At 32.5% G+C, this 131,252-nt stretch overlaps 8 protein-coding genes and 1 pseudogene across 16 annotated transcripts in view; 6 read left to right on the top strand and 3 right to left on the bottom strand.

Moving 5' to 3' along the window:
- Positions 1–1,063, top strand: part of LOC148607529 (uncharacterized) — a 23,601-nt gene extending 22,538 nt beyond the window's left edge. For all 3 annotated transcript variants that reach the window (XM_088544814.1, XM_088544816.1, XM_088544815.1), the window contains one exon: positions 1–1,063. This exon is cut by the window's left edge and continues 1,872 nt beyond it. The gene's annotated coding sequence lies outside the window, so the exon portion shown is untranslated.
- A 1,440-nt stretch (positions 1,064–2,503) lies between these two features.
- Positions 2,504–15,099, top strand: LOC148607530 (S-adenosyl-L-methionine-dependent tRNA 4-demethylwyosine synthase TYW1-like). Of its 4 annotated transcripts, none has more exons than XM_088544889.1 (15): positions 2,504–2,556; positions 4,160–4,343; positions 4,894–5,031; positions 5,593–5,694; positions 6,244–6,438; positions 7,641–7,740; positions 8,467–8,648; positions 9,083–9,229; positions 9,450–9,593; positions 10,205–10,323; positions 10,706–10,815; positions 11,358–11,535; positions 12,372–12,618; positions 13,048–13,215; positions 14,043–15,099. In XM_088544889.1, exons 2-15 carry the CDS (start codon positions 4,203–4,205, stop codon positions 14,253–14,255), a joined length of 2,184 nt encoding a protein of 727 aa, XP_088401015.1. In that variant the 5' UTR covers positions 2,504–2,556; positions 4,160–4,202; the 3' UTR covers positions 14,256–15,099. The 4 variants fall into 4 exon arrangements, with proteins under 4 accessions (XP_088401015.1, XP_088401013.1, XP_088401016.1 ...); XM_088544887.1 differs by having other exon boundaries at positions 2,544–2,684; XM_088544890.1 differs by lacking the exon at positions 2,504–2,556 and adding an exon at positions 2,727–2,796.
- Positions 15,100–22,192: 7,093 nt separating this feature from the next.
- On the top strand, positions 22,193–45,694 carry LOC148607531 (spermidine synthase-like). The gene is made up of 9 exons (XM_088545368.1): positions 22,193–22,309; positions 26,710–26,858; positions 29,901–30,021; positions 30,401–30,493; positions 33,077–33,230; positions 39,871–39,954; positions 40,304–40,452; positions 41,407–41,529; positions 42,196–45,694. The coding sequence occupies exons 2-9, from the start codon at positions 26,719–26,721 to the stop codon at positions 42,220–42,222; spliced, it is 891 nt and encodes a 296-aa protein (XP_088401494.1). The 5' UTR covers positions 22,193–22,309; positions 26,710–26,718; the 3' UTR covers positions 42,223–45,694.
- A 5,830-nt stretch (positions 45,695–51,524) lies between these two features.
- LOC148607532 (peptidylaminoacyl-L/D-isomerase-like) lies at positions 51,525–62,494 on the top strand. 3 transcript variants are annotated; one of them, XM_088544521.1, is made up of 8 exons: positions 51,525–51,830; positions 52,317–52,481; positions 53,115–53,174; positions 53,599–53,709; positions 54,553–54,660; positions 59,063–59,170; positions 59,931–60,038; positions 60,846–62,494. In XM_088544521.1, the coding sequence occupies exons 2-8, from the start codon at positions 52,334–52,336 to the stop codon at positions 62,069–62,071; spliced, it is 1,869 nt and encodes a 622-aa protein (XP_088400647.1). In that variant the 5' UTR covers positions 51,525–51,830; positions 52,317–52,333; the 3' UTR covers positions 62,072–62,494. The 3 variants fall into 3 exon arrangements, with proteins under 3 accessions (XP_088400647.1, XP_088400646.1, XP_088400649.1); XM_088544523.1 differs by lacking the exon at positions 51,525–51,830 and adding an exon at positions 52,177–52,194; XM_088544520.1 differs by lacking the exon at positions 51,525–51,830 and having other exon boundaries at positions 52,139–52,481.
- A 5,310-nt stretch (positions 62,495–67,804) lies between these two features.
- On the top strand, positions 67,805–69,796 carry LOC148607533 (blastula protease 10-like). The gene is made up of 4 exons (XM_088543540.1): positions 67,805–68,147; positions 68,791–68,938; positions 69,357–69,420; positions 69,716–69,796. Exons 1-4 carry the CDS (start codon positions 67,994–67,996, stop codon positions 69,794–69,796), a joined length of 447 nt encoding a protein of 148 aa, XP_088399666.1. The 5' UTR covers positions 67,805–67,993.
- A 516-nt stretch (positions 69,797–70,312) lies between these two features.
- Positions 70,313–75,346, top strand: LOC148607534 (protein SpAN-like). The gene is made up of 6 exons (XM_088546217.1): positions 70,313–70,538; positions 71,022–71,151; positions 71,477–71,596; positions 72,368–72,465; positions 72,838–72,971; positions 74,743–75,346. Exons 1-6 carry the CDS (start codon positions 70,320–70,322, stop codon positions 74,864–74,866), a joined length of 825 nt encoding a protein of 274 aa, XP_088402343.1. The 5' UTR covers positions 70,313–70,319; the 3' UTR covers positions 74,867–75,346.
- Positions 75,347–76,651: 1,305 nt separating this feature from the next.
- Positions 76,652–78,641, bottom strand: LOC148607535 (fibrinogen-like protein A; annotated as a pseudogene).
- A 16,921-nt stretch (positions 78,642–95,562) lies between these two features.
- On the bottom strand, positions 95,563–111,026 carry LOC148607536 (GTPase IMAP family member 4-like). 2 transcript variants are annotated; one of them, XM_088546340.1, is made up of 4 exons: positions 110,900–111,025; positions 102,074–102,220; positions 100,572–100,598; positions 95,563–96,144 (listed from the first exon to the last, which is right to left on the bottom strand). In XM_088546340.1, the coding sequence occupies exons 3-4, from the start codon at positions 100,572–100,574 to the stop codon at positions 95,563–95,565; spliced, it is 585 nt and encodes a 194-aa protein (XP_088402466.1). In that variant the 5' UTR covers positions 100,575–100,598; positions 102,074–102,220; positions 110,900–111,025. The 2 variants fall into 2 exon arrangements, with proteins under 2 accessions (XP_088402466.1, XP_088402468.1); XM_088546342.1 differs by lacking the exon at positions 102,074–102,220 and having other exon boundaries at positions 110,900–111,026.
- Positions 111,027–122,914: 11,888 nt separating this feature from the next.
- Positions 122,915–123,370, bottom strand: LOC148607537 (GTPase IMAP family member 4-like). The gene has a single exon (XM_088543541.1). The coding sequence runs from the start codon at positions 123,368–123,370 to the stop codon at positions 122,915–122,917; it is 456 nt and encodes a 151-aa protein (XP_088399667.1).
- Positions 123,371–131,252: the final 7,882 nt, after the last annotated feature.

Consider the following 131,252-nt stretch of genomic DNA (forward strand, 5'->3'; position numbering starts at 1 on the left):
TTCATGTCACCACCAAGCAGTCAATACATTTTATGGACTCTGTTGTTTCATTTGTAAATTTTCTGATGGATCCTTCAGCGATTAATCAGTCTGCAGCCTTCCACTTGTCAGATAGTTGCTGTGATTAGTTCAGGTACTGTGTGTAGTCATTTTTAAAGAATTCCGTCATAATTCATATCAAGAAAATCAAACACATTCTTTTAGATGTAGGAATATGCCAAAGTGACCTCTAGTATAATAGTATTACACTGTTTATGTGCAATAAATCTGCACTCTGAGGTATTTGTAAGGTGGTGTGAAATCAATTTTATTGTTTTTTGTTTTTATTTTAAATCTTGAAAGAACATAATTCAAGATTTTTTTGGAAGTGGAGAGAAATTATTAAAAATTAATATGAAGGAAAAAATAAAAGGGATTTTTTTATTTGTATATTTGCAATTCAATAGATAATTGTACACAGATAATCATTTTCATGAAACTGTGAATGTTTAAACAAACAAGGTTTCATGAATTACAGGACTGTCAAAATGTATGAGGTATGCAAATTTTGAAAGACCAAAACGAAAAAATAAAGAATATAAGAAAAAAAAAACATGTTTTAAATTTGTTTTGAGATTAGACAGACTTTATTTTACCGGAACTACATACATGTGCCTATTCTCTACATGTTATGTTTTCCACTGAATCTTTTCCATGTGTCATTTGACATCATTACTGTACAGAGAAATATAGTTTTGAGAAAAACTATTATGGGATTTTTATTTAGAGAATGGGGGTAAAATGGAGAACAATTCTGTACCTTGAACTGTTTAAAGAATCAAAGGAAAAATAAGGATTTTTCACTGGAAAACTCTTGGGTGTCGAAAGTGGATTGTGCCCCTGCACCCAACAATCTGTGTATGGACTTTATGAGTTTTGATGTCTGGTTTGAACCATCATTGTTATGATCTGCTTTATATGTGTATGTTTCAATGTCTGTGGTAATGTTAATAATTCATATGTATACATTTGCCTAGATGGTGAAGATGTGATTGATTGGGAATAAAATATTGATACATTACAAGTGCTCTCATTCATTATGTGCAAATATGTACAAAAATAGTCTTTATGGAATGGAAATTTTCATGGCTGTTTTGTATGGATTTTGGGTCAAACATGTAATAAGCTAATGGAACACACAAATAGAAAACTCCAATAAAAACTGAAGTTTATAAAATTATAAAATTGACAAGCAAGAATAATAAAAAAAAAATTGTATTTATGACTACAAGTTACTCAAGCAATGCTAGAGGTTGTCTGGCAAGTATTGTCCGACTTGTTGCCAGTGGAGAATGGAGGAAAGGGATTCCAACTTCTTGCGTTTTAGGAGTAACTGTATGCAAGATCAAAGTTAATCTTTAATAGGCATAATAGTACTGTAGTACTGCATCATTTTTACAAGATGACTAGGCCTGGCTGCCACATGCCCAACCTGAAAACAATACATAAGTCTGAAAATATTTTCCACAATCTGGTCTTGGCAATCAGATGACTGCTTGTTGTGCTGATTCACTACCTAATATAACGCAAAGATCAACTTCTGTGGTGAATAAGAGCAAAGAAATGATATTTATAGGAAGGTTTATTATCATATGTAGATGTGCATGAAGGAATTTAGTTACTGTCATAGTATTCCAAGTGGAGATAATCCAACTTAGGTTTTACGTCTTCAAAACTTGTCAGCACAACTCCTCAAAACCGTTCAAGGGATTTTGATGATATCTTAGGCAGGTCAGGCATTGTATGTAGATGTGCATATGAAGGAATATAGTTACTGTCAGAGGACTTTAAGGAGATATTCCAACTGAAGGGTTTTACATGTTTAAATGTTGTAAGCGTAACTCCTCCGTAACTGCTCCAGGGAGTGTTATGAAATTTGATAGGAAGGTTGGTATGTAGATTGTATGAAGGAATGAAGAAATATAGCTCCTGTTAATAGATTTCAATGGGAGACAGGGATGGGAAATAATTGAACTTACAGGTTATAGTTCATTTTTGAAGCAAAGGGTGTTCTTTTTGTGAGCTTCCCCACATTATTTCTGTTAATATCTATCATCTATACTCTGGAATGGGTTCATAGAGGGCAGACCGTGCCTTAATCCCCTAAAATTGGGGAAGTTTTTTTTTCAAAAATTCTTGATTTTCACATGTTCTTACCCCCCCCCCCCACCTGAAACCCTGGAAACCTCTTGTGATTAACCATTATCAGACTTTCAGAGCCATATCATGTTTAGTATATATGAACATACATGTGTATAGCGTCATTTCTAGAAATGTGGTATTCCCGTCGAGAAATTCTAGAGATCTCCAAGTTAATTAACAGAAAAAAAAAGTATTGGACTCACTTAATATTTAGGATTAGGGGCCGGTTAAAGACACTTTAAAATGAAGAGATGCCAGCCAAGGTTCCTCAGAAAAAAAAACTAAATTGTATTGATTAACCGCTTATTGAACGACAGGGACGGGACAGAAAAGTTTTTAGTGGTATCTTCTTGTATTTACCGGAAGATGCCAAAGGTAAACAACGTGTTTTCTGCTTTTCTTTCTTTGACTGTCTCCAGAATAAGATAAATCCTTTGCCCACAAATACGACTCAATTCGATAAAAATCTTGTAAAAGTGGTATAGCTAGCATTCTAAAAAAAGGTTTGTAGCCAGTGTCATTGACGTTTCACGTAATTTCACAATGTTGCATCATAGTCTGTCTCTGACTTTAGAAGAGAAAGAAACTATAACTTTTATCTGAAGTACAGTAAATGTGACGTATTATTTTCTTGAAGTACTCTATTACAACCTCAGAGTTTGGAATTGTGTTCCTCCTATGTACCGGTCAAAGAGTAGGCCTTGCCATTTTTAAGACAAAGACATTTAATTTATTGCTAATCTGCTCATCAAAATTTTATCTCTCAATGTAAATCGTTGTTTGATAGCTCGTATTTAAAAGAGAAATATCAGCAATCTGTTTTAAATTTTGGTCATAAATGAGTTTCACAGAAGAGGATAAAAACTGGTTGGCAGAACAGAGACATAAACATTCGAGAGATTTGCAACTAACTGAAATCTCATGTAAACACGTGACAGGGAACAAGATCTCATGCTTATTTAATCAACAAGAACAAAATGACTTAAAATGATGATAACTAAAAAGTATTGGGAATATTGAAATTAAACCTTCAGTTTTCCATTCTACGATATCTTTAGCATCATGTTCATACTACTTTTTTCTTTCTATCAAAATAAACAAAAAAAGGAGTATTGTAAACCAGTTATCTACCCCCCATTTTTTTTTAAATGAAAAATAATTTTAAATTCAGTTTATAATTTTCACCTTAACCTATCACAACTTTTGTTTCACAAGATAATTCAATAAAATTGGAAATTTGTCTTCATTTTCAACACTGCAGAGAGGGCATAATTTGATGGTTTGCCATCTGCTCTTGATTGGCAGTTTATGGTTGACCATTCTGAATTTTTGGATCAATTTTTTATTCATATTTTGTCTACTAATGATTTAAATATTTTTTTATTAATCAGTTAGTATGGGGTAGGCAATGCCGAAATCAGCGAGCACTGTAAGCTTTACCATACACGTACAGTCTGTGCGAGACTCGTAAGAAATAAAGGACATTACAAAGAGTGGGCAACACGGTTGAAAATTTTTGCTTCGCAAGTACAATATTTTCATTTATATTTAAGTAGCAAGCAAAATCAATATTTCTATTTGAAAATCTGTCTTGTTAATAAATGGGGAGGTTTTTTTTTTCAATAAATGAATAACTTGAACAATTTTTCCCTCCAAAATTCCAATCCCATGCCCTCGTTTTTCCCTCACTCTCAAAATGGTCAATAACCTTAAAGCACCTCGCAATACTTTACATTTTATATGCCGTAAGGGCATCTCTAGCAACATCCATTTCAGTTTTGGCATGTCAGATCAGTCTGTACAGATACTTGAAATATTACAGTTCTCCATGGATGGTGGGAATATTTTACACATATCATGTGACGTAAACAAAATTCTGATGACAGCTACAAATTTCAAACAAGAAAATGATTGGGTTTCCTATCTTAGAAAAGCTATGCTTTGATTTTTATAATTTTATTTTAAAATGTATTTTCAGGATACAGTAAAACATGTTCAAGTGACTGACCTAGATTAAGAGAATGCTGGAGAAACTGTTAACTGTTTACTTGACAGACACACTGCCAATACCTCTATGGACAATTTTTCTTGCTTCAGCAATTTTATTTTGGTTTTTTAAAAACAGTGGACATAAAGATACTCCTAAAGATACCCCTGAAGAGGTAATAATTTTCTGTATAAATAAAAAAAGAATGTCATTTCTAACATTCATTTCATTTTTCCAGTCAGTAGTCTGTCTCACAAAAAGTCTAAATGTAGAATTAATTTTAAGTACTGGTAATGATGTCATATTAGCATAAAGCTCTAGTGAACTCCTGACCACAAACTCTACACTTATATGGAAAACTAATCATTGTATACTTGTAGTCTTAAAATCTTGTATGTTATAATTATCTTCTTGATAAAGTAATCAAAGCATAGTTTCAATTTCATATTACATTGTACCAACAAAAAAAACTGCCATAAAAAAAATCAGTTCCTGACTTCCTGTTCAAATATGCATGTACAAACCTAAAAGTAGAAAAGAAGTAGTTAACATGTATTTGACTATATTTCTATTTAACAGGCATTAGCCTTTCTTTTAATGAAGCCAACACCAAAATATTTTTTTTTTGGTTTTAGGCCCTACATGTATGTAAGTTGGTTATCATTGTGGCAATTTCTTTCAATATTGTGTCAATTCAGCTCTTGATTTTTATTTCCAATTGACAGAATGTACAAAAACGGGTGGAAAAGGAAAGTAAAGTTGTGAATGGAAAGATAGTTGAAAGTACAGTCTCTAGTATAAAGAAAACAACAAAGAAAAGGAAGATCAAGATATTATATGGAACTCAGACCGGGAAATCAAAGGTAATTAAGGTGTCTACTTGTTACATGTACTTGTAGTATCAGAAATTTTTGTCTTCCATTTCAAAAAAAGATTACTGATTTTAATCCCATACTTTACTGTTATTATTTTTTAATTCAGCATTTATATTTGTAAAGATATCTGCATGTATATAAGATTAGAAATACATCACTCTTTGATAGTAAGACTTGTCTTGAATCTATCATGTCACTGTTTCCAATGGGTTCTTTACATGTAATAAGTTCATATTTGACATGTAAATTTTTTATTTTTATTTTCTTGCAATGATGTATATGATACACAGGCTTTTCATTACTGTTTTCTTTGAAACAGCATCAATACAGTAAAGCATTACACTTCAGTTATTAAATGTTTGAAAAGTATGTATATACAACTGCAAGAATTAAATCTGTTGTGTTTCAGAGTGATTTGGTTTCACATGATAATTTTCTTGAATAGTATATAAATATTTTGTATGTATACCAAAGTTGGTATAATGCTTTATGATGTCAGTTGCAACTTTGTTATTAAAAACTCTTAGTAGTATCAAATTTTTTAAACAGTTTTTTGCAGAGAATTTATGCCGAGAGGCAACAGAAAGGGGACATGAATCAGAAGTATTGGATCTAAAATCGTATGATCCAGAAGATACACTTGTAACAGAGGTAATATTTTTTTTTACATCCTGGACCTTTGCATTTGGATTAAAAGATGAAGTGTAGTTGAGAAATGCCTGTTCAATAAAACAATTAATGAAACTTTTATTTCAAACAAATTTTTCCAGTTGAACTTTCATATTCCTCTAGGCAACAGTCTGAGCCTTTGGAATGTCCTGGATCCAATCCTGCCTTGACTTAAAAAAACTCAAGTTGGCTTCATTTATATTATCTTATTTGCAGCTAACTAAAAGTTTAATTTCTAGTTATGTTGGAGTTAAGACTCACTTCTCTGGACGTGAAAAGACACAATTGTAGTTGTTTTGGGTTCTCGCAAGTGAAACATTTTTCATTTAGTCTTTCAAAATTGGATAAATTTTCACAGCAAAATTCATGTCATTTTCAGTATATGCCCTTGAACCTGAAATCCTGATTTGCAAATCCATGCACACATACCAGTAAGCAGATCATCTTGAATTATTTAACCCTTTGTTTTTTAAGCTTCCATGATTTTGTTTGGTATTGATAAATTTTTACAATTTTCCATTCTTTCAACAGGGTGAAAATGGAGTGTGGATTGTGATAATTATCTCCACTTACACCGATGGCACCCCACCAGAGGGCTCTGAATGGTTCTGCAAATGGTTGGAAGAATCATCAACTGATTTTAGGATACCTAAAACACTTCTAAAAGAACTCAGATTTGCTGTATTTGGGCTTGGTAACTCATTATATAAAGAAAATTATAATGCTGTAAGTGTATATTTTTGATACAAGGGCAGTTTACAAGGGTTTAAATATGAACATTTGTCCAACTGGTCAAGTAGGCAAGTTTTGCCAGAATTGAACTCGCTCAAAGTGAAGTTTACTTATCCTATATGCTTATGATACAATAATGTATGTTGAACTGAAAAAAACGTTGGCCAGCTCTGTTTGGTTTTGACTTGCCGGGGCATCATGAAGCTTGCTTTTTGTAGGCCAGTGGGAGATTGCTTATAAAGTCTGTAAGTCTTGTTCTAGTTTCATTTTCTTTACTGGGATTTCTGATGTAGAATGTATTGAAATCAGAAGACTGGTCTGCATTTTATTGTTTATTTCTGGGATCTCGAAATGCTACATTATAATGCAATATCTTCTATTTTACACTATTTCTTAACACTCTAATCATGTAGAAGTAGATATTTGTCATTTTAAGTGGTGTTTTTACTGGAAAATACGTTTTTTTTTATGTACTGAACCTAATGCTCAGAAAATTATAAATCTCTATGCATTTGAAAGGTAGACTAGAACCCATTCTTGTGAAACCACGAAGTTACACGATAAGACTTACAAACCATATTTTGGCCCCTGAACTTTGATTCATCCCAATCATAGTTTTCATGCTCCCTTTTCACCAGTTAATTCTTCACATTTGATTATATGTCGATGCGGTTTAAAATTTGCATTATAGAAATGAACAGTTAGTAGTTGCAGTAGACAGGAAGTAAATACCCCCCTTACATGCGTTAACTTTTTTCACAATTGAAATGAATACATGGAATATTGTAAGGACTGCTACTTGATTTATAAAGTCTGTTATCTCAGGTTCATGTAATAGCCTAAAATTTTGTAAAACATATCTTGTGATTAGCAAAACTGCTTACAACCAACTGCAAGAATTAAAGAATATAGTTCCTCGCCATGAAGTGACAGAAGAACATGGTATCCATCTGCACCACTTTATGGATGCATCTCTTCTGAAACTGCTTTGTATATTGCTTCATAATTTGTAGAAAGTATAACCTGTACTATGAAGTGTAGATTTACATACTTCACTTTTTTCTTAATTCAACATTTTTCAGTCTTCTACATTTTCAAACATGCCATTGGCAGAGTATGAAGGACATAACAGTCTTGTTAAAATTTGGTGTTATCATGATTGTCAAATGTTAATTTATCTAGTTTCATTGTTGCAGATAAGTAAGAAAGTTGATCACTGTTTGAAAGAGCTTTCAGCCATACCTATTGCCCCAGTAGGGTTTGGTGATGAAAATGTAGCTGAGAGTTTAAGGGGAGGTAAGCATGTACAACAATTGACATATAACTCATATTAGTTATTTCTTTAAAATGTTTATTTAACAGGTCAGATTTCTATGGACACCAGACCAGTTTAAATTATCTAGACAAATAGTTTAGGGAGTATTACAAGATGTTTTTCTTAATTTTCTGTACCATTCCATTGGCAAATAATTTTTTTTGTAATCCATCTATGTGGTCATTCATCTTAGTGTTTAAAAGGCTAAATGTACGAAATTTCCTATTACTTGGTGCATGTCACATGGGCAGAACTATTTTTATGTTTTAATTTAAGATATAATTCATCAATTGAACTCACAGCCTGTCACTGCAAGTTTGTATTAATTGTAACTTAAATTGTAAAAAATGCTCATAAAATGGTTTATGCAAGTAGTACAGTATGTTATAACAAGTACTATCTTTTAAAAAAAAAGATAGCCGACACAGTAAAATTTTGTTCTTTTTTAAGTTTCTACATTTCGTTCAAGAAAATAACACGGTACGCAATTTCAAATTTTCGATTGTTTTTTTTTTCAAACGCAATTTCAAAATTTCGATACAGTTTTTTCGATCACCACTAAATTAGTAGTATTTGGCCATTCGGGTGCGATCAGGTGATTTACATTTCCATAGAAGAGCGTCCTTAAGGTCAAAGGGTAAAAAGCAAAATTATACGGACTGTGTTGGAAAAAAACCCAATGATTTCATTGTTGTCTTTAACGGTAGGAATGGAAAAAGATTTTGCTGCTTGGAAGAAAGAATTTTGGAAGAGATCAAAGAAAGTAAAAGATGATGTCATTTCTGAGAAGGATGCATGTGGCACAGGTGAAAAATGTGGAGGAAAATGTAAATGCAAGGAAGATGGTGGCAAATGCAGCAGTGATGAGGAGGATCTTGAGGAAGGGGAGGTAATTTTATCTGAGACAAATATTGTGAATATTGATGGAAAGTCTAGAGTTTGATATAAACATGAATATAAGTAACTCTTTAGAGGAATTTTTTGATCATCTTTTTGTGTCACCTGGCCAACATAAAGTATTCTTTGTATTGAAACTTCCCATCAGTAATCTATTAACGCTTTAGAATCAAAATCCTTCAATGAGACACAGTTAAGGATGCCATAATTCACTGAAAAGAAACATCTTAATTGAGATCTTTCAGTTTCATGGTGGACTTGTTTTAATGAATTATTTTTTATGCATATGTATAAATTGAACCATTTTTAAATATAATAAACTGATTAGAATACATGTATTTGAATTTACTTATATGAAGTAACAATATTAAGATCATTTGCCATGAGATTATAAGAATCGGATAAAGGTAGTGGTGTATATTATAGGACCTTTATGAGACTACAAGTGAAGAAGAAGATAATGTGGAGGAAATGATGGGAGAAGAAGGTGGCGATGAGACACTTCAGAAATCTAATGGTGTAGTGGATGTTGAAGATCTTGGAAAAGTCATGAAGAGTATGAAAAAAGCTAAGGTATTATTTATAGGACTATAATTATAGGCTGTGAATGTGGAAAATACTATTACAAGTATGCAGTTTAAGTTATCTCAGATAAAAAACTTTATTTTAATACTCTTAAATCATTAAGTAACTGTTGTTTATTTGATAACCCCAGTTTTGATTACCATGTTTGTTTACGACCTAACTACAATCTCTCAATTATCAAAATCTTGCCATATTTTCCCGTGTGTAGGTCAGGAGAAAGAAAGAGGAATCAGCAAACTCTACTGGTGAACCTAGGGAAATGGTCACACCTATGCTTAAAAAGGCATTGGAGAAACAGGGATACAGGCTGATAGGGTCACATTCAGGGGTCAAACTTTGTAGATGGACAAAGGTAATTAAACAAAATAAAGACATTCATGTCTGCAGTTGTTTATGGTATTTAATCATAGGTATGACAAAAGGCCGTCAAAATTGAACGTGTCAACATTTTTAGGTTGCAGTATGTAATTTTGGTGCAGCAGGGATCACCATAGATAAATGTTCCATGTTCATAGTTTTTGAAATATCTAATAAGTTTTTTTTAATACATTTATGAGATCCATAAATCAGATTTTATGGTCTTAGCTTATATTTTGCTTTTAAAGAAAAAAAAACATGTAATTTTCTACTCAATATTTACATGTACTTGGTTATAAATATGGTTTTGTTATCAATTTTCTGAAATTGAAGGGTGGGGCAGTCCAATCCTTGAATAGCCTGTGCTGAATCCTTTTGAAGACTGTCAACTGATAAATTGACTCCCAGGGGTCAAACTTTCCAATTAGATAATGGAGCTGTAAAATAAACTCAAAATGGTAAATGAATTAGGAAACCATGAGTATGGACTCAGAGGAATTGTCTTAGTAGTATAAGTGTACTTTTGAAAGGCATTTAACCAGATAAACACATAACAAAGTCTTTTTTACATGCACAATAACACTTAATTCAATGTATCTATTTCAGTCTATGTTACGAGGTAGAGGTGGCTGTTATAAACACACATTCTATGGTATTGAGAGCCATAGGTGCATGGAGACAACACCTAGTTTAGCTTGTGCCAATAAATGTGTATTCTGTTGGAGGTATGATTATTATATATGAAATGTTAGAACCTATGCATTCATAAGCATTATCAGTGAATTAAAGGGACCTTGGAGCAGGGACCTGATAGTAAGCGACTTTTTGAAACCCTTAAACAACATTGACCCAGAAAAAATTTCTAGTACGTTGCAGTTATCTTCATTCTAAATCCACTGTCAGAGAAAATTGATAAATGATTCCAATACCCTGAAATTTGGAAGTTTATCAGCTGGACTTTGACATTAAAATGACTTGAATTAGAATTAGATATACTTGTACATGTCTACTAGAACAATCTCTACAACATAAACATCTTGTAGGATCTATTTATAAGTTTGAATTTCTAATTGCCTGAAATTATCCATTTAATTTTGATTATTTTAGGCATCATACAAATCCAGTAGGTACAGAATGGCGATGGCAGATGGATGACCCCAACACTGTGTTTCATGGAGCTTATGATAACCATGTCAACCTCATAAAACAGTTTAAAGGTACCCTTCTATACTCAATGTCACTTCAACTTGATCAGATTTAATCTGTAAATTTTTCAAACATTTTTTTTTTAATTAGAGTTTCCTTTCTTCTTATTTGATACTTTAAAATCTCGAGACATCAATAATGTAGATTTGTGTGCTTAGATAGTATTTAACTATTATTATTTCTTACAAGAATTTTTATGCAATACATTGTTCATGGGATGTAAATGATTATCATGGATGATGGCAAAGATACTGTTATTTGTAGGTATAATCTTCATGGTTTTGCAAATTTCACACAGATATCCAATGAAAAAAAAACCATTTAGTTTAAAAATTTGTGTTGACTAATGCAAACAAACAAAAAATACCATCACAGAATGTTATGCCAAGAATGCAATGTTGAACATGTTTTTCTAAGAATAAATATAAATTTTAGAGTTATTTTCTCCACTAACTTATTTACATAAATATATGCATGACTATGGTTGTGCAAATTCAATATGGGGTAAATACATTAAAAAAGTGTGAGGTTAAGAAAATCATTGTTAATTCAGGTGTACCAGGAGTCCAGTCAGAAAGATTTGCTGAGGGTTTAGAACCCAAACATTGTGCCTTATCATTGGTGGGAGAACCTATCATGTACCCAGAAATCAACAGATTTGTAGAATTATTACATGGGAAAGGCATATCAACATTCTTAGTAACAAATGCTCAATTTCCTGATGCCATTAGGTAACTCTACTGCTATTTTCTTTAGTATTTGAAAATCTTGTAGTTTTCATGTCCAGCAGAGGTTCAGTATTTTGACGTGTGCATGATTATTTTAGTCATCAATATCTGTAACAATGTTTTTATATTCATTTGATAAGTGAATAAGGTATATTTACAAATGCATGTACTGTAGCAATAATTTGTCTTACTGTTAGTTTATCCATCCAATCAGAACTAAAAAAATACACTAAAAAATAACCTCAGATGCAGAAAGTAAAATTTCTTCTTGAAAAAATTGCCGGCATCGTAGTTATACACGAATCAAATTAGTTCTATTCACCAGGTGGCGCTAAAAATTTAGGTGTATATGACTAGAAATAAAGAACAATAAATCTTTCATGAATTTTGGTGGGAAGAGAGGAGCTAAGAAAAACAGTCATGGTAAAAAATTCAACCAGTTTAACGATAATTTTGGAATTGGATCAGTCAAATTCCAGACAGATTCTTCTGTCTAGTGCCTCCAAGGTTTATCTTTTGTGTGACTAGAAAGGGTGAGGAGTTCTGATTATTTATTCATCTTTCTATCCACCATGTACCTGGAATGCACATTTTTTTCTTCATGGATTTTTATGAAATGTTAATGGAAAGTTTGGAATCATACATGTATATAAATATGCATGAAAACAGATAGTCAGGCTTGAAAAAGGTGATAATCAAATTTATAGGTTCAATATTTATCAATCATAAATTTGCATAAGAGCATATGGTCCTATGAGGTCACTCAAAGTTGCCAAGTTTATTGTTTTTCTTTCTTTTAATTTCCTACGTGTAATTCTAAAATTCCTTTTTTTTTTCAGGAATTTGGTTCCAGTAACTCAACTTTATGTCAGTGTTGATGCTAGCACAAAAGAAAGTCTTAAAAAAATAGATAGACCATTATTTAAGGACTATTGGGAAAGGTTCATAGAAAGTTTAAAAGCTCTCAGTGAGAAAGGACAAAGAACTGTGTATAGATTAACATTAGTTAAAGCGTGGAATACTGATGAATTGGATAATTATGCCGAATTAGTGTCCCTCGGAAAACCTGATTTCATAGAAATTAAGGTAGGCACTTGGCCTGGTTTTACACAAAATGTGAAATTGAGATTTTCCTCAAACCATCCTTGTCTCAAATTTTTGACCATTCACTTCACCTGTAATCAAAGAAATTTGATGCTTCAATATTCATATTTTTCAAAATGTAATTTATGCTATGTTCATATTTAAAGTAAAGAGAAATTTTACCAAAGATTTTTTATTTTTCCTTTTCCAGGAAGACATTATTTCAGTTTCAGTCCTATCAGTTTGTCTGCTAATCATAAAATCTCTTATCTGCTACAGTATATGTTATTTAATGGTTTAGAGTGAAACCTATTATGCTGTTATTCAATTTCAAGCCTAGATGAGCGAGTTACATTTAGACTGCTGTAAAAATTTTGATTTTAGATTTTCTTCTGCAAAATACAATTAATCAAGAATTTTTTTATTATCCAGGGTGTAACTTACTGTGGTGAATCAAAAGCATCTAGTTTAACCATGCAGAATGTTCCATGGCACGAGGAAGTCGTATATTTTGTTAAACAGCTGGCAGAGAGACTAGATGGCTATGAAATAGCTTCAGAACATGAACATTCTAACTGTATTCTTATTGCTAATACTAAGGTATGTATGATTCATGTTGATATATGTCTGAAAATAAATAAAGTCTTTAACCATATTGTCATACAGACTTTTTTTAACATGAAATTTGATCTCCACTCTCCAAAGTGGAATTGGAGTTCAGTGGAGTGACAGTATCTCCACTTAACGGAGTGCTTAGTGGAGCCACCTTTTGAAAATATGTCTTTAGCTTTCTTGTTATGCAAACATACAGAAATGAATAATTCTGTGCGTTTAACAAGATTACAGTTGATTACAAAGTGGAAAATTGGAAAAAAAAAGTTGAATTAATATTATTAATTATTATTAAATTTATAATTCATACTAATTGAAGTTTATAGTCCAGTTAAATCAAGTCTGAATAAAAAAAACTTTTTCCATAACTTCCATGATAAGTAAGTTACTCTTACAGAACCCTTGAATTTAGAATGTTATTATCCATTAACAAACAAAGCATTTAAAGATATGAAAATAGTCTGAAAGGGATTCCATTTACACAGGTTTCTACTGTATTTTATAAATTGAAATACTCCCATGTTAGAACTAATAAAAAGTGCACCCCAGTTTGTTTAAACTTTAACAATAGTTTTAACCTGGTCGTCTGTTTGCAGCCAGTAAAAATTATTTCAGTTGTAAAATTTTTCAAACATTGGAGAAAAGTTCAAGTAAAATTTCCACTTCTTAGCCATTGGTCATGGAAAGTAAATTCAAAGGGTTTTTTTTTGTTTGCAGACAGTCACAGTAATGTTTGAATATTGCTGACAAGTTCAGGAAAGTAAATTCAGAAGTCTACAGACTGTCACATTATTGTATGTTCATATCTTTTTCAGTTTAAGATCGACGGTGAATGGTGGACATGGATTAATTACCCTAGATTCCATCAGTTAATGTGTGACTATAGAGAAAACCAGAAAACATTTACAGCTATGGACTATATGGCTAAAACTCCCTCATGGGCTGTATTTGGGGCCAAGGAACAGGGTTTCGATCCTATAGAGACTAGATTCTTCAGGAAAAAACAAAAAGATATAGGAGGCTGCTGATTAAATGATTTATGATATATGTATTTTGCTTTGAAAATATAACATTTTCCAAAGTCTTTCGTTACTGTGAATTATTTTTTCAGTTATAACCCTACTGAGTTAATTTGGGTAATGTTATGATTCTTTCATTTCGTTCAGCTGTCACACTGAATGTTCTGTGGTCATTTTCACAGAAAGTCGTAAGTGTAAAACTGATTTTAAAGTAATGACATCATAATGCTATTTTCCACAATGACGTCAAAGCTTACAATAGATTTCGCACTTACGTGTATGACTGTAAAATCAACCACTGGATTGTGTTATAATAACTGTACGATGAATGCATTAATAGCAAACATGTCTAATTATCAACCCAAGATATCTTTATGGTTGGCTTAGTATTAGGTGTTTTGCTACACATGCAATAATGGAACAAATTGTGTAGGCTTGAAAAGGGAGTGTTGGTTTCAATATTGATAAAAACATAGAAATTGTTTTGTTATATGATACATAAGTGGTATTTAACTTGTTTGTTTCTGCACTTTTCATTCAACTCAGTTTCATCATATGGATTGTTACTATATTTTTTTTCTCTTTGTTTGCTTTTCAAATGAACTTATTAAACCAATAAGAGTTCTATATGTAAACAAATAGGTAAACACTCATTTTTTAAAGATACAAATACAGCTACATGTTCATTCTTGAATGGGTCTTGTTTAATCATTAACATTGAGTTATACATGAATTCCATCTATGTACATGTAAGTTACATTTATTGTATTTGTATGTCATGCAGTGCTTTTTCTTTGTTAAGAATATTTGTTTTCGACTGATTCATTTTAACTGAATAAATTGATTTAACTGACATGATTTCGGCTTCATTAGTGAAAAGTTATCAAGGGAACCAAGATTTGAGAGGATATCAACATAAAAATTCCCTAGGATAACACTCAAAACAAAGTACATGAAACAACCCAAATAACGTGTATAAATACACAAAAGTAAATTAACAACCTGGAATCCATTCAAAACTGGGAGCATGGACTAGGTGCACTGGTAAAGATTGGACAGTTTAAAATATATGGTCGATATAGAGGTACATCTACTTGGGGCAGTCCCTCTCATGCTTAATACATTTTGTTGAGTATATAAATCACTGAGTGCCCCCCCCCTTCTTTTTTCAGAATTCTGTATCGCCACTGAAAATCAGGGTATCAGAAAACTTCCACAATGTTATTCAACTAAACAACATGATTTTTTTTATCTTAAAAATGGATAAAGGAAATAAAAAGCATAATGGAAGCCATAGATGGGGTATTGATAGTTTATGAGTTTGACAGTGAGAATGCCTATCTAATAGCTGAAGGGAAAGACCACCTAACAATACAAGGAGGATGTTCTTCGAAGTAACCTACTGAATGATATCAGCCCCAGCTGCTGACCCATCAAGTATATATATCTGACTGGTAGAGTATGTGAAATGTTACACAATTCACCAGTTAGTGGAGGAATATACATGTACGTACCATATAACAACATGGTTGAGGTATAGCAATTTGTTCTAATATATACTGCAAATATCTAAAAGCCATTCAATGGACTTAGATGAAACTTTTTAGGCTGATAATGCATCATATTCAGATGTGCAGGAAGCAGGATAGTTGTAAACAAAGGGGAAATCAAACGTTTGGTTTGCATGAACAAGGGGTTAAATAAATATATATTGTACCACAATGCGCTATATTAAAAAACAACTGTTTGGATTGATACTTGACCCATTTGGGAATAAAAGGCAAAAATCCCAAAACAAATACTTTCTTGGTTTAGTGTATGAACTTCTAATTCATACAAGGTACCCTCCGCATAAAAATCACTGAGTGCCCCCCCCCCCTTCTTTTTTCAGAATTCTGTATCGCCACTGAAAATCAGGGTATCAGAAAACTTCCACAATGTTATTCAACTAAACAACATGATTTTTTTTATCTTAAAAATGGATAAAGGAAATAAAAAGCATAATGGAAGCCATAGATGGGGTATTGATAGTTTATGGGTTTGACAGTGAGAATGCCTATCTAATAGCTGAAGGGAAAGACCACCTAACAATACAAGGAGGATGTTCTTCGAAGTAACCTACTGAATGATATCAGCCCCAGCTGCTGACCCATCAAGTATATATATCTGACTGGTAGAGTATGTGAAATGTTACACAATTCACCAGTTAGTGGAGGAATATACATGTACGTACCATATAACAACATGGTTGAGGTATAGCAATTTGTTCTAATATATACTGCAAATATCTAAAAGCCATTCAATGGACTTAGATGAAACTTTTTAGGCTGATAATGCATCATATTCAGATGTGCAGGAAGCAGGATAGTTGTAAACAAAGGGGAAATCAAACGTTTGGTTTGCATGAACAAGGGGTTAAATAAATATATATTGTACCACAATGCGCTATATTAAAAAACAACTGTTTGGATTGATACTTGACCCATTTGGGAATAAAAGGCAAAAATCCCAAAACAAATACTTTCTTGGTTTAGTGTATGAACTTCTAATTCATACAAGGTACCCTCCGCATAAAAATCACTGAGTGCCCCCCCCCCTTCTTTTTTCAGAATTCTGTATCGCCACTGAAAATCAGGGTATCAGAAAACTTCCACAATGTTATTCAACTAAACAACATGATTTTTTTTATCTTAAAAATGGATAAAGGAAATAAAAAGCATAATGGAAGCCATAGATGGGGTATTGATAGTTTATGGGTTTGACAGTGAGAATGCCTATCTAATAGCTGAAGGGAAAGACCACCTAACAATACAAGGAGGATGTTCTTCGAAGTAACCTACTGAATGATATCAGCCCCAGCTGCTGACCCATCAAGTATATATATCTGACTGGTAGAGTATGTGAAATGTTACACAATTCACCAGTTAGTGGAGGAATATACATGTACGTACCATATAACAACATGGTTGAGGTATAGCAATTTGTTCTAATATATACTGCAAATATCTAAAAGCCATTCAATGGACTTAGATGAAACTTTTTAGGCTGATAATGCATCATATTCAGATGTGCAGGAAGCAGGATAGTTGTAAACAAAGGGGAAATCAAACGTTTGGTTTGCATGAACAAGGGGTTAAATAAATATATATTGTACCACAATGCGCTATATTAAAAAACAACTGTTTGGATTGATACTTGACCCATTTGGGAATAAAAGGCAAAAATCCCAAAACAAATACTTTCTTGGTTTAGTGTATGAACTTCTAATTCATACAAGGTACCCTCCGCATAAAAAACGGCTTGATGGATTTTTGTCCTAACTCTTTAAACATATCAGTGATACGACACTCCGAAATAGACATTTTTCGTCTGCTTTGTATATACATTTCTTATTTCGTTTGTGTAATTTCAAATCTTAGTACGTTAACTACTTCTTTCCTGGTTAGAAGCTTAAACGCTGTTACGTATTTCCTAATTACACGAATTAATAGCAGTATAAAGTTCGAATGCCGTGTCCATGTTTGTCTCAACTGTTCAGGGTTTGACTTCTGCGGTGTATCCAGCTGCCCAGTGCGAAACCTTTTATTTACTATACAATGTGACATTAATCATACTTAATTACATGAACCTAATGACTGTGCAAACAATGTAAATTGTATACTTTCATGTCAAGGTCTTAAAAAATAAAATATGTGCAAAATGTTCTTTAATACAGTTCCGCTTATTCGTTTAACATGATGCAGTTCATAATTTTATTTCTTGATTGTTTTTTATTTCATTATCATCTTAAAGAGTTATGTCCCTTTTAAACAATTTTTTTCAATCGCTCTTTTCTTGAAAACTGTAATAGACAGGACCAATCTGAAAACAGTTTAATGTACATAAACAGAAGACATAATGAATAAACATAAACATGTATTTCGTTATCAAATCATATGGGAGTAATAACCCTTGAAATATAATACTTAAGTTTTGAAAATTTATATTTTGAGAACCAGGAGTTCTAGAGACATAGGACCTTCATTAACGATCTTTGGTCTATGTGACATTCCATTTTCATCCAAGATTCAAGGTTACAGAGTGCTAGAAAGCCTTCCCACTACAAAATACAGGCCTTGATATTAAGAAAACGATAAGAGATCCGAAATTTTAATTTATAAGAGGGGGGTATATATTCAAACACCCACAATAGACACACAAATGATCATTACACAGAATGCAGATCTGCTCTAGTACAACAGTTTGACACACCACCAAGGATCAATATTAAAAAACTAACGATACTACAACAACTTTTTTCATATTTTCCGATGGTTTTGATTTGTATATTTCATCAATACCTATTTATATATTTGATATTGCATCTTTTTCTTTCAAATGGGACGAAGTGGGTCATGTAATATATCATTTTGAAGGTCTAAATGAGTACATTTCAAAAATCAAAGTTTGAACCCGATAACTCATACCTTTTCGAAGAGAAGGGTCATTGAGTGCCAAAATTTAAAGTTGCCAGAGGGTAAGGTGGTCGCAAATCGAATGAAAGTTCTTAAAGCGAACATCCGAAATATCGATTCTTCGTCCCGAAAAATGAGTTGGGTGAGGTCAATGAGTACAAAAACTAAAGTACTTTATATAGTTAGGCTGTCGCATATCCAATTAAAGGTCATAACATGTACATCACTAATATTAATTTTGTTGTACGGAAAAAGAACCCAATTTGGGTTAATAAGTGCAAAATGCTAAAATTAACGGAAAGTTGGGTTGTTGCATATCAAATGAAAGATCATCATGTTAACATTACAAAAATACAAAAATCAAATTGACAAGGTCATAAAATGCAAAAGACAAACTGTTGTAGAATGTTAGCATGTTATGTATCAAACATAATGTCTTAATGTGAATTTTACAAAGAGAAAGTGTTCAAGGGATAGACCTTTCAATTGTTTAACAAACAATTGACATACTAGTTTTTCTTTTTCTTTTTCTTTTTCTTTTTTTTTTTTTTTGTTTTGTTTTTGTTTTTTTTTATTATTATTCCTCAGTATTTGTACATAATGTATAGATATATTCCTTTTTAAAAAGCTTCCCATGATGAAATATATATGTCAAAACCTTATAGGCTAAAAACCACTAATTCCACTTCCCATAGGCTTCTATGCTAATTTCACAATATTCAATGGCTTCTCTGGACTTTACCTTAACTTCAACCTGCAGAGGACTATATATCAGCATGATTCTACATATGTCAGCTCACAATCCTCAGAATGGCATGTGGGGTTAGCAGACTTGCAGTGCAGTACTGGTCACCGGAAGTGAAGTGTCTATAAATAGCATGGGAAATCCCAGTGTTTTCACAAGATAGGGGTATATTTAGAAATCATTATGGAGATTAGGGTTCACATCACAAGAAGCAAAATGCACCTATAAAATGTACAGAAATGTTTTTCCTTTCAGAAACTGTTTAAATTTTTTAATTGAGATGAGAACTTTTTTCACAGCACTATGAGGAACGGAGTAATTTCTGCGTAGGACTATTTTTGCGTACGTTCCAAATGCTCATTGGTTGAATTGGTGGTCTGTAACCTATACTCAATTTGGAAAATTTAGTACAACTTGGGGTTCATGTTTTGAATTATGGACATATCATTTCGTGTCATTATACTTATTTACTGATGCAACGATCTTTAACAAAAATGATTAGTCAAAAGTGAGGTAATTAGATATTGTAATAGATTATGAAAGAGCAAATTGTAATTTGAATAATTATAGGTTATATTTATAACAAGTTAGCTAAGTTGATATAAAAAAGTAAGTACGTTAATGTTATACATTAGTTAAGTTTTTATAACGAGTTAAAAAAAATGCACGTAGTACACCAGCTCAAGTCCATATTACATACAGTATTGTAAATACTTTTCTATAATGGCTATGTCAATGTCAACCATACTACCGAAATATTTTGGAAAGAGGAAAAAAACATGCTTTAGGGAGTCGGGGTTCGGTAATATTCAAAGATATATGTAGCTACTAGACATAAACAACAGGCATTTACCCAGAAGTCAGACTTGTACGACCCAGAAGTCAGACTTGTACGACCCAGAAGTCAGACTTGTACGACCCCGAAGTATATCAGATTTTATTTATCAAACTTTGCAGAATGCCGAATTTTAAAATACCATAAACACCGAGGTTTCATTCCTTGTAGTACACACGGTAGAAACTCTCGGCAATGGATTCGGCTTCCTTTTTCGATATTTTTGGTTTTAAGTACTTCTTGTCTACAATTGATTGATGGATTTATATCTTTCCCTATAAGTGATTCTAATGCTGCCGATGATAGGTTACATCTTGAAAATTTGCTTGAAACTCGTGTACAGCATATTGAAATTGGTAAGATATATAATTTTCAAAAACAACATAATGACCACCGAGTCGATACCACTGCTGGTGGACCAAAGGACCCCGAGGGTATTCAGTAACCCGTAGTCAGACTTGTCTGACCCAACATTACATCAGATTTGACAATTTTTTTAGATTAATCAGAAAAGCTGTCTACATAATTACGCAATATTGACGTCATTCAATGTAATTTAAAAAAAAAAGTACCGAGTGGCAGCTTAAAAAAAAGGAAAACAGTTATATGCGAGACTGAGATGAATGGTATGTAATATTAGGTTGTAGTCATAATCTCATCTGTGGTTTGCAATAAAATTATAAACCAGATTTGTTTCTCCCTCTTTAACAGGTAAATAATCGTTTTTTTTTTTTGTTATGTTTTTATTTTTGTTTTTGTTTGTTTGTTTGTTTGTTGGTTTTTTGTTTCTTTGCATCATATTATTTCTTTCATGTTGCTATTCAACCATTACATTGTTTTGCGTTTAATAATCTCTGGTTTGCAATGAAACTATATACCGGATTTCTCTCTCTCTCTCTCTCTCTCTCTCTCTCTCTCTCTCTCTCTCTCAGACATACACACACCCGCACACTCACACACACGAACATACTCACACACACCAAGCTTTATACTATACGCACAAAGAAATAGTGTAACAGAACCTAAACAAGAAATTCATTATACTAAATATTAATAAAAGGTAAATATTTTTACAGTAGATTTCCTTGATGAACTAACCTTTTTGACCTGGAATAGCCCACGGTAGAGACCAGTTTTGCTAAGTAAACTCTATTAAATTAGTAACAATGGAGCTACTGAAATAACAATAATAAAATACAAAAAAGAATTTGGAAATCTGTATAAGCTAATGTGACAAAAATGTTAAGCACTTCTTTTAATACATATAGTAAAAAATGCAAAATTTGCAACAGAATGGAAAAATTATCCAGAGTGTGCCATGACTTTTGTTCCATCTAATATTTGATGTAACATTAACTTCTAGAGAAGAAAAAACAAACTGGAGAACAATATTTTCTTATTTGAACATTGATTTCACCATTTAAAAAAAAAAAAACGTTATCACACTTCAGTAGTCATCTACTGAAACTCTTAACAAGTTAATCTCCTACAGCAGTTTAAGTGCATGAGTACAGATCTCTATCTAAATAACCACAGAGTTTAAGCTAAAAAAAACTATTTTTGCAAAACTGGTATTTACCTCGGGCTATTTCAGTTAAAAACAGGTCAGAAATCACGTTCAACTCGCTGTTAAAAGATAAACGAGTTGAATAAAAGTAACTGGAAAACCCATCTAAATTTGTAGATTTGAATACCAAGCACCTTTTTGACTTTAAACGGTAATTGATCAATTATCAAAATTGATGACCGATTAGCTTGGTTTTCATTTAAAAAGCTTTTATTCTGAACTGGGGGATTGATCATGAATAGATAAATGAAAATTTTGGAAACTTTGATCATACACCAGAAAAATATTTTAATGACTTGTATCTTGCATACCTATCGATCATAAATATTCATATGCTCTTATATTTTAATTTTGAATCATTGCTCACATTTTCTCAAGAATCCTATACCTTTCGGAACACGACTTCTGCGTTTTGGTCTAGATTCCACTATTGATTATTGATTTGTATATAACAATTCAAAGGTAGGGTCATTAATCACTTTTATCATATATACTTATTACAAATAAAAGCAAAATTTTACTTCTCGATAAATAATGAAACGAAGAATAGCCACAGCATGGCGATAAGGGTGCATTTCCGGAAATATATGCATGCTTCCACGTCATTTTTCGTAATCTTTATCTCGCTTTTCCGGTTATTTCCGGAAAATTTTCAATTATTTAGTGATACAAGGATTAGCTTTTCAAAAAAAGCTAGTCGTCTCTTAACGTTAAAATAGAATACGTGAATGTCCTTAAATGTTATATCTTTCTTATTTAAACATTATAAAAGATATAATTTTTTAAATATATACGGTAAATAATTTTCGGTAAAAAATAAAACTTTTAAGGGCTGTAATGTTTCAAAACATTTTGGATTTTGATGTAATTTTGCAGGTGGGTAGACTTTTCAATGCTCTACATTATGGCTTCTTATACTGATTATCTATCTTGTGTAGTTTAAGAGTTGCAGCTTTATCAAACTTTATGAATTTTGATGAAATTTTGAAGGAAGGTAGAGATTTGAATATTCTACATTAATGCTTCTTACATTGATTATCTATCTTGATGCTGACAGACTCCCAAAGATATATTCCAACAACTCATTACATCATCCTAGGGTACATAGTTTCTTAGAAATTGACTTTGACATAAAACGTAACCAAAGTCAATCAAGAATGATCAAACTTTCTTCTATGTTTACGACAAAATCATTCATGCGCAAAAACCCGCGAAAATAAAACGGGAATACACGATAGATAATGTAGTGAATATTAAATAAAATTGATATATCAAAACTTTCTTGAAATTATTGTTCCATATCAATACCATATTGAATGTATATCGTAACTCTTTTTTTTTTTAATTTGATCGTTGCCAATATTTACGAAGTTTACCGATTCTTCTGATTTATGACTGGTTTCCGTTCAGCCAGTATTAGTCTGAAGAAGATGCTAAAATAATGATAATATACCGTAAGCGCATACGGTTCTACGTATTGATTTTAGAGTGTGTTATGTTGTCAGCCAATCATAAATAATCGGCGCTTCGCTTCTGCGTTATTTGAGATTTTTATCCAATGAGATGATGGTTTTCAATTTCTTCATGCATGTTATCTGCTTTCAATTCTTTATAACCGTCTCCACGGAGACGATTAAAAAGTGCACTTCTGGTATTATCGCATGCTTCATCGTCATTATTCGGAAGCTTTATCACATCATTTTCCGGTCATTTTCGGAAAATTTTAAATTGTTTACAAACATGGACACGACGGAGAGAGGTTCATGTTTTCAAGAAACTTGACTTAATTTTGGGGTATATCATAAACGGATTATTAAATGACTTTATCTGTCCTCTTTTATGTTTATCACAATTTGAGCCTGACGCCCCTCGGGGGGATAACATAACTTCTGGCTGATAAAGCCAATCATCATCAATTATGCTTTTAGAAAATTGACAACAATCCTGTGGTGGAACAATAACATGTTTTCTTGGCACATTAATTTCGCACTCTACAGCGGAAAGTCAACTGAAAAAAAGCGAGTAATAAAAATCGATCTATAAGAGTGAATACTAAAGTAAAAAAAAATACACGTGTTGTACCGTATTAAAGTATCACTACTATTTTAACAAGTCAGTTAATTAGATATATTTCATATCAGCAAAAAATCAGTAATTTCAATTGGATAAAACCTTTTCACATTGTATTAATTAACCTGCAGTATGAAGTTTTACCAGTCAATACTGTATGGTGCGAATTTAAAGTTACATCCCCTTATTAAAACGCATTCGTGATCAAGCAGTTGTCAATGTAAATATGCAGAAACACGATTTGCATGGTTTTCTGAAAGAAATGAGGATAAGGTTCCTCAATAAAATAAACATGATAGTTGTTGATAAACTGGTCAATTACATCGTGATATAAACTGTCCGTAGGACAGTGGTATTGACTGCGACAGCGATAATTACCTTGCCTACAGCTCGGTCATTATCACGGCCTTAGTCAATACCACTGTTCTGTGGGCAGTTTAAATATCACGATATTGACCAGTTTATCGACATCCATTATCCCTATGCATACTTTATCTAGATGGTGACATGACCGTTCAATTTACATTTTTTTTAAATAGTATTAAATCTTTTCATCGTCATGGTACATGTACATGTACAAGCATTACACAATATATCCAAGGTAAGCACTTATTTGTTTTCTTGTTTGTTGACCACTATTTGCTTTTCTGTTATTTTTTCCTCTATTTATTTGTTTATTTGTTCTGATTTTGTTTTGTCTGATATAGAAGGCATGTTTCTGGTGTATTTTTTTTGGTTGGCATTTGTTTTTATCTATTTTAACAAAAAAAAATGTAATGTAAGATTTAGAACATAGAAGTAGGGTTCGTATTTCTAACAAATAATTTATACTTTTTGACTAGTCGGTTCATTCTACCCGAATACTAGACGATCATTGGGTTTTTTATTAGGAGTTGCTTGTAAGATTTTCAAAATAAATACTTTGACCTTTCTAAAAACGAATATTGAATGTGTGAGAAAAAATGTTGATCCGTTCGAACATAGCTTTACGATTTGTAATTTGTAATTTTGTTTTGATTCATACGGTGGACTACATTTTCTACCTTCATTTTTCAAGTTCGCTTACGCAAACAAAAAAGTTTTATATAATATACAGTTGGTTATTAAAATGACCTATTTCATATTTCATTTGCGCTCTGCCCACAGAGCAACTGGATTGTGTGCCCCAGGTTGTGGAATGGGGTACCCCTGCCGTGTTACATGCTGGGGTTGTCTAGCTATAAGTCGAAAAACCTGACCGCAATCCATAGTGGTGCAACGTGTTGGGAAAGATGCCACGTTCCTCGCACGTTAAAGATCCCTGCTGTGATATTCGATAGGAGTAGGAACCTTTGTACTCCGCCACAGGAGGCTAAATTGCCTCATCCTCCCCATCCCTCCCTTTTTCTACTGGCAGTCAAAATTTGTCGACCCTATTATCTGTGTGTCCCATCCAATTTTTCATTTCATCATCATCATCATCATCATCATCATCATCATCATCTCGTGTTTATTTTGTCATTAGTTTCATGTTCATTGCCTGAATATAGCTGAAATGTTTCGGGCGTTAAACCCAACAATCAATCAACCTTTTGTGATGTATAAATTATTTAACGATATCGATCCGCCGATCACAATATTGAACCACGCTAGTATAAGAACATGGCAATAAATTCTTGAGAACAATAAAATTATAAATATGATAATCAATCAACTGAGCAAATCAAATCATAACCAATTGTACAGAGAAATGTGGCATGAAATACGTTTAACACACTTCGGTGGGGAGACATATTGTTTTGGCTTGTCCGTGTGACAGTCACAAAGTTTGTCAGCGCAACACCTCTCAAACTGCTGAACCGAATTTTACAGAACTTGGTATGTAGCAAATACATTATATGAAGTTGTGCATATTAACAGGAAATTTAGATCCCATAATTTCTATAGGAGTTATACCCTTTTAACTTAGAAATTTGCCAAAAATTCACATATATAACCTTGTCAGCGCAACTCCTCTGAAACTACAAAACCGAATTATACGAAACTTGCTATATAACAAGAACATCATATACAGTTATGTATATTATAAAACAAAATGATCCCCTAATTTTTGTAGGAGGTATGCCCTTTGAACATAGAATTTGCCAAAAATCCTTATATAACTTGTACCTTGTCAGCGCAATTCCGTTAAACATTATTCAGGTATTATATAATAATTGATAAGGGCCTTTTCAATAACCAAGAACTATATACAGTCCTTAAACCGATCCACGCTACGAATTGACTGATTGGTCGCTGACGAATCGATGACTAATGACCGGTAAACGATCTGATCGCAGTTTTGTTACGTAAAATGATTTAAGATCTGTTTTAAATAAAAGAAATGTAAAATAAAAGTATAAATTGATGTTTAAATCTATTACATTATATAAATATGTTTAAAATTGACAAAGGAACAACAAACACCGTAAAATACATTTACTGCTCTGTGGTCACGTGATGCGATCACCAGTTAAATGGATCGGTTTGACGGATCGATGACTGACCGAAAACTGATCGTGATCGATGACCGATCGGAATTCTTGTTGCACAGATCGGTTCAGGTACTTACCGATAGAAATTCATACTGAAAATATTCTAAAATTGACAAACCCTTTCTTTACTTGCATAGTTATTATTTCTTTTCAAATCAGTTTGAGGGACGCGGGGAGACATATACTATGTTTTTGCAGACAAAAACAAACAATAATATTTTGGTTATTCATTCTGGTAATAGATTACGCTAATTTAGACTATTATGAATTCATTTCAAGCACACACAAATGGCCACGGTAACTATAAACGGCGACGAGAAATGGTTTATAAGTAAATATGACAAAGCTGGACTTGGTAGTAGTCTGATGTACGAGAAAGAGTTGCACATGGAACAAACGGCTTTTCAGGAAATAAGAATTCTTCAAAGGTAATGTATCCATGTGACAAAGATCACAGGTAAATGGTACAAGTCAATATTGTCACGCTTCCTATAAAAATAAAATATCAATTCTTTCTCTAAAAATATTGTGCGAGAAAAAACCGTCGAAAATTAAACAGGCCCACTTCTGGTAGAATTTATTTTTATTTTGAAAAAATATACCAAACATTTCTTTTGTAATCGCAATTTTTTTTTTTTTTTTAATTTTTTATTTTTTTTATTCAATAAGATACATATATGCATAACAGATAATTTAAACTACATGAAGAACATCACATGTTGTTTACTTAAACCGCATCATTCTGTACATACAAACAACCAGCTTAATAATGAGATATATGCTTTATCCTATTGGGTTTATTAAAAATACAGTAAATTAGAGGTGAAAAAAGGAATAATTTGATCTGAACAAAAAAAAAGTCTGGCTAAATGTTTACAACATTGGGATCATTAGGTTGCATTTAAAAATCTATACGAGTTCCAAATTTTTTCAAAATTTTTCACACGTTTGTTTTTCGCAGCTATCATTTTTTCAATATTATACATATACTTCATTTTTTCTAACATTCCTTGCACATTTAATTGTTTATTATAACACTTCATACTGTAAATATAATGTTTCATCCAAAGAATAATATCATTTTGTGGATCACCCTTACAACATTGTTTAATATTACCAAACAAAAATATGATTTTAGTGAATGCTATGCTTATACCATTATGAAGGAGCCATTGATCAATTTCTTCAATAAAATCCTGTACGTGTTCACATTCCCATAACAAATGTTCAATAGTTTCTATTCCTGAATTACAGAAAGAACAAAATGGAGAGGAGGCATTGTCAACTATATTGATAAATTTGTTGGTCGTCAAAATCCTCTGATTAATTCTGTACTGGAGCCAATGCAGTTTTGTGTTTTGTGTAACGACAAATGGAAGTCTATTAAAAACTTTCCAATTCTCAATATCTACATTTAAAATTGTGCTCCACTTGGTATTCCCTGTAGACGTACAATCATTTCTATTTAAAATACAATACATATCTCTTGAGCCCTTCTGACTCTTTAATATAGTTTTCACATGTGATGGAATGAAAGGAGATGCTAGTTTGTAGCTTTCCTTTGTAAACTGCTTACTTATCTTTGATGTCAGAGACATAATACTATTGTATTTCATTATATTCAAATTTACATCAAAAATATTTTGTAATTCGTCGTGTTTCAGAAAAGAACCATCTTCTCCAACCAAATCATTAACATAACGAATACCTCCATCAAGCCAGTTCTTATAAAGAATTGGTCGTTGTCCAACTTTAAACAAATTATTCATCCAAAGAGGACTGGCTAAAAAATATTCCCATTTTTTATCTTTCTCTCTCTCCATTACCATTTCCCATGACAACAGAACATCTCGCCAAAAATTATTTTTTAATATTTTCTCTTAAATGAGATATATATGCTGATCCACAGGTGAACAATTTTTCTTTGTCTACCTGTGATAAGAAAATATTTTGCCAATTTCCTTCATTTCTAAAAAGTCTCCTTATCCATGTACATTTCATGGCTTGAATGAAAGCATTTACATTGATCATCTTAAGGCCTCCTTCTTCATAGCATTTTTGTAATACATCTTTCTTAACTTTATGAACAGGTGAGTTCCACACAAATGTATAAAAAATGTCGTTTATATTTTTCACCATATAATCCCTTGGGTTTGGAAGTGACATTATAAAATGATTCAAAATTGGTAACAAAAGTGTTTTACCAACTGTTATTCTACCAATTACTGTGATATTGCGTTTTGACCACTGGTTTATTATACTTTTGATCTTTCTGATACTTTCATCATAATTTTGTTTTATCATCTTATCCAGGTCGACCTCAAAATTAACACCTAATAATTTGAAAGATGTAACTCCCCAAGAAAGATTTTTCTCTCTACATAAAACCTCCTTAGAATACTTTTTGCTCCCAATCCAAACAACTTGAGTTTTTGAAAAGTTGATGTTAAGTCCCGAAATCTGGCCAAACCAATCAAGTTCATGTAATGCCTGGTTCAAGGACTCTTCCGAACCATCTAAAAGTAAAGATGTATCGTCTGCAAATTGGAACAATTTATGTTCAACCTGGATGCCTTTGATTCCCTTTATATAATTGTTCTTTCTAATTTTCACACTCAAAATTTCAGCACATAAGATAAATAAGTACGGTGACAAGGGGTCCCCTTGTCTACAGCCCCGTTCAATTAAGAAAAACTCTGAAAGATTCCCACCCTGAATAACAGCGGAGTTTATGTTATTGTATAAAACTTCTGTCCATTTTATAACAGAATCCCCAAAGTTAAAGAACTTTAAAACATTTTTCAAAAATCTCCATGAAATGGAATCAAAAGCCTTTTCAAAATCGATTAATAATAAAAGGCCAGGTATATCATTTTCTTCACTATATTGCATAATGTCATAAATAAGTCTAATATTCTCCCCAATATATCTTCCACTGATAAATGCAGTCTGATCAGTATGTATAAGATTACTCAAAACAGTCTTAATTCTCATAGCTAAAGCACCAGAACAAATCTTATATACTGTGTTCAATAAAGATATGGGTCTCCAATTCTTTAAAAAATGTCTTGGTTTATTTCCCTTAGGTAGACAGGTAATAATGCCCTGTTTTTGTGTGACAGATAATTCTCCCTTTTAGTACCCTGCATTTAATGATCTAACAACAAAATATTTTAAATCCTTCCAAAAAAAACTTAAAGAAGTCAGTAGAAAACCCATCAGAACCTGGCGTTTTATTATTTTTCATACGTTTTAATGCCAGACCAGCTTCATTAACAATTATCGCAATTTTTTATTGATATCTATGAGTGAAATTTTCCATTGTGCATAAAGACAGGTTTTGTGTGTGTGTGTTTAAAAATCTTCAAATCCGTGCAGACAATAATTTAAAGTTCTTTCTCATATTGCCATATATCAATAATTATGTCTGGATAAAAAGATGCAAAACAGTTTTGATCCTATATTGACAGTACAACGTTGGGAAATGTCTTACTCCTTGAAGGTGAAATACAAGTGGTGGAAAGAGATGAATATGCTTACCACGAAATGATGGTTCATCTACCTATGTGTTGTCATCCAAATCCTAGAAAGGTAATACAAAGAATTACATACTTTCTATAAAAATGTAGAGGGGACGCTTACCATTCCGAAGCTACTGATCCACGCTCCCTGTTTTAGTATAGTCTTGCTCACATACTTTTGGTTTTTTTTTGGTGGGTGTATTATTTTATTTATTTCATGTTCTCTGTTGCGTGTGTATATTGTCTCGTCGTTGTACCTTGAATTTTATTTAGTACTTTTTGATCAACAACCTAATCTTGGTAACATTGATTTCCCTTTTGTCGTATTTCTTTAAAAAAAAGTACTTGTTTTAAGCTTAGCAAAAACGAGGAAAGGCAAATTTTTCTGAATGTAAATATACAATACAAAACAACATCTGCAATGGCAAACGGGACGAATGTCGTTTCAGATTTTAATTATCGGAGGCGGAGACGGTGGTTGTGTCAGAGAAATACTGAAACATCAAAGTGTTCAACAAATTGTATTATGTGATATAGACGAGGTGTGTACAATGATTAGGTTTGTAAGCCATCTATTTTATAATTGTTTAAAATAAATCCTAGAATCCAAGTCTTCTATGGGAGGTCGAGCATGTTGGTCGGGAATTTTGAGTGGGGAGATGGTGGAACGAAAATGCTAATGGAAAATTCGAAGAAAGGTGTTATTTAAACTGGCTACAGTCTATTAAGCATTTGTCTATTCCGTGCATTATGATTGGTTATTCAACTTCTAAACCCCACTCCCGGCAGTGACACTTTTTACAATCGTGTAAATTTCATATCGTGCACTATGGCACTATGCATTGACAAACAACAAAAAGCAAACTGGAACCGATGACAAACGCATGAAAAACAACACATGGAGATGGCGAGATACACTGCGTTATTATGAATCGTCTTTTGCAGAATTGTCCATGTCAAGTTTGGTAGAATTTGACATAGTTGAGCGTTGAGCACTCAAAAACATGTTTAACTCCGCCACATGCTTGTTGTGCTTGTCCCAAGCCGGGAACTTGTGGTTCAGTGGTTATCGTTGTTTTTTTTTTATGTTCTTTATTTTTCATTCAACGTTTATCTATAGACTAGGTCAATTTCAGTCTTTTTAATGCAGTTTCACATCATTTTACCTCACTAGCAAAATATAGAATGATAGGGGTGTCTGTCCTTCCGTTACACGGGGTGGGGGCATCCATTATCTGTTACTCCTCTTATATCAATGAATGGATTTGAATGAAACTTTCACAGAATCATTACAACATGTACCAATTGTGCATCTCCTATTTGAACCGTATCAATTTTGGGTTTTCATATCAAAACTTGGACTTTGACATTTGTGAATATGGGGGACATGGGAACCGTTTTATCCGTTATTCCTCCCACACCACTGAATAAAATTGATTGAATTTTTCCCTGAATCTTTTTGTTTTACATTTTCCCATTTTGCACTCCTGCTTTAGATTTCGACTCGAATCAATTTTGGGTTTTCATATCAAAACATGGACTTTGTCTTTGTGTGAATACAGGGGACATTGGGGACCCATCTCTAATCCGTTACTCCTCCTACATCATTGAATTAAATTAAATGTTACACAGAATCATTTTTACATATTCCCATTGTGCATCTCTAATTCTAAAGATTGACCCGAATCAATTTTTGGTTTCCATATATCAAGACTTGGACTTTGTCCTTTGTGACTATGAGGACATGAGGAAGTGGGGGGGGGGGTCTGTTTTTCTATTCCTTGAATAGTTGAATTGAATGAAATGTTTCGTAGAAGTATTAGGGTATCAAGTTTGTGAGCATTACTCTTAGTTTTTCTAGCTTATTTTTTTTTTACAGCTGCCTTATGGTATGGGTTTTGACCACCACTGTGGCAACAAGTAGAATTTTAATTGTTAGTTGCTTGACATTTTGTGGATGGCTATCTTACTAGCAATCATAACACATCTTCTATTTTTACAGTACCGTGTTGATCGACAGACTCGCTGTGGCGCCTGTATAAATACTTTTATAAATTTCTGACTGTCAACCTAAAAATAAAATGTTAACAAACTATGAAATATTATCTCCGTAGTTGAATTCATGTTTGAATTCAATAATTACATTCTTAATAATTGAGAAACTAAAATGTTACATTTAGTTTGCATCAAAGTGATATGAAGAGAATAAGCAGGGGCATAGAAAGAGAGGTTTTGAGTTGTTTTGAGTGTGTAGTAAATGCTAAAAGGATAAGACCACCTTTACATAACGTTCTGTTCATGTGAAATACCATACCCATGTAAACAACAAGTCATAAATTTTAATGCAAAAGATATTTTTGTAAAATCGGGAATGCTTTGCATAATATGAATTTTTAAGTAGCCATCTTGTGGAACTCTTGTAACTGAATAAATCGTAGGTGCTGATTGTTATCAGTCTTTATTGATTTTAACCGATAGATTTTGATTCGCAGCAAATGACAATACTAAGTTGGTTTGGTACTAAAACCCTGAACTGTCATTCAGTCACATATAAACAAAGAATATTCCGCAAATATGTTTACGTTTACTGTAACTAGTTATCTTTCAGTTTCACAAATGATAAAGGAAAATGTTTTTTTTTTTTTTGTAATTTCGGACCCTTCAAGAATCGCAACAGGATCGTGAACGCCTCATGACAGTCTTTCATTTGCAAATGTCGTCATTCGTCAATGTTTTCCGACCTTCCCTTTTCAAGTTGTGCCTCAATCTCCTTTTCTTTGTATCCTGACTCGAAATTATAGGGAATATGTCCCAAATTTTCACTTTTTTCAGACATCGTAACATACTATCTATTAACTCTCACTTAATAACTGACTAAATGACGTCCCACAAATCAATCGATCACGGTGGCGCAATAGGCGCTAAAAATTCGAACGCTCTAATTTAAAAAAAAAAACCCTAATTATTTGAAAGAAAAGGACGTTTGAATTTTTACAATTCAAGCTTTATGAATATTTGACAGAATAGTTTTAACACTTATGACTTGTACAATAGCATAGTAAATTTTCAGTGTCGCTTCTTCCTTTTACATTTTCGAGTTTCAAGTTCAATTTTGTACACTGCAGCGAGTGATAGACATTTGCAAGGAATACTTGCCATCCTGTGCTAAATACCTCAACAACGAGAAAGTGCAAATTGTAATAGATGACGGCATTGAGTACGTAAAACGCTATCAAGACGAGTTTGATGTCATATTTATAGATGTCCATAGCGAATCAGGTAATGTTTATACTTGCATTTTTTGGATACGAATAATTATGTTAAGCGTCAGAAAATCAGGACGCAAATGTGCAACTGGGAGCACTAGATCCATGTACAGTTGAAATTATAACTTAAAACTTGTGTTTTATGTAACGCATCTGATGTACGTTTACAAGAGCTACAAATACTTACACATCAGAACTTAATGCCACCAACGAATGAACGTGGACATATTTAAAATGTTCAGCCCCATCCTCAATTCTTAGTTACTGTAAAGGAAATAATTCAATATTTTTGCGATGGACAGAAACGCGCGAAAAAATATTACCAGCGAAACTGATTTTAACCGTGACAATTGATACCCGCGAATATGCTGACTTAACCAAATCCGTGCGAAAATTAGCAACCTCGAAATATAATATACATTTACAGTATATAAAACGACGTTTTTTTTTGTTTTTTTTTTTAAATGACCAAGTGCACTGTTTTTCTCTTGCGACCTTAGATAAGAAATTTCTCTATCAAAAAGTAAAAAGACGTTTATAATGATTTTGATGCACTCCCTATGTCTAAACAGATTACAATTTGAATTGCATAATTTTCGTTTCGTTTCGGTCAATTACAAATCTTTGTGGTACATGCAAAAAAAATAATTAAAAGATATTCGAGAGAGTATTGGGTTCCCAACTTGCACAAACACGTAATAAAAATGTTTAAGAAACGTTTCCTTAAAAAGACTGAAAACATTTTTTAGAAATGTTTTTAAAACGTAAAAATGAATGGTTGCAGAAAAATTATAATAACATATTCAATAACCATGCACTATAATATTGTTATAGTGTTTCCTTAAAAAGACTGAAAACATTTTTTAGAAATGTGTTTAACAACCATTCACTAAAATGTTATTATAATGTTTTTTTAATAACCTTTTTTCAAAACAATCTAAATTATGAATATTTTAATGCAAAAATTGCATACACATACAACAGGTTTTACATGAATTAAGAAATTTGTAGAGTTCTCTATATTTTGTAGATGTAGCAACAAACTGAACGAAATTTCAAACATGGGTTTTGTCATTTCACTTATTCATCTTCAAGTATCTCAAGCAGTGTCCATTTCCGTTCTTTGGTTTCTTGAAAAATAGAAGATTAATGGTATTGTCACGATATACATACCTACAGTAGTTAAAATTAAAACTAAAGGGAAACAATATATATACTATCAATTACATATTACTTGATTTTTTTTTACAACAGGTGTATGTGTCAATCAAGGAAATATCATTGTCTGCTAGATTAAAACATGTTGTTTTGTATCAAGATATTACTTGCACTTTAAAAAAACATTGAATTGAGTTTTTAGCTCAAATTGTGGTGAGAAGAGCAAGGTTCACCTTTAAAATGTCCTCTTCAAACAGGAGGCGGATATCCATGGAACCAAACTTCAAACATGTGTTCTACAGTTAAAACTGTATTAAAGTTCAGTAAAAACAGAGGTGGATCCAAGAGGGGGCCAGGGTCACTCTCATATCTGAAAACAAATAATTTGATTTTATAGAAAATTAATAATATTATCAATAGTGTGCCCCTCAAAGGCCATATTTCCCCACCTTTTCGGAGTTTCTGGATCTGCTACTGATTTATGTAAAACAGTGGCTGCATATTGCGGTCAAATGAATGAACAGATACACTAAAAGACTAACAAATGCCATGATCACTTGTTGTGGTCCAATCAGATTCTCATCATTATATAAAACTTGCTTTGGAAAAAAATAATCATCTTAGTTTATTGGGAACATTAAATCATTAGGTATGAGTTTCTTTTGTAATCCTTATTCCCTGCAAAAGAGAAAGAGATCATATGTATTTCTTATAAAAAAAATAAATTAAAATGATTAGCATTATATAATCAAAACTGTGAACTTCATTAACTTGATCCAAACCCCCGGAGAGGTCAAAAGTCTAAAATAACAGAACATTTTCAATATTATGAACCCAATCTTGACAATATGCGTAGTGAAAATGTTTCAAAGTTTCTGTTAATGTGGCTTTCCATACATGCAGGATATGAAATAATGTTATAAATTCTAAAAATAACTTGCAAAGTTTCAAAATAATGCCCTGGTCAAATTCAATGCAAAATATCAGCCTAAGTACTCATAAACATAATCACAATATTCATACAACTATCATGACGATAAAAATGGTTTAAACATACATCTATTATGCAAAACGGTTGGAAAATACACTCTTCAAAATGATTGTAAACTGTTGACAACTAACGTCAATATTCATTCAGAAGATAGTTGATCTCTTGGACACAAACTTTAAAAGTACCAAGTTTGGTCAGGAATTAACGTGAAGTCTGAATGTAAACATAGGCCAGAACTAGTGACCGGGTTAATATCTTGGACGTTCTTTGGTAAGATAATACGCACACTGATAAAGATTTGCTCTGACATATTTCAATAGCAGCATGTGGCACATAATTTACACTATTATCTATATCGTGCATTCATATGTTCTTGATAGTCATGAGTTCCCGATAGCGATGCGCATAGGCAATATAACACAAAAAGCGAAATCGCATGTGTGGTCTATTCACTGTGACAAAGAAATAACCAACTGAACACTTGATTCTATCGGGCTTTGATATCGATGTGTTGCGTATAAAGGTATCTATATTACCAATAAACTTAAGAACCCCTTTATTTTACCTTTCTCTTAAAACTCAAGAATCTCATATTTTAAGCGCCCACTCTCCATACACACATTTTGAATGTAAACAAATTTTATTTAGGTCATATATTCAGCGGTCATGCGCAGTTAGGATATAGGCATGGCTACGTCAGTATAAAAATGTATGATGCGCAATACAGGTCGTATCTTAATATTTCTTAAAGGAACACGTTAAAACCATCATGACGTTATCAATGTTTTAAGAGATATAGAATAGCAATAATATGAAAAACCTATTAATTTTGGGTGAATTATAACACGAATAACCTTATATATCTTTGGTCTATGCTTGAAACATCATATCACAGCAAATTAAAAAAATATAAGATGTGATTAAAAGTTTTAGCCATATCAAAGTTAATCAATTATAACATTCACTGGAAGTAATATATGGAACCTGAAAATAAGAAATATCGATAAAAATATATTGAATTAATTATTTTCTTTATTTTCACTTTCCAATTATGTCTCTCATGCCCTCAATACGGAAAGTCATATCCCTATCGCGATTTGATGACGTAGTACCCATAAAGTCATTAATAGGTCACCTAAATAATATGTGTTTTTCTCACAATGTAAACATGAAATTTCACCAATTTTCTGAGAAAATAAAAACAAAGATCAGTTCTTATAATGATATTAAGATTGTACCTATTTAATAAGTTGTTCAACAAATAGGTAGACAACATTGATATGCTATCGAGAACTGATGACACCAGGATATAGAATGTTCTTTGTGACTGTCAAAACACACCTATTTATACAAAGTTCGGCAATATAAACATATCAATTAATTCACTGAGACAATTATCTATCATAAGAAAATAATCAAAGGTTAAAAACTTACTCCGTGCGGGGTCAACCCCTAATTGTTTGATATAAATTTTGGCATGTTAAATAACTTAGTCATTCCGGACATGCAATTGAATCAATATTATACAAAACCGGATACCGGAAACGGAGAAACACGTAAATTTTCCGTAGCAGTACAAATTTCCGGGGCATTACAAATACAAAATTAAAGCAAAATCAAAAATTACATGAGTGTTTGTCTTCACAGCGTGATGTTGTCAAGTGACATGGAAATTGTAAAATGACTACTTGACCATCTATGTTTATAAAACGTTTACACAGACTAGTATTTTATTCAAAGTACTTTGGCATACTGCTTTTAACTATCTAACTACAAAGAGTAATCAAGGGAACCAAGGTTATAGCGGTAATGAATTACAGGTAGGTCATATATTAATGAAGACGTAAGTACAAAGCATTGTACTTACATCTTGTTGGACAGATCCAGTATTTTAAATCGTCTTCAAAATAGTGTGTGTTCTTTGCACACGTTTGTATGATAATACGCATACTGATCAAGATTTGCTCTAATCTATTTCAATAGCAGCATGTGGCACACCATTTACACTATTTCTATGGAGATGTCATCAACTATACATGTTCGGTGTTGGTTACTTAAAAGACAAGGAACAGTAAACTGGGATGAATTTATTGTATATCAAATATGCATGACAAATTAAGAAGACTAGTATTACATGTACATGTATAATGCATATGTATAATACATGTATCAATGTTCGGTCATTCTTTTAAATTGTTTTAAAATAAAGATGTAATTACATATAACCTCTATTGTCTTATAGTGCTAGATTATCAGAATTTTAATTTCATGGCCTATTTATTTTTTATTCTATTTTTGATATTAATGAGAAAATTGTGTTTTAAATACGTAATTTAAAACAATTTAGAAACATTTTCTAAATTCGTTTTACAACGTTCTTAAAAAGATAATGAATTAAAATGTTTTCTTACAATTCTACAACTATTTATTGAATGTTTCAGAAAACCTTATTAAAACCATATCTGGAAATGTTTTTAACCTGTTTCAAAGGAATGTGATGAAAATATTATCAGAAAATATGTTTTCGTAACATAAAAGAAACATTTTATAACATATCCAGGTTTATTCCCCGAACGCCTACTGGATTAAAACAACATGTCATTAATTTTATGGATGAAGAGGCCATCTAAAGGGGCATACAATTAAAGTTACCTGTATTTTTTGTGAATTTATGTCAAATTCTACACATCTATATCTAATAGATGACAACAAAAAAAAAATATAAAATATAAAAATATAAAATATAAAAATATAAAATATACTCATATTATCATCAAAGATTAAAATTTAATTTATTGATGATAATATGGCTATATTTTTTAAATTTTACATTTGTTGTTTTCACCTATGAAATATATTTTTGTTATAATTATAAAAGACTAAATGTAAGATTTCAATTTTATTTCATTAAATGTCATATGAAATATAAATAAGCATACAACATAAAGTTATAACAATAAATGACATACAGACATACATTATCAGTACAGCACTATTCCACTGTTTTCAATTTCATGTTATCCAAATGTTACATGTAATTTAATATAAATATCAATATAAAATATGAATTTCCAACAAGTAGCAACATTATTATTCTAAGCACATATCACAATACAGCACTAATGTCACAAATGAAAACATGAATCACATTTTTTTAAGTTTTTAGAAATGTTCAAGCAAGGTGAAGAAGTTCGGAAGCAGAGTCAGCATACGTCATTAAATCTATGATTCCTGGTAACAATGTGGCGAGACGGCGGTCAATGTTCATGTATTTCTTGGCGCGTGGTCTGGTAGTTCCACCGGCTGATCTCTGTATTATGTTGATGTCGTTGGCATTTTTAACATCTTTAAGCATCTTAATTGCAGTAAATATGTTGGGATGGGCTTGTTGTGTCATCTTCTTTATTTTGCTGTGCCACCCTTCGATGTTGTTGTTGGTTCTGGGTCCTTGTGTTCCAAAGTGGTTCCAACGTGTTCGGTCTCCTTCCACCCACTGCTCTGTGACATAATCTGTAAAAGTCTGAGTTATTTGTGTGATGTTGGCGTCGTCACGGTCTTCAAGAGCCTGGAACCAAACATCCTCAATGGCGTCCATGTGCAAAGCTTGGACCACTTAGTTTGTTTTATGAATTATCTATATTTTTTTTAAATATTTGCTCAGTATAATAACTGTTAGATAATGCTTACTTTGAAAATAATTATTGCAAAATATTAAATTTTCTATTATTTTTTAAACATCATGAATAATGCTGTTAGCTTTTATTTATTTATATGAAATTATGAAATATAGTTTATTGCAAATCTACAATTTTATTCTTATTTTATATATAGATATAGAAAATTATATAAATGTTATACTAAAATGAAGGGTCCATCACTACACATTATTAAATTATGAATGTCTACTTTTCAATTACAGGTAATTTTACAGGTAAATTAATAATTACACACCCCTTGAGAGGCCTCTTAATCCCTATACCTAATGAGATGTTGTTTTAATCCAGTAGGCGTTCGGGGAACACACCCATATCCAAATAATGTTTAAAAAATAGATCTAACAACATTACAGTGACATGTTATTTAAACATTTCAATAAACAGTTCTGAAAACCTTGTTCAAACGAAAACGGTGAAAGGTTTCAAAAACGTTATCAAAACATTTTGAAAAAAATCAAAATGTTTTAAAAACGATTTGAAAATGTTCTGTTGAAAATGTTTTAGCAAACTGCTAAACTGCTAATTAACTCTAAATAAAATATTTCGAAAAAGGTTGGTGCTACCTACATGTTTTTTTGTTTTGTTTTTTGTTTTGTTTGTTTTTGTTTTGTTTTCGTTTTTTGTTTTTTTGTTTTGTTTTGTTTTTTTGTTTTTGTTTTTTTGTTTTTATTAATTTGTTTTAGACTTAGTTTCGTTGTGTTTATTCAGTCTGACGATCAATTAAAATATATTAATGTACCATTATCACTTCAGATTTTCACACGTAGAGCGCATTTTCATCTTCACAGGAGCTGCTTTGGATGCGTACCAGACAGATTTCTATGAAAATATCCACAAAGCCTTACGAAAGGATGGGCTAGCTTGTGCACAAGGTAATAGTTTAGGGTTTATAGTAATTTGTTTTAGATGACGGAAACAAGTACATATGAAATGTGTTTAAAAAACGTAGCATTTTCACATTTTCCCTTATTTTATTCTTTTAATAGGTGTGTGTTATTCGTTAAAATACTATTTTTTAACATTACAATTACCACAAATATATAACATTAGAAATCCATCCTTCTGTGAATATTGTACTCTTAGTGACTGTGAATATTCGAAATGTTTTCCACATTTAACCTTTACATTGTATTGATTACTATTTTAGGACCTATGCGCGTCCGTAAAAAGTATAACATAAATGCATTATACACAATAATGCATGCTTTTGTTTGTATGTAGGAGAGAATATGATAAATGAACTTATACCAACTACAAGAAGAATAGTACAGTTTTGTAAGGAAACATATCCAGTTGTTGAGTATGCCAATGCTATAGTCCCGAGCTTCACAGGAGGTCACAATGGATTTATACTAATTAGCAAAAATAAGGTTTATATTACATTTATCTTTTTAGTAGATGGATTAAAGTGAAATTTCAATTAAAGCTTAATAGAAGAAAATATGTATTAAGCTTATCATTTCATTTCATTAATGATTCATTAAGGAATGTGCGCTTAACAATTTTTAAACCAAGAAAATTGGATTAGAACACATCTTGCATATGAACTACCCTTACATTTCGATATACTTAAATTAAGAATAAGTTTAACAACAAACTTGTTATTGTAAAAGTACGTTAATTCGTGGATACCGATTTTCGCGTATGAGGGAAGATACACAATTTCGTGGATATTTGAATTCGTGGTTTTGAGGTTTTCAGTATACATATCATTAGGGATATTGTTAAAGTTTGGAATTAAATTTCATGGTCTGGCTTACCCACGGAAACCACGAAAATTGGTACCCCGCGACCGAAAGTACTTTCACCGTAAATCTAGGCCAATTAGGTAACAAATTATATGAAACACATAGCAGATACCTTTTGAAAAAAAAATGGTGATTTTCTCACTAAAACACAACAAACATGCGTTGCATTTTGCTGAGTGACTTTTTCAGTTCATATTCAGTTTAGCATATTTGTTCTCCTTCCGTTCGGTTTTTTCTTCTGTTTTCATAAATTGACTTTCCGCCTTTAATGTAGATATAATTTCCATTCCCATGTTTCTCAATTCATAAAAAGAAATCACCTGATTTTCACCTGAATCACGCAAATACATTTGTGACAAAGTTGATGTAAATTCCATGTTAACCCAGACTTCATTTATATCTAAAGTGAACTTTGAACACGAAATTTATTTTTAGCGAGTTCCTCGACGTTAAACTCGCACGAAGTAACAATCACGCGACATTTGAATAAATCTCGATTTCACGAAGAATATATGCTTTTGTAGCATCATTAAAATTTTCGAATTTCGAAAGATTAAACTTAAATGTCTATTTTAGGAAACAGATTTTTATAAGCCGTGCAAAACATTAACATCCAAAGACATCAAAGCTTGGAACCTCGGCTACTACAATACTCCCATTCACCAGGCATCGCTCTGTCTACCCCAACAATTTATAGAGGTAAAGTATTTATATAGTACTTTTGTTCTCGTCAAAACATCACATAGTCTACCCAAAACATTTATAGTGGTAATTCATTTATCTTATACAGTGAAACGTATCTAAATCGAAGAATGAATGAATCGGTTGCTTGTGTAAACCAAGCGTAATCTGAATTACAATCATATCAGTTTCGATGCATTGAATCGTTTCAAACCGTACAGCTAATCAGCCAAAAAGGGGTTTTGCTTCAGACAGATGTTATCGTAACTGTAATTTTAATCCCCCATTTTGCCTATCTCAAAAGATTCATAGTGGTAATTAAGAACAATTAAATGAACCAAGAGTCGAGCTGAAATCAAAAGAATTCATTCCAAAGATAAAGACTAGACAGGGAAATCGCACAACATAATTGAACATATGTTTTTATGTATCTTTAAGCATATGTAAATATGTGCTTAGGACCGATGATACAATAAATGTCTTGTTTTTTTGTTTTTGTTTTTTTTTTTTTTTTGTTCATATACAAATACCTAAATCATTTTTTAAATTATGTAAAAATCACACCTTTTGTCGCGGATGAAATTATTGAACACATAAGCATTATATTTTTAACATATGTTGCAATTGTTGCAGTCTATCAACACTAACTAATGATAGTTAATTGTTATGTTATTTTTTTTTCAGGAAGTGTTCGATTCAGCTGAAAAATGATTTATCCAAGATCTTAAGATCGGAACCATTTTTTTTATACTACTTTCAACAAGAATGCATATTATATAGTGGCTTGATGGTTAGGCATCACAACGCTAACTTTATATTTCCTGAAAAAAAAAACTTAAAACTAGAACCATAAAATAGACACAAAATAGACACAATAACATTTTTTTCTTCACCTTGACATTTTTATTCCCCCCATATGACAAGCATGAAGACAATTAGTCTTAGAATATTACGACATTCCATTAGAGTTAATTTTTACTGTTTCATTTAATTTCTTTTTTCATTGGAATTTTAAGTTGGTAACTCTTTCTGCCACTGTTGCTTTAACTCAGTTATGCTTCACTACAACAGTTTTATGGCCGCCATCATGAACTCGTAGATTGTTATGGTTTTTCCATCTGCACCAAGCGAACCAATTTGTTCACCGTTTTATAGTTTTTCTTTCCTTTTTTGCCAACCCAAATGTGACATTGTATGAGCAACCCGGAGAGTGAAAAGTTGCTCACTTACTTTAATTTCTCTGTGCCTGCTGTTTCGGTTCATTCGCATACGCGTTCTTTGTTGTGTGTCGTTATTTTCCCTAAAGTGTTTTCATTCTTGGAAATTTTTGATTATTTTAATTTTTTGTTCCCTTAATTATACTTTATATGAAGTTCAATTAATTGTATATGTTCAGTCTTTATTTGGTAGGTTTTGAATATATTTGTAACTTTATTAAGACAACTGAGCAAAATCCAGTCCTTTAATAATTTACTATAAGCATTTCCAATAAACATATGTACTGAGTTAAACTAAACCTTTTATCACCGTCTTCTTAAGGTACCAGGTTATTACTTACAAATCGTCTTGATATGAGTGATGTTTCTCTCATAATTACAATTAAACTTTTTGGAAAGAAGATGTTATCTTCTTAAAATCTACTTATGGATGTAATGACCCTCGACTGAAGATGATCACACTGTAACTATTCATTCTAAGTACACGTTTATGAACTTTGTTCCGTCACAAGTTTCGACTTGTCAATGTTAAATATCAGAGAGTAATCAAGGGAATCAAGGTTATGGCGGTAATCAAAAGAATGTTATCCAGGGACAAAGACCAGACATGAAAAACAGACATACACAACAAAGAACATACAGTAACTAAAATCATACATAAAAGTAACAAAAGCAAATGAGCAACTGGGACTCCACTAAAAACTGGGAGCATGGACCAGGTGCACCGGAAGGGTAAACGCCCTCTGCTTTTCTAGAAACAACCGCCGAGTTGTTCATAAAAGTCATGTTCGGGGTAGACGAAAGAGGAAAGAAAAACTATGACACATTGAACAAATCAGTTTTCATGGCACAGATAGATACAACATAGCGATCCTCGAGTTCATGATGACGACCCTAAAACATCTGTAGTGATGACCCCAATCTTTTAGAAACATAACCCTGTTCCAGAAGCCAGTACTCATAGTTTATTGCATTCTGCAATTTCCAATATGAATGAAATAGGCATGTTCTTGAAACCGTCAAAATTTTAATAGCATTTCGGTATAAAATACAAAAATTGCAATGATAAATGTTTTTTGGGACATGACAATGGAAATAGGAAAGGCTGTTTGACCGGGGAAAGATTTGCACGATTTAAGGAGGTAGGAGTAGGTTAAGAGACACAACTCGTGAAATCAGTGACATGTTTGTATCATACTCAATTTTTCCAAAGCCTTTCAAGCTTCCATTTGAAACAAAAATGAAATCGATCCAAGTTACTTTGATGCTTACATGGGATTGATATAAAGAGCCTGAACACAAACATTCCGATGATTTGTAAGAGTTGTATCCCTTACCTTATGTCTACCTCCTGAAAAAGCTACCAATCTTTTTTAAATGTGCAGTTAGAGCATTCCTACAACCTGTATTCCACAGTAGCCTTCTACTTCTGTATAACTATTCTGTATAAAAAAATCTAATACAATGTAGTATGCAAACAAATAATGAGATAAAGAAACTGTTCATTACTATCTAATAAGTTGCCAAAGATCTTTAGCACAAACTATTTATGCTGCATTTAACCATTTATTAAACTTTACAGGAAATCTGGTAAAAATTTGAGGCTCTATTCAGGCAACGGGCCTTAAGCAATAGATTTAAACCATGACCATTCTCGACCTATTGTGAAAACCGACCCAACAAAAGCTTATATTACTATCCTACGTTTGAAGGAAATGTGTCAAAAAATGGATGTGATACATTGTATCAAGGCGACAATATGCTATGATGCTTTGACGGACGTATGGACGCACTGATATACGGACGGATCTGCTGTATTATACATCCACAACATGCTTGGGGTATAATAACATTTTAAATCAAGCACATATATTTATTTTTGAAATATACCAATACTTCATACCCCACGTATACTTCATACGTTTAAAAAGACAAACATCTTCTAGTCAATAATTACAAGCACTGCTTTTAGTCTCTATATCAAAACAAACATTGGAACCAGGTCAATTGTCAGGAAATATCTTCTATGAACTACTTGCGTACATCTTCCTGTTCATGTTAGTACTATAACAGGGCATTACCGGTTAACTTTATCAAAGGAACTTGATATTTACAAAGTAGGCTTTGTTTAACATAAAATACATACTTCATTAATTTTGTCTAATTACCCCCTGATTTTGTGATGGGATTGTCAATGCTGTAGACAGTGATTGCCTGATTTCATTGATAACGGTATAAGGGATTATATTCTTTGTTAACTGTAGTAATTGATCAATCATATATATATATAGTAATCTAATCTTATTAACCAAATGAATTTGTTGGTTGATATCAATCATAAAAATCATGACACTGACATTATATTTTGATTTCAAGGTGGGGGGGGGGTCAAATTTTTTTCCTCAATATTTACGGATAATTGAGTTGATTAAATGGTATGCTAAAATCTTTGATCCCGTTTAATTGTGCTATTTATGACAAAAGGCCCTGTCTGGGAATAGACACTAAACGATGGGTGTAAAACGCATAGAATAAGGACAAAATGAGGTATGTTAATCAAATTTTTTGTTTGGCTCTGTGTGTTAAGGTCTATAAAACGCTAAAATAAGGAATGGTGATGTATGTTAATCCAATTATTTGTTGCATGACCTATATATTTGAATTTTACTTTCAGTGTATCAATATTGAAAGATATATGTAAAACTCTATAAAATAATGTATGTTAATCCAATTAGTTTTTGTATAGCTGAGTTTTTTGTATCGCCTATATGCCTTTTTTTTATTTTCTTGTTAAATTATTTCTCATCGCGATCAGTTAACATATGTTTTATAATCGCCTTTATTCGTATTTAAGAGTCGTTTTGATAATTCATAGAATCCCAACCACTAGAACTCCTTCCATCACATGCTATTCAGTAGTTGTTAGCATCACATTATCAAATTACTTCAAAATGTCAAGTTCTGTTAAACTACGTCTTTATTTTGACGATATTGAGTGATTGCAACTACTATGGACGTATTAATTTTTTGCGGTTGCTAATTTTGCGAATTCTGTAAAGTGTATATTTTTTTGCGATTATAAAAGCTTTATTAAGTGTGAACAAGATCAATGTTGCAGGAACTATAATCCGCGGTTCTCTGTCCACAGCGAAAATCAGTACAACGCGAAATTTAATATGTTTACAGTAATTGAGAGTTTATATTGGAAACTCTGATACACCTTGTGGTGTCACTACTATGCATGTATGTCGCAAGTCACAAAGATATTCTCATCAATAATAATTTTATCTTCAATTTAAAACAATTAACAAACGGAAAATAACACACGATCATACTATATGGAAATATACATTAATATGAGATAAATACTGTAATCTGATTGGTTAAAATAATGCTGTTATATCTCAATGGATCAAACAATATTGACACGCCCCTATTCAGTTAAATTCAGAGCTACTGTGCTCATGTTTAAAGATAAAAATATGTTTTAAAATTAATTTATAAGAATTTGCTACGATAAACTTCGCGCAATAAATAATAAGCACATGGAACATTTATTTATCAATAGACAAAATTTTTATCATAGCCAATTCTTAAAGAAACGCTATAAACTGGTTTTCGGTGGATTATAACAACTTAACTGAGAAGCTAATAACGGACACAGTGCAAAATTGTTAGTTCTAAATAATTCCCTTGCTTTCAATAAAACCAATATAAAATAAAGAAAAAACGATGGATAGGAATATAAAGAAAAAATAATTAAATAAATTAAATAATAATAAAAAAAAGTTTGCGCTCCTAGTATTAAATGGATTAATTATTACATAAGCAATATTCTATCCAAAGCACCTATGTATCATTTCACATATATGTCATAGTATTATGTAACATTCTGCGCCGAGCTTATTTGAAATACATTTAAGATTCACAATTACCTTTTCTGTTTTCAATTTTTAAAATATAACTTGACTTTGCTGTGCATTTTGTTTTATCAATTCTGCAGAAAGTGCCAAAAAACAAAAAAAAACAAAAAAAAAAACATGAAAATGTTTAAATATGCTCCCCGCTTTTAAAAGCTAATATGATAGTCAACAGAAAGACAATATACATCTGAGTTGTGAAAATATTTTTATATGTTCCCCATATATTAAATATGAAATTCGGTTAATATCAAGGTCAACAGTAAGACAATAATCATCTGTGTTAAGGGGTAGAACGTATGAGGTGAAACTTAGATGATTGTTTATTTGGTCATCTTTTTCAGATTTTGAATAAGAAAATGAACGACAAAAGTCGCATTAACATTTAACATTAAATTTTACTGCTACATATCTAGATCGTGTGATGTCTTAATATGTTTTTAGATACGCAGGTTTGTCTGCAGTCAGATGTGTGGTGAAATCGAGCCTATATTTGTCGAAAGGTAATGATGAATCTTAATATCAGTCTGAATATTTAAATGGAGCTTTGAACTTTGTCTTAAATAAAATTCGAAATACATCAAATTTAATAGGTTCGGATTACTGTCGGTATTATCATCTAAAATTCAATAAAAATGTAACTAAAATTGTCAAAAAGTCGTAAAAATTATAAATGTATATAACTTAAAAAAGATCACAGATAAAACAGAATAACGTGTAATAACAAAATTTAGATCTTTGCAGTAGTCAAAATGAATAGTCAAAAGGAAATTCCGTATCAAAAAATGGTAATATCAGGGCAAAAGTCGGAAAATTGGAAACCAACGCAATGGTCTTGACTTGGTAAAGCATTTGAAAATGAAGCGTGGATTAAACCAGTACTGATAGCGCTTAACCATCCTCTTCCATTACGATTCAATATTTCCGATACATTTCAACACAAATGGGCAGCATTAAATTACCACATTAAAAATCGGTAAAATCAGTTGATAAAACAGTGCAGTAATATGGACAATTAATAAGTGAAAATAACAAAACAAAAACAAAACAAAAAGCGAAACACTAAATAAACAAAACTGAATAACATTTCAAGTCACGTGGAAGGTGCGTGATGTTGTAGGGTAAAAATGGAAACCACTGCAATGGATCTAAGTTGGTACAAGCATCTTTAGAATGTTATTTGTTGGCTCAATGTTTATATTTGGATGATATAAGAAACAATTCGACATTAGTTAAAATGATAAGTAAAATGAATATAAAAATGCATTGTTTTAGGCACAAAACTATTTTCAACCTAATGTCAGTACGTCGTCTGGATGAATTGCATATACTTTGTAATCATATTTGAATATTTTAAACGATAACTTTTTATGAGATTAACATTTTTCCTGTAATTTTCGATTGTTATATTTATTTCCACCTTAGACAAATCCACTGTTAAAACATATATCCAGTCAAACCTTTATTCTCAACATAACGGACTTTTATCACTGTAATAGAGCAGAAAGAAAAGAACTTAAGTTGTTAATAGCAAGAGGTTTTATAAATTCTGCAGCATATATAAATTTATATTGCCAATTTTCTATTTGAGTAACCAAAATGCATAGGCCTGCTTTCCTACCTTTGCATACAATACCTGTTTGTCGTAGTGCCACTTATGGGGTAGGGGATCGGGGTCTAGTAATGAAAAAATGTAATAAACACGTATAAAAGTACTAAGTACAAAAATTGAACTTGATTCAAACTTTGATTAGAGTTTCAGGCAAATATCTTTCACATGAAATTCGTGTTAATCGAGCTTCACATGAAATTCACATGAAATTGACGTGATTTTCACGCGAAATTCACTTAACACGAATTGCATGTGAACAATTCACGTGAATGTTACGTGAAGGCTTGATTTACTCGAATTTCACGTGAACTCTGTCACAAAGTTTATTTGCTTAATTCGGGTGAAAATCATGTGAACTTCGAGTGAAAATCATGTGAAATAATTTTGCTTGTGTATGACGACAGTATCAGTACATTGACTACGTGTATTGTTTGTTTGTCTACTCAATACACTGTTTCGTCTGTAAAAAAACACATATTATTGGTAAAATATGAAGCCAAATCTAACAAAACAAAACAACACGAAAGTAAAACGAATAAAACAAGGGTGTACATCTAAATAATTGTAGTTTTTGATAATTTTAATTTGCAATCGAAGCCTTTTTGTACAAGACGATCTACAAAAAAAGTCTGGAGTTGTGACTTGAACGGCACTTATAGCTGAGGGTAACTGATATGAAGTAACATCGTACAGCACTTTAAAGAATCGATACATAATTATTAATTACATACTAGTACTTGATTTCATTGAATATATCTTTTGTTTATATAACCTATAACCTGCACCATGAAAACTCATTTATTCAACGGGTCATAGTTTTCCTTTCCTCGTTTGTCTACCCCGGACTTGACTTTTTATGAGCAACTCGGCGGGTGTTTCTAGAAAAACAGGGTACGCTTACCCTACCGGTGCACCTGGTCCATGCTCCCAGTTTTTAGTGGAGTCCGAGTTTCTCATTTGCTTTTGTTACTTTGTATATATGATTTACTTTATGGTCTTTGTTGTGTATGTCTGTTGTCCATGTCGGGTCTTTGTCTCTGGATTACTGTCTTTTGATTACCGCTATAACATTGGTTCCCTTGATTACTCTATGACACACTGGTTACTTTGTTAAGTCAACATAGACATGACATGGAATGATTTGATGATAAAGCCTTCATCTAATTGATAATACATAGTTCTCTGTTTGACAAAATAACTGTTTAAAAACAAGGGCATGTGCAATTTATCAGTTGATTTATAAAGCACTGATTTAGAAGAGATTTTTCCATTACATTCAGAGAAATGTAATTTATATAGCCAATTAATCGAAGAATATATAATTTATAAACTTCACGTGAGATAGAGAGATACCAATATAGTAAATAACACCACATATTACACAAAATTTAATTAATTTGACAACATGTTTATATATTACCAATTTACCTAAGTGCATCCTTATGTAACGTGTAGTTCTGAAAGGTCTGAAAAATTCCCAACGATGTTAGAACTGTCAAATTTGCGAAGCAATTTTTTTGGCCGTTCCCTCCGCGGGACTCGAACACGTACCGCTGTGACATCTATTGCAACACCGCCTGCACTAAGTCCAGCTCCCTAGACCACTCGGCCAGCTAGGCTATATAAAAATATAGCTTTCGCTGGCCGGGGCATTCCTTCTCGTAGGACAATGTAGTGGTCTAGGGCGCTGGACTTAGTGCAGGCGATGTTGCCATAGATGTCACAGCGGTACGAGTTCAGACCCTTCTATAACTTAACGTTATCTTTCCTGTATTAACTTGATCCGATGGAATTCCCAACGATGTTAGAACTGTCAAATTAGCAAAGCTAAATGTTGTTCGTTCACTCTTCGGAACTCGAACTCGTACCGCTGTGACATCTATGGCAACACCGCCTGCACAGCGCCCTAGGCCATTATATCAGCTAGGCTATATAGATTTTAACGTTCGCTGGCCGGGTCATTCCTAAGATAGGGTGTCTTAAGTCTACTTTTTCAGATTGGACTAAATAGCATATTGCCTGTTTTGGTACAAAGTTCAAATGAGGTCATTGTACTCTTTCATGAGAGGGTCGACTACTTCAGTGAAAAATCAAATAAGCCCTGTATATATGACATGTAAAACTTCCTGTTACAATCATTTCAATGGCCATAAAAGCATCACTTATGTCAAGTATTGTAGACAAATTCTAATCCACTTCAATTGTATCTTATAAAATCTAAGATAGCCAAATGCTGGTATTGAATATTTTAAATTATTTACTTAAACCATAAAAAAATGACAGCAACGATCTACTTTAATGATAGATTGTTGCTTAATCCCTTTGTAAGTATTTCATGCTTTCCTAAGGACCAGAAAATTTGACCAATCGGACTCCCTTGCTTAATGCTAGTTTGACACGCTGACTAAGTTTTAAATTGATCTAGAGCCCAAGAGTAACAACCCAGGTTGGCACGTCACCCCATTCATATTAATTTTCTAACCCGAGCCCGTAAATTATAAATACCTCACTCTTAGCAGAAATCAGTGACTACCCATTTTAAAGCTTTTGAAGGTGTTGCTTTTTTTCACATGTATATGTTCATAACTTAAATGGGTTAAACAAAAAGATGTGTGTCACGTTCCGTAAGTCATCTGTTCAGTTTATCTTTCCACGGTTTATATATCATTTGAAACAACCACAGATTTATTGTATGTTTTCAAGTTCAATATGTCTAACCCTACACCAAAAACGCTATTGAATGACTCGACGGATGAATGAATTATAAAGATGTCATGAATTACTAGTGTAGAGTGTGAAATTTTCAAACATCACAAAATTATGGACTTTCACGTACGGTTAAAAGACACACACACATATATATAGCTAAGTTACAGTCCTAGATTAATCTACGAGGAGGAATGACCCGGCCAGCGCGAGTGGTCTAGGCCGCTGGACCTTGTGCAGGCGGTGTTGCCATAGATATCACAGCGGTACGTGTTCGAGTCCCGCGGAGGGAACGACCAAAAACTGCATCGCAAATTTGACAGTTCTAACATCGTTGGAAATTTTTCAGACCATTCTATACGTTTACATATTTTCCCTGTATCAATTTGATCCGATGGAGCAGTGTAGCGAATAGAGTCGACACATTCTGAGACGTTTGTATAATATTGATTTGTTGAGACATGCGTCATTAATTTGATCCTCTATCCTACATAATAACATCTATATGAACTGTCCCGTACTACCATAAATCGTGTACTAAGTTACAGCCCTAGATTAATCCTGCGAGGAGGAATGAACCGGCCAGCGAAAACTATATTTTATATAGCCTAGCTGGCCGAGTGGTCCAGGGCGCTGGACTTTGTACAGGCGGTGCTGCCATAGATGTCACAGTGGGACGAGTTCGAATCCGGCGGAGGGAACGACGAAAATGTGCATCGCAAATTTGACAGTTCTAACATCGTTGAGAATTTTTCAAACCTTTCTATACGTTTACACATCTTCCCTGTATCAATTTGATCCGATGGAGCAGTGTAGCGAATAGAGTCGTCACATTCTGAGACGTTCGTAATATATATTTAACATGTAAGTATCAATTATTCCGAATACCCAAGTGGGTAAGACAAAAACGTAGTACCTGATTTATCAACATTTGGATAATTGTAAAAACAGAATAGTTGTTACACGTATATTTTCTGTTGACTTTCTCGGGAAAAATACAAAAAAGTAAAGTTCTTGTACAACAATAATCATTCTTGACCAAATTCATCATCATAGATGTACATGTACACATGAAAATAAAAAATGACAATAACATCTCTTAAAACTAGGAGTGTAAATATTGTAGACTCTTAAAATTACATAGTATTACTAATATTAAGTGTTACTTTGAGAGTTATCCAGTTACATTCTGGACAATTTGATGATAACTACATGCACTGATGACTAGGTATTTTTAAATGGAAATTTTCTATCTTTGATGTTTTATGCATATTCAGACACATTATCTGAGATTTAATTTCATCTGAATTGATTTGTTTTGATTTAGTGATATAACTATGTATTTCTCAGAGCCAACTGGAATTCAGATGAGTAAACTTGAAAACGAGGAGGACAATTGGATGATATCAATACTTTTAAAAGATAAATCAAAATTAAAACGGTTTATTTTTATTCTTGGAGGATTAGTGGTCCTTTCCATTGTGGTCATCATTCTCATGGCAACGTTTTTAATAGGTGAGTTCCTTCTGTAAATATGCAGTTTCGACAAAATCAAACGGTGCAAATGTACGTAGTGAAACAGTCATTAGGAAATAGATGAAAGCCAATCATATTGCATCTATTCAAATCGATGAGTTAATATTTTCATATCTTAACTGGTTTGAAATATATATGCACAAGATGTTGACAGGTAAACCTTCATCACCGCCTACATGTAACAGTGGTGTATTCGGGCAAAAATGACAGATTATATCCGACACAGATTTATATGATTTATGATATAAATATATTAATGAGTATTGTCAGAATGAAATACGCTTGCACATACAATCTCACAATCACTCACCACTTTTGTTCTGTCATTTGTCTGTTTAACCTTATCTTGTCTTTCAAAACGACATTCGTCTAGCGTTAAATTTGGATATGAGTTCAACTAATATTTTCTTGGAGTCTACACTAGAAAATTCAATTTTTAACAAAAAATGATCACAAATTAAAAATAAGGTTTCAGAAAAATGACCTTCTGAAATATCATTTATATTAGGCTAGAAACTGTTTTACTAATTTTCTCAGTCAATCTAAATTTAAGTTCCATGTGTTCAAATCTTATCGTGTAAGTTGCACATTATGTATTATCATACTTTTCAGACGACAGAAATAATAATTCACATGACAATTGTGGCACAAGTGCCCAAACACAAGACAAAAGTAGGTCAATTTTTATTTGCTACTTATGGTCTGAACATACTTCAAATAAACACGCCAAGGTTTTTGAGTTACATTTACTGTTATCTTCGTCCATCAATAATTTATGGTGTTTGAAGAAGTTCAATGTTAAATAAATAAATATCAATTACATGTAATTATGTTACGTAATTGTGATATTTAAAAATAAGAAAACACAATTTACATGCACTGAACTATTTCTGGATATTCAATTTCTAATTCACTTGCGCTTGGACAGTATCATTAGTTTTATTTTTTCTAAAGGAATCAATACATACATGTAAATTAAACTGCTGATTAATTTAAAGCAATTTACACGAGCAGATTAAATACAAGATTAGTCTGTCATTTAAGAATTCTAACCTTTTAAATGTTTCAAATTTATTTTATTTATATTTTTTCTTAGATTTAGCATGTTCGAGCTCACCATGTTTCAATGGTGGCCAGTGTATTAATACTAATGACATAGGATATAACTGCAGCTGCCCGGATGGATTTTCTGGCCCTAGATGTGAAGGTGAGAGGGAAAAAAAATCTTTTTTGAACTTTTTTTGTAAAGACAGGAATAAATTAACAAATGGAAAATTTGATTAAATGACTGGTTATTATTTGACTCCTGTGGCAGATATTTTATAAATTTCTGGAGAAGAACAATTGGCCAATCAACCTGACTGACAGTCATAGCTGTTATTTTATTGTACTAGCTCACATAAGCAACACATTGCAACTAAGCCTGCCTTCATACGTGGAAACATTATTCAGATTTCGACCCAACCAGTCGTCACATTTATAATTGCGGTGAACAAGTGACTTCAGTAATTCTAAGGTTTTTGGTGTGCTTGGGGGGAGGGGTAGGGGTCGAAACAACGACCTGCTGCAGTGAAGATTAGTACGCTACCCTTGGACCGCAACGAATTTAAAATGAGTTTATTTACAAACAATATATTTTTAACAAATCTTAATACATTTATTCATGTATAAGCACTTTCCTGGGTGCAAGTACCCGCTCAAAGTATAGGTATTGTTACGTGCTTTGCTAAATTGATCTAGTGGTCATGACGTCCAAAAGTCCATTCCCGTTTTGTCAACTACGCAACGCTGTATTACAGCAATTTTGATACTTTGACTGAGGTGGTAAATAGGCATACCATTTCGTTTAATAGATTCCACACTAAAGCAACATTAACAAAATGTATAACGAATTTATAATTTGACCATATTGTTGCGTGAGTAGGGAGCTAAGAGAACCGTTGAGTGATTTTAAGTTCAAGACAATGTTGCACTTTTGGCAGTGATAATTAATATGACCTGATATGACATTTCATCCGAATAAGATTTAATTCTACGTCTGGTTTTACAGAAACACCATGTGACAACGTCATCTGTTTCAATGGTGGGTTGTGTCAAGTTCAGAATATAAGCTATTCGTGTGTTTGTCGATTTGGTTTCTTTGGTGACATTTGTCAGTGTAAGTATTATTAACTGATTTTCTTCCGTCTTAATATTTTTGTATTCTTTTCCTCACTATACTTTTTCTTTACAGAATGTTTGTAAATAGCTTTACTTTTCTGATGAGTTGCACCCAAAAGACTGTTGGCCGGTAAATAGGTTTTTGTAACATTTTGCCCTCCCTGAAACAATTTGACTTCAGGCGAAATTTTCGTTGTCTTGGCTAGGATTTTAACACTTCATTCGGAATTCTCGAATTTGATTGTTATATAAGGTCGTGCCAAAAGATTTCAAATTTCAGAAAGATGAAAGAACTATCATGCACAGTGCCCAGTCGGCAGGTCGATTTGCATGTCTGTTGTTTCCTCGAGGTATAAAAATATATGTGTATTCAACTACTAGCATAGATAGTTCCTAATTTCCTGAGATCTAGTATGTTGTCTCTTTAAGTCTTTAGTATAGTTGTGTGTCTATTGTCTCTTTCGGTATAATAAAAAAACTTACTGACTGTGTATTCGGGGAATAGTACGTTTATTTCCCCAAATATCAATTCAAATATACAAATATTTATTAATGTTGAAGAAAAGGGTAATAAAATTAACCAAAATTCGAGAGAAAATCAAAGATATATATTTTATAAAGAAAAAAAATAGTCAGAGAAAATAGACACATACAACAAAGAATTTGAAATAATACAAACTGACACGTACAAAGAAAAACAGTAAATAATCAACCCGTACTCAATCAAAACCTGGAGCATGGACCGGGTGCACAGGTAGGATAAGCGTTCTGAAACCCTCACCGAGTTGATAATAAAATGTTATAACCGGGGCAAATATAAGGATTATGTTAGACAATTAAGAAAAGAAAAACTATGACACGGTGAACAAAGCGGTTATCATGGTGTAGAATATTCCATAATGATTCCCAAATTAACGATGACGACCATACAACTTCTGTAGTAATGACTTCAGTCGTGTAGCAACATCACCCTTTTCCAGAAGCTCAATTTTAGAAGGTTAGCACGGTACCAATACTCCGCGTAGTTTTGACAAGCTCTGACTGAATGTTGCAGGGAACTTAGAACTGAAAGACATATTTTTGGAGTTCCATATCGGCGACCCTGTGATACCACAATTGTCATAAACCCCTCTTGGTTTATTTTTATTTCGTGCAAGAGCGAACTACTATTTATTTTCTGATGATAAAACACTCCTACGATTGTGATTCGGTTGCATTCATTTGCACTTAATTACTTGTTCAAATATGAACCTCTATACTCATACAAGCAGGGGTGAGGTTCCGAGTGATTGAAAGAGTGAATTCCATGAATAAGACGTACCTTCCACCATTCGGCAGGTATGGTTAAACATTTAAAAGAAAAGAAAATAGATTCACTGCAGAAACAATTTCCTTCACATATAGTCTGGTGGGAAAACCCTGTTTGTACCAAAATGTAAGTTTCAAGTGCTACTTGATTGTTGATTTTATCTAGGCATATAGTTGACAAATGTGTACTGTCGTGTCTGAACTTTGGATTGGCGGGTATGTAAGATAGAAGTACAGTTCTTCATCTTGGATGAACATTTTTCTGGATATTTTCCCCTTTTGTAATATATCAGGGTTCCATGCACAAAAGGTTTGGGCAACATCTTAGATCATATTGTTTTAAATCTGGAATAATAATAGTAATAATAATAATAATAATAATAATAATAAAACATTTGATGCACTCAATTTGTTCTTTCGTATTCGACTCTACTAAATCATTACTCCTAAGTTGCACTTATGGGTAATTTGGTTTTTTCTTGACACACAAATCCGTATCGAAGTTATGGTTAAATTCACACAACCCCATGGCACATTTAGTAATCCAGTGTATCTTAACATTTTTGTTGTCTAGAGATTAAGGGCTTTCCAGCCAGTTTGCTTATACACCCGCTTCTTGCGCCCAAAGAGGGGCAACAATTTGATTTACAACTAAAAATTGAATTAATCGTTTACATGGGAATTCTAATATAAAATTTATATACAATTGATATTCATTGCACCATTATCAAATCTTAATTTTGATAATATAAGGTTATCTAGCAGCGTGGCGGCACCGATTCTAACAGATAGAAACTAAATAAGCGCGTTTTAATTTCGAAAAAATCTATTGTTTTACGCAGCACTGCTGGCATCTGATACTGGTTAATGGAATACTGTTGAGGTTAATGTAGAATTGTTGACTTTCTGCATTTTTTTCAACGAAATTCTAGAAACTCTCCCAGGTCAACAACAGGACAAATGCCTTTGCCGGTTGCATATTTGTTAATCAGGGTCACCTTAGAATAACCTCTTTGGCATATTTTATTCCTTCTAATAGTGACATACAGTTATTTGTCAGATATGCTGATATAAAACATTTTTATTGCAAATGTTCCGGAATTTCTTTTGCATAAAGATGTGAACTTACTGACTCTAAGCATGCCACAATATGCTGAAATGAAGTAAGTTCTTCAAAGCGCAGATTTGCCTTCATTCGAGTGTACTCAATAGAGTCAATATTATTGTTTTCTAATAATGGACGTGAGACCGGGGTCCTGGTGATATCCATGAACCTTTTGTCTTTGAATTGCGTCTAATATTTTTGAAATAACAAAATTATTGGTTATGTCCTGTGTATTTTGTATCTTGCCGTTGAAGGAAATACCACTAATGCATATTAAACTGGTTTTTCAGACTTCTTCAGTATAAAGTTTATGCAAAAAGCTTGGTAAGCTGTTCAGTGGGGTCAGCCAAGTATTGTCTAACTAAAAGCGCCTTCGAAATTACTTAAGTAGCTGTCATTGTAAGAATCATGCAAAATCTGAAAAATGTGATACACCATAAAAAAGCTACATATTTTAATTTTTGTAATTAAGTTGTTTTATGGGTGTATATTATGAAATGTGTAATTATTCATTCCGATCTGTCTGCTCTTAGGAGATAATCAACATTGAAAATCAAGTAGATTCTATTGTATTTGAGTGTCATTTACCGAGTTATCTCCATTAATTTCGAAATCTACAGTGCATTCTATATAATGTTTATCTCCGATGAGCACGGGTTATATGAAAAACCAAATATTAATTTCTGTTTACTAAAGCATTTTAAATAAAATATCAAAATAAAAATATGTAGGCTTTCCAACCATGAATCACATTTTGCATGATTCTTAGCTGGAGTGCTACTTAAAACTGATCTTGTTGTTTTATACGTTTTTGTTCTGTTGGACATAAAACTGACAAACGTAATGTCCAAATCTATTTCTATAGCTGGTAAACATGGGTGTAGGAAATGCATCTACGCCTGGAGTTAGACCTCGGAATTAGGACCACTGATAAAATTAAATTGCATTAGCAATATAATAATTTCCCCTGAAATATGTTGATTTTCTATATATACTTTGAACTTAAGCGTTCCCAAGAGCTGTTTTCATACAACTGACATCACCTCAGGTTATTTGGATGTTTTCTTATTTACCTCGTACACGACTGCCTCTTTATCAGTAGTAAAAAATAATTTCTTATTTTTTTTAAAAGTAGACCCTCTCTCCATAATACAATTCACACATAAATAGGGAATACCTGTAAAATATTACCTTTTGGGTAAACGTACTGTCTGACCAGTCTTTGGGAGATACACTGTAGCACAATCTGTCCTTACAGTACATTCCAAAACTGGCTTCTGAACTCTCACGAAAAAAAGTAAAATATCATGTTTAAGCTTAATAAGCTAATCTTTTGGTATTGTTCAAAAGTATATATTCCAATACCTTGAGAAGTTATTTTAGTTGTGTGTAGCTCAGTTTGTATCATCAACCCCTTGTATGCATATTTCGTTACCAATCTTTTCAAATATCTTATTTGTACTTCAGATTTTGATCAGTATTGTCTTTGCCAAGGAACAATCATCTAAGTATTGAATGATGTAGCCATTCGGTTGCATTTTTATTATAGCCATATGCAAAATCTTTGCTATATATTGAAACAATGCACAGCTGATTGAAGCCTAGAACTGCAAGCATGTAAAGAAAGGTTTACCTTGTATTTAAAAATTGTAGTGTAATACTAAAGTAGTTAAAAAACTGATCACATCAAATCTACTTGCTATGGGTTTTGACGCAGATCACGATTATAGTAATTAATTGGTAGCATCTAGTGAAAAGTTGGCATATAATATAAGCTATATATGTGGGAATAACCCCAAAACGTCGTAATCCACTTTCTTAAACAGAACGAAGCAGCAAAAATCGAGTTAAACCCAAATATCGTTTAAGGCGATAATTGCCATCAAGTCCTTTCGATCAAATACTTTGATAACAATGTAGGGACAAAAAAGGCAAATAAACAGATAGATAAATAGTAAAGTGTGTGTTTAAATTTATTTTTCATAAGTTGACCCATGTAAGAAGAGCCCTTGCCTAAACGGTGGAGTGTGTGAAATTAATCGACCAGACTATACCTGTACCTGCCATAAAGGATATACCGGAAAAAATTGTCAAGGTAAATTATGAATTTTTTTTCCGGTCGTAAAAATGTTGTAACTAGTGCACATCGTTAAGTTAAGCATTGCTGTGTAGATACATAGCATGCATAGGGAGGATCAACATAGAGTCTTAATATAAGAATATATAAATCTTTATATTCAAGTCTAAACTACATTCCAACTCTAGAGTCCATGTGAAGTTGCAAATTTATGTTGCAAAATTGGTCGCTCCCTAATCGGGATTCGAACCTTCTCTGACATCTATGGCAACAATGCCTGCACTTAGTTCAACGTCTACACCACTTGGTCTTTTATGCTATATAGAAATATAGCTTTCATTATCCGAGTGATACTCTCTCTAAGTCAATCAAGAGAGCAAACATTAGCACATGATGTAAATGAATATGACAACCACTGATGGTATTGAGTAAGGCAGTAGAGGATCTGCAGCAGTATACAAATACGGTCACACCAAGTATATTATACATACACGGAGTTTAATGGGATGTGGGAACTCTATAACCTTCATTGCTAGTGCATTACTCTATAGGTACACAGCATACACGGCAATAATCAACATTGTCGATGATCAACATAGAATGTTGATACATGAGTGCATATTTATATAAATAATCTAAGCAACACCCCAACTCTAGAATTCATGTAAGGTAGCAAATTTCTGATGTAAATTTGGCTGCTACCTCAACATATATATTAATGGACGAAATGACTGCCAATAATCTGTGAACCCTATTCAGATAGATATATATTTTTCAGTGACACCATGTGACATAGTCACGTGTTTGAATGGCGGCAACTGTACAGTGAATGATAATATGGCCCAATGTAAATGTACCGATGATTTTGTGGGACACCTTTGCCAAGGTAAGGCTCAGACCAATATATTCACGTTTTAAATAAGAATAGGTTCGTTAGTATTAAGTAGCAGTCTTAATAAAAATCAGACAGGAGGTGATTCATTCACGTCAAAAACCCGCCCGTTTGAGTTTTATTTCTACTTCAAAAACATTTACCGATCACATAACCGGTTTTAGATTTTCATTCGGTTGTTGCGCTTTTGACATAGAAATCATATGGATTGTACATGAAATTTGCACTTTGCAAGAGTTATTGTTCTCGATTAGGTTTCATTCGGTTGATTTTAGTGGTAGATAAATGTATGATTTTCTAAAACGTTGCAGATCTGATTATCTTTATGTGAATGTGGAGCATCTGTAGACTTAAAAAGCATCGTTTGTTTGGTGGGTTTTTCTATACCATGAATCACCTGTGCCGGAGGCCGTTTCTGAATTTTATATGGACTGGTACTTAAATCTATCAAATTTCTAAAAGTGAACGTTTTAAAGCTATTCAAGGAATAAAATCCAATTTGTCAACAAAAACGAAAAAGTGTGGTCTTTTATAAAAAAAAATCTATAAATAATATTTCAGGAATTTCATAATGCAAGTTTTTTTGTTGATTGATGCTAGCTTGTAAAGAACAATGGAACAGATGATTTAGTTTCAGACAAATACATGAATTACGTGTCATTTAAATAAGCAATGTTGATTAGGTTGCTACATTTTTCAATTTTTTTTTTGTGTGTTTTTTTTTTGCTTGTTTTTTTTTGTGTTTGCTTGTTTGTTTGTTTTTTTTTTGTATTTTTGTTTTGTTTTGCTTTGCTTTTTTAGAAAAGGGGTATAAAGACTATTTAATTATGTTTACTGAGGCTCCACGATCGGATAACAATCCATACTTACTTGTCTGGACAGCAAAATCAACTGAACTTAATATCACCGCTTTAAATGGTGGGGGTAAAAGGACGGTTGACCTGCATTTCGGTACAAGGAATTCCATTTCTTTTTCCAAAACATTATTCACTACAGACCAACTTGTGGAAAGAAAGGGTGTACGGGTTTCCACAAATGTTGCAATCAAAGTATTTGGTTATATTGGAAGCGTTGCTGGAGATGGGTTTATGGCTATACCAACAGAGATTTTAGGGAAAGAATATGTTGTCATGATGTACAAACCGTACAAGGCCAAAGATCTCAGAAAAGCACTTTTTGGTATCGTAAGCAAAAACAATAATACCAATATCAATATAACTATAAAAACGACTGATACCGGACTATATTATAATTCTATAAAATATCAGACAGGAGATGTCATCCACCTTACTCTGCAAGAATTGAATACTTTCCAGCTCTCACACACTGCTGACCTTTCGGGTACAACCATTAAGTCAGACAAACCAATAGCAGTATTTGCTGGAAACAAATGCAACTCAATACTAGAGTATTATTGTAATGCCTTCCTGGAAATGATGCTCCCAAATACCCAAGCAGACTTCATATTCATAATACCAACAATAGAAAGACGGGACCAGTTTTACGTTCGAGTGTATTGTCATGATGACACAAATATTCTAATTACTACGAACAACAGTACACAGCTTCAAGTTATTAAAAAGGGAAATTTCTATGAGTACATTAGCCCACACATGTCCATTATTAACGCTAGTAAGCCAGTTAGTGTGTATGGATTTCCGAAGGATATCCCTGATTATGACGCATACATGACAACATTTTACGGCATACGTCAGTGGAAATCAGATTTCATGTTTAATTGTCCCGACAACTCTCTTACTAATCACATTAGCGTTGTGTTCAAGGGATCTAATGACGACACAAGAGGATTCATTCTGGACTATAAGAACATTCATCCTGCCGGAACTGATACCTTCACTGAAACTCTGAATGGCACTACTTACGTAACATTTAGATTCAGGACATCGAGTGGGGCTCATAGTATATATCATACATCAAATATCGAATTCGGATTGTGGGTGTACGGTGAGAAATCTCGTGAGGGATATGGATACCCAGGTGGTATGAAATATCTAGAAAACCCTTAAAATTACTCGAATGTTCTAGATTTATACAAATATTTATAACCCATAAAAATGTAATTGGTATTGTTTATGATTGAACTATCAGTGACTTTACTTCTTTCATTGCATTTACTAGGTGATTTATTAACCAAGGCTAATACTGTTGTAATAAAATTATTGCAAATTCAAAATGGCAATGTTACTTAAACTAATTGGGACGTCCATGAGAGACACGATGATGAAAGTCAGGACAGAGCAACACATTACACAAAATTGGACTGATGTGATATTATATAAACTTTTAAACAAACAAAATGCCGATATTCTACATGAAATTGTTTGGAATACAATGATAACTCATTATATTGAAAAAATCAGTGTAAACTGTAAAACAAAATCGCGAACAATTGACTTTTTAAAATTAATAAATACAAAATATTTAAAATACTCATTTAGTTTATCTTATACTTAAACTGATGACAAATAAAGCTGCTTGTTTATATGTTTGAGGATAAAAAAATATTGTGTAAATTTCAAACAAAAATAAGGAAAATGTCGCACATTACTTGGAAATAAATAAAGGTGTATCCTGTTTTGTTTTTAGTACCAATTTAACAGCACAATAGACGATATCCAAAAGTCAAATTTAACTAATAACATGTTATTGTGTTGGTGGCTAAACGGGTTGACCTCAAAATAAACGTTTGATACCCATGTTTCTTCTGGTAGTATACTTTGTCAACCCACAAATAGAAACAATTATTTCATTTGCATGTAGTTGTGCCAAAGGCCTGGGTTGGTAATGCCGCTTACCTTTAATTGTTGAAGTCAGTAACATAAAACTGTATGTCAGATCTGTTTAATCGACAATGAACTACCAAGTTGGGTAGTCTTTCAAAAGAATGAAACTGTCCATATTCATGTAACACTAAAATTCTAATATTAATCTTTTGCTTCAATTTGACACAAAAAGACTTTAGAGAACATAGAAGCAAACCAAAAGGGTAAAAACCAACAAACTAAATCCCCTAAACCGCAAAGGTTCTGCGACAGTTTTATTTTCATTCGCGTAAGACCTGTAATGCAAATAAACTATGATAGATATTTTCGTCTCAAAATCATATAGCACGATTGAATAGTCAATAATTTGAGTGAAGATCAAATAAATATACTTAAATTGTTCCACTCGAAATGAACAAGTATAAATCTGACATCCTCCATTTGAAACTGGGTTAGACACACGCATATATGTACATCTAATGAATACAGCCTGTGGTAACCTTCCTCCTGAAAACAATCGTGTTCTTCTAAAATTGATCTCACCTTGTAACCGCCCCCCATTAAAAACATATCAAAAACCCACACCAAAAAAAAAGCAAAAAAAAAAAGAAACGAAAAAAACAAACAAAACTAAATATAAATAAAAAGATAACATACCCAGTTACAGAGAAGAACGACGAGGCAACGCAATGCTACACATGTTCCATAAAAGTAAAACAATAACTAACTTTTTAGCATTTTTTTTTTTCGTGACTATAACTACCTATAAATCACATATGTTAAAATATGTAAGCTCAAACAATAAAAATTTCAAAGACCAACCAGTGAATGAACATAGTATTTCTATAATATGTCCCTCTCCTTGTGTGTTATATCGTGTTACTAAGCACTTTTGTTATCCATCTAATTTGGCAACAAGATAGATATTCATTTCTTTACACACTCAGTAGACAGGCTTGTTTGACCCTGAATTATATCAGATTATATTAATTATATTAATCGGAATTTGAAATATTACACATTTAAAATGTGAATTCATTTACTTGTAACACGCATTTATCTGAAAGTTTTGCTATCGTTATGTCCATATTGCAATTAAATGAATCATGATCTTATATCAAAGCAAATACCGTAAAGTTTACTTTAGTAAAATTATTTATATGTAATTGTACAAAATATTTTGAATCATTCATATTTCCAATAAACCTGCCAATTGAAAAGCATACCCTATGAATGAAATCTTGATTTAAAAGTTTATACATTGATATAATAGACGCATATACAGTTAATATATTGATATGATAGACACATAGAAAGTTAATATATTGATATGATAGACACATAGAAAGTTAATATATTGATATAATGGACAAATTTATACTATTTGTGTCGCGCTAGACTTCAATCAAATAAGCTTCTGGAACAGGGTTACGTTGCTACAAGATTGAAGTAATCACCTACCCTACCGGTTCACCTAGTCCATGCTCTAAGTTTTTAGTGGAGGCCGAGTTGCTCATTTGCTTTTGTTACTTTGTATCTATCATTTTAGTTACTTTATGTTCTTTGTTGTGTATGTCTGGTCTTTGTCCTTGGATTATATTCTTTTGATTACCGCTAGAACCTTGGTTCGCTTGATTACTCTTTTATGATACTTTCATTAAAAATCATAAATAGGTTAATAATAAAACAATGAAAAAATTAAAAAAACAACTTTTTTTTTTTTTTTTTTTTTTTTGTTTGTTTGTTTGTTTGCTTGTTTTTTGTTTGTTTGTTTGTTTTTTTTTTTGTAAACGTAATATTCTGGTCAATGATAAGCAAAATATACACTTCCTCTTTGTTCCCATATGACTATTTGACTTCATTTTATTCTAAAATAGAGTCGCTTTTAATATAATACATGATGACTTAACACACCAATGAAGTCCAGCTGATCCTTCATTTCACCTTCCTTAGTTACACAAAAATGAAGAAAACAACAAGGTCAATAATACACGATAAACGTGAAAATAATGAAAGTTTTGATTGAAATGAGTAATAACATATTACAAGCGGATAGGGTGTTATCAACATCCACACAAAAGATGGTATAAACCTTCAGTATACCCCTTAAATGGAGGAAGATGTACAATAAGATTATTATTAGTTATTAATGTAAGGCATACATGGTTCTACAATTATACATGTATCATGGTATGGTTTCATGTTGAAAATCGGTGATGGATTAAAAAATTCAAAAGAATGATCCAGCATAATAAGGGTGATTTTTAGTTAATTCCAAATAATGAACCGAGCGACCCCCTTCCCAGGATTGGTTATTTTATTAGGTTCATTAAATATATCAAAACAGTTTAACAGTCCAATTAGTTAATGTTTGCAATATCAATCAATTAGTATTTTTTTTTATATTCTTAACATTTGTACCCTTAATGTTGATGTTAAAAAATCAAAATATTTTTTAACTCTATGTTAAACAAAAATATTTACGACCAAAGAAAAAAAAATCCAAAAAATAATTGTAATGTAATTTTCTCTCATGTATCCATATATCATTTGGTTACACTAATATGATGACGGTGAAATCTTTTAACGCTCCCGTAGAAACATTAATTAAAAACAACTTTTTTGTCAGCTCTGATTTGATATTTTATAGTTCTAACCTTCAAGTATGGCATATTTTGTAATGATATATATTTGTCCTAAAGCATTTTACTGATTGTCGTAGTCTGATATGTCTATTGGGCGATATGTCCGGCATTCATAAGGAATTAGTGGTTGTCATGGTCCGAAATGTCTTTTGGTCGAATTGTCCGGCACTGGTTAACATTATGGTTCTTAAATTTGCGAAACGTCTTCAAAGATTTCTTTTGTTGCATTTAGTTTCGTTTCATTCTGTTCATTTTGTTAAGTTAAATTATGTTTTTATAACGATTTTATTCATTTAATCGAATAGATTCGTTTCGATTATTTTTTTATCGATTATCTTCGTTTTGTTTTGGTTCGTTTTCGTTTCGCAATTTTTTATGACCCGAGAATTATGGGTAACATTGATTACGTAATTTTCATAAACATCTGGACGACATACTGCAGATTATAAGGCCAACCCTATCTTGGAAAATCTATGATTCGATTTGTATTTAATTATCGAAACTAGCAAATATTTACCGAGACTGATGTGGCTCTCAATCGCACATATACAAGTATACGCAAATGAAGCTGCCATTATACTGTTTTTCAGATCCTGAAAATACAGGTACAAACCGGATATTGATGCTTTTTCTTGCCAAAAGTATACAGAACCAAGTTGATAATACAACCATAAACGCTCCCTTCGGGATCGTATTAGTATATGTTACATTACACGAAATCACAAAAAGAACAGTAAATCATATTTTATGGATTAATGCAACATTTTCGTTTTCCAGGTAATTAAGGCATGTTTAAGCAAATTTCGGCGGAAAAATCTATTTCTGTGTTTATTACTTATAAAGATTAAATTGTATATTATCAAAAAAAAAAAAAAAAAACAATTATAAACAATAACAAACATTAAATGTGTTTTTTCTTTATTTCCCGTTGTTTACAAACCGTTCTTTTTTCTGCTTTTTTCTAGTTTTATTATTGTTTAAACTATATACTAATATGTTACCAATACGAGTTGAACCGACATTGTATTTAGACCAGAACAATGTTGTAGAAATATTTCATTATCTTTGACATCCAATATAATTTTATGGCGAAGTATATTCCCTATTGTCAATAACAATGAAAAGAAAAAGTTCTTCCCCTGGTGCTTCACCTTCCCGTAGTAACTTGACAACTTTGTAATTATGGAAGCTTGCAGTTTTGAATAGATGTCAGATAAGAACAAAAATAATGATATTTCGATTGTTTTTGTTATGCTTTGATAACATGCAACTTTTAAACTCTCCCAACTGTAATGGAAATACAGGTTTAATTAAACCTTTGCTTTCCGGGTTACATCAAAGTATGCCATAGTTCACATTTTCAGCTATTATTACATGAACTATATAAAGACCACCATGCGCATTTTCAGTTATTTTAGCATTAAAGAAGGAGGAACACGTGATATAAAGATATGCTAGTTTTTGTTTTGGTAGCGATATTTTCCGTAGGAAAAGGACATGAATTGGTAAGTAGCTGAATTTTCGAATATCTATGATTAGTTCCTTGGATAGATTTAACCTATTACTATCTATTTTTGTATGCAGTTAGGCTAATGCAAGAACACTGAGAAATGAGCGTAAGTGTTCTATTTTAATCAAATCGGGCTTCTTATACTTATGTGCAAAAAAATGGAACAATATCCGCTATTCAGAAGCTTAAACATAACCTAAGACTATTCCATTTTTATATACTGTTATTGATTGTTGCCAAAGTGCGAAAATGACATCGTTAGTCTGACACAAATTTCCTTACGAATGGCGGATAATTCGGCCCAAAAACATTTCGGTCGGTGACAAATGTATTAGATTAAACAAGGTTATTAAACCAATATAACATGGCTGGCAAAGTAAATAGTGGGATTGAATTCTATTTTGTAATGCTGCAGTGTGTTAGTTTAACTTGACTCATATTATGGTTATGAAATAAATATAAGTTCTCTTTTTAAGTCGTATTGATTCGATTGTCGTTATAACTTAAGACAGCACGCTTACGTTTAAAGTAATAGTAATGTAACTGTTATATGTACAACACATTCGAGAAGGCACAATGAGATTATTGGGAACAATTAGCATATGGTCAATAAACTATCTTATCAATGTTCTACATTGTTCTGACGCAAATGCCGAACATATTCGTTGATTACCAGTAAATTTAACTAATTCAACAAACTAACAAATTATCATAATTATGATCATTACTATATTTATTATTATTATTATTAGTAGTAGTAGTAGTAGTAGTAGTAGAAGTAGTAGTATTAAATCAATTGTGTTATTCGTTGATTTTTTAAAAACAAATAATTCTCGTGAATTCTCTGTTGTGGAGGTGTATAAACAGTTTATTTCTCTGTTTATTGCTTAATGGACGACGTTTTTTCATCGAATTAAATATTTGTTATATATTTTAATATTTCTTTAGACGAACCACTCAAGGACATTGTTTATAGACAGTTTTCATACTAGTTTTTACGACCAACTCGATATGAAACTAACACCAAAGCAGCTTATGGCTATTGAGCGACAAAAAGACATAGACTTTACAACATTAAAGAGAACACGTCGGATGGCAACTCCTGATGATACTGATTTTTGGCCATATGGAGTAATACCCTACGAGATAGACCCTCGTTTGTACAGTAAGTGTGTCTGTCTACATGTTCTAATACGAATATTTATCGTTTGGCATGAAACTTATCAGATCGTTGTATAAAAAGCATAAGCAACATTCATTTTATTATTTATTAATCGAAGTCATTTGACAAACAACTGCGTCAGATATCGCAAATGGTTGTCTCACATTTGAAGGTCACAATATTATTTGGTAGGGAATCTAACGAGATGAAAATCGCTAATAGTTTTATAATCACGTTTAACCATTTTTAGTTTTGATATATATTAAATTGTTTTTTTAATAAATGAATATGTAAAAACCTGGTAAAGAAACCGCCAACCACGCATAAATTTGATACAAATAAGCAAATGAACCATATTAGACACGAATTATTTGTTGTATTTGCGACATTGAGATTTTTACTACAGCAGAATGAAAATATCTTGACCCTTTCAATTACCATTATCGATTTCTTCTATTTGTCTTGCCTTTGTTTCTTTTATCTAATTTGTTGTTTTGCATATGTATTTTTTTGTTTTTTTGTTTTTGTTTTGTATTTGTTTTTTGTTTTGTTTGTTTGTTTTTGCTTCGATGATGACTTTTTCGAAGGGTTTACACTGCAAACTTTAAGTGAAGCTTATATTGACTAGTTGACGTGTCATTTTCAGGGCAACAGCAAGAATTGGTTTTAAAGGCAATGATAATGTGGCAAACAAATACTTGTCTTCGCTTCAGACCAATGGACATCGTCTCCGTAAAACTTCAACATATCCTTGGACACAACGCATCTCTCAATATAACAATAGGGGAGAAAGGGTTTGTTTCACATAATATTTATCATGATATTGAGTTGTCTGTGTCTGTAATCATCCATCTGTTTTAAGGTCAGCACTTATTCGGGTGTCTGTTGCTTTCAAGATATAACTAAAGTATAAGACGACTACTTCAATTCAAGAAATATTGTACTGGACACGGATCTGCCATTGCTACTTCTTATCAGATCTAATTAAGAATGCACATGAATTATCGAATCATTGGTAATTGTTATAGTCAAAATCTTTTTATTCAGTTTTTAGTGTTTTATCATGATTAAAAGTCTATTCAGTTTCACCATGCTTTCGCAATGACCAATACCAAATTATAAGAAATACTTGATACCCCAGGCACTAAATTAACTCGATCATAATACGCACATAATGCAGCAATGCAGTTCAGAACTTAATCATTCTTTCAGCTGTTCATCATACCTGGGACGATATCAAAAAGGGCAACTCGTTCAATTGTCATCTACGTGCAGGGTAAGTCAATATAAGCATCATTACGCAGAATTCGAAAATCATATCAAGTTTTATTCTGCTCATGTTCTTTAAATATTTTCAACAATTTTAAAGAAGGGTGTACAAACGTTGCGATTCGCAACATTGGAACCAGTTGATACATTGAATCCAAGAGAATGATTATTCGTTTCATGTATATAACGAAAACAGGTATGGTGTATAGTACAAAAAGACAATAATTCCACCGTAATAAAAATGTCAACCCAAGGCCATCCTATTGTCTTAAATGAACAACGAGTAAATCTGCATACCACAGGGCAGGCTGCAGACTGCAATTGGGTCCAAAACATCAACATACACAGGTAGAGTGAAAGAGTTAGCCCATATACTCAAGTAACATAAAGGATAAACTAATCGGACAGAATAAAAACGAAACAAGACATACAGAAATTCCTGACTTGGAAACGGCGCAAAGTTCGGCGGGGTTAAAGTACTTTATCGTGATCACATCCCTCCTCCTTTAAAATCCACTACTGTTAGGTAAAATATTACATAATTAAACGCACAAAAATAAACAGTTGAAAAAGGTCTGAGTCTTTTGTTACAACTATATAAAGAAACTAAATATACATAACACAAATGTACAAACTAAGGACTAGTAGCAGCTAACTGACATGCCAGATCCAGAACAGTAAAAAACCTTCAAAATGTCATGTCTCAATTGTATTCAGAATCACAGTATATCATAGACTATACATAAGGATATAACCTATATTTGGTCATGATATTAAACATTATGGAAGACTGTACATATAAAGAAAGGATAAGACATCGAAGTTGTGACGTCATGTTATTGTGAGCTTTAAACATAAATATATTTTAAGCAAATAAACTTTTTACTGAACAAGTGAATCAAATTTATGTTTCAGTTTGAAACTATTCTTCATGAGTTAGGACATGCTATTGGATTTGGCCACGAACATAGCAGACCAGATCGCGACAACTTCATCACTATTCACCCACATGAAATAAAAGATTACAACAATGGAGTACTTGCCAATAACTTTAATATTTTCAAAACAAAGGCTGGTGTTATTCTTCCGTATGACTTGTCCTCTGTCATGCATTACAGTGCTCATGTAAGGTTTATTACATGTTAATGAAGGTTCAATTTGCATCACCAACGGGAAGTCAATTCTTTTGTTAAAATGTTAATGTGCCGCTTTCTCAACAATGTAATATAAGATGATAAAAACTGTCGAATCTAAACAAAATTAGTAATGTAGATTAAGATTGTTGTGAGCACGGTTTAAAATCGTATTTAAATTTATACGAATGGGACTTAAAAAATGTCTGGTTTGAACAGTTTTAGTGACCATCTAGGGTAACGTTCTTACAAGTTTCACTGTATTTTATATTAGATCAGACATACGACATGGTATTAAGTTGGCATTGATTCCTCTGTCTGCTTTAATGTTTTTGCCAAATGAAAAATGAAAATGATGTCTTGCCCACTATACGCATATGATGATGTTTTGGTGAAAAGTTGAAGAAACGTTTTTGTCGGTATTTTATAGAAAAACGGAACGTTTAAACCTTTTTTCTAAACATTTTTCTTTAAGACATTCGCTATCAATGGACATGCGCTTACCATTACAACGACAGACCCGCTACAACAACTATGGATTGGTCAGGATACTAAACCAAGCTTTCTAGATACCAAGTCTGTCAATATGATTTATGAATGCAACAGTAAGATGAAGTGCATTGCATTAATTTTATTTAGATATATACATATAACATATGCGTTGACATTGTTTTGATACACTTGTATAATAATAATTATGGAAGACGGATATCAATACCACAGCAAGAAACAACCACATCAAATAAATATGACAAGATTTTGCTTGACAATTCTTTGTTAATACAAAGTATGTCTTATTAGAACATGAATATATGTTATTTTTAATTTGATAATTATTTAGTCTGTCATCAATTTTACAGTACAAAATACACTAGTTAGAAAGTATACATTAATAACATCGTAAATCATAACTTTGATATTGTGCTTCAGGACACTGTAAAAATCCTCCTCAATGTAAAGAACCAGCTTATGTCGGACCACAGTGTCAGTGTATATGCCCTGATGGCTTCATCGGCCCAAGATGTGACAAAGTTAAGAATTTAAACTCTGGTAAGAAATAAAATATATGTTTTAGTTTCTGAGATATTTAATACATTATATTTAATATTCACCACGGGACAATGATACTATAAAGAATTTAATTCGGGCGTATCAATTTTCTTGGTTTGGACAAAATAATAAGTCCGTAGATTCTTTAACTTGAGAATTTGACAAATCCATTATACACCCGATACAAATAGATAGGACATTTTGTTTCAGTTGAGAAACAAATTTCGTGGTTTGCCATGCCCGTGAAAACCACGAATATAGTACCACAAAAGCAATTATACTTTCCCTGAAAAGTATAACATTTCTCTCACTGTATATTGTTCAGATAATATTCCAATATTTTCCAATCATCTGAATTTACTGAAGTACTGCAATGGTGGCGATGTCCAGCCATTCATGATAAGATTACTATGAGTTTAATATCAAGTACCGCTCATATCAATTCTTCAAGTCATTCCAATAGCTACATTAATGCAATTGAAAGAAAGTTAAATAACGCAATGAACTTTCAATACAATCTACCTGTGATTTTTATTCCGTAAATAAACAACACAACAAAACTAACAATAAAGTACATCGATACAATAGATGCACGAATCTAATTAAAACACGAATTGAATGTAGATACTTCGTAGACTGAATAATATTTGTTTCTTGCTTTTTTCGAATATTGACCTTTCTGATCTTTCAAGATCAAGATCTTTCAATCTTTCAATTCAAAACTGGAAAATTTGGTATATTTGTAAACTGTATTTCATTTTGATGTTGTAGATTGTGGCGGATTATTAACTAGTCGAGTTGGATATATTGCCTCTCCAAATTACCCAAACAACTACCCTAACAACGAAGATTGCTACTGGTTTATCAAGGTACGAACCTTCTTTAATATCTCGAAAAGAAAACTCTTTTATTTAAGTTTATTTACTCTCACTGACTGATTTACAAACTATACATTACGTGCTAACCGATTTGCCCACTAAACCAATGAAAACACTATTATTTTTTCTTTCCCCTGTTTACCGTTACATTCTTTTCCCCCTTATTTTGTCTCTCCTTTCTCCACATCTACAGATAAAACCTAAATTCGATGTTTATTTTTCTCTTGTTGAAATCCACTGTTAGCAATACGAAAAAAACATAAGTTACATATAATTTTCCACATTTTTTGTGTAATAATGAATTTTGAACATTATTTTGAGTTCATTTAACATGTTACAATCATATAATGTTAAAATTTCTAGGGTGAAGTAGGGTCCCGTATACGTTTGACATTTATAGATTTCCAGTTAGAGAGAACATGTATACCAACTGAATCTCAGCGATATTGTGATCATTTAGATGTCAGAATATATGGAACAGATAAGGCTGGGCAAAGGTAATTGTTGTCTTAATAGAGGGCTTTGGCCTATTTTCAGTATTTTTTATATTGTGCTTGTAAACTAATCAGTGTTGGCAAAGTTTGATATTATTAATGCTATTATTTTCAATAGGACAAGGTTGAGGATAGAAAACGGTAATACAAAACGATAACAATTTCTTAATAAAAGACCAATCTGAAAAAAAAATACAATGTCGACACTTGCTTAAATGGCCACAGCGTCGAAAAATAAATGTTTGCGTGGACAGGATATGGCAAGATGATTAAACGAAACGCCGATTAAGTGTTTATATAACAAGTTTGTTGCTCTACTGTATCAAGAGGAGTGAATATCCTCCCGGTTTCCAAATAATAAGTATCAATACCACACATGTACAATCAAGAGAGAATCCGTTCGCTAGTAGGTATTTAACGTTTTGGTTTTAAAGAGAAGGATTTCAATACGAAGGATCTGAATTGGTGGCAATTCATCACCGGTCGATCTGTTAAACAGAGAAGACCATAACAACCTCTGTGGTATTACAAAAGCATAAACATGATATAACACGACACACAATTTGTGATGCATGTCTTGTGATCATTTTGTCATACCCCGCTAAATGTTCAGAGAATCTGATCACCGCCACGCAGACAGGCTTTTCCCCCTAATTTAATACATTTGTACTTCCCATGCAGCTCCGCACTCCAATGATAGAAAGACCAGTGGCCCTTCTATCAATTTGAAGTCCTCTTGTGTATTTTGGATTTTGTTTGAAAATATTATTCCCAGTAGATGTAATGTGTTCACCATCTTATCTAATCAACGATCTTTATCTAGCTCTTATATTTATATGTCTAATGACACAACCACCAATACTAAAAACAAACTTTTTAAATATCAGATTTAATGTTTTACTGTCCTTTCCATTCTCGGCTTCATGCCGATACCTCTTCATTAGTATTTCTGTAAAAAGCTATCCTAACTCTTGTTAGTTTAACTCTTAGCAAATCTTTTTCAATATCCAAGTACAAATCGGAGATTTTAACGATGCTGGTTATAGTTGTATGGGTGCATGTAGGTCAAGTGACTAGTATCTTTGTAGATTGGGATTCCCGAGTTCCTATAAAGATTATCCGACAATTTTACCGTAACAAAACATAAAGAAATCGATGCGTTTCCTTTTTATAAAACTTTTTATCTTCATGCAATAAACACGCTTAAAAGCGTGTGTCTTTTTCTAAATGACGAAAATCATTTATTTGACTTAAAGCAATGATTCTTCATTTCATGTAAAAATTGTTCTACAATCATTATCATATTTGGATGTTCATTGAATGGGTTAGATGTTTGAATTAATCATGAGTAAAGGTAAATGATGCATCTTAATGGATGTTAAGTTATTGTAATCATATTTTTATATTTTAAAAGTATCTTACATTTACTCTATAAATAAACAGAAGGCTACCCGTCCGAGCATTCTCTATATTATGGCTTGATAACCCCTAACTATGCATATATTAGTTATTTTGCATTTCAAATGGGATGACATGTAAAGACATATTTAACATTTTTTTTAATTTTAAAGTTGTGCAAACTAGCAAAGAACTATCAATATTTTCACTTAGATCTTCTGATTTTGCTTTATGTTATGTTATCAATGTAACATATAAAGAGTTGAAGCTTCAAATGATTGAGATTGTAATTCGTATTATAGTATTATATGATACATTATGTAAAAATGTGCAAGTTTTTTTATTTTTTATTACAATAATTTATTATAAAAAATAGGTACGGACACGTTTGGAACCAAGGACATGTGATAGATCTCAATAACACCGAGCTGATGCTCCATTTCATGTCTGATTCTAGTGCTACAGCTAAAGGATTCATGATCTTATACAAAATAATGTGAAACGTTGACATTGTATATCATTTCATTAAATTTGAACTGTGGCTTTCGCTGTAGGCTAATGTAAAACAGTTTGTACATGTATTTACAATTCTCATTGTTTTGTTTATGGCTTAAGTCTCTTGTAACGATCTTTCATTGGTTTACTGTTAACAAGAATAATAATAAAACCAGCACACATGAGGAAAAACAGTATCAGTATCATATATTGCATTGTAGTTTTAGTTCTTAGTTCTTGTTTTGTTTTTTGTTTTTTTTTTTTGTTGGTTTTGCTTTAATTTCTTTTTTTTCTTTATGTTTGTTTTGTTTTGTTCTTGTGTTCATGGCTTTGGAAACATAATTTCAGGTTCAGATTGAATTTTTTGTTTAGTATATTCTCAAATTAAAATATAAAAAATCAAAATGTTGTTATTTGAATTGCTTTTAGTTAAAATTGTGAACATTTACTAAACATGTTTAAGTCTTTTTAAAGTTAATGTTGATTTTGCCATATCAGATTAGGCGATGCTTAAATGATGTTACGCTTTTTTATCTAGTATGAATAGTGCAGTGTAACAAATTATTGCTTGTACGCTTTATTCAACACTTATTTGTTCAATACTAAAAAAAAAACATTTCGTAGTTTCTAAACATTTACATAAAAAGTAATTAAATTTGCCATTAAGATTGAAGATTTGCATGTACGATGTTTTTTTTATTTATGGCTAAAGATATTAAATATCACGTATTTTAAACCATTCTAACTTTCAATTCGACGATAGTTTCTGCTTTACTGATGACGAACGTTAGAAGAGTTTATATTGGCCATGTTCGTCTTTAGGTCACCTGACCCAAAGGGTCATAGGAGCTATTGCCATCACTTGGTGTATGTCGTTGTCGTACGTCGTCATTTACAATTTTTTGAAACTCTTTGCCTCCGACACCACTAGATCAATTAAAAAGAAATATGCAATGACTATTTTTTAAAGATATTTTGTCTCGAACTGGTGTGGAGAATTTTGATCAGTAGACAAATATGGTCGTTGTGAATATAATTTATACATTGGAGTCAGACAGCATTTTCTTTCTTTTTTTTTGCATTTATCTTCTAAATATTTAGGCTTAGCCAAATGCTGACACAAGTAAAAGTATGTCATATCATATCAGTGTTAAGTATGATGGGATGTATATATGTAGTTAAATGTTTGTGGTGTACTCTGAAGACATATTGGAGATGTTGCACTTTTAAGACTTTTTTGTATCTTTAATGTTAGCACTTTCCGCTGATACTACTTGACCACCTAGAACGAAATGTTTCTTTTGACATCCTATTTGGAACTAATGAAGATTTGTTTTAACAAGACAATTATGGCCGACATTTCTTAAAAGAAAAAAAAATCTCCAAATCGGTCAGGTTAAGCCATTTTGTGACAAAGACCAAAGTAAAATAGTAAGATCGTTTCTCAGTTATTAAACGTTGAGATTTTTTATCAATGGAAAAAAACATGGTCGCTTTTACTCAATAAAAAATTAAATTTAGTACGTTATACATGCTCGTAAGGACCTCAAGTATGAGACACGTGATGGTTAGTCACTTTTAATATAAATAGTTACAATTGCTATTGTTTTATGATAAATGTGTTTGACCTCTGAGACATTTAAATGTTGTAAATTATAGATTACCCGATTTTTGTATATATAGGTGAGGAAAATGTGCATGTTTCCCACAAAGTAAATATTTAAAGCGTAATGTATATTGACGGATATGATATAAATGTATTCATTTTTTATTATTTATGATCGAACCATCATAGTTGCCATCTTGATTGAAAATCCAGATCCTGACCACTTTTTCCACTATAAAAGTTATTCGCCCTTTCTTCCATTGCCTTCTTTGGCATAATGAAACGTCGACGATGAATAATCACAACTTCTATACCACCAACCACTGTCCTCACAACCACTCATTGATGCACAATTGTAACGTGAGTATACATCATTGTCCCTATCAGCGATAGAGAATTTCTGTCCATTATGATATGACATACTATCACCTAAAATTTAAAATATGCTATAAACCAATCCTAATTTGTGTTTTGAAATACCTTTGATATATGTTGAGTTAGACAAAGTTTTACGATACGATACGATAGAGTTGAATAATGAAACATATAGAAACCTATGTGGTCAGATTTTGTTTATATTATAAAGCTAATCTAAAATGTCTAAACAAGTGATAGACACTGATCAAGCAAGCAGGACAAACAACCCTATGGAACAGGTTTTACCTTGTTAGGACACTTTTTCCTGAAAATATTTGAAGTTACCAAAATATATGATATGACCGAACAAACACAATTAAACAAACATATCAATTCAACGAATTCGAATATTGCAAACCTAATGACAATTATAAGCAAATAATGAAGTGAATAAAATAGTGTATGATTTAAATGCTCAATGTTTGTTATAAACAAAGGCATTGAGTGAAAATCAAACTTAATAATTCTAAATTCCATACTTGCATTCCCAGAGTAACCCGAGACTGAAAGTTTATATTCAGAAGAAGAATTTCCGACGCTAAAAGTTGAATATTTGGCGAATGCTTTTCCTGCTTTGAAATTTTCCAAATCAACTCTCATTTGGAAACTTCTTGATGATGTTAATCGATGGATATACTTGTTTCCTTCAATTGAAAATGAAATTTATTAACAATATTATGAATTCATATTTAAAGCAAGAAACTCTTATCATCAACATGTACTTATTTGAAAATAGTGTCAATGTTTACAAAAGTGTATCGCTTAAATAGTATTCCATAGACGATCTGCTTCATTCTTTAAAAAAAAATGTGTGCCAGTAACATTGGCTAATAATTAATATCAACATGTCAAGAACTTCATACTATCGCTTCCAAATGTTGCATTACATCTATAATTTCAGTTGGTCAACTGAATAAATTTAAACTTTTTTCCAAACAAATCCATCAACTAACTTCTACTGGAGTTTCCAAAAAAAAGAAAGAAAAATCAATTAGGAAAAGTAAACTAACCAAGCCAGAATTCTTTCTGTAAATTTCCAAATCCGTTCTAGTATGCAGCCCATTTACGAACGAAGTTTTCTGAACCATCCACACGCCTGACTAAAACCTGTAAATATATTGAAAAATGTAAACTTTTAACATGCATTAATCCATTAGTAAGGAACGATTTACCTTTATCTCAGGTTTAACTTTTTTTTCGATGTTGAAGCTAACAAGTTATGATATAACACGTAAACGTTGAAAAAGAAGAAAAAAAAAAGATAATATAATTGTACGATAATATATATTCCAAATTGGCCGATGTCACCAAGACAATACATTTGGTGTTTAGCCGTGGGATTTCAAAAATTGAAATTTCAAATTACAAAAACAGATTTCGAAACAAGTTTATTATTAAAAACAGTGTGTAAACTTGTTAATGTGATATGAAGAAAATCAAAACACACCAAATATGTTTTAATGATAAACATGTAACTGGCTTTCTATTTCAAATTTGAATCATGCATAACTGTTTTGATGTTCAGCAGTTTACTAACCCAAACATACTAGATGATTTAAGACGGTACTTGCAGTCCAACCACCGCCATCGGTTGTCATGTCACAGTAAACATCTGGTCCACTGTCATGAAAAACGGTGTACACATCACTTTTGCTACTCTTTCTCTTCAGGTCTGAACAATCTCTAACCCTTCCCGCTGAATTTGTCAAAAGGATAAACGAACAAAAACAAGACAAAACAGTTATTAAGCAGAAGTACTGCTGTGTCAAAAACAACAAAAACTGAAATCATAGGATATAGACATAAATAATTCGTGATTTAAGAGGTATAACAGTATTTTGAAAACTGATTGCAACACGATGGAATGTATTGACAAGTAACTGGAACATAAAGGGTTGAGGAGACAGGACTTTGGGACGTTATATTGTATTGACAAATAACTGGAACACAATGCGGTGTGTGGACAAGTATTTGATATATATATTTGTAAAGACAAAACTTGATAATTTTGATGGAATTGAGCTTCCAGTTGATTATGTATATGTGACAAAAAATAGCAATAATTTTGTAAAAAAATCAGGTGGAATAGCAATAATTTACAAAAAATGTCTTCAAAATCTACTTTCATTTGTTGATACGGAGAGTGTATTTGTTCGGTGGGTAACAATTTTAGATCAGGGAGGGGGGTTGTGTTTATATTCCACCTGAGGGTTCCAAATATGCAAATGAGGAAGCATTTGATGATATTGAACACGAAATGACAACCTTAATTAGAAAAAGTCCAAATATGCATTGTGCACTTGTAGAAGATTTTAATGCTAAGACAGGTACACTGAGTGATTATATAATACCAGATGATACTTTATTACAAATCTTTGATTTAGATCAGAATGGTGATATCCTCAATTATATGGAGGATTACAAAAACTTACTGGCCTAAAATATTCCTTTACAAAGAGTTATCAATTATTGTAAGAGGCTAAATATGTTTATTGCTAATTCTAGGAGAGGTCTTGACCGAGGAATCGGCAAGAAAACATGTAAAAATTTAAGTGTAATTGATTATTTATTGCTATCTTCCAGTTTATTTCCTTATGTTTGTCATTTTGATATTGATGATTTTGACCCTGTATTGTCCAATGTACATAACTCAATACACATTTCTCTTCGCATTAATTCACGTAGGGTGAATCAAAAATATAATAACCCACCCGTTACAAAACCAGTCAAGTGGAGAGACAAAAACAGGTCGAGTTCACCCAATGTTTACACGGTAAACAAATTGAGTTGACAGATATTTTAAAAGATACTGATAATTTACACATGATCGATTACATTGATCAAAATGACATGGATAATGTCATTGGTAAGATTTGTGGAGTGTTTCAATCAACTAAACAACAAGTATTCAATAAAAATAAACCCTGAAAAAATAGATTCAAGCCCGATTCAAAGCCATGGTATAATACTCAATGTTATGATCATAGAAAAAAGTTCAACAAGGCTAGGAAACGATATAACGAACACAAGAGTTAGCCAATCGGCTGAGTATAATTCGGTGCAGTAAACTGTATAAAAAAGTCACAAGCAAGGCATACAATGACTTTCAATTGAGACAAACATTCGGAAAACTGCAAAATTAAACAGTAAAGAATTTTGGAAGATACTTAACAATTGTCTGAAAACAAATAAAAAATAACCATAACAATATTGATTTGAAGGTCTTGACTGAACATTTTAAGAAATGAAACCAAAATGTACATGAGGATGAGAGTGTTGATATTGATATTAATGTAAATGATATCACTTCAGAAATGGGTGAGATACTCAATTCTCCGATTACTGAATTTGAAATTAAAAAAGCGGTAAAATGTTTGAAGAAGGGGAAGTCAAATGGAACAGATGAAGTGCTAAATGAGTATATTAAATATTCAATTGACGATATGATGTCCATTTATGTTTCTTTATTTAATTTGGTTTTAGATTCAAGGTTGATACCGGAGAGTTGGGGTGAATGTATTATTATCCCTATTTTTAAGAACAAGGAGTCTACATCTGATCCGTCATGTTATCGAGGTGTTACATTAAATTAATGTTTGAAGGTATATTTAATATGTGTTAAGATCAGTTGGGAATGTTAATTAAACTATTTATCATTTTGTATGGTGACGATACTGTTATTATGTGTGAATCAGTAGAAGGTATGAAAAATGCATTATTCTTATCTGGGTGTGTTACTTAATTTTAACGGAAATTTTTGTGCAGCAAAAAAGAAGTTAACTGATCAAGCTACCAAGGCTGTGTATGCCTTGTATAGAAAATTGCAAAATTTATCTCTTCCAGTGGATTTACAGTTAAAATTATTCGATGCTCTTATCAGTCCCATTCTCACTTATTCTAGCGAGGGTTGGGGTTTTGAAAACATAAAAAAAATGTTGAGAAGATTCACTTACAATTTTGCAAAAAGATATTAAAGATACGAAATAATACACCAAGGTACATGGTGTATGGAGAACTTGAAGAGAAAGAGTAGCAAAAGTGATGTGTACACCGTTTTTCATGACAGTGGACCAGATATTTACTGCGACATGACAACCGATGGCTATGGTTGGACTGCAAGTACCGTCTTAAATAATCTAATGTGTACCTTGGTGTATGGAGAACTTGAACGTTTTCCCATGGAAATTATTATTAAACTGAGAATGGTTAGTTCTTGGAATTCTCTTTTAGAAGGAAATAATAGACTGTCAAGTATTATATACAATCTTATGTTAAAGCTACAAATAAATAATATTTATTCATTTCAATGGATTATTTTTTTAAATCCATATTTGATGGAACTGGGTCGAGTTTTATATGGAATGACCGTTGAATGTTAAGAAAAATATGTTAAAATCAGTTGTAAAACAAAAATTGGTTAATCAATTTATTCAGGATTGGTTCTCACAACTAGGTAATTCTTCACGGAGAAAGTTTTATGGATCTTGTAAGACTGAATTTAAGTTAGAGTCGTATTTGATTAAGCTGAACACGGCTGATCGTATTTATATGGCAAAATTTAGATGCTCTAATGTAAAAGTTACTGTTGAGACTGGGAGTGGGCTAGTATAACGATACACCGGCGAATATGCAAATTTTGTAACATTTTGGGAAATGAATATCATTACCTATTTGTTTTTAACTATCCCGAAGTTGTGGAAGATAGAAACAAATTTATTCCACAATATTATACTCGTAATCCAAATGTGAGCAAACTGAATGGGCTACTAACGTATTGTAATGTTCGTGTATATCGCAATCTTTCATATTTCATCAAAAACATTATCAAAATTCTTGCATCTATGTAGAATAATTAAAGAATATGCATTTTAATTTCTAATCATGTATATAGTAATGTACTTACACATTTGAACCAATTTTAATCCGTTCACATGCACGTGCAGAAGTCTTTGAATGAAGTCACGTGGTGTAGTAAGCTTGGGATATATACACAAATTCATTCATTAACTACCAAATACTATTATGTCACCTTACCTTACCTTAGTTGCTATTGTTAGATGTATGTAACAAAACTGATTGACCTCTTGTACACCTCGGTGTCTGAGGATAAATAAAGTGTTTGTTTGTTTGGTTGGTTGGTTGTTTGTAATATACAACGGGGTGTATCATGCATTAATCGGGATATAATTTTGTACTGATAATCGATTGAAGTACAGTGTTCAGATAAATGGTTGGTACAAAATTGATGTATTGACAAGTGATTTGAATATACATGTACTGGTGTATTGAAAAAATTAATGAAGGAAAAATACTTTGACCTTTTGGTTGCCATAAAAATAACATAGAAAAAGGTTCCCGGGAATTTAGATTTCTTCACATTCAATTAACTGATTGACACAACTACTTAGCTTCTTTTGATTTAAATGGAAAAGATTACTTATTAAATTAGTGCATTTTTTGTAACGATAAATATCTTACCTCGGGGTTTTACAATAGAATCATCTTACCTATTTGATATGATGTTCAAAACCCTATCAGTAGTTTTGCCGTAAAAACAAACACCTGAAACATAGTAAAACTGTTAACAGAAAAATTTTCTGTAGTACATCAGTAAAAAAGCCAACCTGTAAAATACAAAACATTGTTAATATTAGAAGGGTTTAATGGTCGTCACCATGGCTGAATCATGACCGTTATGCAGAGTCTGTTTCCCAAAGTAATCAGAGTCCCAGATTCGAGCGGAAATCTAAATAATGTAATCTAGGGACAAAGATCAGGCATGGGAAACAGACTCGCACAACATAGAACATAAAATAACCAAAATGATACATACCAAGTATAAAAAGTACATGAGTCCACCAAAAACTGGGAGCTTGGACCAGGTGCACCGGTAGAGTAAGCGTCCTCTGCTTTTTAGAAACTCAAGTTGCTCATAAAAAGATCAAGTAGACAAAAAAGGAAAGGAAAATTATAACACGTTGGATAAATCAGTTTTCATGGTGCAGATTGATACACTGTAACAATCCACGAGTTAATGATGGATGACAATCATAATACTTCTGATGATTTCAAACTTGTAGCAAAATACTTCTGCTCCAGAAAGACGACTAATTGTTAGAAATACTGGGAGGTTAGAAAAAGGCAGCATAGTTACTGCAACCCCTGTCATAACGTATTAGTTTTGATATGAAATTACATCACGCAGGTTTTGAAGTGATATTGCCACATATAAAAGGAAAGTTGAAAATACGAAATGAAAAATTGTGTTTTTCGTAAAGTTTAGTGTATAGTTTTTCTTTACCATCGATCCCGAAGTATTATTAAAGATATGAGGCTGACTTCATAGTGTATGTAGTATCCTTTATCCCTAGATCTTTTGGGTAAACGCGATATTTAAAATATCCGAAACTTAGATTCTTTCACGATAGTATATCTTTTACATAGCGGAAACTGGAATTAAACAATCTAGCTAAACAATGTTTCTTTTTGGATCAGATCAGGTCAGCTATAAAGTCAGCCCCATAAGAGGGAAAGAATAGGCCAGCGAGTAGAGTAGCCCAATGTGTTCCCATTGGAATACCGATCGCTTGCAGAAAAACACATCCACCATACTGGACAAGTATGTTGTCAATCAATAAGTTTGAAAACATATTCCTCGGTTTATTTTGAAGAAGATTTAGAATTGTTTGCTTACAAAGTATGAGGAATCTCTACCAAATATACACACTTGTATCTAGGTGTAATGTTTTGTTTGGAGTAACAATTATGTATAATGTATTTGAGTCGGAATGTTAACTGAGATTTGGGAATGGAAGTATAAAAGTTGAAAAATCATAAGTTTTAATTATAACAAATAGCCTTAATCTGTCTAAATACTTTCATCAAGTGGTTCTACGATTTAAACTCGACTTAAACTACATCAAATATAAAACTCCCACTTGCCAAGTCTGTGCAGCTTGATCAAGGAAGAGGAAGGCCTTTTCATGTCAATAAGGGTAACAAAAAACTTAGCGAACGCTAATCCGATCTTTAATCAAGTAAAGTCCGAAACAAATTTTGCAAAGTAGATGTTCCACTACCGGAGCAGCTGGTACCACAATGGATCTGATTTGGCAAAAGCATTCCAAACAAAATGGTGGATTAAATTTATATTTTACAGCGCGCTTAACCTTCTTCATCCACTGCGGTGTAAACATACCGGTGATGATTAAAAAGCCAAAATATAACCTGATGAAAATTGGATGTATCTCTTAAAGACTTGTTTGAAGTATTGCTCTAGTTTTTACATATTAAACCATTCACAATTTGTATCAACTAAACTTAATACTGAAATTTACGATAAAAGGGATGATTTTGTTATTCCTTTTGTCAACTACCTGTTTTTAGATGATGAAGTTCCTTTGTCACCATCATATGGTGTGTATATCTCAATTGGTTCGATTTGCTCGTATTCGTAGCAATAGTTCGGATTTTAACGACAGGAATCTTTATATACATATAACCGAGTCAATTATATTTCGATATCACAAGCTTGTAAAAATCCTCACAGAATTTTTAAACAGATACAAGGAACTCAATCCAAATACAGATGTAATTTTAAAGGGTATCTCTCACCATTTGTTTTATGGTAATAATCTACACAAAGCAGGGAAAGCTCGATAACTCAAACAATAAATTAACTTAACAGTTAGATAGGCTCATTCGTAAGGCATAAAGTTATGATGTTGTTGTCCAATCGTTAAGGATAGTAATTTTGGTATTAACATTGATTCTATCATAGGGTCTTTACATAGAAATTAAAACACTCTATATAAGCGCAGTTTTTTGGCATGACATGGTATGTGACCTTATTGTATGAATTATGATGTACCGTGCTTCTTAAACCCGCATGGCAAGAATTGTGATTGATTTTCATACAATGAGGACATAACATTAATGAGGACATGTACCGGACTTGACTTTTTATGAGCATCTCGGCGGGTGTTTCTAGAAAAGCAGAGGACGCTTACCCTGCCGGTGCACCTGGTCCATGCTCCCAGTTTTTAGTGGAGTCCGAGTTGCTCATTTACTTTTGTTACTTTGTATGTATGCTATTAGTTACTTTATGTTCTTTGTTGTGTATGTCTGTTTTCCATGTCTGGTCTTTGTCCCTGGATTACATTCTTTTGATTACTGCTATAACCCTGGTTCCCTTGATTACTCTTTTTGTAGGTTTAAACTGGTCTGGAGATGGTATGCCAGTTAACTGCTATTAGTCCTTAGTTTGTACATTTGTGTAATTTATATTGAGTTACTTTATATCCATTTTTGCGCCTCTCCCACATCAGGAATTTCTGGCCTCTGTATGTTTTCTTTGTTTTCATCTTCAATTTAATTTTATGTTACTTGAGTATATTTGTTGTACTTGTGTGTAATGACATGTTGGTGCCAGGCGCAGCCTGACCCTTGTTGTAAAAGTTAACTCATCGTTCATCGAAGACCAATGGTTGACCTGATGCATTTTCATTCAAGTCGGGTTGTTGTCTCTTTGACATATTCATCATACCTATTCTCGTTATAACACAATTTAAAGCGTTAATTACAATTAAATCAACAAATATATATGTAGAACGCATTTTGTTGTATACCAAAAATTGCAACATATATATGTTTCATATCTTTGAAAACACATGGAACATATACATTTCTCATATGCTTTTCATATGTTTAGAACCACCATGAAAACAAAATTAAACACAATTAAATCAATTAAAATTGATAAAACAACAAATAAACATAAATCATATGGAGAAATATATATCTTCCATAACCCTTACTGAATTTAAAGAGTATAGTTTTTATATTGTCTTCGAAAAAAAACTTTTTTTAAAGAAACAAAACTATATATATTTCAATTTCGATCCAAAACCATATGTTTCTATATGTTTTAAAACATATGGAAACATATGTTGGAATTATTCCTTTGTACTTCAATCATAAATTATGAAAAAGGAATGCTTATACGTGTTTAAAAGAATCCCAGCTATGAAATAATTATTTTTTAGATTGATCGGTTTTTACTTCAAAGTGCTTAGTAATAATTGATACAAAATCACACCATGAATCTCCGGGAAATTAACATAAAGACACACCGCAAATATTTCGAAAAATAATTTTCGATTCACTCTTCCATAGATCAAGGAATCTAACAAAATATGTGCTGCGCTATAACTTGAGACTTCGCTATGTTTGAATGTATGGCTCCATTTTTAAGTAGTGCAAATTTTAATGCATGAGTGTTTTTTAAGCTTCCCGTAGTAGTTCGACAAGCTCTGATATAAATAAAGAGTTTTTAATATGCTGAATATAGAATTCGAGAGATGAAAGGAAAATTTACAATACAACATTAGAAGTCATCGCGTTTGTCGTGTAGCTTTGCATGAGTTTTTGAGAGTAGGTCATCATATGAAGCCAATCTTATAGTGACTGCAATATTTTTATTTTAATATTTTCGAGTCAACGCTGTGCGTACAATCCTCAAAACTAAGATTATTTAAAGAAAACACGTCAGCTTTAGAGCTGCATTGAGATCAAAGGATCTGGCTACACGAATTCACTTCTGTTGGATGAGATCAGCTATGCATAAAAGTAAAGGAATATGTCATTGAGAAGCGGAGCACAAGTTTCGTTTTATTTCAAAAAATGATTGAAATGTTTTTGTTTTTTTTACAAAATATGAGACTCTTTACCAAGCACTACGTCATCATGAACTCGTGGATCGTTACGGTGTATCCATCTGCGCCATGAAAACTGATTTGTTCAACGGATCATAGTTTTTCTTTCAAGATTGAATTCATCACTACAAAAGTTTTATGGCCGTCATCCTGAACTCGTAGATCGTTACGGTGTATCCATCTGCGCCATGAAAACTGATTTGTTTAACGTGTCATAGTTTTTCTTTCCTCTTTCGTCTACCCCGAACTTGACTTTTAATGAGCAACTCGGCGGGTGTTTGTAGAAAAGCATAGGACGCTTACCGTACCGGTGCACCTGGTCTATGCTCCCAGTTTTTAGTGGAGTCCGAGTTCCACATTTGCTTTTGTTACTTTGTATGCATGATTTTAGTTACTGTATGTTCTTTGTTGTGAATGTCTGTTTTCCATGTCTGGTCTTTGTCCCTGGATTACTTTCTTTTAATTACCGCTATAACCTTCGTTTTCTTCATTACTCCTTTAAATTAGACACACACAAAAAAGAACGTAATATAACCAAAATGATACATACAACTGACAGAAATAAATGAGCAACTCGGATTCCACGAAAAACAAATGCATGGTCCTTGTGCACCGGTAGGGTAAGCATACTCTCCTCTTCACAAAACACCCACCGAGTAATTAATAAAAAGTCAAGTCCAGGTAGATGAAAGAAGATTATGACACGTTGAACAAATTAGTTCTCATTGTGTAGATAGATAAACCGTAACGACCCACGAGATCATGATTATGACGACTATAAAACATCTGCAGTGATGACTTCAATCTTGACGCAACATAACCCTGTTTCAGTAGCCTAACTGTTAGAAGTCCAGAGAGATGCGTAGTAACTGCAATCGCTGGCAAAACGTATGAGTTGTGATATGAAAACTACATACGTTGGTGCTGAAGGGATGTTGCCACATATGAAAGGGAAGTTGACATGTCATCGATTTTGTCGTATAGTCAATAGTTTTCCTTCACCATCGATCTCAAATCAAGATATGAGGCTGATTTTAAGCAATTTGGGGTAGATGCGATGTATAAAATGCGCGAAAATAGGATTGTTTAACGATAATACGTCATTTATAAAGCGAAAACGGAGATTAAATGATCAAGTCAAATGACATTCATATTTTAGATCAGGTCAGCTATAAAGTCAGCCTCATAAGATTGAAGTAATAGGTCAGCAAGTAGAGGAGCAAACTTTGTTCCCATTGGAATGACGACCGTTTGTTGAAAACGTGTCCACCACACTAGACAAATTCCAGCATTTTGAATACAACTTTTTCGGTATATTTGGAAGATGATTGGGAATAACTTTTTACAAGGTATGAGGAATCTTTACCAGCAACTACATTTGTATCCATTTTATATCCGCAATCACTCAAATTGAAAGTTTAATTTAGCTGTGCTTTTATCGCATAGATGAGAAATAAACATATAATAACTATGACTAAAATTTAACTTTTACTCAATATGTATGATTTAGCTATGATCAAATTTCTTCAATAAATACATTTACTGTACAAATTTTATATCACTAACAGACGGCTAAATAGTACTTTAATAAAAATTGTAAGTATGCAATTAACACCGAAATTGAACCCAATTGCATCTGAATTGATTGATTGATTGATTGGTGGGGTTTAACGTCCGAGCAGCAATATTTCAGCTATATCCAGACAATGAACATGAAATGGATGATAAAATGAACATGAAATGATGATGAAATGAAAAAAAAAGGGATGGAACACAAGGTTAATAGGGTCATAAAATTTTGATTGCCACTAGAAAAAGGGAAGAATGGGTAAGGTCGGGTAATTTAGCCTCCTGTGGCGGGCGCCTACTCCTATTGAATACCACAGCAGGGCTCTTTAACGTGCGAGGAACGTGACATCTTTCCCAACACGGTGCACCACTATGGTTTGCAGTCAGGTTTTCCGTATTATAGCCTGACAACCCCAGCATGTAACACGCCAGGGGTACCACATTCCACCACCTGGAGCACACATCCCAGTTGCTCTGTGGGCAGAGCGCCTAGCCCCTGGCTAGGTTTCTGAGCACTATTTAGTCGCCTTTTACGACAAGCTTAGCGCTGCTGCGGGCCTATTATTTTAACACCCGGACCTGCACGGGGACAATTGCATATCAAAGTTGAACAGTTGCTGTATCTTGATTCGCCGAATTTCGCAAAAATGGTCTGTGAGGAATTTTCAGTCCAAAATAGAAAATAACAATTTTTAGATTCGTCATTCTTGATTAGGTCTAGTTAATTAATGGGAGATTAATGTATGGTTTTCTGAAAAATACAGATCCGAATACAGAAAGGACTTTTGTAATATGAAGATATAGCATTTATTGATCATAAGAGCATCGTTTGCTCGATGGATTTATCTTTTCCATTGATCACCTCTGTTATTGACAGTGCCACTATTTTATACAGACTAGAATGTAATCTTAGTTACATGCCGAATAGATTCGTTCCATCTTTGTTTTTTACTTCCAATGTAAATTTAATTCAGAAAGTACGTTCTTATTGTTGCTAGAAATAGTTCATATCTTTTTTTGCCTTAATAAAACAGGACATGAAATCTTCATACTACTATATGATGCGTAGCGTTCCATGTGATGATTAGAAATAACAAGGTAAATGGCCTAGCAGCAACCAATTATATTTCACAGATCGAGAGTTCTACTAAAGAAGGGCGTTGTTTACCAGTACAAGTATTCGTGATGACCCGGTGTGATCTTCCAGTCAAGTCAAGAGACACTTGAATACGTCAACATTGCACGTTTACTATCAGTTGCTCTCACGTTTTAAAAAATAATTTTAGTACATTTTCAATTGATGTTTCCGCCTTAAAACTTTCATTATTTTCTTCTTTTGCCCTGAACTTTTAAATGTCTTGGATACACTATTATTTCCATGAACCGTTAACGTTTGATCGTCTGTATATTTTTAGTTGAACATAAACGTAGAAAATGTTTGATCAGTTATTACTTGAAGGGGCTGTGCGATCAAAGTGCCACCGTTTACGTTCGCATGGAATCGAAATAATAAGATATAAATCATTTATAGTTTTGAAAAGAAGGTGGAATCGGAACAGATCAAAACCGAAAACGGACAAGAATTGTATTACCATTGACACATGGCTAATTGACAGTGCAGTTGTAGTGAAAGATATTAATTTATTCAATTTTGCAGTTGGAACAACACGTAAATATAGTACATTTTGCACCTTATTTGATCACGGAGGCGTGACACTAACGTTAATTATGTCCTGTGCACTGTTATCCATTTTGGGCAAACAACTGATTTGTGCTTTCAGTACTGGTGTCTAAGTAGCAACAGAGTAAAGCAATGCAAAATACCAGATTGAGCTACATTTTTGCTAATAAATGAACAACCCGGACTCGTAGAGAAACTGCAAATTTGAACAAGGTTCACCAGCAGTGTCGTTAGTGAACTGCTCAATTAAAAAAAGAGTTAGTGAACGAATCACCGATAATTGATGATTCATGTCAATTAGCTCATATGCAATGACTATGTTGAAGTTACGTATAGTTACATCTGGTCATGAGGTATTACTGGCTACAATGATATGTCATGATCAGCTGTCTTATTCTGGTTATTTCGGTACTAATATTTAACTGGAGTGAGACAAAAGAATCAAACACCATCTTTTTTAAATTTCCACCCTTGGGTAATATATATACTTATTCTCTTACTCGGATTGTGACTCGCTAGAGAACTATTAAATTGTACCCTCAGAAATTGCCCTCACATAAATTCAATTTCGACCGGCAAAAGACGCAGAGAAAAAATTGCCAGTAATAGGGCTAGGGGAATGCAGATCATATGTGGATGGAGGGTTACGTTGTAATTAATCCGAGTTGTAAACACAAAATTGAGTCTGGTTAGGAAATTAAACTAGAAAGCTTTTGTTCGTCGCATAAGTTAAAATTATAAATGATGTACATTAATATTTATATATGTCTAAAAAGACATAACACATGTATGAAGAAAATGAAATCGCGGAAAACTCGTTTATAACTTTAGAAATAAAGTAAACCTATATAAGAAAAAATATGTTCATGTTCAACATATATAAAATCGATTTTCATGGCACTGATTGATACACAGTAACGATCCACGAGTCCATGATGACGACCATAAAAATTCTGTAGAGAAGACTTCAATCTTTTACCAAGACAGCCCTGTTCCAGATATATATCTGAGATACTCTCCTTTGTTACTTTGTTTTTGTCAACCAGCAAGCACTGAAGAAAATCCAGGGATGAAAATACAACACTAACTAATGTTGTATGTCACGTATTTGTCATTTGGATATGTGCCTTCTCTCAGGTCCGCTTCCTACCATTTGACTTTGCTAAATGAAATCTTCGACATCCTGAACACTTGTTCACACTCCAAAGAAGTATCTTATATTTTGTGAGGTGTGTCGAAAAAAAATTTCCTCCCATCCTCCAAATGAAAATAAATGACCAGCCATGTATCAAAGAATAAAATATGAAAAAAAAACAAGTTAGACGAGCGATAATTTATAATTGTTTGTATCGGAAGAGTGGGTTCTCGAAATGTTCTTTTGCGTAAAGTTATAATTTGGTTAAATTTGGAAGCACCTGCGCGTGTCTGAATACTGTCGAACTCGCTTAATCTTGCTTATGTTGTCTAGGAATTTATTTATTTATTTATTTATTTATTTATTTTTTTTTTTTTTTATTTAATTTTGTGTGTGTGTGTGTGTGTATAATATAATATTTTATCCTGCACCGACACGGGACTGGTTTCTTACCAAACTGCCAATTTCCTGGCTGCATTTAATATACCACTAATAACCGTAAAAAATTAAGCAAAGAGAGAGAAATAGGTAAAAGGATTGAAAGCTGGCCAGATGTGTCTTGCCAAAGAGCCATACACGAGGAAATAGCAGAGAATAAGTACGGTGTACAATGATATAAATGTACACATGCAAAGTTATTATTCATATTCATCGAAACAAAGGAAGGTCGAGAAAAAACATAACAGATATCGAGCAAACAAGGCACGATTAGTATCCCTACATCAATAAATTATATATTAAATCAAAGTATTCTTGTACTGAATCAATTTATATCGATTGTTTAAATGTTTACGCTTCAAACAATCGTCAAATTACAAAAATAGGGATAAGATAAAAGCAAAGAACCAGGGTCGTTTTTAAACGTGTTTTAACACAAGTTTCTTGTTGCAAATTACTATTATTATACTCTTTTAATTTAAATTCACCGTTCTGATTACAAATGACGATCAATGTATCTTTAAAGTATCACATTAAAATACAATTGGCACCATAGTAGTGCGCCAGTTACTGTGATATCTAGGTTCGTGGTCAGTTTACATGAAATACCTAGATGAAGGAACACAAAATTCACTGACATCCTGCACAATTGAACTAAAACTATTAGTTGGCCTTTTTCAGTTTCTATATTATCAAGTCGAAATTCCATGTAGCGAACTCCAGATCGAAACCGTCAGTAAAATTATTCAAACTTGCGCCACAATCGTTTACATCAAACCTGCCCTTACTCACATGTATATGAACTTTTCATTTATCTACAACTTATTATCAGTTGATAAGCTGTTATATAGTTTAAGTGATACAAATTGTCACATAGACACTCATACAGATGATGAACAAAGCAATAACACCATACCATAGACTGACACCATTTCGTAAAAAATTGCAAGATCAAAATTACTATGCCACCGTCTTTGCAAAGTTCTATTTTATTTCTTATTTCTTTTTTTCAAATAGCCGTGCTAAAATTCTGTTCAAATTATGAAAATATCTGGATTAGAACTATCGCTGCTTTGCATTTGAGATTAGCCTATCGACACAGAACGTGGAGGTTGTAGAACAGCTACCCGGGAAAGCCAAGAGTAAAATAATTATTCGAAAAAAAATAAAATAATTATTCGAACAATCGCTTCATTTTGGACAGGGAATGAATGACAGAAAAAAACGCAACGATATGATTTGATAATTGTCAGTAAACACTTTTTTCAGTAACACACTTATGAGATGTAACAATGTCCCCTATATAACGATATTTTCTACTTTCTAAAGACACAAAACAGTGTATGTATCTATTATAAAACATGTGTATCTACAAAAACAGATGTATTATACGCCACTAATACCTATATAAGAAGTGCTATGTATTGTGGAAAATGTTTGATCATAACCATTGAAAGTATTATTGTCGACTTTTTCGTACATTAACAAGTTACAATGTACAAGGCTACCTCAACTTGTCATGATACAAATGCTTCCTTTATTCTTTTTGTTTTATACTTTTAATAAGCTCCCATTGACATACTTGGAGTTGAATTAACAGAGAAACACTTATTGTAGTATACATCGCAGCTACCATTTATAACTTGAGATAAAAGATACTACCGACACTGTGAAGACAACCTCATATGTTGACATACACATAGAGATCGATGGAAAAGGAAAACTATTGACTAAACAATACGACAAACGCTATGTCGTTTCATTCTGTATTGTCCGTATTGGCAACATCACTTTATCACATTTGCATGGAGTTTCCATATCACAACTCATACGTTATACCAGAGCTTGCCATAACTACGCAGACCTTGTGTATCGTGCTAGAATTCTTACCATACAGCTTCTAAAAAATGGTATTGTTGTACAAGATTGAAGTCATCACTACAGAGATTTTATGGTCGTCTTCATTAATTTGTAAATCGTTACGATGTATCCACCTGCACAATGAGAACCGTTTGTCACAAAATTTAATTTGAACATCCGTCCTGAAATTTCATAATAATTACTTGACATTTTCTGAGTAAATTTGAATTTTACAAACTATGAAATCGTGGATTTGACAAATCTAACATACCATTTACAATGAAATCCACGAAAATTGGTATCCCACGAACAATAATTCTTTCACAGTATTTTGCAGTACAGGTTAAATTAAGATATTGTATGAACATCGAATGTCTTGGTATTACGTTTACATAACTATTTAGTATGCTGTAAAATAATTCGTGAAATCAATGATTTGTTACTGTTTTCGTTCGGAAACGTAGCATGACTTATAAAATTGTAAACGATGTTTCTATTTTGACTGATTTTGTATACAAAGTAGCATGAACGGTGTCGATTGCTAATTGAAACAATGAATTAAAAACTCGGGACGTTATGAAACCGATTTTGAACATGCATTCACATCCTATTTATCCTTTCAGTGTGTCAGTTTAATACATTTGTACAAGCTTGGTCTACTTGACCGATTATAAACTTTGTTAAAATGAAAGGTATAAAATATATTTTATGGGTATGGTGCACTCATTTATATTTACACACGGGGTGGCAATCGGAACACTTCAGCCTTTCTAGTCACACAAAAGAAAAAAACTTCAGAGGGACTAGGCGGATCAATCTGTCCGGAATTTGACCAATCTGATACCAAAACTATAGTTCAACTGGCTGAATTTTTTAACATTACTTTTTTCATACTTCTCGCTTCGCGCCAAAATTCTTGGAAGAGTTGTTGTTCTTTATTTCTAGTGCTAACATTTTCCTTTCAGCATCGGGGTTATTTTTAGTGTAGCGGAAATGTCCGAGTAGTTCCGATTGACGGCATGGTTCTTTATAGTTATACTAAATACCGATGATATGCGAAGTATAAAAGACGAATATAAAGATTTAAACAAAATGTGTTAATTTGTGTGTAATAGTTCAACAACGCGCTTACATTTGACCGAAGGTAACAACTTATCGTAACCATATTTGTTCTGTTAAATGAAAAAAGGCGTTTAGAAAGACCTAAAGAGAAAAAAAAAGTTTGTAGGTTTTTCTTTAGCTGGTTGAAAATATCATATTTTTACATTACAATATATATAAGAACTACGTCCCAAGGTTAGCATATCAAAGAAATTTTATATGGATTCATCACCCGAATCTACAATCTGAGAAACTTCACGTTTTGAACTTACCAATATAAAGTGTTCAAAGTTGTGATAATACACGACAAAGATATGTATAATTTTGTTGCAGAAAGTTAATACCCGTCCTTTAAAAAAATAAAATAAAGTATGACTTGCATTTATTTTCAAATTTTATTTATTAATACATTTAATGTTCGAATTAAATTCCTCAATATTTCATTGAGATACCTGTTATAACAAATACTTGATAAGTTTAGGGATTTTTTTATGATCATGAAATATTGATCGTAAGATTTTTGTTCAAAATATTCATAAAAATTAAATCCTAGTATAGTATCGTCATCCACTTTAAAAAAAAAAAACTACATCCCATAAGATATTTGTAAATGCTTTAAGCGATTTAAACGTAGATGCGCCCTAAATCATTAAATGTCTGAGAAAGGATAAAAACAGTATAATACTTCATATCACATAAAGCGTGTCACTTCAAAATATAGCGGTATAGCTTACAAAACTAAATCACAGTAACAACAGTTAATTTTTTTGTTTTGGCTGCAAATGGACTTTATCGTCTGAAGAGAGCCAATATTGCGGTAAATCCAGCATAAACGGCCATCGAACCTGCAGAAAATGCCATCGTCCCAGCAGCTCTGCCCATGGTTCCAGCTGACATTGCCATCTGTCCAGCAGATACTGCCATTCCACTAGCGGACTGCATTGCCATAAAACCTGCTGTTTGTAGTGCTCCCGTGTTTGCTGCTAACTCTGCGGCACCAAAAACAGCTAACTGGGAAGCAACAGCGGCCATCCCAACACCACCTACTAGTGCTAGAGTTCCAAATGTACCCCAAAATGCAGCCTTCTTTATTTTGTCGATTGTTTCACCGCGTTGCAGCCTTTTTTCAATTTCTTTGAATTTTTCGTTTGTATAATACATTCTATCACCATTCAAGTTTGTTATCTTTTGATCAATGCTTTGCATTCTTCGTCAGGAGATTTAGTTTTGTTATCAAAGAAAACATATCTGTCTTCTGTAACAAACCATTTGTATTCATCCGGTAGTTGAAGGAGGAAGTCATATACTTTTCTATCCAAGTTGTTTTGATCATCATGTTTTCTCTGCCACTCATCAAAATGGGTAAAAACAACAATAACGAATTTACGAAGATCGTCCCCGAACAGACGAGAATAAAACTGCATCGTTTCTATGTCCGTTTTATCAAATCGTGTCATTGCAACACAGAACAGTATTGCATGCGGACCAGGTGACACAAGTATCATACTATCTTTGACTTCATCTGTGATCTTTTGTTGGGAATCCTTATAATTCCATACCCCTGGTGTATCGACGACTGATAAAAATCCATCGAATCTATAGGTAAATTTTCGTTGACTTGTTTTCGTCACAGATTCGGGGTTTGGAGATGATTTAAACTTGTTATTCTTGGTCCCTAAAATAGTGTTTCCCGTTTCACTCTTTCCAGATCCTGACTTCCCTATCAACAATAGTCTGGTTTCATAGTATTTATCTCGGTTATACTGCAAATGACAAATAATTTCGTATTATATATGTATAATTTTTAAAGTTTTTTGAAAGAAATAGACAGGGGAAGCGTTTAATTTCCTTTTTGTTAAATTACCAAGAGTAGAGGATAATAAACAAAAAAATATAACTGATAGAGGAACTCAAGATAACAGTCAAAAGGAATATTAAAGAAGGAAACAAACAGTTATATAAAGGTCAAAACTTGAACTTTAATAACAATCATAATGAGCAAGACTTGGTGCAGACATTTTCAATGGAAATGGTAGGTTAAGCGTGGTTTTAATGCGTGCTTATCCTTTCGCCTTTATTACGGTTAATTGGTTACACTGCATTGCACTACTAATTGTTCTGTATAATTTGGTAGGCAGTAGTGTTAACGGTTAAAAAGATATATTAATGTTAATATATTAAGCAATCGCCTTATTGTCAACAGAAAATTTTTAAATTTTCTATAAGATCAATATATCGATATTTTAAGCAACGTCTGACACATATTTTTGTAACATTTGTTTACTCTTCCTGAAGCGCGTAACATTCCCATTTTAGCGTACTTCGTGTGCTTCCTGTGCGGGTTTCGTGGAATCGTGTATTGCGCAGCGTGGGATTCGTATGCGTGTGCCTTTCGTGTGTGCACTTCGTGCTTCATTCTTCGTTTATCGCGCAACGTTCTTCGTGCAACGATTCGGCATTCTGACTGGATGATAAAAATAACTCCTATTGTAGATCAATTTTACGGAACACCGTTGTAATTTCGTTTTCTTTGTCAAATTCTTTCACATAGAAAAAACTCAGGAATCAATATATGTCGGAAATACTTGGTTGCAAACAATCGTACATTATTTGTACATATAATAGAATACTACCAAAATTTGAAGGGTCTTCCGAAATAGTCTGGCCAAGTTTCATGAACAATAATAACTTTTTGTTCGTCGTTTGAGAATAATAATTTAGTAATTTACCCTAATTTTCTGAAATTTAATAATTTAGATACTCCCAGACAAGTGAATGTGTTTCACTATGTACCATTTATAATCAAGATGCGCCCTTTTCATATCAACAATGCAATATTTTCTTTTGGAGACAAGTAAAATGGTAAGACATTAGTTAAAACAGCTAAATAATTTCAAAATAGAGTACTTTTTCCCAATACTTCATGAAAATTTGTTACTTTTATTCTCCTGGAACAAGACAAATGTGTTCCTTATGATCCTATTAAAACAAATATGAACATTTTCCACAAAAAAATAACTTTTTTTTTCATATTCAGAGCAATTAGATTGTATTGCATAAGTCAAAAATACTCTATTATCTAAAAATTGGGTATATTTTACCCCAATTTTATGAAATTCAATATTTTCCTACTCGGTGACCAGTGAAAATGTTTTAGCAATGCACCATGTATCATAAAAATGGACATTTTCTATACCAACAATGCAATATTTTCTTTTCAAGACAAATAAGATGGTATTTCATTAGTTAAAGGAGCTAAATTATTTCAAAATAGCGTAGTTTTCATCAATTCTTTATGAAATTTTGGTATTTTTATTCTCCTGAAACAAAGAAATTGTGTGGACATGTTTCAGATGAAAATTGCTTTCTTTTCATATTCAGAGCAATGAGATAGTATTGCATAAGTCAAAAGCACTTTATCATCTTAAAATTTGTTATATTTTACCCACTTTTTTATGATATTTTAATGTTTTCTTATTCCAACAACAATGAAAATCTTTTCACATTGTTCCATGTACAATAAAAATGGATTTTTTTCATGCAATATTTTCTTTTTCTTTTTTTTTTTTTAATAATATGGTATCGCATTAGTTAAAATAGTTAAATTAATTTAAAAAAGAATACTTTTTACCAATACTTTATAAAAATTTTGGTATCTTTATTCTCTTGAAACAAAGAAAATGTATTCCCAAAAATCCATATACAACAAATATTGACATTTTTCACATAAAGTTAGTTTTTATCCATATTTAGAGCTGTAAGATGGTATTTCATAAGCCAAAAATACTCTTTTATATAAAAATTGAATATATTTTACCCAAATTTAATTAAATTCCAATACTTTCATACTCAGAGACCAGAGAAAATGCTTTCACAATGTACCATGTATAATAAAATGGACCTTTTGCATATCAACAATTTTCTTTTTTAGACCAATAAGATGGTATTGCTTTAGTTAAAATAGCTAAATTATATTAAATACTCCAAAAACCAGTGAAAGTTTTTCACAATGTACCATTTATGATAAAGATGGAAACTTTTCATATCATCAATTCAATATTTTCTTTTTGAGACAAGTAAAATGGTATCGATTTAGTTAAAATAGATATATTATTTCAAAATAGAGTACTTTTCACCAATACTTTATAAAATTGTGTTATTTTTATTCTCCTGGAACAAGGAAAATGTGTTCCCAATGATCCAATAAATATTGATATTTTTTTCAAATAAAAATACTTTCTGTTCATATTTAGAGCAGTAAGATGGTATTGCATAAGCCAAAAATACTCTTTTATATAAAAATTTTGTATATTTTACCCCAATTTTATGAAATTTAAATATTTTCATACTCAGAGACCAGTGAAAATGTTTTTGCAATGTACCATAGTAACACTAAAATTACAGAATACTAATCCGATCCATAATCAAGTCAAGGAGTAATCAAGGAAACTATGTTTAAAGCAGTAAACAAACGAATGTAATCCTGGGACAAAAACCAGACATGGAAAACAGACATACACAACAAAGAATATAAAGTTACTAAAATCAGACACACAAAGTAAAAAAAGGAAATGAACAACTCGGACTCCACTAAAAAACTGGGAGCATGGACAAGGTGCACCGGTATGGTAAGCGTCCATTGTTTTTCTAGTAATACCCGCGGAGTTGCTCATAAAAAGTCGCCCGGGTGAGACGAAAGAAGAAAGGAAAACTATAACACGTTGAACCAGTCAGATTTTATGGCGCAGATGGATACACCATAATTATCCACGAGTTCGTGATGACAACCATAAAACTTCTGTAGTGATGACCTCAATCTTGTAGCAACATAACCCTGTTCCAAAAGCTTATTTGGTAGAATTCTAACAAAAAATCTGTGTAGTGTCGGCAAGCTCTGGCATAACGTTTGAGTTGTGATATGAACATTCCATACACAGGGGCTGAAAGGATGTTGCCACAGATGAAAGAAAACTTGACAATTCTGAATGAAAAGTCATCACCTTTGTCGAAAAGTTTGGTCAATAGTTTTCCTTTAACATCGATTTCTCAGTGTAGGTCAAAATATGAAGCTGACTTCACAGTGTCTGTAGTATCCTTTATCTCAAATTATTTGGGGGTAGATGCGATGTATAAAATCCCCGAAATTGGGATTGTTTAAAGATAATACGTCATCTATAAAGCGGAAACTTAGATTAAAGGATCTAAACAATATCTTTTCGGATCAGATCAGCATTAAGGTCAGCTCACAGAGTCTGTAGTGTTTTATGTTAAATATTTCTTAATCATTCTTCAATATGACAAAGAATCGGTGTACAACAACAGTTAAATTTATCCCCGAGCGAAAGGTCAAATACCGACATTTGGCTACCCGCGGTCAAACAATGATAAAATTACGTTTGACTCTAATAGGACCGTTACATTCATAATGAGAGTTATGCTTATATGTATTCTGTGGACCTAAAGTAACCTTGGACCTCCACAATACTCGATTTTTCGTTCGGTGAACACAGTCCACGTGACAGAATCACCTGCATTTTTAAGGTCCCAGTGTTCACAGGTGTCTTAAATTTTACATGCGTTGGCGACGTACACGTGATGATACCATTTTCGATCTTTTTTATTGACCATTAGGCCTTATTTTGTCTAAAAGAATGAGTGGATGGTACACAATGATACGATTCGTGCTTACAATGCCAAAGAATTCCCACAGACAAAAATCAAGTCCATTTTAGCTCACACTTTTCAAATAGCAATTGAAAATCAACCACTTATTTTTGTTTCAAAACATTTCAAGGACGTCGTATTATTAGTCCTAATATGCCATTATTTAGGCTAAAAACACATATGATTAAAAACTAACATACAAAATGTCAAACATGCCAGATACCCTTGTGTTTAAGGGGGTATTTATTTGAGTTATACACCTTTTATGGACTAACCAAAATAAACTGAACGACAAGAAGATAGTTTTTCGTTTATGACATTACAGATCGTTATCAATTTATATTATTCATGTCAGTCTCCTAAGTGGACCTATATGCTCCTCCTATTTTTTTGGATGTTTAATCCCACTTTAGCTTATAGAATTGGTTATACAGGATGTGTTAAAGCATTTGGAAAAGCGAATACACCGTCTGCAATAGAGAGCGATCACTACGTGGTAAACATAGAAAAAAAATCATTGACTTACCATTTTGCAAACTCTGTCCGGTTAAGCCTGACATAATATTGCACAAAATAACTGACGTAAAAAAATGAAGAAAACATATTTTAATTTTAAGATAATAACAATCACAATTGATTTTTACTACTTTGTCGTGTACATGTAAAATGTACAATGAGGCCTTAGGTTATTAACCAACAAACAAAAGAGAATACCGTGGAAGTACTTTTATTCGTGGGTACCATTTTTCGTGGTTTCAGTAAGAATGAACATTTCATAGATGTTTGAATTTGACTACTTGATAACTTAATCATGCGAACGAATCGGAAATTTCCTTTTCGTTGAGAACCAAACTTCGTGGTTTACTCAACCCACAAAAACCACGAAAATTGGTACCCCGTGAACAATGATACTTTCACAGTTACATAAAAGATTACACTTAAAACGAAGCAAAACAAGATATATCAATTGTTAACAATAATATGTGAATAAAAAGTTTAATCAAATGTGATTTTAAGTAAACATGTATCAAAGGTACCAAACAGTAACCAAGGGAACCACGGTTCGGATATTGACCAAAATAATTTAAGGACAAAGACTAGACAGCAAAACACACACAACAAAGAATACAAAATAACCAAAAAAAAAAAAAAAAAAACAGCACGGAAACAAAAGTAAAAATGAGCACCATTATTCCGCTAAAAACATGGACTATTGATCTGGTGCACCGTTCGGATAAGCGTATTCTGCTTTCTACAAACTTTCACAGAGTTGATCACAAAGTATTACGTCCGGGATAAAAAAAACGGGAGAGGAAAAACAACTGATAAGGTGAACAAATCGGTTTTCATGTGGAGATGGTCACATCAAAATGATCCACGGTTTGAATAATGACGACAGATCAAATTTTCATGGATAAAACTTTAACACGCAACAAGGACCTTGGGAGAAGAATTAATCATGAAGTGAGGACAGATAAGCAAGCTTTTGAATAATAACTGTTTTAATTTGATATAAGATATCTTCATATCTTGCACTTTTTATCTGTCCACTTTGTTGTTTGGATATCATTTAAGTCAAGAGGACAAAGGCCGTGCATCTTCGTGAGGTACTCTAGCTTTTGAAATAATAAAGTCAAATGTATTTTTTTTCTGATAGAAAATACATTTTTTTCTTTTTCTACACCAGGTTGACTAATTTTATCCTGAGTATATTTCAATTATTTTTTTTATTTTACATGGTCGTTTAAATTTATGCTGACGTTAGGTATTTTTTTTTATAAAAAACTATTATCGGCAGTCTTTGGAAATGACGTACATGCTTCTTCGTGGCTTTCAATGAAATGGCAGTGTTTTCTTAACATATTCTTCATTGTTTGAACATAAAATTTATTTTACAAGATAAAACTAATGGCGGAAGAATTAAAAAGTTCTACAGGTCACTACACGGTCTTCAATGTTTGGCAAAACCTGTACCAAAAATCAAACTTTAAAGGCTCCGAAATAAAGAACAATAGTCTGTAGACAAACATTAAAGGTGAAACTACTGGGCTACAGGTTCCTGGCTGGAGAATGACAACCACTGGACTACAGATTCCTGGTTTGTGACATGCACATAAGATATACATTTGTTGCAGCGTTCAACATATTCAACCTTCGCTTAACCTGAAACAGTATCTGAAAAATACAACAATAAAACGATCTAGTATGAAAATTTGTTGAATTCGGATTTAAGTCTTTAGATCTATACAGAATACACACACTTTTAAAATTGTGTGAATAACCAGAATTACAGTCTTTTTTGACAATTATTTTTTTTTACATGAAAAATATTGATACTTGTATATTCCACACTGTAAAATGCAACCATATATGGATAATAGGCCGTGCCAAACGAAATCTTAAGAAATATGAAGTAAGCAAATACCAAAAAAGTGTTCCGTACAAAAACCTCAAATGATGTTTAAAATCGTTTGTATGTTTTCTATTTTCTTTCATAGTTTCACATTCAAGTGTGTAAAAGATGTTAAATGAAGCTTTGGAATCAACAGCAGTCATTCAAGTAAACATTACTTATAAGCATGACACTGTGCCATTTAAGGACTACGTCATGCCTCCAAGTAGTAAACCGACCCTTAAGTACCTTAAATATAATTGGTGTTTTTTAAGAAAATTCCATTCTTCTTTAAACACAATAAGATTCGACAGTTTTTTTGGGGTTTTTTTTCAACCTAACGCATTATCATGTACACCCAGTGCGTATTAGTGTCAGTATATTTTCGACAATGTCAATTATTTTTTATGAATCAATACCTCAACAAATTAAAACTGAATCTAACTTAAGTATGTCAGGGTTTATATATCTAAATTATATATTCTCAATGACATATAAACAGAAACAATGACACACAAACAATTAATTATTTACTGACCATCAACGGTTAACTCGTGAGTTCGTGTATCCAGATTTACACCTCTGTATGCACTGCACTAGTCTGTCGTAAATATTGACTATTCAAATCTTTGTCATGTGATTTAGGGCGCTTATTTTAGAAAACTTCATCTATAGCCTGAATTTTTTCAGTACTAGTTTATATTTCGAAAATGCAAAATTCTGGTTCAATCAATGATTGATATTTAGGAAACGGATAAAATCGACCTTTAAGGCTAAGTATCATACCATATCGCATTTCATCATCATATAAGCAGAATCCTGAGACACCATCTTGTAACAAAGGAGCATTCTACTCAATATCTCAAAATTGGTCAAGACCAGACGTTAAGGCCTAATAAAAGGAAGCTTTATGTCGTTCCCGTTTTAATCTATGATTGTTTAAAAAAGTATTCAACGTAATATTAAGCAATATAATTTGCAAGCTTGACTTGCTATCAATAGTATTACAACCTTGTACATGTATTCAACTATGATTTGCACAAACGAGGACATTACAGTGTAAATGTACATTCTGGAACTGATTTTTCGGGGTGTCCCAAATCAGGAATTTCTGGCCTCTGTATGTATGTATTACTTCAGTTTCAGTATGCTTTAATGTTCTGGAGAATAAGAGGCAACTATTTCGCTCTACCTATGTAATAATGTTGTTTTGGGGCATGCCCTGTGGTATGAATGTTCCGCTCGTCATTCATTTAAAATTCATAGGTAGCATTGCGCTGACATTGTTCATCATAGTGAAGTTGTTGTCTCGTTGACATTTTCACCATATCTATTCTCGTTATATCATTTTTAATACATTTTAACTTTTGCTAAACTGAAATTAGTGAACAATTGCTAGCAACAAATAGCTAGATGATAACATCTAACAACCGAAACATAATTTATACTATTACATATCGTCATTTCATTTCATTTTTAGGTCGATAATAGTAATATTTTTTATTTATGAATTTAAAGGTTGATGACCTACCAATTCGTCGAAATCAAAAACGGAAGTTGAGATCATAATTATATGTTTAAGCTCTTGCATGGAAGTTTTAAGTCCGAGGGATTTCTCTGATTCAATTTTAAGGGCCTTATTTGAAATAATACCAGGGGGTCAGGGGTATAGAGTTATTAAGGACCTGATCACACCATTCATGCAGAGTATATATAAGAGTTTTTCAACTTCGGATTTCTATTCCTCGGTTTGTATCGCCTTCGTCCTATCTATAATTCAATAATTAATCGTACTGGCAGGTATTAAACCAAACCCGGGACCTCCTCGGTTATCAACTAATGATTCTTGTAGTACATTAGATGATTCAGGTATATTCGAGAAATTGTCGTCTAAAGTGTCATTTCTACAGTTGAACGTCTAAATTCTGTATCCAAAACTTGATCTTATTAGTGTGGAATATGCTGACTTTGAGTTCGAGTCCCGCGGAGGGAACGATCAAAAATTTGCATCGCAAATTTGACAGTTCTAACATCGTTGGGAATTTTTCAGACCTTCCTATACGTCTACATATCTTCCCTGTATCAATTTGATCCATAGAGTCGTCACATTCTGAGACATTGTATAAGATTGATTTGTTGAGAGATGCATCATTAATTTGATCCTCTATCCTACATAATAACATCTAAATGAAATGTCCCGTACTACCATACATCGTGTACTAAGTTACAGCCCTAGATTTATCCTACGAGGAGGAATGACCCCGCCAGCGAAAGCTATATTTTTTATATAGCCTAGCTGGCCGAGTGGTCTAGGGCGCTGGACTTTGTGCAGGCGGTGTTACCATAGATGTCACAGCGGAACGAGTTCGAGTCCCGCGGAGGGAACGACCAAAAATTCGCATCGCAAATTTGACGGTTCTGACATCGTTGGGAATTTTTTAGACCTTTCTATATATATATATGTGGTTATTAAATCAAGGTGATTATACAGAATACCGCAGGATATTATCTGTCATTGACTGGGATGTATTTTGTCACAAAGAATAATCAAGGGAACCAAGGTTATAGCGGTAATCAAAGGAATGTAATCCAGGGACAAAGACCAGACATGGAAAACAGACATACACAAAAAAGAACATAAAGCAACAAAAATCATACACACAAAGCAGCTAAAGCAAATGAGCAACTTGGACTCCACAATAATGACATCAAAAAGACAACAATTTACCTAAATGATTGTTTTCTAGAAGCGGCTCGGGCAACAATACCTAGCCGGATCATTACTGTTCGTAAAGACATTTCTGCGATGGCTTACCATTAATATTCGCCGACGCATGCGACAGAAAAATAGGATCCATAAAAGCGCGAGACGTACAAACAATCCTGGCGATTGGGAAAAGTCAAATTTGCAATGAAGTAACAGATCTTATTCGTAAATCTTGGAGCGATTATCAAAATAAATTGATTAATGACTTATCTGAGGTCAAATCTTTGTCTCGGTTTTTTGTTGGAAGACTTGCAATCTTATAACGGCTTGAAATCTACCCACTCCGGTATTCCTTCTTTAGTGAGAGATGATAACCTTATTTTCGACGAAAAAGCAAACATGTTCAACGAATATTTTGCTTCACAGTCTGCATTAGACGATACTGATGCCACTTTATCAGAATTACCTCTTAACGGACGTCAAACACTTGACAACATCATAATAACCGAGCGACAATCATGATGTGTTATCTATTTTAAACGCAGCAAAAGTTTCCCAACCAGACTTGATAAATCCGCGTCTTTAAAAAGAATCTGCTCGTGAACAAACCTACCCTTTATGCAAACTATTTAACCTATCTTTGAGATTAGGAACTTTTCCATCTTTTTGCAAAAGAGCAAACGTGATTTCGTTCTATAAGAAGGGAGCAAATAGTGATGTAAAGAACTATATACCAATTCCTTTATAACATATTTCATGTCCAAATGCATGGAACGTTGTGCTAATAAATATATACACAACTTTTTGTTTGACAATGCTGTCATTACACCGTACTAGTCTGACTACACTCGTGGCAACTCGATGGCAAACCGATTGGTAAATATATCAAATAAAATTTTCAGGGCACTTGACAGTGGAAAGGAGTTCAGGGTAGTTTTATGTGATATCAGTAAAGATTTCGACCGTGTTTGGCACAATTAACTTATTTTCAAAATCCAAATATATGGCTTCTCAGGGGACGTTTTAAAATGGACAGAGATTTACTTGTCTGGCAGATGCCAACGTGTCGCAATAAATGGGTCTAATTCAGACTGGATGGATATAAGCGCGGCTGTTCCCCAAGAATCTAGAAACATTGCTCTTCATTTTATTTATAAAAGACATCGTCTAGGAAATTCAAGCGGAAGTGACGCTTTTTGTCGATGAGTATTTTTCTTATTATTGATAATCCAGTGTTGTCGACCGAAAGACTAAGGCTAAACTCTGTTCTAGATGCTATCCAAAATTGGGCCAAAAACTTTCAATCCCCAAAAAACCTATCCACCTAGCACTTCAGATGAACACTGTGCCTATTCAAAAAGTTGTCAATCATAAACATCACTATCACTATCGTCGGCATCACAATATAAAAAAAACGGGTCGTGGCATGATCACATACATTTGATACATATCGCCGTTTAAACATCCTTAGAAAGTACAAATTTTTGCTCGACAGGTTCTCCCTATAAACCATTTATATGTCCTACATACGACCGATACTCGAATACGGAAATATCGTGTGGGATGATAGCAATGTAGGACTTATAAATAAAATCGAATCGGTTCAATTGGAGGATGGTTATTGCACCGTTATATTTACAAAATATGGTTCCTAATCTTGTCACAATCATACTACTCGCCATGCTCATCTCATATCCGAACCTCGAGTAAGATCTCGGTTTTTCGCCGATTATTTTTACCTTTTACTACCAAATCGTGGAATAATCTTCCTTCAATATCCCAAACATTGACTCTCCTTATTGTTTTAAAAACATGTGACACGAAAAAACGTCCGACATATTTTTACGCGATTGACCACAAAGGACAGGTTCTACACGCTCGTCTACCTATAAATTGCTCCTCGCTCCATGAACACCTATTCGATCGCAAGCTTATCGACTCACCTAATTGCGCATGTGGAAATATTGAATCTACTTCCCATTTTTACTAAGATGTAACCATTATACTCAGCTTAGACACGACACGTTTTCATCTCTTCCTTTTCCGATTACTTTTGACGAATATACCCTAATTTTCGGCTTTGCTGATCTTTCAGGTGATCAAAACAAACTATCATTTTCACAAGTCCACAAGTATATCATTGACAGTAAACGGTTCACTTAATATACCCTTCAACATCAAAGTATGTCAAAGATATTATAATTCTTATATGTAACTTTATAAGGAGATGGATTAACATAAGCTTTGCTTGCTTTGATCCAGTGTGTATTATTGTATTGTGTAAAATTTAATCAGAAAATGTATTTGACGGACTAAATATGTTAAAACTAAGAGTGTTTCTTTAGGACAGTTCATTTAGATGTTAATATGAATAGTGGTCTGGGGCGCTGGACTTTGTGCAGGCGGTGTTGCTATAGGTGTCACAGCAGTACGAGTTCGAGTCCCGCGGAGGGAACGACCAAAATTTGCATCGCAAATTGGACAGTTCTAACATTGTTGGGAATTTTTCAGACCTTTCTATACGTTTATATATCTTCCCTGTATCAATTTGATCCAATGGAGCAGTGTAGCAAGCAGAGTCGTCACATTCTGAGACATATAGATATATATATATATATATGGCTATACTCGTGCTTCAAAAGGTACAAAATCTAGAATCAAATATAACTTATGTATGTCGGGATTTTGCAGTTTTAAATTGTATTTGTAGAATTTGTAGAATTTTCATTTTTAGAACATCAGGATGCAGGATTTTGGGTTCCTATATAATTTGTTTTGTCATTCCTGCACACATGTAAGTTTTCAAATTTGACCTTCTTCAAGCTCTAGTCTATACAATTAACCATTTCATGTATGTAAAATGCTGGTAACAAATGCATGTGCATCTTCCAAAATATTTATTTTTTCATTTAAAAGAATTCCTTATTGCATATATTTCGGCAAATATTTAAATAATCAAATTAAAATTTACAGTTTAAATTTTTCACCATGTTAGCTGCTATTTGCTATTAAATTTAATACATTTTTTATATCAATAAACATTTTAAGCCAGATTCTCTAAACCTCTCCATACGACATCCCAATCCTCTTATCCCGATTCCCAATCATCCACCCCCATATACCATAAAATTAGAATATTTCCCCTTACAATTACTGTATGCCTAAGAAAACAAATGGTCGGCTTTTATGATTTTTTTTAAATTCCTCACTGTCAAGATGTTCGACAATTTTATTTTGCTATAAACAGCAAAAGCAAACACATATTTTAAACAATAAGACTCAATTAAAAAAAGACACTTCTAGGCCTTCGATTTATATCATTATGTGATCAGATGACCATGACATTAAAAAGAGGTGGCAAATTGTGTGCAAAGATTTAGTCATCATTATTTAAGTTGTTATTTCCACAGGAAAGGATTCATGTTTCAATATGATCCATAAATAAATAATACAATGTTTCATACTGAGTTTAATGTTTGGCGAGTGTTTCTAGAAAAGCAGAGGACGCTTACAAAACCGGTGCACCAGAACCATGCTCCCAGTTTTTTAGTGAAGTCCGAGTTGCTCATTTGCGTTTGTTACTTTGTACGTATGATTTTAGTAACTTTATGTTCTTTGTTGTGTATGTCTGTTTTCAGTGTCTGGTCTTTGTCCCTGGATTACATTCTTTTGATTACCGCTATAACCTTGGTTCCCTTGATTACTATTGTATATTAGAAGGTTACGTATAGCACGTTAACAATGGAGAAATCATAATAAATAACTTAACCTATTATGGTAGGATAGAATTTCTGTTCCCTTGATTACTCGTTAGGTTGTTGGGCAAATGCTGGAAATTTTCTAAATCCACAACCTGTGAATTTCAAATATATGAAAGTATAAAAATACCAATGGAAAACAAGAAATAGTTCATCATTTGTTGAGAACCACAAACCACCTGTACTTAATAAATTTATAACAGCTTTCCTTGGAAAAGGCTACACAGTCAGGAAATATCTCAAAATCAAAAAGTCATATACAATATAAATATTATTTGGCCACTTTGAAACAAAAACAAAATGAGGCCTTAGGAATTCACTATTCACATTACAAATATAAATGTTACTTTTACCTTGGTAATTCAATCCTTGGATTCTTTTAAAGAGTCCGTAAGTTTTCATTGCCAATTGATTCGTAAATCAAAGGTACATAGGAACATTTAAATTATCTCATAACTTATCCAATGAGTCTAATACCAGTTCACCGTCTATAGTTTGGACAATGTGGACAATCTTCGAAATATGAGAGTGGTCTTGAAAATAGTAAAGCTATATATCAATGGTAGTAATGACTTGTTTTGTTTCGTTCAAATGTGGAAGAGCTCATGAAAACGAGGAAAATGTATTCATTGCCAATAGAAGGAAAATCACACGTTCTCTTGAAGATAATAAATTTTCAAAATGGAGACAAATTATGATAGCACAATATTCCCCTTCATACCGTCGCGAGCGAATATAATATATAAAAGTTTTAATCATTGATGGTGTTGATATCCAAACCTTCTGTATGACTTGCTCTGCTTTTTTTTTGGTGGGGGGAGGGGGGGGGTAGGGGCTTTCATTTGTTTTGTTTTGTTTTTTGTACGAATATTTGAGATTTCTGTTTTCGCATATTTCCTTGAGTCATTATTCAGTAATTATAAAATTGACCATAACAAGTTTTGTTTTTCAAACGGCAAATGAAGCCTGTTCACAACATAACATCTTGAAAAAAATCCCCCCCAAAAAAATACTGTTCACCAAAGGTCTCAAGTTTATACCCAGTGCTCAACCAAAACATGCTAGAATATCTGTTATACAAGACTGTGTAGAATTAGGTTGAAAAGTTAGATGTTTTTATTATCTTTTTAACATAGGTTCTAATTAATTTAATTTTAATGCCTTCCAAACAAAGAAAAAAATTCAGTCATACACAGCAAACAGGGCAATTGAAAATACATTTTTGCAACAGGAATCGTATTAAATAAAATCTCAAATAATTCATTTTAATTCAAAGCACTCCGCAGATTCAGACATAATAATCGAATAGTAATAAAAAATGCAGATAAAAACTCATCAACGGTTGTTTTAGACAAACATATCTATCTAAGAATAGCTGGCAAGCAAATAAGTGATCATGTACATTATGAATAGTAAAGAATGTCATACAAAAAACAAAAAAAAACATATAACAAGGCATCGATGCAATCATTTTGCATTTACACGATAACACTTCCGTTGACGACACAACATTCAAATATCTTGTGAGCAACAAATAAACAAGATAAAGTAAACCTTATTTTCTACCAAAAGTCCGTCCATAAAATCGACAGGAAGAGATTTAAAGAGAGTAAGAAAAATATTCTATTCAAATTATAGAACACTCTGGAATGCCAATTATACCAGTAAGTTAATGCGCATAGGAAAAAAGTAGAATACATAGATTATTTTAGGCTTCGATCGCATTTTTTAATAGTGGGTGTCAAAACACCCTCAGAAATACTAAGTTCTTTTGATATTACCAGTATGTACACAAATTTATACCGCTTTGAAATAACAGATGCCGTTAAAAGAGTGTGGCCTCAAATATAAATGTTATATAACAAAAACACATAAATGACAACATCTCCTGACTGGACAGGGTTATGAAATCTGCGGCATGGTTAAACTAGCTTTATAAGGCCTTAACCATTCTACTTTAATGTAAATTCAAAAATGAACTAAAACAACAAACTTACCATAAATTTTATTCAATAATGCATCCTATTCTCTCCATTGAATTGTTCAACACAAACCACATAATGAAGTGGTTTATTTTCCGCTTTATGTTACCTCGTGTAAATACACAATGAAAGTGAAAGAAGATTTGATTTTCTGAACATTTCTGTCACCTGATTTCGGGCGCGTATTTTAGAAAACTTAAGCCTGAATTCTTTTTAGTACTTAGTCTAGTTTATATTTCCAAAATGCGAAAATTCTGGTTAGCTTAATGTTGAGTGTTAAGAAATAGATGAAATCCATCTTTAAGGCTTAGAAGCACATTAAATCGCATTCCATCATAATCTAAGCGGAATCTAGACACCTTGTTACAAAGGAGCACTTTTAATATATTTTCATAATTGGTCAATCAGAATTCTTTGTGTTGTTCCAGTTTTAAGCTATGAAGTATATAATACCATATTTATAAAAAAAAACAAATTTTGTTTACGAGAGTATTACAACTTCATCCCACTATGATTTCATTGCGCAAACTATGTACTTGGACATAACATTGAACAGGTACCTTTTTGAACTGATATTTAAGAGTGTTTAAACAGGGGCCAGATTTAAGAAAGGGGCGGGGTTTTGATAATACCAAGGTATTTTAAGCTATTTTTTGCTCTTCTCCCAGACATGTTTTGACCTCTGTGTGCATGATTTGTTTTTTTTTTTTTTTTAATTTTCACTTTCAGTACACTTTTTTGTTCTGGATTATATGGGACAACTATTCCGCTGTACCTGTACAATAATAATGTTGTTGGGCCTGTGGTATGACGCTTTGCTTGTCATTCATTAAAGACTCTTTGGTGGCCTTAAGCTAACATTGTTTATTCTGGTGGGGTTTTAGTTCCTTTGACATATTCACCATTACATATTTATCTATTCTCATTATTCTGATGTTTATACATTTAACTATTCATTAACTGAAATTAGCAAACAATTTCCAGCGAACAGTAACTAGATAACAATTAAATTGTCTCATCTAAAAACCTAAAAATTGTTTATACTATTACATACCGTCATTTCATTTCATTTGAATAAGACCCGTGCAGGTTCGGTACACACTATTCGTGCACAGTATGTATAAGAGTCTCTAAATGTGGCTTACTGTTGAGACTAAAATCCGAAAAAATTAACAAAAAATATGTCTATAGCACTTCACGCTCGCTAAAAAGCTACTGGTAATCTTAAAACATCCAAATAACTGAAATACTTCATGGTATAATATACAAAAAGAAAATCTATATCAATATTACTCTACTCGTTATTGAAGGAATAAAGGTTTATGAGCATCATTAGAGCCATTTACCATGAAAGTTCACTGTCCAAAAAAACGGGTTTATACAGGAAGAAATCAAAACAAATATATCGAAATTTGAAGTCAAACTAGCAAAAATAAGTTCTATCATGGAATGTTAAGATGTCTTTTAGTTTTATTATTGTTGCCTTATGTTTAATGCAAGGCATGAATGGGGATAGTTAAACTTCCCACATAAAATTATGGAATAGTTAAATCAATCGCTTGTCTTACTTTACTTTATTCTCTACACATGCTTTAAATGAACTAAAATATTTCAGTAAGCTTCAAGTAATGACAGAGTCTAAAAAAATAAGAAAAAAAAACATTTTGAAATTTGATTTTTAACTTATAGAATCGAATTTATATATGTTCATATCTATGAAAGTTTGCAAATCATTTATATTGCTGATGTTTCTCAGGTATGCACCTGCCCAGTAGATAGAATTGTTTGACCCAAAATATATCATAGACTTTTGCCAACCTTTACTGTACATTATATAAAGAAATTCAGAAATCCTAAACACTAAAATTTTTCAGTTTTAACTTCTTCAACATTTTAGCTGTGATTTGTCATTTTGTTATAAACAGCGTAAACAAACATATATTTTATTAAAAAAGGCTTTGTGTTTCTAGATAAGCAGATGATGCTTACCCTACCGGTGCACGTGGTCCATGCTCCCAGTTCCTAGTGGAGTCCGGGTTGCTCATTTACTTTTGTTACTTTGTATGTATTATTGTAGTAACTTTATGTTTTTTTTTTTGTGTTTCTATGTTTTCCATGGTCCCGTGGAGGACCCGGAGTCAAAAGAATAGGCTTCGTATTTTGTTTGTTTGTTTTTGTTTGCTTTTGTTTTTGTTGTTTGCTTTTTTTTGTTTTCTGTTTCTTTTTTTTCTTTTCGTTTTGTTTTGTCTTGTTATTTGTTTTTTGTTTTTTTTTTTGTTTTGTTTTGTTTTTGTTTTTGTCTTTTTTTTTAGGGGAGGGGCTTTTATTTGCTTTGTTTTGTTATTTATATAGATATTTTAGATTTCTGTTCTCGCATATTTCAATTTGTCATATTTCAGAAATTCTAAAATTGACCGTACAAGTTTGGAATTTCAAGTGGCGAATGAAGCTTGGTTATACAACAAAATTGACTATCGGCCCTAAATATTTATCCCTCATGGAGTAGAATCTTGTATGTAGCACTTTTAAGTTTAATACGTTATGACCATTATTTGTCTCAATTGGAAAAAAAATATACACCCTTATAATCGAAGTATAATCAATATATACACAGTACTGGTTTATTTCTTTACAAATTTCGAGTAATTCATGTAATTAGCAAATGGGAAGTCAAAACCTTTTCAGTTGTCTGAATGTTTTATTTACAAAGTCAACCAATTCTATTTTGCAGAAATTTTTTTGTTCAATCGATGAGTACCTAGAATAACTATCATAGTGATCTATTACAACTTTAATTTTTATGAGGAGTAGACGCACTTTTTATAATCATAGCATGAACTACAGAAACTTGATCAGATTGACAGTAATAATGAAGTATCTAATTACACTAAAGTTCATCTGAATTTAGTTTTTCTTCTTGATTTTGTTTGTTTGTTAATTTGTTTGTTTTCAGAGGTACATGTATTTATTAACTTAGTCCTCACCTCTTAAAGGGAGCAGCTATTGCAGTCATTCCGGCAGAAAACGCCATCGAACTAGCAGACATTGTCATCGAACCAGCAGATCTACTCATTTGTCCGGCAGATGCCACCATTGTTCCAGCATTACGCAAAGCAATTGATCGAGCAGTTTGTAAGGCACCAGATTCGATTGCTATCTTAGCAGCGGCTCCAACAGCTAATCGAGAAGAACAAGCAACCATCCCAAACTCTCCTGCTAATGTAAGAACTCCAAGTGAACCCAGAATGCTGCACTCTATCTTTTCGATACGCTCACCCCTTTGTAGCATTTTGTTTTCAATTTCTTGGAATTTTTCATTGGTATAATAATTTCGGCCATTCAGATGATCTATCTTTTAAACAATTTTTGGACTCAATCTTCATATTCAAAAGACGCACTTTTATTGTCAAAGAAAATGTATCTATCTTTAGAAATGAGAGTTTTGTAATCAGTCGGTAATTGATTAAGGAATTTATCTTTCATCCTCTCCAAGTTGTCTTTATTATCATGTTTTCAAAATTAGTAAAAACAATAAGGGAAAAGGAATGAAGTTTCTTACTAAACATTCGAGAATAAAAGCTTAATGTTTCTATAGCGGGTTTATCAAACCAATATTGCATGAGGACCAAGGGACGATTAAATCATACTCAATTTGACTTCCTGTTCAATTTCAGCCTTTGTTTTATTGTGATTAAAAATCCCTGGTGTATCGACGACAACTAATTTTCTCCGAAATCTAGAACTTAACTTCAATGTACTTGTTTTGGTTCCAGACTAATCATCATCTCCAAGGAGAGTGTTGCCGGTTTCACTTTTTTCCGGATCCAGTCTTCCCTATCAACAGTATTCTAATTTCATTGTTCTTATATCTTCGATACAACAATTAAAGAGTTTTCAAGGGAACACAACTAAGAACATAAAATAACTAAAATATGGCATACGAAGTAAATAAACAACTCGGACTCCACAAAAACAAACAGGGAGGATGGACCAGGTGCACCGGTAGGGTTAGTGTCCTCTGCTTTTCTAGTGTTTTTCTAGAAAGGAAAACTTGACAAGTTGAACAAACCAGTTTTCATGGTGCAGATGGGTACACAGCAACTAGCCACGAGTTCGTGATGACGACCATAAAACTTCTGTTCTGTAGTGATGACTTTAATCTTGTAGCAACAACCCTGTAACCCTGTTCCAGAAGTCTAAACACAATATTAGAATACCAGAAATAAACAGGGAGCTATTTATGTATGTTAATTTTCAAACGAAACTATATCGCCAATCGATCATTATCCTTCAATAGGAACACCTGGAACGTGTTTTGTTTTCTATATGACCTGTAAGTGTTACGTACTATATCAAGCTATATGTAATGTTTTCTATCAGTTATGGAATCAATAATTGGAAACACTTTCTAGAAATATAAATAGTATTTAACTATTTTATTTAGAAACTGGGTGTATAATTTAAGACCCAAATTGATCACACATATATTTGTTTTGTCAAAAAGAAATCGAACCATGTACGAATCTAAAATTACGTAATACAAACAGTATCTAATCGAACAGCTTATGTCATTATTGGCATAGGACTTAATTTGTTCGTTTACCATTTTGTGTACTTTGTCAACTCAAATCTGAAAAAAATAAAACTCAAAAGGAACAATAAGCTTGTGAAATTAACGAAAATATGTTTGTTTTAACCATTCATATTTAAATATGAAATTGAAGATATAGAAACATGTCTGGTGTTTAGAATACCCTAAATGTAGTTTTTGTTTTTGTTTTTGTTTTTTTGTTTTTTTTTTTTTTTTTGTGGTGTTCTAATTTTCGATATTAGACATATTACCCGTCAAATGATTTCGAAACCGCGAACATTGATAAACATAAATAGGTTCACTCGTCAGAATCCGCGAAAATCAATACGATTACAGCACCAATTTATTCAACATTATATAAATGGACCATAAGCTGCAAGTACGGACGGTTCACATACGACTTGTGTTTGCAAATAAATAACATAACCATATCTATATTTATAACTTTATGAATATAGCTATATTTTGTGTAAATAATAATATGACAATGTTATTTATGAGGAAAACGTTTGGATTCAGTCAATGTTATAACGGATAATATATAAATAAAGAGGTACAAATAATTTAAATATCACAAATTTTGCTCTATTCTTCCAGTATGGAAAACGAGTCTTTACCATCTGTTTATAGTTCTACAGGACTTCGCATACCCTGCACAGATGACTATGGTTCGAGAAGCTGAAAACTGATGAGTGTACAACCAAAACGATTGGGAGCTGATATATACTGGCTAGCTTGGCAATCTCTCGCTGGAGGTAAACATTAGATTACCCTATGATGTTAGCTCTGATATTGATGTGTGTATTGTGTTTCAAACTCGAACTGTTCTCCGGCATGAAGAGATTTGTAGAAAAATAGTATTGATAGATCTTTCCTGGTATGAACGGTGTTGGCGTCGTGATCTTGGAGATCTTATATAGGGTTCTTGATATTTTTCAACATATTTGTCACACTTGTGTATAGACAATGCCACACTCCTTTGCGCGTTATCAAGATGCTTTCGTAGCACTGTAGGACTGGATAGATCTCATACCATTGCATTATACCCCAAAGTAGATTTGACAACGGTACAGTAGCTAGCCTCTCTGACTTGTTATGTGCATTCTCCGAGGTTCCTTTCATTCAAAGGGTTCCTTTTGCATTGGCAGCTGCTGAATACACATGTTTATCTAATAACAGGTCTTTAATTAATGTTTCTCCGAGGTGTGCGTTGACATCAGCAATTTATACAGTGTGGCGATATAGTTTGTACTGGGTTTGGAAAACTCGTTTGTTTCTTAACCGGAAGCCAATCTTATAACTGTGCAAGTTTATGGCTGAAGCTTATCAGTCACATATTTCCAATCTTCCCTGTTCGCTAAATGCTTGCTGTAGGATTGTGTTGTCTATTTTGTTCTTGATGCTTCTCAATAGTATTATGTATTTTGTAAAGAACCTTGTCTCTGATGGTATGCCTGTCTCAGGCATGTCATTTATCCACGCTAGAAACAGAAACGGGTTTTATGGAATCTTCTCACACTTATTCCCAATAATTTAAGTTTACGGAGGGGTCTGATGTAAGGCCCCTTGACGAACGCCTTGTTAAAATCAAGTAGTAATAAATCGTCTAAGAATTATTTGGCTAGACTAACAGTAATTTACTTGCTATTAAAACTATAAACTATATTTTAAGGACATGTATAAAAATGGGTACAACTAGGGCAATTTAAAGTGGAGCAAAATCCTGATCTTGCAAAACAAAACAAAACTTACTTCCATTTATTATTGGTCCTTCGTGCGTGTCCACACCTTTTATACTTTTGACTTATCTTTCGGCGAATTTTCGCGTTGATCGATGGGTTCATATGTTTCGGTGTTTTTTATATAAATTTGTACTCCGTGGTTAGAATTCTGTGGATAGCAGTTTTAAGGTGGATTCACATGGTTTCAATATTGTCAAAAAGTGAGGTTTTGAAAACACTGTAAAACGGTACTAGGTCTTTTCGGATTTCGTGGATGTTGTCTTGTCTCCAAATGAATATAGTTCGCCTAATTGGTTTTAGTTCACATCTAGCGGCACACTACTAGGGTCGATGTTACCGAGTGAAGGAAAGGGTTTACAGCATTGTTAATATGGGAGGTGCGATGCAAATATAAGGTCCAGTGTGTTCTCTATTTTTTGTAAGTCAACAAGCTGTTCCAATTCATTATCTAATTCAACATACATGTTTGTGTGGTTTGTTATTGCTTTGATGTGATAGTCTGACCAGTCCAATCTATATTTGGGAAGTTAAAATTCCTTTCTAATATCAATATGTCCTTAATATGCTTGTTTCCTATTTCAAATATTCTGTTTTGCATTTAAGGTTAGTGTCTACATCAATTTTTTTCGGTGATTGGTAATATGTGGAAAGAGTTATCAAGGGAACCAATGTTCTAGCAGAAATGCAAAGAGTGTAATCCAGTGACAAAGACATTGAACACAGATAAATACAACAAGGAACATAAAGTAAATAAACTAATAATTACAAAGTCAGAAAAGTAAATGCTCAGCTTAGACTCCGCTAAATCCTGGGAGCATGGACCAGGTGCATCCGTAGGGTTAGCGTCTTCTGCTCCTCTGACACACCCGCCGATTTGCTTATAAAATGTCATGTCCAGGGTAGATGAGAAAGAAAATGGAAAATTATTACACAATGAACAAAATAGCAACTTATTCTTTCCATCTATTTTTTATCGAGCCACTTGATAAATTCTAGTTTGTTGTCGTTCATTTATCGTGGATTTTATTACTCTAGTTATTTGGACCTTTTCAGAGCTTACTTACGATTGTGTTTAGACTTGTTGAAGACTTTTTGGGGATCTCTGAACATTTTACTATTTTACTTTTGCATTGTTACGTTATTCGTTTTTTTATTGTTCTCTTTATTTAGCTAACAATCATATACCATTCTTTAAATAATTTGCACCGTTACATCTGAATTATATATCTTTGACATAATTAAAGACTGTATATGTGAAGTTTATAGGTTATGTTAATAAACGGAAAATGTTGTAGATGATTAATGAATCAATACATATACAAATCAAAATAGAACCTTATTTAATGAAGTCTAAATGAACAAATTTTCAATGAGATATATGGAATGAATTTATGATATTAACAAATAATATACAAGTATTAGCTTTTCAAAAAAGTTAGTCGTCTCTTCACGTTAAAATAGAATACGTGAATGTCCTTAAATGTTATATTTTCCTTATTTAAAAATTATAAAAGATATAAATTTTTAAATACATACGGTAAATAATTTTCGGAAAAAAAACTTTTAAGGGCTGTAATGTTTCAAAAAATTTTGGATTTTGATGTAATTTTGCAGGTGGGTACACTTTTTAATGCCCTACATTATGGCATTACGTATATTGATTATCTATCTTGTATAGTTTAAGAGCTGCAGCTCTATCAAACTTTATGAAATTTTATGAAAATTTGCAGGAAGGTAGAGCTTTGAATGTTCTACATTAATGCTTCTTACATTGATTATCTATCTTGATGCTGACAGACTCCCAAAGATATATTATCACAACTCATTACATCATCCTAGGGTACATAGTTTCGTAGAAATTGACTTTGACATAAAACGTAACCAAAGTCAATCATGCATGATCAAACTTTCTTCTATGTTTTCGACAAAATCATTCATGGGCGAAAAGCCCGCGAAAATATAACGCGAATACACGATAGATAATGTAGTGAATATTAAATAACATTGATAGTATCAAAACTTTCTTGAAATTATTGTTATATATCAATACCATATTGAATGTATATCGTAATTTGATCGTTACCACTATTTATGAAGTTTACCGATTCTTCAGATTTAAGACTGGTTTCCGTGTAGCCAGTATCAGTCTAAAGAAGATGCTAAAATAATAATATACCGTAAGCGCATACGGTTCTACGTATTGATTTTAGAGTGTGTTATGTTGTCAGCCAATCATAAATAATCGGCGCTTCACTTCTGCGTTATTTGAGATTTTTATCCAATGAGAAGATGGTTTTCAATTTCTTCGTGCATGTTATCTGCTTTCAATTCTTTATAATCGCCTCCATGGAGACGATTAATTACGCTGACCGTCCGCAGTTGAGTCGTCAATTTGTTTATCTGACATTATGGTGTAGTATGTGCAGTCTGTCGTTATCGATATCATATACCTACCGTGAATAACTGTTCAAGTGTTATCTTTATATGGATATGTAATCTCATGACATTAAAAATAGTTGTTAAAAGCTTTGTCACAGTTTTGTTTGTTTGTTTGTTTGTTTTTGTTTGGGGTTTTTTTGGTTTTGTTTGTTTTGTTTTTTTTTTTCTTGGTTTATTCCATTTTTGATTCTTTAAAAAGGGCTGTATCAGCTTGTAACCATATTCCTTGTTATTAGTAAAAACGTTTATTTTTTTAAACAGCATGTAGCCAACGCGTAAAGAAACATACATGTTATGCTCAATTGTGCACATACACTTTTAACTGCTGCAGTCGTATTACCGTGTTATCATATATTTTGGCCATACTCTATTTGGTTATCATCTTAATTGCCAAATTTACTGTGACCTAAAGTGTAATTTACTGTTTAACTCATCACATGTTTACGTTACATGATCATCAACAAGCATTGTTTTGCAAAAGAAAAAATGTAACCTTGTAAAACATACTACAATCCACCATGTTTTTAGTGAAATAACTTAATAAATGTCAAATAGCAAACTGGTTGTGTTACATAAAATTAAAACTTTAGCTATTTAGTCAATTGTTGGAAATACTACACAGGTAAGCCGTAAAATATTAATAGAGTAATTGAAACTTAAAATAAAATAGGTATTCCTTGTAAAGCCAACTGCTGAATTGCCTTTTGCCTTTTCACAATCAGAAGATGATATTCATTAAAGAGTCTTTGTGTTTTATAATAAGTTCTAGTTAATCTTCTTTCAGATACCATGGGTTTTATCACTCCTGTTGTCTAAACCTTCCAGAGCTTACTTACTATTTATGCTAACACTTGTTGAAGACCGTTTGCATTTCACCGTATTTGTTTTTTTTTCTATTGCTCTCTTTGTCTTATTTACATAATATTCTCCGAATTATTTGCTCCATTATTGACATCATTGATTTGTATGAATTTCATTTATTTCAGATTTACCTAGTAATGACCTAACGCTTTCAATATAAACATGTTCATTGAAATATATGTATTATGATAAACATTTGAATTATTATCTTTTGACACAATTATAGACTGTGTAGGTGAAGTTCGTAGGTTATGTTAATAAACGGAAAATTTCTAGTAGATTTTACATGAATCAATAATATACAAATCACAACTGAATTTACCTAATGAATGGAAAGATATTACAGGTCTAAATGAACAAATTCTCTGTAAGATGTATCAAATGAACTTACGGCATTATACAGACCGTCGACAGTTGAGTCGTCATTTCGTTTATTTAGCTTTATTGTGTCGTGTGCGCATTTTATCATTGTGATATTGTGTTACAAATGTAAGCAAAATGGACCACTTTTCTTGTGTAGGTTTTATGGCAGTGCTGTATACGGGGTAGAAAAGAACATTCTTCAGAACCATACTTTTAATATAATTGATACATTACATTAATATTATTTATTGCAATTATTAATAACAAAGTTTTTACTTGTAGCCAATTGCAAAGCAGAGGTTAATGATTTACAACACTTTCTGGAGGATGAAATAAAATGTGATTTGAACGGCTTTTTATTAATTTTTGAAACCCATTATAAATTTGTAACGGTCATATAATCGGTGTTAGAACTCAAAAAAGGGGGTGATTTATGGTGTTCTTTAGTTATTTCGCTCTCGATAGTATACACGAAATATAAAATACTCGTGCTAGTTCTTTCGTTTCGCAATACCTATGAATAATATTTATTTATATTGCACAGCAACCAAGTTGATAGCTGCTTTATCCGCTGGTGCAAAAATGTTGATTAAATTGTACAGGATATTTCATCAGCATTTCTTCTAATCCATTGTTTGTAATAAGCATTCAAGGAATTATTGATGGTGTTTCAACACTCCTACCAGTAAATTTTACCTTGAAGACGATAAAAAAATTTAGGGTCCTCTTTTGTCCGGTGCATATCGAAATCTTATACTTGCACAACATATGGGCAGTTTGTATTAGTGTCCGTATCAGGAGAGACAGGAGTGTAATTAAAAATAATATTACTAGTAGGTGGTTTTATTCTGTGGGAATAAGATAGAATGGGATGTTACTATGAAGTCTGTCTCGATTTGAATATAATATTTTCTAACATTTCAGTATTTATCTGACGACAGTTTCACCAGAAATCCGAAGATTATTTTAAAGAGGGTCTAAGATCAGTAAGACATATCTTTGGAATATAATTTTAATTTGTCAGCTGTTGATTTGTTGTGAACGAATTATAACCTATGTTAATCGACAACATATTTGTCCAGTGTAGTTGACGTGTTTTTTTAACAAACTGTCGGCATCCAATTGGAAGAAATTGTGCTCCCTTGATTACTCCATGTTGCGTATGTATGTTTTCAATATCTGGTCTTTGACCTGAATTACATTTTGTTATTATCGCCATAACCTTGGTTCCCTCGATTATTCTTTGACACATTGGTATCTTTTGCTCGATAAAATCACAATAGTTTTTTGTTGCTGTAAACCAGACAAAATAGGTTTCAATTCATACTAATACTATATGTACACGGTGGGAACCTGCAACAAAACTAAGTGAATTAATTAAAAAGTTTCGATATCAATTTACTTTTAAATTTCCAAAATTTATAACAGCCAATCATTTTTTTTTTTTGGCGTAGCTGGAAAAGTTTTATTGTACAGGACATGGTCATGGTAGGTCATCAACATCAAAAGGAAAATTAAATAATAATTCATATTTATAAACTATTGGTGGTAGCAAAAATATCAAAAATATTTTTATAAATGTAAATCCCCTTTGTTAACATTTAAAAATTATAAAAAGCCATATTAGTTTTTACAACATTTGACGGAAATTTGATTAAATGTGGACTAGAAACCAATTACTTCCCAGTTCGAACTATGTATTGGTTATTTCAAAGCTTTTTGAAAGATTTAAAAGTTTTATGGTACGTAAGTCATATTTTAAATGAACATGAAACAAATCTCCTTTACGATGATTTTAAGTTATCGTCCAGAAATAAGAATTTGAAACATCGATTTTAAACATTTGTTTTAATTTTCAAACCCTTATCACTCTACTAAATCGGCAAAGTATATCAATTATATAACAAGTATTGCCTACATTCTACAACGTGTATAGCAAAAATGCATAAATAGGATATTCTATGACGGCAATGCCGAATAACGCAAAATGTTCCATTGTATTTTCTGACACCCACACCAGATTAATCGCAGAGTTTACCTCGGGAAAAATTTGAGAATTAAACCAGCAACCACAACAGTAGCTCCAGCACCAACACCAATTTTTCCCCAGTCAATTCCTTCTTTGGCTTTTTCAATTTTATCTAGCCCTGAAAAGTCTGATGACTGCAGGAACTGTCTGCCATTGTTAGCGGATATGACTTTATCGATGATTTGAAATATTTTTTGGGCTTGAGCGTTGCTCTTTGCTCCATTTAATTTGTTGTTAAAAACAACATACCTGTAACCTATATCCGAAAGAAAATCTTTGTATTCTTTTGGAAGTTTTGCAATGTATTGGTCTAAATCAATTCTCTGACCACAATCGCGCATATTATCTTCCCAAATGTCATAGTGTGTGAAAACTACAATTACATGATTTTTCAGCTTTTCTCCAAAGGTTCTTCCGTAATATTGTAAAGTTTCAAGATCAGTTGTATCAAATCGACCCATTTGTACACATAAAACGAGTACGTGCGGTCCTGGTGACAGCAATATCATGCTTTCCTTGATGTCTTCTCCAATGATGTCTAACGATCCTTCTGCGTGATACACACCTGGAGTATCAACGACGAGAACTTTTTTTCCCAAAACGCAGATTAATTTCCGATTGACATGTCAATGTTCCAGGTTCTGGATTAGGGGAAAAGTTGAATGCATTAGGTATTCCCAAAATAGTGTTTCCGCTTCTACTTTTTCCTGCCCCTGTTTTTCCTATCAGTAAAATACGAATATCTTCCATTTTACTCATTCTGGAAATTTTGAAAACGTAAAAGTAAAAATATATATCAGTCCACTACAGAGATAAAAAAAAAAACTTTTGATTGTTACTATTCAGCTATATCCATCAATGAAAAACAAGTGCTTATATACAAAACGGGTTAGTTCTTATTTCAGGTGAATGATCAATTGAACGTTTTAACAATTTCCAGATTACTACAAATGTACAGTAAAATCCTTGGGGTTGACACTTTTCTTCCTATGAAAACTCTAAAGAAATCAAGGAAGCATGTGATTTCGAATGCGATGTATTATGTTTACCTATACATTAGTCAAGCAATCTGGAGCAAATTTTATAGAAGTTGTTTACTCTGTGGTGGAAGTGCCATATTTTGCACAGTGATTCATATGAACAATCATACACATAAGTTCAAGAGGGCGAAGGCGTTAATATGATTACTCTTTGATAATTCACACATACTTTGATTTTGTAACGCATACTGTGCGCTCTTTTTTATATCCATTTATGCATTAATTAAAGTAAAAAGAAAAAAAATCCTAAAACACACTCAAGAAGGATGATTTGAACGATGGACCAGATAACCTAGACGAAAAGCTCCTAATTATGTTTAAAGTTTATCAACAGTTAGTAACAAATTACTTACATTAAATATGCTCTTAAAACAAAAAAAAATCCGATAAATGTCAAGATGGCGGAAATTAACCATTTTATTGAATGATTTTCCATGGGTTACATTAATTTTTGAAGGTTTTATGTTTTAGTAAGATGCTTTTCTCTTATACGACAAGAACACTTGTAATGGCAAAAGAAGACGTCATAAAACATTACAAAACAGGCGAAACAACAAGGGAATTTTCAGCTACATTAAAATCTGATTATTTCTTACAACACTAAACTACCAATAAATTACCAATGTTAAACTAACACATTTCTATTTTGTACTGAAACTGTACAGTTGTAATGACTACTGAAACAGTACTGACTTTAACAATGACGTTATAGTTCTGTCTTTTACAGTGACGTTACAGTACTGTCTTTTACAGTAAGTAATATTACAGTACTGTTTCATTACTGAATTTTACAGAACTGTTCCGTTACTATCATTTACAGTACTGTTTCATTCCTGAATGTTAAAGTACTGTTCCGTTACTGAATTTCACAGTACTGTTTCTTTATTGAAGTTCACAATACGTTTTCAGTACTGTATTTTACAACGCATTTTCAAGACTGTGTTAAACAGTACATTTTAAGTAATGTATGTTTTCAGATAGCAAAGACATTTTTAAAAATACATGTTTGAATTTGTTGTCTTTTGCGACGTCACATTATTTGTAACGTCATCAGCACCTTGACGTCACCTCATTTTCATTATTTTCAAATTGGCAAACCTTAGGAATGATAAATACTGAACTATATAGGCTGTTCCAACTGGGTATGGGGTGCTGTTAAGATGCTAAAAAATCAAAGTTTTTATAGAAAATCACTGGATTTCCGCCTTCTTTCTTCAGTCATGTTTCGCAACCGTTGCATATTTTTCTGGACTCGCCGATAAATCGACTAGCTCGGGTTAAATAAAAATTTGGAATTCAGTTGAAAATAAATGGTTGCTGTTATTTCGAATAAACTTTTAAGTAACACAGTTGACGTCAACAATGAAAAACAATACGGAATCAACGGACCACTACCCGTGTTCTTGTGAATAATATCTTGGCCGATCCTTGGCCCTCAAAGGGAGTATAGGCAAAATATCAATCAATTCAAGGGGTTAAGTGGTTTCTATTATTTTGAATATGAATGATATATTAAAATACATAATATAGAAACGCTACATCATCCCCGTCACACTCAACTAAATGATCGGCAACAGATCGATCGATGATATTTATTACGTATTGCAGCTTGCATGATTGTTAATGGAGCAAGTTTTGGATCATAAGGATCATAAACACAAATTGTATTACTTTTTCGACGATTTCAGCAAAATTGCGACTTTCACATAAAATCAAGGATGTCTGTTAAAGTGATTATCTTTTCCAAAGGATATGTAGTTATAGGTATATCATTTTGATAACCTATTTTTCAAAACTACGAAGAGAAACATTTCGACGTATGTGATGTAGCAAGTTAGTACACAATAACATATATGTCAATAATGAAAAATACAACGCATCAAATCTTATACAGGACAACATAAACTATATAGCGACTCTTTAACCAGTAAAAAAAGAGAAAAATCAAATTTTTGATGCATCTATAAACATGCTGAAGGCTTAAATGTTGCAGTTTCCACTCTATAAAACGCTATGATATTTGTACAATTGGATAGTCTCCAAATACTTGGGATGTTCTGCGGGTTGGTAACCCCTTTTCAGCTCACTTGGGCCATAGGTTACTCTCTATACCATAGAATTTCAGCTTAGCCAACAAGTAAAACATGATTTACGAGATCACAAACATTCCTGAAATATTATTTATGTATTTCAACCATTCATCAATTACCAGCATCTTCGTGAGTGTTGTATGTTCTATATGAATGGACTTGTCTTAAATCAGTTTATCAGTTAAATACTCATGTCTACATAGAGATACGAACAAACTGATCCTTCAAAAATGTTGGACATTGTGAAAGGAACAAACTGAAATAGGACGATAGTAAGAAGGCATGTCTATTGATCCCCTACATGCAAAGTGGGTACTCTTATAATCATGTTATTAGTAAAACACCAAACGATGTACTTTTGTTTAAAAGAAAAGTGGCTGAATGACGTACACATCACTTCTGTAATTACCTTTAAATTTTTGGACCGTGTGTACAACACATTTTTTGGCATATAAATATCAACGGGTATCTTATTAGATGCTAAAATAACGATAGTGATTTTTCTTTTCTCGATGTTATAAAGCTAGTATGTTTTCCAACATTGATTTTTCGTTTTCATACAGTTAGTAAAACAATCTCAGCAGGGTCCTGTTTCACAAAAAAATATTTCTATTTTCTTTCCTGAACTCTTGTCATGGTTTACGTCAAGGAGTTGATGACGTTACAAACATTGTGACGTCACATTTTAAAAATAACAAAGTTAAATATGTATTTCTCAAAATGTCTATGCGATATTCAAACATATTATGTCAGTATGTGATAGGTCTTATAAATACACAGTGCATAGGTAGACCTACAACTTAGTGAAATGTATTACCGTCCTTGTAATTAAAAACTTACTGAAACGATACTGTCATACACACAGTAGTGAAAATGTACTGTGAAATTCAGTAATGGATCAGTACTGTAAAATTCAGTAATGAAACAATACTGTACAATTCAGTGATAGAACAGTACTGTAAAATCCGGTAATGAAACAGTACTGTGAAATTCAGTAATAGAACAGTGCTGTAAAACTCAGTATTGAAACAGTACTATAAATACAGTAATGGAACAGTACTGTAATATTCAGGAATAAAACAGTACTGTAAATGACAGAACTGTAACATTACTGTAAATGACAGAACTGTAACATTACTGTAAACGACAGTACTGTAACGTCACTGTAAAAGACAGTACTGTTTCAGTAGTCATTACAACAGTACGGTTTCAATACAAAATAAAAATGTGTTAGTTTAACATTGGTAAATTATTGGTAGTGTATAACAATTCTCAAAAAATTCAATTTTAAAAGGCTATTGCAGAACCTCGAGATGGAAGACTTCAAGGCTAAACCAATTGACTGTTCTTGCAAAAACTCTCCATTCAAATATGGTCCTTCTGATCACGTCGTATCGGGAGACTTAACCATCATCGAAAACGACTATCTGCGTAATATCCTTTCTAAAGGTCCCAAGTACCGTGAACCACGGTCCATAAATTGGAATTATAACTTTAAAGTTGTTATGGATGCCTTGGAGGACTATGCCAGAAAATGGATAAAACCAGAACAAGAAGATATTGATTCTCTGTCAAAGTGGTTAAAGTCCATGAGGACTTTAATTTTGAAACGGATGAAAGTTTTAAGTAGGTCAATGAGTGCCAAGGCTACATCAGTTTTCAAAGACCCTGATGTGGCAAAAACATTGTCTACTATACATGACAAATATGTTATCGTACCAGCAAACAAAGCACTAAACAACATAGTTTTTGTCTGCAAAGCGTTTTACATCCAATATTTATTATCAGAGGTAGACGTAGAAAATGATAGCTGTGATAAGACCTATACTGGTACCACACTCTCCAAAGAAGAGATTGTGATAAACCATAAGTCTGTGCTATAGTTGTTTGATTGTGATTTACCGTCTATGTACTGGATTCCTACATTCCACAAAAAATCCATACAAACAACGTTTCATAGCTGGATATTCAAAATTAACCCCCAAACCTCTTTCAAAACGTTTAATTTCTATACTCACAACTGTCAAAGAGGTTCTGCAGTCCTACCACAACACTTGTTACTCCCATAGTGGTATTAATTCAATGTGGATCCTGTAAAATTCGAAAGACCTTTTGGAGGCAATCAGTTCAAGACTATTATCTGAATATAATAGCGTTAAAACCTATAATTTTTCAACACTGTATACTTCTATTCCCATACGCAGTTAAAATCATTATACATCGTTGTTTTTCTGAAAAAGAAGATACCTAGATACACATATTTAGTTCTTGGTAGAGTTTCCTCATACTTTGTAAGAAATAATTCCAAATCATCTTCCAAATATACAGAGGAAGATGTTTACAAAATGTTGTTTAATCGACAACATATTTGTCCAGTGTGGTGGACGTGTTTTTCAACAAACGGTCGGCATTCCAATGGGAACAAATTGTGCCCCTTTACTAGCTGACCTATTTCTTCACTCTTATGAGGCTGACTTTATAGCTGATCTGATCAGAAAGAAAGAATATTGTTTAGCTAGATCCTTCAATCTCAGTTTCCGCTATATACATGACGTGTTCTCTTTAAACAATCCTAATTTCGGGGATTTGATACATCGCATCTACCCAAAAAAACTTGAGATAAAGGATACTACAGACACTATGAAGTCAGCCTCATATCTTGACCTACACTTAGAAATCGATGGTGAAGGAAAACTATTGACCAAACTTTACGACAAACGTGATGACTTTTCATTCAAAATTGTCAACTTTCCTTTCCTCTGAGGCAACTTTCCATCAGCACCTGCGTATACGTTATGCCAGAGCTTGCCGAAACTACGCAAACTTTTTGTATCGCGCTAGAACTCTAACAAATATGTTTCTGGAACAGGGTTATGTTGCTACAAGATTGAATTCATCACTACAGAAGTTTTATGGTCGTCATCATGAACTCGTGGATCGTTATGGTGTATCCATCTGCAGAGAACGCTTATCCTAACGGTGCACCTGGTCTTTGCTCCCAGTGTTTTAGTGGAGTCCGAGTTGCTAATTTACTTTTGTTATTTTGTATGTATGATTTTAGTTACTGTATGTTCTTTGTTGTGTATGTCTGTTTTCCATCTCTGGTCTTGTCCCTGGATTACATTCTTTTGATTACGGCTATAACCTTGATTCCCTTGATTACTCTTTGTAGAGAACCAAAACATTTTCAGACAAAGTGTGCAAGACATTCAAAACCTTACAATATATTCTAAATACATTTTCAATACATAAGAAACAGAATATTAATTGTGAATAAAATTCTTGATATAGAAAAGTAATTTTCATTTATCTCTCTTAATATATGAGACATAGAGTACATGTGTACGTTAAATGATCTTTATAAGAGTACTTCTGAAATGTCAACTGAACATTATCTTAATGATCTAAATTGTAAAATACTAATGCGTGTATTTTTCCAGAACTCATATTCAGGAACGAAATATATCTGCTAAGAATTTGATTAGTAATTGTTAACCACCGAGTTGCGAATACTATATAATTCAAGATCTATACGAAGACGGGTACATTGTACGGATTTAAGAGAAATAATTTCTTTCTATAAATATTGAATATTTTTGAAGGTACACATATTCAATGAGCATTACTTATCTCTTTAGAAAAAGGTAGGAAAACAAACGTTTTTGCGGAATTGGAGACACACAATTGAGGAAGAGTTTCGCTATGAGAACTTTCACATATGTTAGCATAATAATATTACTTAATCTAATAAAGTTTCAGAGTAAAGCCAACATTTCTTATCTACCATTTTTTAAGATGCTCCTATGGGTTTTTATTTCACACATTCAAAATATTTGTGTCCAATTGTTCTACTTCATTATATGTTATACTTATTATTGGTTACGTATCTTTATTTCTCTAACGTACTAGTACTATATGATATGTTCTCTAAAAAGACGGAAAATATATTCCTGTATAGAAAATGCCTTGTGGATAAGAACTGAAGATTCTTTGTTTGCGATTCGGAAGGCTGAGGATTTGAACTTATGGATCAATAGTTTTTCAGCTTAATGATATAAACTTACACTTTTTGAAATCATTTCTCAGTATTTTTACGATAACTTGCAATGTATTCGTAAACAATTAATTTTGAATTTACTGTGTTATTGCATTGTAGTAATTATTTTGTGTTAAAAGAGGAAATATGACAATGATTACGATCAATCAATACCCGTTTAAGATTTCACATTTGTCTATTATTATCTGTTAACGTGTCGTTTGTGCAAGCCATTTGTATCGAAAAGAACAAAAACATTTGCATTTGTGTCATTTCAAGATTTTAAGTTTAAATTTAAAAAAAAACAAAAAGCATAGTGTATAATATAAGAAATGTTATACTGACCTTCGGAAAACGTGAATACCTGCTGTAAATGTCTTGATAAAATTGTTTTATCTTACAACAGTTTATAATATCGTTATGAAATTCGAATATTATCACCTTAAATAAACACATACATTTTTTGCAGGTTATTGATTTAGTGTCCTTCTCTTATCACCCAAGGATTTTGATACATTGACACTAAGAAACTGGAAATTTTACATCTGGGAAGTAAACATTATACCGTATGTCATAAAGTGTAGATTTCAAATGTCTTTTATTATCTATTATATACTGAGGTCTAGGTGTAATGCTTGAGGTTTTGAATTTTGTAATACAATGTGATACTTATTTGGTGGTATGATTCGGGTCCGACAATTCTTACTACCTTTCATGTCAATAACAACAGAGAACTTTGAAACGGCAGCAGCATAAATGATAAGCAAATCATCATGAGACGTGAATATATAGATATATTTATTTATCTATAAGATATCATTGCTGTTCTTACATTGGTAATACATATAGATTGTAGAAAGATAATTTTAAAATATTCATTTCGTTTACATAAACAAAATATTTAGAGAATTTTAAAACTGCCATGTGAAGAAATCAAAGCAAATTGAGTCTCCTAATTGACCTAAATTAAATCAGTAAAAGATACAATGAAATGCAGTTGATTTGTAAAAATGAAAACACAAAAAAAATCGTAAGTGTAAAATTAGTCGTAAGTTATGTCATCATAGTAAATCAAAGTATTGTGACGTCATAACTTACGACTAATTTTACACTTACGATTTTTGTGTGAAAAGGACCACAGGAGCCAAAAGGGCGATTGATTTCCTTTTCCGGATCA

The sequence above is a fragment of the Perna viridis genome, chromosome 9, assembly GCF_037379345.1.
Source record: "Perna viridis isolate PV_CMFRI_1.1 ecotype Kerala chromosome 9, ASM3737934v1, whole genome shotgun sequence".
Lineage (NCBI taxonomy): Eukaryota > Metazoa > Mollusca > Bivalvia > Mytilida > Mytilidae > Perna > Perna viridis.

Excerpts from the sequence above, each read along its gene's own strand:
- LOC148607530 (XM_088544889.1), top strand. The coding sequence starts at position 4,203 with ATGCTGGAGAAACTGTTAACTGTTTACTTGACAGACACACTGCCAATA. Across the intron at positions 6,439-7,640 it reads ATAAAGAAAATTATAATGCT|ATAAGTAAGAAAGTTGATCA; the intron begins GTAAGTGTATAT and ends TCATTGTTGCAG. Across the intron at positions 8,649-9,082 it reads AGGATCTTGAGGAAGGGGAG|GACCTTTATGAGACTACAAG; the intron begins GTAATTTTATCT and ends TGTATATTATAG.
- LOC148607531 (XM_088545368.1), top strand. The coding sequence starts at position 26,719 with ATGGCCACGGTAACTATAAACGGCGACGAGAAATGGTTTATAAGTAAA. Across the intron at positions 26,859-29,900 it reads GAAATAAGAATTCTTCAAAG|TACAACGTTGGGAAATGTCT; the intron begins GTAATGTATCCA and ends CTATATTGACAG. Across the intron at positions 30,494-33,076 it reads TATTATGTGATATAGACGAG|CGAGTGATAGACATTTGCAA; the intron begins GTGTGTACAATG and ends TGTACACTGCAG.
- LOC148607532 (XM_088544520.1), top strand. The coding sequence starts at position 52,304 with ATGTATTTCTCAGAGCCAACTGGAATTCAGATGAGTAAACTTGAAAAC. Across the intron at positions 53,710-54,552 it reads TTCTGGCCCTAGATGTGAAG|AAACACCATGTGACAACGTC; the intron begins GTGAGAGGGAAA and ends CTGGTTTTACAG. Across the intron at positions 54,661-59,062 it reads CTTTGGTGACATTTGTCAGT|TTGACCCATGTAAGAAGAGC; the intron begins GTAAGTATTATT and ends ATTTTTCATAAG.
- LOC148607533 (XM_088543540.1), top strand. The coding sequence starts at position 67,994 with ATGAAACTAACACCAAAGCAGCTTATGGCTATTGAGCGACAAAAAGAC. Across the intron at positions 68,148-68,790 it reads GATAGACCCTCGTTTGTACA|GGCAACAGCAAGAATTGGTT; the intron begins GTAAGTGTGTCT and ends TGTCATTTTCAG. Across the intron at positions 69,421-69,715 it reads AATTGTCATCTACGTGCAGG|GGCAGGCTGCAGACTGCAAT; the intron begins GTAAGTCAATAT and ends TGCATACCACAG.
- LOC148607534 (XM_088546217.1), top strand. The coding sequence starts at position 70,320 with ATGTTTCAGTTTGAAACTATTCTTCATGAGTTAGGACATGCTATTGGA. Across the intron at positions 70,539-71,021 it reads TCATGCATTACAGTGCTCAT|ACATTCGCTATCAATGGACA; the intron begins GTAAGGTTTATT and ends TTTTTCTTTAAG. Across the intron at positions 71,597-72,367 it reads AGTTAAGAATTTAAACTCTG|ATTGTGGCGGATTATTAACT; the intron begins GTAAGAAATAAA and ends TTGATGTTGTAG.
- LOC148607537 (XM_088543541.1), bottom strand. The coding sequence starts at position 123,370 with ATGGGTCGATTTGATACAACTGATCTTGAAACTTTACAATATTACGGA.